This window comes from Leptosomus discolor, chromosome 1 (genome assembly GCF_034619465.1).
Source record: "Leptosomus discolor isolate bLepDis1 chromosome 1, bLepDis1.hap2, whole genome shotgun sequence".
NCBI lineage: Eukaryota > Metazoa > Chordata > Aves > Leptosomiformes > Leptosomidae > Leptosomus > Leptosomus discolor.
The window spans coordinates 110,811,372-110,955,550 of NC_141391.1; the positions used below are offsets into that span (position 1 = coordinate 110,811,372).

At 39.4% G+C, this 144,179-nt stretch overlaps 4 protein-coding genes across 5 annotated transcripts in view; 2 read left to right on the top strand and 2 right to left on the bottom strand.

Moving 5' to 3' along the window:
- HSPA13 (heat shock protein family A (Hsp70) member 13) overlaps positions 1-6,934 on the top strand; it is a 9,728-nt gene extending 2,794 nt beyond the window's left edge. The window contains exons 4-5 of the mRNA XM_086477954.1: positions 1,706-1,873; positions 3,437-6,934. Coding sequence (XP_086334080.1) covers positions 1,706-1,873; positions 3,437-4,107 — 839 coding nt within the window. The 3' untranslated portion in view covers positions 4,108-6,934. The remainder of the gene's footprint in view (positions 1-1,705; positions 1,874-3,436) is intronic.
- A 2,420-nt stretch (positions 6,935-9,354) lies between these two features.
- Positions 9,355-48,243, bottom strand: LOC104350612 (multidrug resistance-associated protein 1-like). Its single transcript, XM_009956503.2, has 28 exons — positions 48,181-48,243; positions 46,688-46,749; positions 43,952-44,093; positions 42,397-42,554; positions 41,205-41,382; positions 39,393-39,647; positions 37,850-37,915; positions 37,082-37,219; positions 32,218-32,364; positions 30,890-30,974; positions 30,706-30,772; positions 29,036-29,162; positions 27,499-27,675; positions 26,802-26,969; positions 25,548-25,734; positions 23,860-23,926; positions 22,834-22,894; positions 21,280-21,499; positions 20,658-20,812; positions 19,387-19,542; positions 18,165-18,364; positions 17,208-17,334; positions 15,693-15,794; positions 14,599-14,742; positions 13,776-13,934; positions 11,144-11,310; positions 9,968-10,162; positions 9,355-9,466 (listed from the first exon to the last, which is right to left on the bottom strand). The coding sequence occupies exons 1-28, from the start codon at positions 48,241-48,243 to the stop codon at positions 9,355-9,357; spliced, it is 3,885 nt and encodes a 1,294-aa protein (XP_009954805.2).
- A 4,464-nt stretch (positions 48,244-52,707) lies between these two features.
- Positions 52,708-61,171, bottom strand: RBM11 (RNA binding motif protein 11). Of its 2 annotated transcripts, none has more exons than XM_086462874.1 (5): positions 61,070-61,171; positions 56,792-56,954; positions 55,796-55,874; positions 54,926-55,019; positions 52,708-53,040 (listed from the first exon to the last, which is right to left on the bottom strand). In XM_086462874.1, the coding sequence occupies exons 1-5, from the start codon at positions 61,169-61,171 to the stop codon at positions 52,708-52,710; spliced, it is 771 nt and encodes a 256-aa protein (XP_086319000.1). The 2 variants fall into 2 exon arrangements, with proteins under 2 accessions (XP_086319000.1, XP_086319007.1); XM_086462881.1 differs by having other exon boundaries at positions 52,708-53,024; positions 54,916-55,019.
- Positions 61,172-67,285: 6,114 nt separating this feature from the next.
- Positions 67,286-87,000, top strand: LIPI (lipase I). Its single transcript, XM_009951912.2, has 10 exons — positions 67,286-67,334; positions 70,734-71,110; positions 72,760-72,868; positions 75,405-75,506; positions 76,963-77,052; positions 78,187-78,354; positions 79,941-80,033; positions 82,463-82,574; positions 82,945-83,118; positions 86,905-87,000. Exons 1-10 carry the CDS (start codon positions 67,286-67,288, stop codon positions 86,990-86,992), a joined length of 1,362 nt encoding a protein of 453 aa, XP_009950214.1. The 3' UTR covers positions 86,993-87,000.
- The last annotated feature ends 57,179 nt before the right edge of the window (positions 87,001-144,179 follow it).

Here is a 144,179-nt window from a genome sequence, read left to right on the forward strand (position 1 = left end):
GCATGGATTCACCAAGGGGAAATCATGCTTGACCAATCTGATAGCCTTCCATGATGAAATGACTGGCTGGGTGGATGAGGGGAGGGCAGTGGATGTGGTCTGCCTTGGCCTTAGTAAGGCTTTTGACACTGTCTCCCACAACATCCTCATCAGTCAGCTTAGGAAGTGTGGGATAGATGAGTGGACAGTGAGGTGGATTGAGAACTGGATCAATGGCAGAGTTCAGAGAATGGTGATTAGCAGTGCGAGTCCAGCTGGAGGCCTGTGGCTAGCAGTGACCCAGGGGTCAGTACTAGGGCCTGTCCTATATAATATATTCATCCATGACCTGGATGAAGGGACAGAGTGCACCCTCAGCAAGTTTGCTGATGACACAAAACTGGGAGGAGTGGCTGACACGCCAGAAGGCTGTGCTGCCGTTCAGTGAGACCTGGACAGGCTGGAGAGCTGGGCAGAGAGGAATCAAATGAAGTTTAACAGGGGCAAGTGTAGGGCCCTGCACCTGGGGAGGAATAACCCCACGCACCAGTACAGGCTGGGCATTGACGTGCTGGAGAGCAGCTCTGCAGGGAAGGACCTGGGAGTTCTGATGGATAACAGGATGACCATGAGCCAGCGATGTGCACTTGTGGCCAAGAAGGCCAGTGGTGTCCTGGGGTGCGTTAAGAAGAGTGTGGCCAGCAGGTGGAGGGAGGTCATCCTCCCCCTCTACTCTGCCCTGTTGAGGCCACATCTGGAGTACTGTGTCCAGTTCTGAGCCTCCCCAGTTCAAGAAGGACAGGGAGCTACTGGAGAGAGTCCAGTGGAGGGCTACAAAGATGAGGGGACTGGAGCATCTCTCTTCTGAGGAAAGTTTGAGAGACCTGGTTCTGTTTAGCCTGGAGAAGAGAAGGCTGAGAGGGGACCTTATCAACACTTATCAATATCTAAAGGGCAGGTGTCAAGAGGATGGGGCCAGGCTCTTTTCAGTGGTGCCCAGTGACAGGACAAGGGGCAACGGGCACAAACTGGAGCACAGGAAGTTCCGCTTGAACATGAGGAGGAACTTCTTCACTCTGAGGGTGACAGAGCACTGGAACAGGCTGCCCAGGGGGGCTGTGGAGTCTCCTTCTCTGGAGATATTGAAAACCTGTCTGGACACATTCCTGTGTGACCTGCTCTAGGCTAACCTGCTTTGGCGGGGGAGTTGGACCAGAGGATCTCCAGAGGTCCCTTCCAACCCCTACCGTTCTGTGATTAACAGTTGTGAGGAAGAGCAGGGAGCTCTTGGGTCCTGGCAGGTGCAGCTGACTAATGCAGACATAGCTAGCTAGCAGGAGTAAGTATTACTTAAGAGAAAATGGTCTTTTTGGTAATCTACAAATGGAGAGACTATACAGAGCACCCTTAGACAATAATTTAAACAGAAATAGAACATGTGAAATACTTCTCCTTAGCAAGGTTTCTTTGGAAGAAAAGAGTTTGGCCAAATCATGGTTCATGACTTTACCCTGATTCTGTAGTAGTACGTCTTTAGGCTTAAATAAGGAAAAGAGTTCATTGAGTATTACTGCGTAGGAACCTTAATTAAAATGTCAGATCTAAAGAAAATAGTTAAGTTAGTTGGAAAAAAACCCAAAGGAATTAATGGTAAATGTCATTATGATGCAAGAACTGCAGTTTTCTGAAATGTACCTGACTGTTGCTTGGTATCTGCTCTTTGTAGGGCTAAACATTTTGCGAGTCATCAATGAACCCACAGCTGCAGCAATGGCTTATGGACTCCACAAAGCTGATGTGTTTAATGTTCTGGTGGTGGATTTGGGTGGAGGAACTTTGGATGTGTCTCTGTTGAACAAGCAGGGAGGGATGTTCCTCACACGAGCCATGGCAGGTGAGAAAAATGCTTTACTTTCTCAAGGAGTCGGGAGGGAAGGAAGGTGCACCTAAAGTCATCATTAGAGGGGCTTTGTAAAACATAGCAGCCTTGTCACAAAGTGTTCTCCAGATGTGTTCTCAGCTACCTTTCATGCAAAACTGGGTTTGTGACTGGTTTCAACGCTTAAGATAAGTTTACGTGTTTCGGCTGACTTGGGGGAGGGGGGAATAAATTGTGGTTTCGTTGTATCCTTGGCTGTTAACTTCTGTGCCCACTAGTAAAGTGCTGCTGCGTATTACAGCTACTTGTACTGGACTTCTGGGGGCTGGGGGTGTTACAAATATTCCTGTTACCTTTGTCCAAACTGGAAATATTTGCCAAACCGTTGACCAGTGCTTCAGGGCATCCTCGCCTCGTTTGGCTCCGGCTCAGTCGGGCACGCTTCAGGAGCGCGCATGCCATTAACCCAGAAGTCAGTTTTGCGATTTGCATGTGCCGGAGTGATTCATCGCATGGCAAAGAGTTCTGGCAGCGATGTTCAGTAAAACTGTAGTGACTACACAACTGCTTTCCAGCTGGCCTGGACTGGGACAGGTCTGAGACGCAATGCTAACTGTCTGCGTTGGATGTGAGCTGCGGCTCCATCTGGTAAGGGTGGAACAGCGAGAAATGCTGAGCAGCTTCGTTCTAATGTATTTAGGTAGAGGTCCTCTAAGGGAGGTCCTGTTCTCGGTCAAAACAAAACAGTGGAAACTTTGAGAGTGTTGATCAACACAGATGAAAATCTGCAGGCTGTTTTTTAACTATTGAACGGGAAGCATGAACAGTTGTTTGAAAGGTTTTGAAAACATGGTGCAAGAGTAATCTTTCAGTAGAAATTGGTTATATATTATACTTTTCTTTCTTTCTCTCTCTCTCTCTCTCTCTCTCTGAAGGCCAACGTAAGATTGACCTGTTAGTAGAGCTTGAAGTTCACTGCTTGCATTGTATCATTTTCTTGGCTTTCAGCGGGGTATATGCATACACTTCAGAAGCGTGTGGGTTTTCGTGTGGGTGCATGAAGATGTTGAATAACTTGAAACTGTTGAAACAGTAACCCCAATAAAGCTGCACTGTGGAAGTGCTAAGGGACAAAAACGTTCTGGGCAGAAAAAATAAATTTGAAACTGGGAATTTTAGCTGGAAAAACAATTTACCGTGGGAGATAGCGCTTCAGTTACAGGGTTCTGTCTAGAAACTGATTGTTAGAAGTGTTCTTCTACGGAGAGTATCTCTGAATTCACAACCACTGCTTTTTTCTGTTACAGCATAGCAGAGCAGTTCCAGGCGAAAAAACATCAAGGGGTTTACATTCTAAAATAGTTGCTAAATAAAAATCTGGAAATTACTATCCATCGCGCGCTCTTCAGTGGACAACCATTATGTCTGTTTTCGCAGCTCTGTGATCTTCTGCCCCGTGCTTGTGGTCCTAGTGCCATTGTTCTGGCCCTTGAGCACCATCTCCCAGTAGAAGAGAAGGTGCCGCTTTCTGCAGCTGCAAAGGTGATGTGTCTAATGCCTTCTGTTCTGATGTTTCAGGTAACAACAAACTTGGAGGACAGGATTTTAATCAGAGATTGATGCTGTATTTATATGATCAGCTCCATCAAATGTATGGTTCTCTGCCAACCAGAAAAGAGGAAATACATCGCCTCAGACAGGCTGTGGAAGCAGTTAAATTAAATCTGACTGTTCATGAGGCAGCCACACTAAGGGTGTTGTTGACTATGGGGGAAAGGAAGCTTACAAAAGAACTTCCAGAAAGCGAGGTAAAAACAAGCGCTGTGCTAAAAGGCCAGCCTTCCCAAGAAACAATAGCTCCAAAGAATCTTGGCGACGTTCCAGAAGTGGAGAACAAGTTTGTCAAAGTTGTGTTTGAAAGAGAAATCTCTAGGAAGCTATTTGAGCTGTTAAATGAGGACCTTTTTGAGAAGATTCTTGTGCCCATTGAACAAGTGTTGAAGGAAGGCCACCTACACAAAGCAGAAGTGGATGAAATTGTGTTGGTTGGAGGCTCCACCCGGATTCCTCAGATACGCAAAGTGATTCAGGATTTCTTTGGAAAGGAACCCAACACCTCTGTAGATCCTGATCTAGCAGTTGTAACAGGCGTAGCCATCCAAGCAGGAATTGTTGGTGGGTCCTGGCCCCTTCAAGTCAGCGCTATAGAAATCCCTAATAAGCATTTACGGAAGACTAATTTTAACTGAAAAGAAACTCTTCCCCATTGCATTCCATCTCTCCAAAAGTGTGCTCCGATGGTGCATACTTACTGGCAGTGGAGCCTGCTCTTAGCCGTGTTGCATTCATTTTTCATCTGTTCCAGTTAAGTGTTACTAGACACCTAACCCTGTTGAAGCTAGGTGTTACTTTAATGGTACGAGTGATTTCTGAAGTGTCCTGTATGTGCTTGTAGATGGGATATTGGACGAAAATGCTAGTGATGGCACACCCACATTTTCTTGCTAAATTTTATTAGCAGACCCCGAAGAGGTGTATGTGTAGAATACGAAGGGAGTGTGACCAAAGGCTAAAGGTAATGTGGTATGGTACTGTAGGTATTCCCAGGTCCAATGTATTTACTTTGAAAGAATGTGAAGCAGTGTTAATGCACATGGCACTAGCAGTGTTGACCTTAAATTTATTTATTAAATTCAGTCATTTGAGCATTTAAGCACCTTTCTAAAAGGCATGTTGCAGCTTGAATGAGACATTGCAGCTTGAATGAGATGCATTCACTTGATTCTTCTGCTGTTCATAACAGCATAACGGTATCGCTGAGGCTACATGGCAAACTTGTCTCGTGTTTCAGCTGGGCCTTATTAAGAAACTTGGCTCTGGCTAATGCACAGTTACTTAGCGTGTCTCCAAGGGCTTACTCCCTGATCTGGTTTTGATGGTTAATGTACAGGTGCTGCAGTCATACCACTGATGTTCTCCACAGAGAACAAAGGCATATCGCCAACTATTTATCCCTCCGCCCGCCTTATTTGAAAACTGCAGTAATTTTACGTATCTTACAGCCACAGCTGTATATCTTCCCTTGAATTTGACCAACACTGATTTCAATGTTGCCTACAAGTGTGTGACATCTTTCCCCTGGAGTACCCCAAGCCCTGCTGTTCTCGGGGAGAAAGTGTGGGACAGAAGGGACTGCCTGCATGAAGTCTAGTTCCTGTAGTCCTAGTAAATGAAAATTCACCCAACTATTTTGCACATTTTAGCTCGTATCTCTGGTTTAAGTTTTGTCACATTCCCACTCTGAACTAAACATAGGTCAGAGAAGGTAGCTGTCCTTTCGGGAAGGAAGCAGCGCATGTTACTCAGGATTTGAGGTAGCACTTCTTAGGACTTTTAGGCAAGTAGTTTGGTACCCAGCTATCCAGCAAGTGCATGGGGAGGAAAAAAAATAATGATCTGTAAAACCCAAAATACTTGGTGACAGTCCTGCTGTCTTTGGAGCGTTAAATCAATACTGAAAGGCCAGTTGAATTCTTTTATCTGTGTAGAACTTCCTGCAATGAAAACACTTCATTCAGCTAAGAAGCCAAGACTGGCTTAACATCCATCAACCCAGTCTTAATCAGGTATGCTCTAGTAACAGGTGGTTCTAAGCATTTTCTCATATTCTCTAGAATACTGTTGTTTGTGTTAAGCTTGCCAAGATACAGTGCGGGGCTTAGATTTACTGTTTAACCTATGACTACATTAAAATAGGCTTATTATTCTCCTGGCAGGAGGCCTGATGTTTGGCACGGCTGTAAATTAGTTGTGCCGATTCAGCTGTTTGCATAGCTGTTGTCTAAACATGTTTGAAGTAATCCAATTAAAACCTCTTAAATTGAATCATAGTTGCACACAACCATCCCATCAGCATTGTTTAACTTCACAGAGGACTCCCAAAATACTGTTAACATCTGCTCAGTTTTCCTGAGTTAAAAACCAAAGTTATTTTTTTTATTTGAGGATTTTTTTGTTTGTTTGTACCTCTTTGAAAGTGACCCTGTCTAAGTGTACAGATTGGAACCGGTTTAGAGTACTGGAACATCCAGTAACTAAAACTCCTGTGTTGAAAGAAGTGCCTCTTCAGTGAAAACATGGATGAATGCCAATATACAGTACAGTTCTCGTACGCAGCTGCTATTTGGGGCCTTTGCTTTGCAGACGGAAATGCATGTATTTAATTCAACATCTATCCCGGTGTCTTTGGAGTCGTTGTGGCCTTTCCTTCTGCCCTGCTGTAAATTCATCTCAAAGGCTACTGGAGTTACAGTAGGTCTTTATTCTTCACTTTTTTAATGCACTGTGTAAAATGAGCAGACCTGTGTAAAACCAGAAGCACATCACAGTGAAGTTAAACTATTGAAAGCTTTCTGCAGTTTTGGGACAAGTTAGGTAGGAGTTACTTTAAACTGTTAATCTCTCAGTGCAAATAAATGAAGTTCTCTTTTTCTTTCACATGCTCCTTCACTCTGGAGGAGTTAGCTCTCCTTCAGTGTTAATCTGGGAAGTGTAAGGGAAGGGTCAGTTGTTTACTTGTAAAAAAAAAAAAAAATCAGAAAAGGGTATTTATTAAGATTTCTATACAGATTTTTTTTTTAGTAGTTACTGTATGTTGGATATCTCACAATGCGTCCTTATTTATTAAATTACTTTTCTGAATTCTGCAATCAAGTTATTTATTTTGTATCTTTTGATTTTAATACTGTATTTTGGCACAAACCATTGAATTTTAAAGATAAGCCCATTGTACTAAGGGGGTATTTCCACGTGTGCACGTGTACTGCTTACCAAAACTCTCTCTTTAAAACAAATTGGCATTTGAAGGCTGAAAGCTTTCTACAGTCCTTGAAATCTGAGTACGGTTGCCTGTGGTGTTAGGTGTGTGACAAATTTATATAGCTAAAGCTTGTTTTGTGGGTTGAAGTTCTGAAAGTGTAAGAGGCGTCGCGAGTTGTATGTTCCTGAATTGTTTCCAAATGCATTTTATAAATAACCTTTTAGAATGTTTTTAATAAAAGCAATTTCTGTCCTTTGGATGTGTCTTGTTTCAGTTTCTTAGGGCAATACTGTAACTGTCTTCCTGGAATTCCTTTGGAGGTTAAGAGGATGAGATTTTAATCCCTCAACTTGTCAAGGGTTTGCTACACTCTGGAGTGGCAGATCTTCTCTGAGAAGTGGCACCGAGGGGTGTTAGGATCTGGGGTGGGAGGGGAAAAACCCCTTTCTTCCCGAGCTGCAGTCTGGGTTGGAAGAACTGAACTGTGGCCGTGTGCTCCCCCTGCCCCACCCCGACCTGAGCTGTGTTTCCTGTAACCCTGCTCAAGTGACAGCCGCTGGCGGCAGTGGAGTGGATGCATCCAGTCATGTGGATTCGGGGGAGACCGGTAACAACCCAATAGCCAAGGGCTAATTTGAGCAACGCGCCCACCTACCACGGTGCTGGTCAACGTCTGACTCAAGCTGAAGTTGGAAGAAACTTAACACGTGCAGTCGGCATGGAAATACGGCTGTCAGTCAGTTCTCTTTTTCTGTGAGTAGTGCGCCAGCCCAGGGCCCGCTGAGCTCTCCCGCACAGCGATGGGTGCAGGGACCACACAAGGTCACACCTCGAGGCTGAGAGAATCATTGCATCAGATACTCTGTAAGTGAACTGGGAGTAAGTTTGCTGAAACTATGTCAGCCCACCAGTAAGCACAGAAAACCCTCCTCCCCACAAATTTAAAAAAAAAAAAAAAAGAAAAACTACCACGCGCTGAGGGCAGCCCCCAGATAATTCTCTCTGGACCTGGCAAAAGCGGTTGGTCTCTGAGGTACTGAAGTTTACCTTCCCTAGCCTTACCCTAAAACTTAATAATCAGTTTAGGAACGGCGCTCACTTCAGTCCTTTCCAGTTCCTCCTGTGATACTTGCAGGTAAGGGTAAGTTTGGAAGGGAGCATGAAGGTGGTGGGTAAGGGATGGGGACAAGGTCGGCGGAAGCAGAGCCACACAAGAACCTGCCTGTGGTGCTCTGAATGTTGCAGGGAAGTTGAATGTCGGTATGAGAAGGTTCTGCTCTGCTGGGAAGGTAGTGTTGGCCTTCCTTGGGGGAAAGAAGAGGAAAACAGAGATGAAAAGGAGAAAACTCCTCTCTCCTGAGAAACTTTGTCACACCAGTCTCTCCAGGACTTTCAGAACAGACGGTCAGGGTTGTTCCTAGTTTAAAATCGTTACATACTCCTAATAGTATTGTGCAAGGGACAGTCTATTTAGTTGTGTTTTGCAGCCAATTAAACTAGGCAGCGTGCGGTCTTTAATGGAGGAAGACAGGCTTGCTTTCTTACCGTCAGGAAAGGACAGAGAAATCATTCAGCTCCACTGTAGCAGAATCACATCTTTGAGGAACTCTCTTCAGAGAGCCTCCATCACTTCTCACTACCCTTCTAAAACAGCAAATAGGGTTTGCTTGCTATCAGGCAAGAAATTAAGATCCTACTTGATACTAATTTAAGTAATATAACAACAGGGCTGTAGCCTGAAACTTTATGCACTTTGGGTTGGTTGTTTTATGTTTTGGTTTTTTTTGGGGGGGGGGTTTAAAGCAGTTGATGGGGATCTTCTCTTAAAGATAAGATTGTATTGACTGAGTTGTTACTGAAGAGTTTCAGGAACTGTAATAAAAATGGAGATTAATATTTATGTGGCCTACAGAAGCACAGGCATGTTTAACTGACACATTGAGTAAATGTACATAACCTGTCCGGCTGCTGTAATTAGTATTGAGGTTTGCATTAAAATATACTAGCAAAGAGACAGCTGCACCTGGCTCTGTTTTTTTCTGGGATTCTTTCACAATGTGATTTTGTAATGCTAAATTAGGTGTGTAAGAAATGGTTTTCAGTTATCTGAAATATTTTTTCAGTTATTCAGAAATCACAAGATCAAAGGGAAAATTAAATTAATTTGAGGCAAGTTTATTGTCTCAAAAATCAACCTAAGTATACGTGCAAATACGCACGTCCTAAAAAATCAGCACCAAGTGACATCTGCCTGTATGTCCACACAATAAGCGGTTTCCATTTTTTATGCGTTTGCAGTCAAAAGAATGTATTAACTAAATGGGCATGTCAGGGCAACTTTATTACGTACTATTTTTTAACTAAAATCTCTGTGTGAACAGCAAGATTTGTTTTTCAATCAGTTTGTTAGTGCAACATTTAAAATATGCCATGAAAATTACTGCTTCATTATGTTGTTCTAGTGCCACTATGATCAAAATAATTGATCTGTATAAAAATCAGAATTTTAAGAAACCTGATCAGTATATACAGATTGTAGTTTTAGTAAACAGCAGTGTTGTGAGGAGCTTTTGAGTAAGCTAGTCATTTTATAACACCAGGAATGCCACATTTCCCTCACATGTTTACTGGAGTAAGGAATTCTCATCTTCATTAAGAACTCATTCATCGGTTTTCTTTATGTTCTTATCCCAGCCTCTGCAACCATTTCAGAGAAGGCGCCTTTTTGTTGTAACAAAGTACGTGGTGTATCATATTCTAGAAGCCTTCCTGTGTCCATAACAAGCACTCTACAATGCAAAAGCAGAAAGATTACAGGAGAAGAAAAATCAGCTCTTCAACCATATTTTCAAGTAGTAGGCTACAGCTATCTCTGGATAATGGGAAGTCTTGTTTAGAAGAAATATCATCGCACTAGGTAATTCATCAGTTTCTAAAGCTAGGAATGCCTATGTTAAAAAAAAAAAAAAGCCTTTCAAAAATGGCATTTTTGCTTAATTGGTAAATATTCTACAGTACAGTCCATTTACTCTAGAGAGTTAAGTGATCTTAATAGTAGCTTATACCTATACCTTAGCAGGAAAAATATTAAGTTAATTCTGTAATTACAAAGGGTAAACAGACTATTGATATTTAATTACTATCGATGCTCAAGTTTTTTGTGATACCTTGGGTTGTATAGATACAAAGATAGTAGGGTGAAAATTGTTGGAGTGTAAAATTTACTAAATCTGAAAACTGATGCATTTAAAGGAAGCCATTTATTTTTAAAATGGCTTCCCAAAACTTACCTCTCTGAATCCATGATTGTATGTAACCTGTGGGCTATAGTTAATACTGTGCAGTTGTAAAATTCTCTTTTGATGGTGGACTGCACCAAGTTATCTGTTTCCATGTCAACAGAAGCTGTTGCCTCATCTAGGACCAGGATTTTTGTCTTTCGTAGCAAAACACGGGCCAGACAGACCAGCTGTCTCTGCCCAACACTGTTAAAGATACATTTGAGAAGGTCAGGTCAGGCACACTGAGGATGGGGGTAGCAATATAAAGCTGAGATTACTGTGGAGCCTATCTGTTCTATCTTAACAACACACTATACTTCTAAAAAGACTAGTGAAATGTGTTCACCTCATTTTGGAAGTTTTGATTTCTTCTTGCTCAGCATACCAATAATAGTTATGTGTGACTTTTAAACACCTGTGGCTGAACTTTGTAGCATAACCTAGTCTTGCCTTCCACTTCTGTATTCTCATTATAACAGGGACTGTGAGTAAGCCAATTGAATGCTAAACCATTTTTTAATTACGTTCAGTGTAAAAGTTTGGATACTCCTGTACGTTAGCTGTGGTGTATGCCTTCTAGAATCTTCCTCCTGAAAATGATCTGTCAAAAAAATTCAAGTTGATATTCAGTTTACTCCATTTAAGACCTGCCCCTTTGCTGCTGAAAGCTTCAGTACTTGTCTCCTAGAGCATAGAGTCCTTTTGTTTCCAGTGTCGCCCCTCGTACATAACTACGGGTTAATGTTTTACAGGGAAAAAAAAATGAGTTGCTTTGCCTAAGCAAATCAAGCGAAAGGATAAGCTTTCTGCAGTTCTGCCTTCTTTCGAGGTTTGGTGGGTTTGGTTCTGGTTTGTTTTGTTTTAAATTAAATAAATGAGCACTGATCTATCCAAAGCTAATTAGGTGGTGCATGAATTGCCCCCCTGCCTTTACACCTACTCACATACTTTAGCTGAAAGTAGTCTACTTCCTTGGCTTCCCATACAGCACAGGCCATAGGACTTTATACAGTTGTGACCAGTTGGTCACCTCGGAGAAACTTGTACTACCAGAATACTTCTACTTAGAATGATGGGAGAAGTGTCATTTTTATACTGATACTTTCTGAAGTAAATTCTCTGGAAGGAACACATAATTTTACAGTACCAGAAAATAACTGCATTAGGACTTTCTTGTTCACGTACCTGAGATTTTCACCACCTTCTGAAATCTCATGAAGGAGCTTCTTTGGGAGTGACTGGACAAAATCCTTTAAGTCACAGAGTTCCAGTACCTCCCACAGTTCAAAATCAGAGTGTTTTCCAAGTGGATCCAAATTTGACTGCAGTGTCCCAGAAAACAAGACAGGGTCCTAAATAACAGCAGAACGTGAGTGCAAAGTTCCAACACAAACCTAAAACAGTCTGCCATAAATCCTTACACTAACATAGGGAACTGGGACAAACCATTTTGGAAATGAAGCTTTGCAAGGGAAATGGGAACATTTTGAAGCTGGTGGATAAAAAGACAAAAATCATGTGGGGTCTCAGTGTGCTCAGTTCTTCATTAAGGTGAAATGTAGAGAGCAAAAGACTACTTCTGCATTCTCTGTGCTACCGGTTTTACGGCTGACTGAAGACCTGCCCAGCACCCAGCAAATGCAGCAACATAGGCATTATTACTCCTGTCAAGTTTGTGAAGCACTGGATACTACATTCATAAGCACTGTTAAGAAAAATTAGAAGGCTATGATTAAAAGTCAAATATTCTTAATTTCCTATAGGAAAGGTGACATATTCAGCAATAAAACTGCAAGCAATTACTGCATAAATGAGCATCACTAGCTTCTGTGCACTGAATACAGCAGGGAATGTCTGGAAAAGTACAGGTAGACTAGTACATGCTGCGATGCATATGGGTCATATCCAGCACTTACGACTATAGAAACAACCATTCAGTAGTTAAGTCTATTTTTTTTAGATTACTTAAAAAGGCAAATTTAAGAAGTCACTACTTGACAACATATGAATACCTGCACAGAATTACAAACAGAACTGACGTTTTTAGAGGCAGTGAACAGACACCTTGACTCAGTGCAGTCATAGTGGTTGTGACCCAATAGGTAGACTGTAAACGGCCAACAACATTCACCAGCAAGTTACATACAAGCGGAACAGTGATAATTTTGAGGGAGCTACGTGACTAAAAAGGACTGTTAAAATGGTATGAGATCTTGTGCATATTCTTCATTTAAACTTCATGTAATTTGCATTAGAACATCACTAAACTATTTTGCAAATCCGTACTTTAATATAATTGTTAAAAACTGTTTGTACGAGACATGACTGATCTGAAAAAGTATTTGCACATTGAAAACTTTGGGATCTTGCCATGCCCTTTTTCTGTCCCACACTTATCTTCATTCAGTTCCATTCTCCCAACCTACACAGTTCAACACCCCAGACTTCACCTACTCTCCACAAGCTCCACTCTCCATTTTTCCACCCTTCCAGTTCTAACTTCCTTGTCCGATCCCAGCTTGTTAGTTCACTGCTTTCCTGTACCTCTCTCGATTTAGTTGCCTTGGTGTGGATCCAATATACTCCGTCCATAGTAAACCACACCTGCAACTGCAGTTGTGAAAATACTGTGTAATTCACAACCAGTCAGATGCTGTGAAGATTTGTAGAGTATTAGCTGCTTTAAACAAGAAAAATTTTACAAATAAGCATGTATGAATCGTGTTTTGAAGTCCTGCAGCATAATCAACTGGTTTAGTATTGTCATTTCTGACCCAAAAAGCTGTATCAAAAACTCAATTTATCATTCTCCTGAGCAAATATATTTCTCAAAGGAAAAGCAGCCATGGATTTGAAGGAATATATAGATTTTTTCTTCTATTCAGATGATTCTTGGAAAGACAGAAGCTATTTTGGTTTAAATATTAGCCTTGTCTCCATGCACAATCTACGGCAGAGACACACAGGAAATATTACCAGAGTTAAAGCTCCAGAAACAGTAGGAAAACAAAACAAATCAAAAAGACCTTCCTTTGGAAAATGTCAGATAAATTTATTATAAGTGATGTTAACATCACCCATGCACAAAAATGATTTTATGAATGGCTTTCAGGGAATATGCAAAAAGTCTTCAGGTGACCACTAAATTTGTGTTCTGGGTTTCACTTTACCCTAGAGCATTTCAACGTAAATCAGTTTACCAACATGAACACAATCCTAAAGATATGTGAACTAATCTTGAGTTTCCTGCCCTGTTCTGAAGTAGGCAGGGACAGCTTTACATGATAGACCACAGCAGATTAATTTAAATACATATTACATGATTTGTGTGTACATCACTTTATTCCCTACACTCTTCAGACATAGTTATTTTAAAATATTTTTGCCTTCAGCTGGGACTTGAAAACACCATATGTAGCTATACACATACAGATTCTGGAGAATATGAGTTATTCTAGCCGTTAAACTGAATCTGTCATAATAAAACCTAATGTCATACTTGTGGTCTCCCTGTTTTGAGGCTTCTTCCATATAATTGTCAACATGCAGTTGCAACATTTTTCAGGATACCATTACGCCAGCAGTACTGAAGATTACTGTCTAATCAAATAGCTGAGATTTTCAAAAATTCAATTCTAAAATATGATAGACCACAACAGAGCCTGTTTTCAAAGATCAGTAAAATTCTATTGGAGTTTTATGCCTCTGCCTTTTGGCAGCCTGTGGACTTTGGGATTATAATTTCTCCAAAAAAAAGTAAGTGTCTTGTGTTAGTCAAAAAAAAAATAAAACGGTTATCTCTAAAACCACATCTCACCTGTGGAATAATGTTAAGATTTCCACGCAGGTCATGGAGTCCAATAGTCGATATATCAATTCCATCGATAATTATTTTGCCTTCAGATCCCTCTAGAACTCTAAACAAGCAATTTGTGAGTGTTGATTTTCCAGCTCCTGTTCTTCCAACGATTCCAACCTGAAACAGAAAGTTTTCTGATAAAGACTATAACTTTCCATGCTACACATTCTATATGAAAAATGATTAGTAGAATCAGTTTCAACGTTCCGTTCAAAACTTCAGTTTCTTTCACCAACGTGCAATCCTATAGGTAGATAAAAGTGTTCAAAACTCACTTTTGGAACAAGTGACTAACAATCACAGCTCCCCCTCAGAAGCTGTACAGCCTATGCCTGGTTCAGTGGGAATCCTTTCCATTTCCCCTCCCTTTTGTCCAGCACTCCTCAGCTCCTACCAATGACTCTACACTAGGTCTTGCTTGGTGTTCCTTGATCCCAAGCCCGAAGTTGATTAGCACCAATCTGGCATCGTATTTCTCTACATAAATATTCAGCACAGTGGACAAGAGGTTTAATTTCAAATTTGGATCTTCCTTAAAACTGCCAAATTCATAAAACATTATCTGTTTCTTACAGGGATAAGAATTTCTACATAGTAGGAGAAAATACTTTTCCTTTTTTCATTTGTCTTTTCTTTAATGTCTTATCCAGTTAACATCTCCTGTTCAAAATCATCTTGCTTTATCTAGTATTGGAGTCTCCTCGCAGGAAATCTTTTTTGAAGTAGAAAGTTAGGAAACAGAATTTTATACCTCTGATTTATTTCTTATTATATACAGTACCTTCTCTTTACTCTGTGTCTGAAAAGAGACATCATTCAGGGCTAAACCAAGATCCTTCCTGTACTGAGCCTTGTAGTTAACAAACTCTATTATTCCTCTGTCGGGCCACTCCAGTGGTGGTCTTTTTGACATTATCCATGGTCCCTGTAATTAAAACCATTGGTATTTCACTATATGACAGTAAAAACGTTACAAGTTAATAAAACCATTAGGAAAATTATATATATCTTTAAAAATCCCAGCAGGTTTAGGATAATTCCAATGTAATATAAGGGAAGGAGAACCTACTTTCATAAACACTGGGCAGAAACATCCCAGCTGGGTGTTGTAGAGGTTTTGGTTCGTGGTTTGGTTTTTTTTTCAACATCTTATACACTCATTTAAAAAAGTAAACTCAGTTTAACTGGGTAGTTGCTAATAGTCTGGTGTCTGTTCCACCAATTAACAGGAGCTGAATTTAATCTGGCACCTCATCTCCCAGATATTTAACATGCGTATTTTATGAGAAATATTTGGTTTAAGGAGTAGAGCAGGAGAGAACAGAAAAATGTGAACAAAGGTTAAGAAACATAAATGTGGAGGAAGGATAAAAGAATGGAGAAGAGTCTTGTTTCCGAGCCAGACCAAGGCTCTTAAGCCCCCATACTTGACATGGGCAGTACTTTCAGAAAAGCACAATAACCAAGGCAGATCGGTTTGAAAGAAATGTCTCTCCAGACATGAGGTCAGTAACAGTTAGGGGTCTGACAGGCCTCTCCTCCTCTCTTCGCCTCTTAAAATGCTCCTTTTGGTTGCACATAGCATAGAGAGTTCACCTGAGCTGCAGCTGCATTGGTCTTACTAAAAAAATCTATTGCTAAGAAGGATGCCAAGAAATTTACTGGTCAAAATAGCAATAAAACTGCTATGACTGTAAATGTAATGAAGAAGCTACATATTATTCTCAATGTAAAAAAAAAAAGATAAAATATTTAATAACAAATTATAACCTGCTATTACCACTCACCAATATTAAAGTCAATCTAAATTAGTAATTTTATATGCACATAAATTAAATATTCAAGAATGCTCACCATTTCAAGAAGAATGCTCACCTCTTTATCCATTTTTGCATATTCACAAACTCTTTCAATTGAAACTGCATTGGTCTCGATTTCACACGCTTTACGCACCCAAAAATTTAGACTCTGAATTATCTGGTGAAATAGTTGCATCATAGAATGTAAAAATTTGAGTCTACTAGAATACAGCATACTGATTTCAAAACTTACCGTGAATTTCATCATTTCATAAGCTGGATGTTTAATCACAGAAGCCGAAAAGTGTACAGAAAATGATGGCATGCCAAATGAACTATCACTCAGAAATTCACTGATCTCAGCCTTCCTCTGAGCACTTCTTGTCTGCTTTCAGACTGCCCAATGGCAGTTGTAATTTTTGTGAACATAACAGCTCCAGAAATCTGAAACTACTTCAGGATCAATAGAAAGCGCACAGTAATTGTATGATATGTTGAAAGGAAAAACACACATGGCTCAAATTGTGGGTACATTATTGCACTACTCCCTAGGTAAAGTAAGCTAGCAATATAGAACAAAGAATTTGTAATGGAGCTATGTATTTGGTTTACCATGACTGCCAAATTTGTCATTGTCATGGGAATGCTTCTGCAGACAGAATTGGTACCACTTCCATGGTACCAATTCTGTGGTTAAACATTCCCACTTCTGTAGGAATGAAGTGAGCCAAAAGAATTTGAGTCAACTGTTTTGAGATGCTGTATGTGACTAAATAAAGAATGGTGTCAATTTGACATCAGATGAAGGTGAAAAACTGCAGTACCTGCGACTGTCATCACCAAGTATATGATGATATAAGGGAGACTGTTCTATCTCTGAGGAATAGAAAATGGAACTCTTGTGAGTTGAGGGTGATGTGGATATGCCGCGACAGGCAATTGTCTATATAATTTTTTTTTTTTTAAATTTCTATTCATTAGTATCTGTCAGCTGTGTTTCTGAAGCACTTACCACAGTGAGAATCTGGACGCCACTAGACTCCTAAGCATCACAGGATTAAAGAAATTTGGATGCTTAGTTTGTTGTATATAATACTTCAGATTTATTTTAACTAGCAACTTATCAATACAGCTTACCTTCAAGACACATTTCAAGTGTGGCTCACGTATCACTTTTACAAGGACAATGCCAAAGTAAATTACCTTATTAAACTTTTAAGTAAGCTTTCCTATATAACGTTCAGTAAGTGAACAAGAACAAGAAAACAAATACAAAGTATGGTTGTACCTGACTAGGCTTCCTACTTGGTTTAACAAAACACCTAAAAATATACCATACCTAGTTTCATTAACTTGATTTTTAAATATTTTAATAATTATTATTTATTCTAAATTCAGAAGTGGAAAATAATTAATGGGAAACTTCACAGAATTAATGGAATTCAAAGGAAAACTCTGTTCTCATGTTCTGCCCATAAGATTTATTTTCATTGATGCCACTGTGTATATTCACCTACTCAACTTCATTGTATGTATTCTTCCCTTTTCACATGCAATGAGGTAGCAGCAAAAACTTTATACCATTACTTACATTTAGAGCATAGGATATTGATAAACCCACTGTAGAAGAACTCACTGTATTTCCAGCCAGTACCACAAAGAGTGCAGCAAAGAACACCATTAAATTTCCCAGAAATTCAAGCCTGACAGATAGCCACCTGTAGTAAATGAAGGCAAAGAAAAAAGTGAATTACCTACAAAATTTTTCGTAGTATAGTGAACACATTGCTAATATAATGACTCTTTGAGATCGTTATATTAGCAATTTACCCCCTTTACAAAAGGGGTAAGTACTATAATTCCCATTTTACAGATAGACTGGGGAGAGAATATGACTTATCTAGAACTGGTAGCACCTCTAAAAACAAAATGGAGGTCTCTCAACTCCTGGCTAGTGCTCCCTTCACTCGTCATACTGCTTTCCTGCTCCTCCTATCTGGAAAAGACTCAGGTATGTGACTGAAAACCAGAACTAAAAATCTTCTCCTTGCTAATCTCTGCCTGTAACTGAACTGAATCACAAAGGAAGAAGAGGAAATGGACTTACTTCCTTAAACCCAAGATTCCACTCTCAAGACCTACCTGGTGCCTGTAGGTACAGACATCAGGTTACTGCCATATGAACAACTGAAATATAAATTGGATTTGTTCATAAACAGTTCCTTGTAAGAGGAACCGTTAGCTGGAACGTACTACAGTCTATGCTCATGACCTATTGGTAAACTTTTTTTTCTCTTCTTTTTTTTTTTAAATATTCTCATCCGAGACAGCATATGTATATTTTCTATAAACCTGCTAGTTTCTGGTACATGAAGAAGAAAACATCCTCGTGCTGAGACATAATCTATGCATTCATTACAGAGTGGGGGATAAATTGTTCTTGTCTTACCGTTTCTCAGTGGGTTTACTCTGACTAAAGGTAAACACTTGGTTGTGGAATTCTACAGAAGAAGGTCTCAGTCACAGATGCACAACTGCTGTAAAGTACCTGTTTGAGATAATGTTGTTGTAGAAGTAAACCAAGTTCTCATACACAACGTCGTTATTTTTTCTAATGAATCTCTCTTGGTGGCCAAATGCTCGAATTGTTGATCGCCCTACAAGAGTCTCACTGAAGTGGGAGAACACAGGAGAATGCGATGCTCCTGCTAGCCGTCGAATTTGTCGTGAACTGGCTATGTAGTATCGCTAATAAAACAGTAACAACAAAACAGACATTTTCAGTTGCTACAATTTCTTTTACATTGTTTAAAACATTTGCCGTATTTATTTCCGGTTAAGTAATCTGTTAAATAATTCCTGTAAATTTTGAATATGTAAGTGTCTACACAGAAAAAAAAGATATTCACAAACAGTATAGAAAAAAAGCAATCTATCTCTTGGGACACACCAACATTGTAATGCTGACATAACTGCAATCTATAAGTTACTGGCAAGGTTAAAATAAGAGAACGTTATTTCTGAATTCTACAGAAAATGTGCTATACCACAATAGGGTGTGTAACAACCAACTAAAACTTCTATGTAAACTTTCAAATTAGAATGTTCTGCTTCTTTCTCAGATGAAAGTCAGCCTTTATTTCTTCAATGTAATGATGTCTGTGTTTAAATTCCTTAGCAGAGACTGAATCCGGGCACTCTTTTCCTTCCTCTGTATTCTTATTTTAAGAACCTTTTAAGGTCTTTAATCACAGATCATACGTTGAGCATCAAGAAACAGGAATGCAGCCATTAGTCTTTTCGAAACATTATTTTTTGGTTTCTCAGTAGTGTAACTGACACTCTAGATAAAAAATAGCACAGGCAGTTTAGGCATCATCCTATTCTATTTTACATCTGCTGTTTCACAGTTACTCTTCTTCAACTTTTAACTTTCACTATAATATACACTCCATTTTTCAGGTGACTTCATCAAATTTCTTGGTGGGATCTATATCAATATTGTATCTTCCTAAGAAAAAGGAAAATATAAAGAGAAGAATGCAAGTCATTGAAAGTTCCCAAGCATTACAGGATATATTCAAGAAGTGTTCTATTTCCCTTTTAAGAGGCCAGAAGATTTTTTCTGAAATAAATTTCAGGTGTGTTCTGTATATATACGTTTGCGGTTCTTTTCACAATAAGGAATAATTTAAGCCTGTTTCCTTGATTGTTTTGGACATTTCATCCACATACGTCTAGAAATCCCTATAAAAGCTTAATGCACTTACTTGGATAGTAAAATAAAAGTATCCCAAGGGAATAACTACCAATATGAATAGCGGTGAGGCAGATGTGATAACTAGAATGGTTCCAATTACATCTAGTGTACAATTCAGCCAAGTTCGTAAGTAGTAATGGAAACGTACATCCACTATAAATAAGTCCTGTAACAACACACAGAAGAATCAAGATTTTGTGAGTAAATTCTACCAAAAACTTTGAGAAAGCATCCCTTAAAAATGGAATCATACTAAAATACCTTCAATAAAAATTAGTAGGATCCCCTCTGATTACATCCTAATGAAATGGGTTCATGTATTATTATTATGATTTGTCTAAAAGCGAAATAGACATAATAGCTTTTAAACTACTCACGGTATGTCAGAGAACAGGCTCAGATTGTGCGAAGTCAGAGACAGCTCTTGTTATTTTGCTACTCAGTACTATTTAGCTTGCATAAAATGTATCAGACTGAAAAGGAGGCCAGGAATTCAAATCCCAACTCTTGTATACTCCTGTTAATAGTTCTAGAAGTGTACTGAAATATTACTAATCTCTTACTGTACATGGTAAAGCTTTTTCAAACCCAGTTTATAATATATTGGCACCAAAGACTAGGGGCTTGAGTGAAACCTAAATCAACTGATCTTTTTGTGTATTTCACAATCACTCTTGGGTCTATTCTAGAGAACACAGCCATCAACAGTCACTGTATTTGAAGTAATTGGTAATGCAGTGCAACCATCTAGTTATGATAACAGCAGTTAAGCATTAAACTCATAGCAAACAACACTTGTTTGTGTATTATAGGTTCCAATTAAAACTGAAACACTTCAAAAATAGAAAATAACATTCACTTTAAGTTTATATACCTCTAAGAATGTGAACTTAATGTATTGATTGGTTTTGACAACAACATTTGATTCTGATATGCAATATACTATTGAAGAAAAATGCAGGGTTTTTTTAAAAACAGATCAGGTTTAGATCTGGTAAACTCATTGCACTGCAGGAACGGTCTTTGAGGAATGGCCTCCTAATGATCTTGGACAGGGTCTATACAACTTCTAGTAATAACATGTTTTGATGATTTTGTAAGAAAATAGCTTGAGACAGTTCTTTTAAGTGTTTATGCATTGAAACAGCTTTCTGTCACTATATACTGCATTCATTGACTTTGATATCTTTAAATTTTCAGTAATACTAAATGGAATTAAATCTGTAGTCGCTCAAGCTTCATTTTGATAAAATGGAAAATACACACAAGTTTTCCCTTTACCTTTGTGAATCTACTGATGATCTGACCAATTGGATTAGTTTCAAAATGCTGAAGAGGAAGATGCAGTACATTGTCTAACAGCTGATGATGCAACGCCCGAGAAGCAGACAGGGATCCCCTGGTGAGGACATAAGCACCGCAGCAAACAAGAAGACCTTGTGAATGGGTAAATTAAAAGACAGTATGAACGGCTGGGGAGGGAAAGGAGATGGAGCTTGTTTCTGTCACTGTTTTCTACCACAGTGAGCAATCCAACAGTCACGTCTTAGTTTTAAAAATGTACATCTTAGTACTTCATAAGTATGTTTTTCCTGCAATTAAGTCTCTCATGCTAGCATGCCAGTACGCATCAACACAGATTTCCTTCCTCACTGAGATGCCAACATAACTTCACTAGGTTACAATTGGATGTCCCAAGAATTCACAGAAGTATCATAAAATTAAATAGCATGTTCTTCTACATGTCTGCATATCTCTTCTTCTCTCCCCAGGTTAAACTACTATACTGTGTCGTATACAATTCTGCTTAGGAAACAATCAGCATTATTTCTTTACTAACACACATTCAGGCAGATCAAACTTGGCAAATGGTGAGAAAACAGTCATAAATGCTCATACTTGCCTTGTGTAAATCCCAGAAGCCCATAGATATGAAGTTTATAGTTTTGTGATTGCTTCCATTCAGTGAAATCACTAACTTTTGCTGTTTCTGCAGTCCAGGTGCTAAGCCATAGATTTTGTCCAATGGCTAGTACATTTTGTCCTAAATAAGCAGCTATGGTTAGCCACATCCATTGCCAGTTGAAGGCTTGGAGGTATTTCAAAACAACTGACATTTTCATCTACACATATACATATAAAAAGAAAGAACATGTACAAAAAAAAAAGTGTTACTCTTAAAATCATTATGATTGTTGAAGGCAAATACACATTATATAACGGGTACATTAATTTCAGAATAAATCTAAAGAATGTCTTAATTAAATCTAATAACTTCAGTATATAAAATCATGCTATAAAAAGGTTTCCTCTCCCACTACATTCTGCTCTTTAATGATACGTATCATAGGCAATCTTGCTTGTGACACTTTACAGTGTTAGACTTAAAAAAATCTTATATATGTAGATTATACAAAACAAACAAACCAAAACAAAATTACAATCAATCAAACAAACCAAAGTGGAATCCCTGAGCAGTCTGTATGAAGCAAATCTTACTGTATTCATCAATCATAGACTCATAGACTCATAGAATCATTTTGGTTGGAAAAGACCTTTCAGATCATCAGGTCCAACCGTTATCCTAACACTGCCAAGCCCACCACTAAATCATGACCCTAAGCACCACATCTATACATTTTTTGATCAAGGGAACTAGAAACTTTAGAACTGCCACTCTGGGCTACTGGAGCCAAGGAAATTAGTGTCAGCAGAAGAAAGTTCTTATCCTTGGTGTAGGTAAGGACTAATGCGGCCAAACTCAGCTAGGCCACTTGAAAGGTAGGACTGGTAGGGAGCAGAATAATGACAGATTCTTGGATTTCATTACAGGGTCTGGAGTGAAATGAGCTCTAGCTGGCACAAATTCTTCTGTCTCTTCTGCAGACTCATTATTTTCAAGCACCTATTTCTACCATCTTGAGAGAAACTCATACCTTCTTCCCCTCCTTCTTATTTTTATTAAACTATAGCTTTCCAAGAAGTTTTGACCTTCTCCATACTCTGTTTCATTTGTTCTTTTCCCTCTCCCTAGCAACTGGCAGATTTTTTTTTTAATGGAGACTGCAAAAAGCATGCTTCTAACATAAAGCAATACTGCAGCAGTATTACCTTGCAAAATTTATAGTCTTTGCTCTAGCAAACAGGTATTTAAACTTCCTAAAGGTAAGACAAACAGAATGTTTTTCTAACAGAGGTAAAAGCTTTTTTTAATCTTCTTCTTTCGCAAATATGCAGAATAGATTGCACCTAATATGAAAATACAGCCAGTAGTAGATCATCAAAACAGAAAATCTCAGACTACATACTTAAGATTTCGTAAAAAACTTGTAAGATTTATTTTAAATTCAGTGATGAGATGCCAGGCAACCTTAACAAGAAACAGAAAACTGCAATTGCAAACTAATACATTTTTATAAAAACAAATATCAAAGCCTTTTCTATTATTGATACTTACGCCTCCAGTGGCAACTTTTTCTTTATTGTTAGTGAGTATTTTCCATTGATCAAAGGAAGAACTGCAAACAAGAAACACTTTCAAATCTTGTGAATCACCATACAAAAAATATATCCATCTACTCCTAAGCAAAAACAGATACTACAAAATCTTGTAAATTTTTCCTATGGAAACACAAATTGTCCTCGGCTGTTCTATTTTTGCTGTTAGAATAACTTTATGGTCAGAAGGCAACACTAGGTATGGCCTTTTCATTTCTTATATAATTATGTATGCATAAAGCTGAGCTTGCCCTGCATAGGCATCAGCTAGAGATGTAAAACCACCCTTTTCTGAGGCACAGAAGTTTGGTGCAACTCAGCTCTCAACCCTTAGTCTAGGCCCAGGATTACGGCTGACTATTTAACCCATACAATTCTACTACTTCTGGACTGACCAGGGTGGTTAAACTTAAGTGTCCTGCATTGTCTGAACTTGCTAGGTTGAGTCTCTTCTAATTCACCTTTGCACTATCTTCTACTACTGCAAATACATCACTACAGCGCTTTAGAAATTGATCTAGGGGGTCATTCAAATATTTGAAAGCCCAGAAGTTTTCTTAAAGGTGGAAAAAGACAAATCAATGTTACAAGGGAAAAACAATGAGCATAAACAACTTGTTAATATACCAAGAAGTCAAATTGCTGCCAGGCAATTGTGGGTGCATCCACATCAGCAACTTCAGTTAGCCTTCTGGAAGGCCCCTTCATTCCTGCTTAATATACGTTGGTTCACAGAGTGAAGTGGCCCATGAACTGGACCTCTTGAACTTAGGCAGTACATTAACTGGATTTCTTTCGCATAGAGTGAAACCAGAAGATGAGCTCCAGATACACGCTCTCCAGCCAACTCCTAATGGGCATTTAGGCTTAATCCATGTTTACAGTGAAGCACTTTATTTATTGGTGACACAACCTTCCACATTTGGGGTTGTTCTAGCATTCCATCAGTTAAGCGACGGCTACATTATTTTTTTAAAATACTTACTCTTTATGTTTCAGCAGTCCTTTTTGTTGCAGACTCCTGCCCAGTTTTCCCTCTTTTGAAGAACTCACTATAATAGGAAAAAAATAGATAAATCTTTTCAGTATTATACCGTGACTAGAAAGGTACAGTACAAGAAGCTAGAAATAAAAAATGGGGACAAAATGATGAATGGGGATACCTTAAATTATGAACTCCTTAAGTCGACCTAGTCTTGAGATAGCTACTACACAAGACAGACACATTTATGACCCAATTCTAGAACTGTAACACCAGGTGGATCTCCCCCATGAGCCTGGAGTCTCTTTGGAATTCCATTCTTGCTTAGTGAAAGTATACGTATCCATGCAAATATTAACATTAGTGTTTAACTCAAAGTATTCTTGCATCATGTCTGCAAGACCAAGCTTGCTGTTCATTGCGTGTTCATGAAAAGAGTCAACACTTTTTTCTTTCAGGAATGGATTTTTTTCTTCTTTTTCATATTTGATGTTATTTTTGTCAACAGATCTGTTAAGCCAAAGATATGTTTTCCACATCCATCCATCCATCCTGCTGAATGTACCTCTGCTGGATAATTTTGTATCACATTGCATGTTGTTCCTTCTCCTCATTACTTTGGTTCCCCTTCCCTCTATTACCCTTCATGAATAACACATATTTCCTTAGGCGGCTACCTCACACTTTCATCCCAACACAGCCAACTCAAGAATGCCCACTGCTGCCTTTGATTAATTTGCTGTTCTGTCTTTCCACTCCTCCTCCTCAAACCCCAGCAAATATTTGAGAGTGCTGGCTCCAGTATAGGGCCCGCCTTAATAAGACCACCGGAGTGCACATCATACTTACCGGCTCAATTTAGAGTTGCTAAGCTAATTGGAAACCAGCATTATAAACGTCTGCAGTCAGTTATGTGTTATAGGACTCTTCTGTGTCATGGGGAGAGATCCCCTCTCTCAAAACTAAATAACCACAATTAATCTCCTCCTGAAGTACATGATGAAAACAGATCAAACAGACTGCACTGTCAATGTACCTCTTTCCCACAACTCTATAAAAAGCACACGTTGAACAATTCGGGTACACAAGTAAGCTGAGTCCTAATCCATGCAAATGATTTGTAAGTATGCTTTTTTAAGGTACTATGCAGTATTTTTTGTTTATCCTGTCTACTTGTTGGCTGAAAGTATTTCATAAGAGTACTAAAAGCTTCATTTATTTTTTTCTCTTACAAATGGACCATTTACTCCTAGTCCTTCTGCTGTGCTCTGTGATTACAGCAGTCTAAGATAATGGAAATGGGAAACATCCAAAATAAAACAGGACATAATCATTGACACTGCAAGATTAAATTGAAATGTCCGTAAGTTATTTATTGGGTGATAATACCTTAGCAGAATCAGGTGACTTGACCAGGTAATTAATACAGTATGTACAGTAAAACACAGCTGCATAAGGCAGCTTTATCATACATCCATTAGTTGAAAGAGTAAACCGTTTGATCTGAAGACATTAAAGCCTGAATTTTTTTCAATTTACAACCTATAATTCTATACCAAAACGTACACAGAAATGCTCTACATTTTCCAGCAATTATTCTATTCATTTCCAGGAAGGGGAGGAGGAATATTTTGAGAGGCTTGAATGAAAAGAAAAAATGCTAAGCAAATACAGTATACAAATTTGCTTACCTTCCATTGGAGTTGTCTCTTCACTTGTATGCTCTGCGTTGAAGACTGGAATAAACTCAGCAAAATTAGCTCTCTTTGAAATGAGTTCTTGATAGGTCCCCATTTGACTTATCCTGCCCTCTTCCATTACTATTACAAGATCAGCATGAGGCAGAAGCATTGGGTTATGAGTCACCAATATACGAGTCTGAAACACAATGTTTTCCATTTACCATATAAACACAAAGTGTATGTTAAAAGTAAACATTATATTATGATACCTGGAATGATATAATGGATTTTTTCTGGAATTTTGCTCATTTATTTGTCTATTTTGTTATTATTATTGTTACTTATTGCCTGCTTTAGTACATTACTCTCTTAATTGCTGATTGCAATGTCAAACTTTATGCTTTTAGCTACCTGCTATTACTGGTACTTACCTGTTTCTTAATGTGTATCTTTGGCTCAGGAATGGTTTAGATTAGGTTGCAAAGAGAAGAGGTAGATACTATAGCTTTTAATATACTACATGTAGTTTGGTAGTGTCAATACCAAATCTGCTTACAAGTCTACCATTACTAGAGTTCTTGTTTCAGCCAGATACTTATAACCCATGGAGCAGGTAAATTAAGAAAACTGAGAAGGAAGAGAGAGAAAATGCAAGACATTTACTTCGTAGTAAGTAACATAGTCATAATAGTAAGTATTTCATAGTAATACATGTGTTTTGCAGGCCATCAGCCAACGGGAATAATCTGTACTATTTCATAACACTGGGGACAAATTTTTTACAAGCTATCTTACCTTCCCACATGAACAGTTTTTAAATGGGAGAATCTATTCCTTCCGATTCCACTTTCCCCTAGGAATTTCTTTGTTCAACAAGAAGCCTTTCTTTCTATAACCTATACTGGCTATAACCTATTTACTGCAGTGAGGCACCAAGAGTCACCACAAAGGGCTCCACCCTGCCTCTTATAGGCAGATCACGGCACTCCTAAAACTGCCAGTAAAGAAGAAATGAGCAAATATTATATGAATCTTTCAGACTGCCAGGTCAGGCCAGCTCTCAGCCTGTGCTGTGTCTACCCAATAGGTTTCAAACTGGCACAGTCAGATGCACTTTTTATTTAGCCTCTTTATTCAGAATAATTTTCATCAACACGCTATGTAGGAGATGAGCTTTTGCAGAATGACTGGGATCTTTACTGTGTCTGTTGTACTGTACAAAGCAGTTCATCCCCAAATTGAAAGGAAGCCACCCCACTTTACCTTGCTTTTTAGGAGACCTGAAGGACCAATTAGCTTCTCAAAAAGATGTTTCCCAACATGTACATCTACAGCAGACAGAGGGTCATCCAGAAGATACAAGTCAGCATTGCTGTACACAGCTCTAGCAAGACTTACTCTCTGCTTCTGCCCTCCACTTATATTAACACCCTAAGAAAAGAAAACCAATATAATCCACATTTAAATACAAAATACTAAAGAAGACCAGTGTATCACACTCAGTCTTATCACTATTTTTTTCAGGTAATCAAAGTAAATTTAATACTAGATTTGGAAACAGAAAGGTAACAATTGGATTTGCAAGTAATTAGAGCAAAGTTTGGGCTCTGTTGATTAAATTCCCACTCCAAAATGGGCAAATGCAAGATACTTTGGAAAATAAAAAAATAACTTTTATTTACAGTCATACAGGCATTTTTACAGTATAGAGGAAACCCTGGGAGAATAGAACAGGGCTGACTCAAACTTCTGTATAGAAAAGAGCCATTTTAAAAATTAGTAAGAGTTCAGCGCTTGAACAGAAGTTAAATTCAAAGTAAGCAAGCTAAGTAGCAGGATGGGCTAGGTGTGCTTGGCTGAGTACTGGTTAGTTAGAGTAAATTATCAAATAGATAACATACAAAAACATAAAAACCATAACTTAACTTATTACATTATTTCTGACACCTCAAATTCTCACCCTTTCTCCAAGCTCTGTTTGGTCTCCATTCGGTAACTGCTCCAAATCTGGCAGTAAAGCACAAGACTCTAAAACAAGTTCATAGTATGGCCTATTTAGAGTTGCACCAAAGAGAATATTTTCCTGTAGACTGTTATTTTGAATCCAACCCTGCTGAGAAACATATGCCACTGAACCCTAAAAAGAATTGGAAACAATTTTTTTATTTGGGCTTTCTGAACATAAAAAACATCATTTAAAAATACATTTTGAATTCCAGCTTTACCTCAAAGTAACCAGCAATTACTTCCAAAACTTGAGCATTATTAAACCATTAAAATTTTGACTATGTCAGGTAATAAGAACAATCTGTTGAATATTCCTGTATAACAGCTTGCCTATAATTATTATAAGAGCACACACTTTGAATAAAACTGACAGAGCTGGGACATATATCGAGCAAAGTCTTTCAGGGAAAGGTCTCAGTGCCAAACAGGCATCCATTGTAAGATTTATATGCAGTAAAATGGGTCTGTATTAGGTATATATTAAAATACAGCTTGATTGTTTGTATTTTTACATAACATGCTGTGGAATGTGTCAGCCATTAGAAATTAAGCTACAGGATAGGAAAGCTAACTGGAAATGCTCCTAGATCTTTTCTCACATTAAGCTACATGCCCTTTGAAAATCTATTAATTTTACAGCAAATTGATAGTATAGATACACTTGTTGGGTATATGCCTGCCTTAATAACATCTCAACTGCATATTCTTTCTGCAACCCCCTACCATGACAAGATACTGTACTAGATTTCCACATGACCGGATTCTTGTTCAACACTTATTTTCAAGGCTGAGACACCTTTTTAACAATACCAAATCCACTTGCAACCAGATTAACTGATATCGTGCTTATCCATTGATATGTATTGGCTCAAGCACTGTAGTCTGTCATCAGGGGTTAACTTCCTCCATATCTATAACCTATAAAAACTTCCTTAAACTCCATTCTGTGATGCAGACTTTCACTGCTCTATTTAACTACAAGACAAGTTAAGCTACAGGGTATCCTAGCACTAGGACAGCCAGCACCTTAATTCCATCTCTGCCTAAAGTTCAACTTTTCCCTCTGTTTCCATATTCTGTATCTTCTCTACACATAAGCCATTGCAAGAAAGATGATCATCTTCTACAACAGTTTATAACTTCTCAAAGTGGGTCATGTTTGTACAGATGTTCAAAACCAGCAACCATTAGACGTTTAGGCTCAATATATGACTTAAACACTTGTGATTTTTGCACTGAATTATATAGATTATAAAAATAAGAAAATAGCTTTGCAATCACCTAGGTTGAAAACAAAGAGAAATTGTTACACTATTAACAAAGTGTCACTGTGTTACTTTTCTTTGAAGATTTGAGAAGGTGGAACTACCCTTGCCAGTATTTCTACAACCATAAATAGTTGAGGAGGAAAAACTACACTTTCAAAAGCAGTTCTATTTAATTTAGGTATTGAGTGGGGAGGGCAAGGTGACATGGACAGACAATCTTACTCTTCTCTGAACTGTTCCTTCGAGTTTCTCCATTTCTCCAAGAACAGCAGAAAGAAAAGACGACTTTCCAGATCCAACCTGTCCCACAACAGCAACTAAAGAGCCTTCAGGAATGCTGACACTCAAGCTGAAAAAAATGAGGAAGACAAATTATTATCCACTTTGTAAATACTCCATCATGTATGGGTTGTGGTCGCTGCAGGAAAGAAATACTCTACTCAGAACGATGAGACATTACTACTTCAGTTCACTCATCTTTTGACTATGTACCGTTCAGAAACTTGCAATAATGACTATATGTATAAACTTATTTGTCTGCAGCTTAAGAGGTTGTGCATTCATCTGGTCACAATAAAATCAAAGGGGAGACAGTATAACCAGTAAGCGGTCTTATCATATTCTTCTCAGGCCTGTAGTTCACATTCCGTCTTACTCTGACAATCAGCTACTAGACTTCTCACGTAGCATTGACTGTAGCCAATGTATGATTCCTCTTAAGGGAAAAAATAGCTGTTTGGGTATATAAAAGCTGCCCTTCAGAATCTGCGTATTTTGCTGTCAAAATCAGTACAATACTCATAAACTTTAGCGTACAAGGACAGCCACTGGCTATATCTGTACTCTATGCTGTCTGGATCTAAGTGTGTTCCAATTTGAAGGCCCTACGCTAAGGTAAGCATAGTCCCTTCAGACGGGAGCTTGGAGCACAAATAAGCAGAGAAAGACTATACCCAGAGACTTATGCCTGACTTTAATGAAGTCTGTATATGATGCTGAAGGCAGTGTATACCTGGATACTGTATTGCAGGCTATGGTGGCTGAGATGTGGATGTTCAACGGGAAGTGATTCCCCCAGCCCTGAGAGGAACAGGATAGACAGTGTGAGAGGGTTAGACTAGGTGGGTTGTAACCTCTTCAGCTGCCTTAGCAAAATTTAACAGCTGTGTAATGCTTATCAAATAGGTTCTTCATTCCACTCCAGAGCTTGGTCACTCCATTTCCTTACTAACCCTCCAATGTGTTCATTGCATAGCAGCTCAAGCAGAGCTGAATTTACACCTAAAAAATACCTTGTTAAGAAATCACAAACAGAGAGAGGGGTCTTTTCAGAGACCACTGTGAGGGAAACAAACCTTTTGTTTGTTTGTTCTTTCCAAAGGAAGCCACAGCCCAAGATCAGTATTCAATCCAAGGTTCCACAAACTACCTTAGCTTACTTGTAGGCAATATAAAATGCTACACTGACAAAAGGCATCTTGCCCGTAAATGCTTCCCAAAATGCAATTCAGGAAAAATTGATACTGCAGTTAAATCTTCCTTGTGCAAACTGAGGGGAGAGGTGGTAAGAAAGAAGGAACGAAGAAGGAACAGAGAAGAAACGGAGAAGGAACGGAGAAGGAATGAAGAGCACTGGCTTCCCATAGTACTTATATAGTGCTATGTTGGGGAACATGCACTTTTATGTTGTTCCTTTGGAGCATGAGGGAGACCAGGTCAGATTTGACTTTCCAGAGCACACTGATCACATGGTATAGCCTGGAAACAACAATTTATGTTCTTTTTGGCATGTAACATCATGAACTATTCTGAATCAGAACACATTAAACCTGAGTAAAATCTCTATACATTCTGCCAAGGGAGCTCATAATAATAAGTAAGAAATACCTTACTTTTTTAAGACTGGCAGGCCATTTTTTTCCCAGCGGAGAGAAGCACCAATAAACCCAATAGCATGATCTGTTGCAATAAAGAAAAAAGAGCAGAAAGTTGCTAATTCATCCCCTCAGCTGAGTTTCTTAATGATCATCTACACAAACTCATGACCAATTAAAAAAATTAATAACTACTGCTTACTTCCACTGTAGTTTGTATCGATATCCTCAGGGTTAAGATCCTTAGCACACAGAAAATCCTCTAAACGGCTCAGAGAAACTTTGGTCTGCAAGGTGAACATAAATATATATATAAAAAATCTTTATAACATGCCTATGCTCCCTGCATTTTTAAATAATATTTTAAAAGTTCTAGATAAAATGGAAAGACATATTCCTCTTCTTATTTGAAGACAGACAAAAAAGGTGTTTAGGTATTTAAAAATTATTTTCCTTAAAGTACTAAACAATATAAAGTCATAAATAAGTGTATTTTTTTCCTGAGGATCTACCGCTTGGTAGTTATTTTATAACAGAACATGTTTGACATATTCAATGTTAGAAGATATAGTTAGTCCTCCAATGTTTGGATCCTGACTAAATTAGTTTATTCTTATAAACCTGTGATGAAAACCCTTTAGCTTTTTTTTTCTTTAAAGAAATAGTACACAGTAATTCTCTCTTCATATAATGAAGAATAAAACCATTTTACTGTGAGTGCCTCATGAGATGTCCATCCCTGCGCTGTGACAAAGTGAGATGAATTTACACTTCTGCTAATTTTTAAGCTATTAGAAGTAAACCTTAGGAGAAGACAAGGTTTTCTTCTTGCAGTATGCTAACCATAAATGAAATCAAATCAGGATGAGTATCTGTTCACAGTGGACCCCTTCCTTACAAAAATCTGAGTTGTGTAGAAGCTGTGAGAGAGTACATTCATGAGGAGCTCATATAATACACCCATAATAGAGTCTTAAAAGCTAGAAGTTCCCAACTCATATGGTAACCCTACCGGTATACCATTAGGACTGAAGGTTTCTGATACGGCATCCTCAGCAGCTCTGCTCCTTTTGTCTCGACTTCCTTCAGTGGCGACTTGACAAAAACAGTATTGTAGAGTCCATAAATGGGTCCCCCCTACTTGGTACCAAGGACTCCAATACACAATGGCTGAGTGATTTAAACATGTGAAGCCCAAATTGTTCATACTTTATCATAGGTGGACTATGAAGAAGAGAAGTTGAGAGAACAGGAGCAGAAGTTGAGTCTAGTCCACTGAAGGAGGAAAAAGTGAGAAACAGAAAGCTCAGTCACAATTAGGTGTGCTACCCAATTTTCATTCTGCTTGAAACACTGAGAGACAACCTTTAAACAGCCTTCATGCTTCTCATTCCATACAAATACTGCAGTTTCATCTCAATAAAATGTAACTTAAAATAATTAAATGACTTAATCACTCCTAGAAATAGATGAAACACAACAAGAGTATAAACATCAGCCTTTTACAGCACTTGTTCATAATATGCTTACCTGGACTACAGCAGAGATCACAGATGGTAAATCAAACAAAGGCAGTCGCAAAATGTTAAATAAAGAAATAGATGTAAAAACTTTAGTTGCCGTTAAACCATTCTCTTTGTCTAGATGAAAGAAGACTCCAAATGTTGCCAATGAGACCTTTTAAATAAAAAAATAAAGATATATCCAGGAGCAAAATCACATTACAACTAAAGTTTATATACAGATACTATTTTTGTTTGCATTTGAAAGGTGTAGGATCCCATATCTGCTCATGTATAAACAGGGACTCTGTAACTGCTGCACATGGAAATTATTGCATAGCTAAAACGCTAAGTGCAGAAACACTATAATTTTAGTGAGCAAAGATACACGTGAAACTATATGAAATAACTTTCCCATCTCAGGAATTAATTTTGTGATTTTGAAAAGACTCAAACATGATGTTTCAGGAAACTACCTTTTTTTTTTTTTTTTTTCTTTCTTCTTGCTATTGCTATGATACTGGACATAAAATAAAATTATTTACTGCAGGTATTTTTGATCACCTGGAGTTTTTTGCAAAAATCTATTCAGTAGTCACCAGAGAATAAGCTGAGCTCTTACACAACAGATACTCAAGCCTTCAGAATTACCCAGAAAAGCCTAAAGTTAACAACCTGTCTTATGGGGTCTCTTCTGCTTTTCGTTGAGTTTAGGAGCTCTACACTAAACTAGGAGTCCTAAACTAAACTAGTCATAAAGTAGAAAGACTCCTAAGTCCTAAATAATAGGTTGATTATTTCACTGCATTTAATTCAAAATTTGAGTTTTTCTTGCTCACTGCTTCAAAAATTTCTGTTATTATCAATGTTACAGGCTGAAGGATGGCCTTAATCCTTCCACTATTCCTAAGGAATATTCCTCTTTACCTCTTACATATTGTGAGTTAAGCACTAGAAGATGTCATCTTGTGTAACTGAAGTTAATGGTGGTCATTTCTCCCTAACGAAGGTTCCAGTTTGATCCACAAGAATCATTTACACTGGAAAAGACCTTTAAGATCACCGAGTCCAACCATAAACCTAACACTGCCAAGTCCACCACTAAACCATGTCCCTAAGTGTCACATCTACATATTTTTTAAATACTCCAGGGATAGGGACTCAACCACTTCCCTGGGCCTCCTTTTCCAATGCTTGATGACCCTTTTGGTAAAGAAATTTTTCCTAATATCCAATCTAAATCTCCCTTGGTGTAACTTGAGCCCGTTTCCTCTTGTCTTACTGCTTGTTACTTGGGAGAAGAGACCGACACCCGCCTTGCTACAACCTCCTCTCAGGTAGGTGTAGAGAGTGATAAGGTCTCCCCTCAGCCTCCTCTTCTCCAGGCTAAACAACCCCAGTTTCCTCAGCTGCTCCTCATATGACCTGTTCTCCAGACCCTCTATCAGCTTCATTGCCCTTCTCTGGACACGCTCCAGCACCTCAATGTCTTTCTTGTAGCGAGGGGCCCAAAACTGCACACAGGATTCGAGGTGCAGCCTCACCAGTGCCGAGTACAGGGACACGATCACTTCCCTGGTCCTGCCGGCCACATTGTTTCTGATACAGGCCAGGATGCTGTTGGCCTTCTTGGCCACCTGGGCACTGATGGCTCAGGTTCAGACGGCTGTCAATCAGCACCCCCAGGTCCTTTTCCACCGGGCAGCTTCCCAGCCACTCATCCCCAGGCCTGTAGCGCTGCAGGGGGTTGTTGTGACCCAAGTGCAGGACCCAGCACTTGGTCTTGTTGAATCTCATACAATTGGTTTCAGCCCATCAGTCCAGCCTGTCCAGATCCTTCTGCAGAGCCTTCCTAGCCTCGAGCAGATCAACACTCCTGCCCAATTTAGTGTCATCTGCAAACTTAATGACGGTGCACTCGATCCCCTCATGCAGATCATCAATAAAGATATTAATACTCCCAATACTGAGCCCTGGGGAACACCGCTTGTGACTGGCCACCAAATAGATTTAACTCCGCTCACCACAACTCTTTGGGCCCGGCCATCCAGCCAGTTTTTTACCCAGCAAAGAGCACACCTGTGTAAGCCATGAGCCACTAGCTTGCCTAGGAGAACTCTGTGGGAGGCAGTGTCAAAGGCTGTACTAAAGTCCAGGTAAACAATATCCACAGCCTTTCCACTATTGACTAGGCGGGTCAGCTTTTCATAGAAGATCAGCTTAGTCAAGCAGGACCTGCCTTTCATAAACCCATGCTGACTGGGCCTGATCACACGGTTGTCCAGTACCTGCCATTTGATCACACTCAGGATGATTTGCTCCACAACCGTCCTTGACACCAAGGTCAGACTGACAGGCTTGTAGTTCCCCAGATCCTTCTTCCAGCCCTTCTTGTAGATGGGCATCACATTTGCTAACTTCCAGTCAACTGGGACCTCCTCGGTTAGACAGGACTGCTGGTAAATGATTGAAAGTGGCTTGGTGAGCACTTTTGAGAGCTCCCTCAGTACCTTGGGGTGGATCCCATCCGGCCCCATAGAATTCTGTATGTCTAAGTAGTGTAGCAGGTCACTACCATTTCCCCTTGGATTATGGGGGCTTCATTCTGCTTCCTGTCCCTGGCTTCCAGCTCAGGGGGCTGGATAGCCCAAGAACAACTTGTGTTACTATAAAAGACTGAGGAAAAGAAGGCATTAAGTACCTCAGCCTTTTCCTCATCCTTTGTCACTGTTTCCCTCTGCATCAAATAAAGGATAGAGATTCTCCTTAGCCCTCCTTCTGCTGCTAATGTATTTATAGAAACATTTTTTTATTGTCTTTTATGGCAGTAGTCAGATTAAGTTCTAGTTGGGCTTTGGTTTTTCTAATTTTCACCCTGCATAACCTCTTGACATCCTCGTAGTCCTCCTGAGTTGCCTGTCCCTTCTTCCTAAGATCACAAATTCTTTTTTTCCTGAGTTCTAGCCAAAGCTGTCTGTACAGCCAGGCTGGTCTTCCCCACCAGCTTGTCTTTCAGCACATAGGGACAGCCTGCTCCTGCACCTTTAAGATCTCCTTCTTGAAGAACATCCAGCCTTCCTGCACTCTTTCACCCTTCAAGACTGCCTTCCAAGGGACTCTGTCAACCAGTCTCCTAAACAGACCACATCTGCCCTCCAGAAGACCACGGTAACAGTTTTGCTGACCTCACCCCCCTCCTTACTTCTCCAAGAATCGAAAACTCTTACCCTTTCACAATCACTGTGCCCAAGATGGCCTCCAATCATCACATGACCCACAAGTCCTTCTCTATTCACAAACAGGTCCAGCACAGCGCCTTCCCTAGTTGGCTCAATCACCCGCTGTGTCAAGAATTTATCTTCCATGCCCTCCAGGAACCTCCCAGATTGTTTCCCATCTGCTGTATTCTATTTCCAGCACACATCTGGTAAGTTGAAGTCCCTCATGAGAACAAGGGCTAGCGACTGTGAGACTTCTCCTAGCTGCTTATAAAATATGTCCTCTGCCTCTTCATCCTGGTTGGGTGGTCTATAACAGACTCCCACCGTGATACCTGCCTTGTTGGCCTTTCCCCTGATTCTTACCCATAAACACTCAACTTTTTCATCACCATCATTAAGCTCTAGAGAGTCAAAACGCTCCATAACATACAGAGTTACCCCACCACCTCTCCTTCCTTGCCTGGCCCTTCTGAAGAGTTTGTAGCCAACCATTGCAGCACTCCAGTTGTGCAAGTCATCCCACCGTGTTTCCACCATTGCAACTATGTCACAGTTGTCCTGCTGCACAACAGCTTCCGGCTCCTCCTGTTTGTTGCCCATGCTGTGTGCATTGGTGTAAACGCACTTCAGTTGGGCCACCTTTTTTGGGAAGAAGCTCTAATTCCTATGTGACTGTTCTCAGGCTCTTCCATTGTTTTTAGCACATCAGTAACCCTTGCATCTTTGCCGCCATGTGGATCTGTATCTCCTGTCTCCACTGAGACAGCAGACAGAAGGACCTCACTAGCACACTGTCCCTAAAACATTGGCTGCCCTGAGTCTTATCTCTAGTGAGCCTGGTTTCATCCCTTTCCCCCTTCAAATCCAGTGTAAACCTTTTTCAATGAGCCCTGCTAACTCCTGTGCAAAGATCCTTTTCCCCCTTTGAGACAGGCGTACCCCATCTGTGGCCAGCAGGTCTTGTGTCGTGTAAACCAACCCATGGTCAAAAACCTCAAAGTTCTGCTGGTGACACCATGCTCGGAGCCAGGTATTGATCTGCCGGCTCTTCCTGTTTCTTCCCTCATCATTCCCTGCAACTGGAAGCATAGAGGAGAGCACTACTTGTGCTACTGATCCCTTAACGAGTTGTCCCAAGGCCCCGAAGTCTCCATTTACTTTCCAATGGAGCTTAACAGAGGGATTTAAAGATCCAAAGATCTGAATGCATTCCCAATAGAATCCCACTGAAACAAGGCTAGGATGAATTTGGTTTGTATTTTGGGGGGGGATGTTTGCTGTTTTGTTGGTTTTGTTTTTGTTTTTTTCTTTTTCATGTATTTAGAGGTTTAGTGATTGAGAAGATTGAAAATGCATTCCCTTAAAAAAGGAGGAGTACAAAGAAGGTAGTTGATTTCTATGCAATAGAAACGGTGAAACGAGATTCAGGAGCTTTGAATTTGGTTTCCAACTTCCCAACTGAGGTCTTTAAAAGCTTGGCCAATGCATAATCTCTCTCATTCTTCTCCACTCATATACATTCTATTAGAACCTCAGAATTCAAATATTTTGTGTTGATAAATTTAGTGTTTTGAATAACTGTGAGGCAATATTTGTGAGCCATTCAGCTGCTAAAGCAATGGGCAACATGAGAAACAGTCCTGCATGAATTAATATTTTTATAAAACAAACCATAAAAGGAATACACGTCAATGTTAGCATGGAGTAAGTCGCCAAATACCCAGATGACTTCAAAACATCCACTTCACGTTCTCTAATGCTCATGACCTTCTTTTGATATGCAGGTTCCCAGGCATAAAGTTTGAGGATCTACACAATCAAACAAATATATTTTAATAAAACAAAAAAACAGTGACCATGCTTCAGAAAATAAGCTTAAGCTCCAAATGTCATTTTCAAAAGAGTTTTTTTTAATGACTTTTTTTTTTTAATGATTTTTCAAAAAAGTAATTTAAAAAAAATTTTACAAATGAAAGCAAGATCTGAGATAACTCTAAATTAGGTTTTTCTTATGGAAGATATCCTCTAGTCACTCTTAATTCTTCAGATTTCAACTTGTCCCTTACGTATCATAAATGATGAGCTAGTTTATTTCAAAACAGTATAAATAACAAAAAGGAGACAACTTCTAAAGGTGCTTTTCTTCTATGCTAAAATTTCACTCTGCTAAAGGTTTTCAGACATTCATTAACATATTTTATATTCTCATTAAAAATGTGGTAGTAAAATTAACACATCATGTAATTTTTCCAATCAAATTAAACCAGTAAATATAGTCCAAAAACATTTAAAGCACATTATGTTAAAATATTTTCTCTTTAACTTTTTATCATTATCAGCTGAAATATTACTTATAAAAACGTATGGTTTTTAAATAACTTACTTTCTATCTTTATAACCTAACAAAACCCCCAAAACCTTTATTAGTTGTGGCATTACCTTTATTCCATGTAACATTTCGCTTAGTAGCTTGACTCGTTGATCTGAATACCTCATTTGGCTTTTCTGGTTAAGACACAGCAATTTTTCATTTTTCAATGAGCAAAAAAATTTGGAAAGTAAAATATGCAGTCTACTGTAGGCAATAAATACCTTTTATGCTAATTTTACCTTGCTGAAAAACACACTAGCAGGGTGTTTTTCAACTAAACATATGTTTAATGCAGTAATACCATTTTCAGATACAGATGTAGTAAAAAAAGTTATTAGATAGGATAAAGGATTAAATACGTTAAAATAACATTTTTGCCTAAAATATCTTAAAGAGCGTATTTTAATTTTTGTCCTTTTTTTCATCATACTGAATTAAAATCTTTACAGGCTTCCAGTTCCGAGAATGTTCAGGAACGATAATACAGTTTTAATCTTCAAAAATCACTAAGAAGGTAAATATAGACTCAATAACAATATGGTATGACATGATACACACACATATATGAATATACACATAACTATATGGATATAAAACACTGTTTACATGTATATATACAGGAATTAGAAAGAATGTTTCCTCTGTTACTGATTAATACATTGTTATTGGAAGAACCAAGCAAAGAAACACATAAATTCTCACTCTTCAGGCTCTTCTGCACCTCAAATTTCTAAAATACTAATTAACAACCTCTTTAATGTTTTGAGTCTTATTCATATACAACAAGAAGTTGCAAACTTTTAGACAGAATTAGTTTATTGTCCTTTGTATTTCTTCTCTATCTTTCTTATTACAGTAGGGATCTAAGTGCATATGTAGCTGCTGCACCTCACCTGTGGAAGAGGTGAGAGGGGTTTTCTGGGTTTTTTCAATGTCTCTAAACAGTCACAGCCTTACAAAAGAATTAATGGAGACCCAGAGTCTTCACTGCATGTTGCATCGTAGGCAGAATAAGACAAACAACTGCCTTGATAGCAATGACAAACTCAGGGTCATAGTATTTTTTTTTTCCAGTGGAGCTTACAGAAATTGTCATAGTAATAGGCAACATAGTGCCATGAGAACTGTAGCATCAGAAAAGCAGAAAAGAAGTCAGAACACATGCAGCACTTCTGTGGGAATTCCCATAACCTCAGGAGAACGTGCTAAATTTGAGTGAGCAGCTTACCCAAATAATAAAAGTGGAAGAGGTCCATAATCCTACAAAATCCCTTATTTAATGGAATTAACCCATGTAATATGCAAAACCACAGCTGTTTCCTAAATTGAGTCATACAGTAATTTTTACTAATACAAAAGTACTGTTTCAGTATAATGAAAATTCAGGTATCCAACCTAACTACTGGTTTAGCTATCAAATATACAGCTTTCTTACTACAGTTACACTTCCCCCCTCAATGAAAAACAACTGCGGCTTGGCGTTATTTGTTTGGTTCAGGTTTAATTTAGATGTACCAACAGTATTCTTACACATGCACAGTTTACCCACCCCTTCATTCCTGTATTATGACAAGATAACCTCTCCTTACCATGATTATTTAAGTATCTCACCTTCAGTCTTTTTACTTTGGCTGCAATGAGTGCATTTATAGGTATAACCAAAAGCAGCAGTGCAACACCTGCTAAGACTGAGGGGCCAAGTTCTTTCCAGAGAAAGATGACAGCCATGATGACCTGAAAAGGTGCTGACCACAACAGGTTGATGTTTACAGCCAGCTCCATGAGTTGCTGAGCATCTGCTGACATCAGGTTAACAATTTCCCCAGTTGTATAGTTTCGTCGTGAGGAATTTGCTAAAGTTAAGGCCTGCAACCAGAAAATACAGAGGTCACAAAAATCAACTATTTTGATGGGTTTAGCTGCCCAGGAGAAGCTAAAAGGACAGTGACCAGAGCAAAGCTGAACCCAGTGACACAGACTTGTAACTCTCAGGACAACATGGTGCAAAGAGGGCTCAGAAAGTCTCAGCTTTGGCCCAGCTTAGAACCTCCCAGTGCAGGAAGCAGCAAAAGCGGGTATCGCAGAAAGCACATATACAATCTCAGTGTGGCAGGCGGATACCACAAGTCCCAGGTGTCTCAGGACTGACTGACTGACTGACAGACAGTCTCTCTCTCTCTTCCCTACTGTGTCACCTGCAACTTCTGCATGCAAGAAGGCAGTGCTGCAGTAACTCCCTCCACCATCCATCCCACATGCAAAGCGCAACCTGACCTGGCACTCACTAACCAACTCTTCCTCAGAGAGAGGAAGAAGCTGTATCTCTACCCTGTAGCTGTGAAAACTTGCCAGGGGACATGCCCACCCCAACTGGAGTCTCTGTTCCCCTGTTCATGATCTGATGTACTGACACACCTTGATAAGTGACTCGAGACAATTCATTCATTCATTTAACTGATTTGCAACTTATAAGTAAAATTTTGTGTACTGGTTCAGAAAATACCTCAGAAGTCCATGTCAAAAGATCAGTTTGACTCTCTTGAGAAAAGAGACTCTATTTTAAATTAACAAAGACGGTAATTTATTTCAGATTTGGATTATTTTTTGGATTCCTTAACTTGTGCTTAATAGTTCAACACTGCAGTAAAACTAACAACGTGCCAGGTTCATAACAAGGTAAACTAAAGGTGCAGCACTGAGAAACCAGCTTCATCTCATATGTCTAGACATCACATTAACAGTATAGAAAACATTTTTATGCTTTGCAGGTCAGACAGGTACTTTTACTTCTACATTATCAGCACCTGTATTTCTTCTAGCTAATAACGCTGCCACCTCAGTGTATCTTACTAAAGGCAGGATAAGTTACAGACAGATCTCCACAGCAGTTAGCCATGTCTTAAACATCTGAAAGACAACAAACCTACTGGGTATTCAACTCCACAGAAAATCAATTTCACTAAAATCGGGGGGAAATTTCAACCTCCAGAGACAATGTGGCAAACTTCAGCTTCTCATATTCACTACTACTCTATAGTAAAAAACCAGCTGTCACATACACCCTTACTTCTTCCAAGACATCCAAACTAAAAAAATTTACCCAGTTCATTCAGTAAATTTGGGAAATTAACAGATAATCAAAAAAGGAAGAGTTCAGTTTCTACATGTATCTCCAATATTATCTTTGTACAGGTGGCTGACAAAAATATGTAATTTCAGGATTAGAGTCTTATAATAGAAACGCTGCTGAAATTCCACATTATTATAAATAAATCCTTTTCAAAATATTAAGTCAATCTGTTAGCCTGTCACCAGTGTACAACATCCTCGGGTTTGATTATGCTGGTAAGTATATTGTCTTTAATCACTGTGTGTTTATTTTATTTTTTGTTTTGAAAGCAAAGTAGAAGAATACATGATTACCTTTTTGTATATCAGGCCAACAACTGCAGTCTTGATTTTGACTGCAGTAAGCATGTTGTTACGCTGGTATAACTGATGGAGAAGAGTCTGCGAGAGAACTACAAAAAACAGGGCAACAGCATAGCCACATCCACTCCCATATGACCTAGGATGATTTTCACTGACCATTATCATAGCTCTGAAAGTTAAGGAAAATAGATTTTAAATTCTGCACGTTAAGTCAACAACCGACAATAACAAGTTCAATAAACTGACATGCTGGCAACTTGTATAATTAAGTCCATTTTGGATCCAGATATGGTGGAAGGTCACAAAGAAATATGATGTTAAAAAATGGCAGGTCTTATCTGTGTTTTCCAATTTGTTAGCTTAGAAACAACTCCCAAATACTATTCTAGACATGAATGTGCTATTTCTGTCTTCACTGACAACGGAGTACAAATAAAGAATGGCATAAAACGAAAAAAAAAAGAAGGTATTTGTACTTACACAGGTTACAACTACCTACCATGAAAGTGACAGAGAAAAAAAATCTAAAGGAAAATTCTTTTTTTTTGTGTTAGAAAAGGTTATCTTAAATAACCAGCGACTGTGATGTCTTCAAACAGATTGTATGGTTAACAATTTTGTTCAGGATTACACTGATTCAGGGTATTGTTTGAAGGTTAACAATAATTCTGTTCAACTAACTCATCTCTTTATAAACACACAGGTATTTGATAAATTCTTAACACCCGTGTGGTAAGCACAATTTCTAAAAACTACTTCCATCAACCTCACGGTACCAACATGATAACAACAGAGTCCTTGCAGTTTTCCATTAAATGCTGAAGCTGTAGATGTTGTTATATATTTAAGTGTTTTTTTTAAAAATACAGATGGAAAAATATTGACAAAAAAGCAGGGAAGTTAAATATCTTAGTAGTCCATTTTTCTTAACATTTGATTTTATATTTAAGTATATTCAATACTTAATTGAACTTCCACTGGTTTTGTCTCTGTCCTCTGGCTAAGAAATTCCTGATCTCTGAGCTTTCCTTCATTAGATCATTCTCAGATAATCACTGGGGTGGCGGAATAAAATCTTTACACATCTAAGCTGTTGCTTAGTGTGGTTTTGATATTGGAAACCCTTTAGCTTTATTATTACTGTTACTTTCTGAACATAAAATGAAACACATTACAAACTTACTTCATTATCTGTGGACTCATGAAAGCCAGAATATCAGCTGCAACTTTCAGAAATGCAACTTTAATCAATAAGAATTTAAATGTTTGCCACAATGGCAAAACCAAAGATGGTTTATGGAAACATGTTTTCTTAAATAGCACTCTTTTGATGCAAGAAGCCTGCAAGATTACAAAAATATGTACAGAATTAAGAGAAAAAAATGGTTTTGAACTTCACCCACATTTACAAATATAAAATATGTAATATCAGAGTGTCCATCTAAAGCCATCACTGTACTTATGATCTGAAACAGCACATTTCCTACAGTTAGAAGAACAGCTTTGGGGTAAGAAATTAAGTCTGGCTTTATTTTATAGTCTTTCAGGAAGGGATAAATATAATTTCTAGGGTTGCCCCAATCACCCACAAATATAATTAGAAAATAATTTAATCCCCAAATGATTATCACAGGTCAAAAAAACTGTACCAAAAACCAGAGGTAAGCTTCAACATAAACACATTATCATTTATAGCAGGCTTACAGCAACTTTACATTTAAGGTTGGAATAACCCTTCTAGTCTTTCAGAATATTTTCAGTTCTCAAGTAACTACCTTTTTTCAGTTTGAATTTAGTTCAAACAATTGCAAATATTCTTACAAGGGCTCAAAAAAAAAAAAAAATAATTAGCCTTTCTTAATTACCACAGTGTCGAAGGACAAGATATTTTTTACAGATTACTTGAATAATAAAACCAGTATCTGAATCAAAAATTATCCTTATTGAAAAATACTCTCGAATGCTTTGATATAAAGGGTTTGGGGTATATACTATCTACCTTTTGGAACAAAGGGCAAGTCTACAAATAGATAAGAAAAATACTGAAGAGATGTAGTAAAGTTAGACTCTGCGGGAGCCCTCTTCTCAGTAAGCATTAAAAAACAAAAGCTAAGCTCTTACTGGAGTTACACGTTATGTCCTCTCTCCTCTGAGCTTCCTAACATTACAGAGCTCCTATTGCACTCTAACTACAACAACAAAATAATAACTGTGACTGAAACTGTCAAGGATTTACATGAAAATCACACAGGATAACTCAAGCAAAAACCCCAAAATATCTGTAAAAATTCAGTATAATTAAAAAATAAAGAAAACCAAAGCCTGTTTTGTGTGTTCTGTAAGCCAGTGGCTATCGATAAGCAAGCTGATAATAGACTTCTCTACCTACCTGAAATACAGATGCAAAGATAAGACACGAGGAACCAGAAAAGTTCAGAGAGAAATTAGTTGGACAGTTTTGACAAAGATGGTAATAAATCACCAAAGTAAAAGTCATGGTAGATACCATATCACTTAAGTGTTAAAATATAACTAGATAACTTTCTAAGAGGTAAGTTTGAACTTAAACAATTTCAAAAAATCCTATGGCCACACTAGAGATCACTGATCACAACACTGAGTGGCCTTTGTGATCTAAAAAACGCAGGCTGCTCAATAAACATTTGAGAAATCTTCTCCAGCTTCTAGACTCCTTAAACTTAGAAAAGGATGTTGTCTATGGCCAGAATTATAGCTACCATGAATCCTGTAGCAGACTTCTGGATTTCTTTTCTCCACTGCTTTTCAAAGTTAGGACACACACTGTACGGTGAATCACTTGCATTCAGTTCAAACAGGTCATCCCTTTCCAATGGCTTCTTATAGCCTATAGATATTAGTCTGAAAGAAAGTAATTAATTTAGACAGCATGAAATACAGCAGATAAAACAGGCAGAACTACTAACTCAAAAAGCTAATGATATAATTTAGTGTATATAAATGAATTCTATAATAAAAATAAAACACATCCAATCCTATAAAGGCTACAGACTAAGTAGTGGAACGTACTTACAGTCACCTTAAATACACTGAAATTCACCTGAAGTAAGAAGAGCCCAAGAAGACTCTCACATCTGAACAGCAAATTCTGAGGAACCTTTGCAGGTTCCTGTCTACATTTCTGTAGAATCTGTCTACATTTCTAATGCCATATTTCTTTATAGGAAAACATACTATTTCATAAACAAACACGTGTAACATCATTACCCACTTACTATTGTGATCTGGAATGAAATACCTTTTCTATCACAGGACTGCATTATCACAGAATCATTCAGGTCAGAAAAGACCACTGAGTCCAACCGTTAGATGAGCACTGCCGAGTCCACCACTAAACCATGTCCCTAAGCACCACGTCTACACCTCTTTTAAATCCCTCCAGGGATGGTGACTCATATGTTGCAACTCATCTTTAACCAAGGTAACAACACTAAACTACTGGGTTTCGGCACAAGTACAATGGAATTTTCCTTACAGCAGATCTTCAGCTGCTAAATTGCTTTTTAACAAAGTGCTTTTTCCCACTGAAGTGTCAACAAAAACTAAAACTGGTCTTAAAAATGGCAAAATAGGGCTGACATATACACTGAGCCTAAAGGAACTCTGAAAGAAAAATATATTATTTGGAATTTTTGATGAGCATGTCAGATTTATGACAGCTCAAAGCAAACCCTGCCATACCATTTCTGAAGTGGGTAAAACGCAAAAAGATTCATGTCGACAATGCTCTCTAACTTAAAGGAAATCCCAAACATCTAGGAACCAACCAGAGACACATGCATGGCCACTGGAGTGTGTGACCTCTCAGTGGCAGCTCCAACGCTGTCAAGCTGGTGAGGAATTCCCTCCCTGATGGCTGCAACACAAGCGCAGTGTCTACCTTCTCCGGTGTGCACTTCCAAGGTACCATGCCTGTGCTGGTCAGTGCCAGCGCTGGGCTTGGGGCTAACATGTGCTACTGTGCTTACCACAGGATAGAAAATAAGACTCAGAAACACTTTTTTGGAGGTTGTAAAATTCTGGTGGGAGTGGACCTCAGTATCCTGAAGGGTCATCTGAACATCTACTGAAGCTGTAACATTAATAAAAAGTGAATTTGCCTTACACTTGATAAATTAAGGCAAAAATAACACAGCTTCTCACTAAGAGCGCCAGCTTTTGAGACAGATGAGGAAAGCAGACCCATTGGTACTTTAGTGGGAGCTGTTGTTTCAGAATTGTGCACAAGTCATCTCAGTGCTAAAACTCACTGCAGCCAGAGGATAAATAGATCCACCAAATGCCCTCCACACCATAATCTCCAGATTGCCTGAATTCTAGAGAAACATAATATAGCATTATGGGTTTATTATGAAACAATTAACTTGAGACTTCCTTATTTGGACTGCAAGCACTTAAGGTAAGTATATATTAGCCATAATTCACTGTGTTTGCTTGTGACTGGACAGAGGGAACATATCTAATGTTGACGATAGCAGTTTAATTGCATCCAGTTATTCCATAGCTAAATAAGCTCTCACTGAGCACAAATTAAAAAATTAAATCCTTTTTTTTTTTTTTCCTCTTTTCTTTTGTTAAACATTGTTAAAAAATACAAAGGATAGCCTGGCTTGAACATTTGGGTGAACACTGTGACATAACGAACACATAAATGCCATATAAAAGCACTGCGCTCCGTACACTGCACAAAGTTCTAGAAAAACTGAAAATTTGTATTTATGGTGTACAATGTAAGGACTGGTAAAAACCAAAGCTACTCTGAAACTGGTGGTGAACTCCTAACTTCAACAGGGCCAGAGTTTAATCAGCTACTCTGAATTCTTGAAACAATCTGATCGTTTTGTCTCAGCTTATTAATAGCAAATACCATTTTCAGTTTTTCCTTAAAATCAGTAGTATTGCATAAAGCAAGAAGCAATTATAATTCTCTAAAAATGTGTTTCCTCACTTTTAGATTTTTGAAGTGCATATGTCTGACTCAAATGATTCTTAAAGAAGAAAACCAAAAATGTTAAAAATGAGTAACGGTCAGAAGACATAACACATGAAATTGTTTGAAATAACATGCAAAATATTAAGTGACAGGAAGCTGCATCACTTGATACTGTTGAGCTTTCAGTTCCTATTTTTGAGTGGCCTTTTATATCCTGTTGTCTATAAATATTGTCTATTGTGACAAGAATACGGTGCTTAGTTATCAAAATACTAATGTTTTAAATAATGCCATTAGATAACATATAAAATGACCGGTACTCCACAAAATATTTGAACATGACCTCTGAAAGTTGTAAACCTTGATTTTTGTACAAAAAGCTAACAGCAACCTCAGGCTCAGGCTCTGGCTCGAGCCAGAATGATGGTGTGGAATGTAAGTGCATGCTCTATAATTCTGTGAGCACCAATGAACATCAACAAGCAGTTTATTAAATTCTCACCTGCTAAACCAGGAATATGTTAATTTACTGAAGAAAAAAACATTCTCTTCAGGGCTGCATTTCTGTTTAAAAAATAAAAAAAGGGCAAAGTGTCAATGTTACTTGAAAGACAAGAAAAAGTTGTTTTGTTTCTTCCTTTCACTACAATGCAGTTTTGGGGAGCTATTTAATTCCAAGCTATAATAAGGTCTATACTTAGACTTCTTTGTTACCTTCTCCCACCAATACACTCTAACACAAGGTATGAAGAACGAAAAAGATCTATAGTCCCATGTCTTACTAGAACAACGTAACTTGCTGCAAGAGGATATTCACCACCACCTTAGCTTGATTTTACACTGTTTACACATACCCTAGAGTATGATCACACCAACAGTAAAGCATAGGAGTTGGACCTGATGATCCTTATGGGTCCCTTCAAACTTGAGATATTGTACAATTCTACGCCCAATACAAGCAAACCTTCCTTAAACCTTTACAGTTAAAATCCTGGGGGTTTTTTTCCCCCATTCGAAACCTAGCTATTGGAATTTATCAACTGCTAATACCTAAAGAACAGCAAACTCCTTTCACACCCTCAGAGATGAAGTACTACTAATGCGTACTGTACACAAAAATGGGGAGAAGAACATGAGTCTTGGGCACTGCTCCCAATTTCATGAGTCACTGGAGGTAAGTGTAATACAGCAAACAGATATGCACTCTCCCATACTTCTTGAGGAATGTGTATCCACACCCAAGAATGACGTCAGTACACCTAGGGAGCAAATTTTGTCCCTCCGTAACTACTGTCTTAAAATAATTTCTAACCAAAGATGCAGTTACAGTTCTTTTCGGCAGGTGGTGTAAAAAACCCACCTATCAAAACCGCATGCTGCGGGTGCCCCGAGACCCTGGATATTTTCCACAACGTTTTTTTCTTGTACTTTCAATGAAAAGCCAAATGATGAAATGATAATCCAAGGAACAAATACGCAACAAATATGTATGCCCTCCTTCTCTAACAAACATACCTGCTTGTGCATCTACTGGCCCTTCACTGTCAGACGTAAATGTTTGCCATGGTCCATCACAATTTACACCCGTACAGCACTGTTTGTTTGAAATATTGCCTTTTACTATTGAAGTAGACGTCTCGGTCACAAACATTCCCTGCTTAAATCCTGCTCCTATTCCCAGCTGTGGCAAAGCTCCTATTTCCTTAAGAAAAGAATGATAAGAAATATTGCACGGAACCCTGGCTTAAAGATTATTCCCTCTTCATAAATTCAAAGGATACACCCCAGCACATATCGGTTGTCATTAACTGCATTTTTTGGACACAGGTCTAGCATGAATCCTACATGAAATCCGATCGGATTTAAAGCAGCCACCCCGAGGCTGCCCCCGGCTCCCTCCCGGGGCAGCAGGCAGGCCCTAGATGGGAGGTAGCCCGCCCTCAGCCCCGCCAAAAACTCCTCCTCCCCGCTCGGCGTCCCCTCGCGCTGTGTCACCTTCTTGCCGGTGGGACTCAGGCCCTCGTAGAAGCCGCCCTGCTTCCCGCGGCAGGCAGCCATGGCTCCTCCCGAGGCGGACGCTCCGAAGAGCCTCCCTGAGCTGCCGGCGGGAGGCGCGGGGAAGGCGGCGCCTCAGCCTTCCCTGCAGCTTGGATCCGTCCTGTTCCCCAGCCCCGCCGGGCCCGAGGGGAGGCTCTCGGTAGCTCTGCCGCCCTGGGCGGGGCTGTACGGCGTGGTATCTTAGAATCGTTTTAGAATGGTTTGGGCTGGAAGGGACCTTAAAGCTCACCTAGTTCCAGGCCCCCTGCCATGGGCAGGGACACCTTCCACCAGACCAGGCTGCTCAAAGCCCCATCCAGCCTGGCCTTGAACACTGCCAGGGAGGGGGCAGCCACAGCTTCTCTGGGCAACTTAGTGTCCCACCTAGTCTCCCCTAGAGTCCAGTGTCTCACCACCCTCACAGTGAAGAACCTCCTCACATCTAATCTAAATCTCCCCTTTTTCAGTTTGAAACCATTACCCCTCATCCTAACACCACACTCCCTGATAGAGTCCCTGCCCACCTTTCCTGCAGGCCCACTTTAAGCACTGGAAGGCCGCTACAAGGTCTCCCTGGAGCCTTCTCTTCTCCAGGCTGAACAACCCCGACTCTCTCAGCCTGTCCTCACAGGGGAGGTGCTCCAGCCCCCTCATCATCTTCGTGGCCCTCCTCTGGACCCGCTCCAACAGGTCCATGTCCTTCTTGTGCTGGGAGCCCCAGAGCTGAACGCAGCACCGCAGGTGGGGTCTCACCAGAGCAGAGCAGAGGGGGAGAATCACCTCCCTCTACCTGCTGGCCACACTTCTCTTGATGCAGCCCAGGATACACTCGGCCTTCTGGGCTGCAAGAACACAGTCAGGTCATGTTGAGCTTCTTGTCAGCCAGGACCCCCAAGTCCTTCTCCGCAGGGCTGCTCTCGATCCATTCATTGCCCAGCCTGTATCTGTGCTTGCGATTGCCCCGACCCAGGTGCAGGACCTTGCACTTGGCCTTGTTAAACTTCATGAGGTTTGCATGGGCCCACCTCTCCAGCCTGTATTCCTATGGCTGCAGAGCTTATGGTGAAACGTACTTTGTGCCCTGAAACGTGACCTGCACCTGAGGACACAGTCTGCCTGCGGTTTCCGTCTCGTTGGTGCCATTTAATGACAGGCCTGATGTGTGTTGTACCAGCAGGCATCATTCAAACAAAATGAAGAGGGCAGGAGAGGGAACGGCATGTCGTGGTGTGTGTGCATCCCATATTGTGACTAAACATATAAAAAAAAAATTTTTTTCTTTACTAGCTCTTAGCTGGAAACACACTACCAGAAGTTTATTAGAGCATCAGAAAATGACAAACAACAGTACTTGCATCTTAGAGTTGGGCCCACAGGGTGAGCTGCTTTGTGACAGCAGCTGCGTCTCACCTTAAATCAGAGCACTGCAGTGCCATTGCTACTGAACAGACCCATCTTAAAACACTTTCGGATAAAACAGAGAGCACATGCTCACTGTCGACAGAACTACTCCACCTGCGACTGGCAGGTAGAACTCCAGGCTGTCTCTGGAACCAGGCTGCTGCAGCACTGGGAACTCCGGCAGATTCATACCAGATAAGCAAGTTTTGACCTTTGTTACTTCTCAGTACTTTCTAGTTTTGCTTTTTGGAGGCTTCATATATCTCACTTACTAGCATAGAAATGTAAAGGTAGGTGGGAAGGAAGCTATAATAGCAATTCCCATTGCTGTGGTTTTTTCCTGAACATAATTTTTTTTCCAAAAGTTAATAAAAATCAGTATTTTTATTTTACTCTATAGCTAATATGGCATATTAATATATTAATATTTCCCACTTTGACTCTTGTTGACCTGGCACATTGCCAGTTCAAATAAGAATGCATCCCTGACTGCATTGACACTGATTTGTCCAAAATTTGGGAGACTGTAATGGAAATAACTATGTACTACACTCCATATGATAAAATACAGAGAAACAAGTCTAAATACAACACCTATGTGACAGCAGGGAAAAGCAAGGTCTTGTGACAGCCAGTGGCATGGGAAGCTAAAGACCAGGACGAAATAACAATAATTCAGAATCAGAACATAGAAGACATACATTTCATATTCATAAGAAGATTTAAAAAGTGACTGAAACAGATAGGGGTTGAAGAAATACTTGGTCAGGGCCAAACTCAAGTGGGTTTTGTTCCCAGTATTTTATTCCTAAACATGGTGACAAGGTAATTAAAATATCAACGATGCCCTGACTAAAGCGATGCCTTAAGTTAACAATTGTACAAAGGAAATTTAGTTACAGCTAAAGTAATTTTAGCACATTCCCACATACCCAGCTTTTCTTCTTTTATCACACTGGCAAGTTTTAGGTAAGCGGATACTGAGAGGTGTTAAAATCCGTACCTCCCTCAGGAAAAAAAAAGACTGGGAAGAAAGCGGGTAAGAAAATTATTTCTTTAGAAGAACTGTATTGATATTTTATCAGCCATATGCAATACGATCCTCCTTGACATTCCTTTTGTAGACTATGATTGCACAGAACAGATTATCTTACCTATCCACTGGGGAAGCCTGATAAGAACATATTAGCATAGACCTGACTAAGCTTCTCTTTCTGTAGGCTAACTCTGGCTTGGACATCCACCTGCTTTCTCTTTTGTCTGATTAATTTCACTTCTAACTTAAGCTAATGTTAACATATTCTTCCTCTACTTGATTATATTTAAATTTCTTTAACATAGGGAACAGGTTTAGAGAAATCCAGTATATTTTACGTGTTAACTTTTTCCATTATTGTGGCAACTTTTGTGATCAGTGACTTAATGGTATAACATCAGCAGCATCTTCAAAGAGAAGCTGGAGCATCTACATAGCTTATTCCTAAAGCTACCGGTGGGAAAAAAAATAACCAAAAAGATAAAGGGGCAAGTGTTTGTCTGGAAGGGTAGGGGCGTAAACGGAAAGGGATTGGGCAGACTTAGCAAGTTACTTAAAACATAAGGCATGAATCTTATTTAAGGCAGAAACCTTTGTTAGGTAAGTTCTTTCTAGAGAAGGTTGAATTCAGTTGCTAACGACATTTCAAGGGTGCCATACTGCAGCGTTACAGGAATGTCCCTTTGGCTAAAATAATCCCTTTGGGAAGCTAAAAGCAGTGTCTTGAGAAAGTGATTTTATTAGCTGTGATTTATCCTATCAGACAAAAGAGAAACCTTTGGAAGACAGGCATTCCTCCATTTCTGAAACTCATTTGGGCTTGTGAAACACTTCACCTACACACCAGTGAACTTTGATGTTCTTTCTCAATATGGGTGTAAGGATGAAAAGCATTCCTTTCAAGCAACCCAACACTCTTAACCAAGAAAACTGAGTTTAATAAAACCAAAATCCTTTTTTTACTGTCAGGTCCAACTTGAAGCCTACATCTAGTTTGAATAGAAGACGTAATTTTAAGCAATATTAAATAGCTGAAAATTAAGTGGTTTGCTTTCTCATATAACATTATCTTAAAAGTGTTTCACCTGTACGCGGTATGGTAGAAGACAACCTCTGTATCTGTCTGTAGGTTGTTGGCAGCAGTTGTGAAAGATACAAAATAGGTCATTTGACTACTTCATTCCATCATGACATGAGATAGCTTATTCCTCCTCTGCTACACAAGGGAACCCCTTTTCTTCTTAAGAGGTAGTACTAACTCCACTGACTCATGCTTTTGTGCTATCAATTAGATGAGATACTCATTAAATTTTTCATCCATTTGTTACAGTCAACATTTAGATTCTCAACTAAGCAAATAAAACACTAGAGAGTCACTTTATAGAAAGATGCATACATATGCATGTAGTTCTCATCAGCACAGAACTGCAGCCATAAAGTACACACATCCACTTGAGTACTGACACATTTGTAAATCAATAGTGCAAATGCCTGTATTTTACCTCAAATTTACTACTGGAAAAACACAGTTCCAATAATCATACAAGGTGATCCTAACTGAAAGCAACAATGGAGCTAATTTGTAAAAAGATGTTAAAGGCGTTGATACTTCAGTGACGAGCACTGTGACATGTAGAATTTCTAGCCCACTCACTTCTTCAATGGCTCCAGAAAATCCTTAGACCATTCACAAAAATGCATTCCGTAAGTGATGGAAACGATACATATGCTTTATGAGTGGCTGAAATTACGCATTTCCATAAAGTGAAATAAAAGCCTTCCAGAATTTTTGGAGTGAGGGGGAACAGAATCGGTTTTTTCCTTTATTAGGAAAACTTTATCTTCTTAAATGTTTCCTATACGTTAAATAGTACTTTCCTCTTTAAATAGGTTGTGGTTAAATAAAGTATCAGTATACTTTACGTATAACATTTCAAAAATAATATGAATCTTGAACATTCCTTTTTTAATAAAGTGCAAAGAAGATTAAATTTCTCTCAAACAAAAATAGCAGATATAATTTAAAAAATGAATCCAGTTACACAGTATTAATGTGTCTTTTTCTTGGCTTTGTGCTTCTTGTATTTTTGGTCATGCTCTCTTTGTCTCATTTTGTCATCCTCAATACTAGTGTCACTGTCACAACTTTGCTGTTCTCTTTTTCTTTTAGAGGTGCTTTCATCCACCTGGTGCACTTCACAGTCACTTGAGTGTGGCAGGGCCAATTCAAAAGAACTCTGTGCAGACTTAAAATTTGCAGCTTGATTCTGATAGGGAGAAAAGGATAAATTTGAAGGCAGTGGCGGAGTCATCGGATAGTAAGCAAATTGTTGACCCATTGGACTCTGTACTGTGTACTGCTGTGCTAAAAAACGGTTCGTCTAGGGAAACAGAAACTTGAGTTGTTAACACTGTAAAGAGGAAGTTCTGAAGAGTTTAAAGTTGCATGCATTACAACTTATGCAGTGAAAATACTGATAAATTATAAAATGACACAGAATGTTTGAGAAGAAAGCTTATGTATTTTATTACATCACCTAGTATAGCTTGAAAAAGTAGGCAATTTTTTCATGGCAAAGTTAGAACAGAGAGGTAATCTGATTTAACATTAAACTGCCAGTTAGCCCTTGTGTAAGGTAATCAAACATGGCATTCCTTTCATTTCTTCATCTATGCATGTTACAAACATCTGTAACTGCAGTGCCTATTGTTGATGTAAAGACATGCACATCTGCGATTTTTTTTTAACCTGGTTTAACTAATTTTAAAATTAACATGGAACAAGGCGTTCCGACAAGGTGCAGTGAATCCCAACATCAGAGTGCTTGGGACATGCGGGAAGTGCCCAGGTTACAGCTACAGCCCCTGAAGTATCCAGAGTCCCTCTCACACAAAATGCACAGCTCAAATACAGAAATAGAATTACAAAGGTCAGAAAAGAGCAGCTTTCTACTGACTGGCAGTAACCAGAAAAATGATGGGGAGCATGTATGAGTATGTTACATGTGCAGGCAGACTCCCAAGTGAGTAACCTGCCTAACATATCACTCAAATAAAGGCGAGCTAGATGCATGAAGGCATATATGTGACAAGATTGCTTGAAGCTGCAACAAACTGTCATTGGAGACATACTGCATTACCGTCCCCTCCAGCAAGCAGGAAAATGAGATGAAGTTGGCTGTCTGTGCTGGTCTGCTGAGTTTGGTCTCTCGGTGTTTGCATACTGCACTGTTACTGAGGAGTGAGGTCATCAGCGAGCACAGCGGGGGAGATGGTACACTCCCAACCACAGCGGAGGGGACAGGAAAGGTGGTGCAAGCACCAGCTTTTCTGAGGATGCACAGCTTGGGAAGAGGGGAGGCAGGCCCCCACCACTTGTGTGCACCAGAGAACAGACCCACTCCGTTTTCCTGCTCGGGTTGCAGCTAGCAAGAGTAATCTATCCAGACTTCACCCCTTCTACGGTTACATGGAGCTGGCCATTCCCCCGTCACACTAGGTGGCAGCACTGCTGTCCGCAGTTGGTACCTCCCATTAAATGCTGGGATTCTTCGATCCATACCGACTGGATTCAGACGCTCCATGACGTGTTTAGTGAGCAGGGCTTGGCCCACAGGTCGCCATGTGAGGAGACCCTTGCCTTGTGGAATGTCTCAGACAAAAGAGATTAGGACAAGATCGGCCCGGTGTGCCAGGGTCTGTTAGAGGGGAAGTGGATTACAGGTTCTCACAGTCTGCTGCTGTGAAAGCAAATCATGAATGTGAGAACTGCAGGGGCATGTAAAGGTTCAGCCCAGAAACCCTCAAACTGTTGTTGCCCTAACTTGGGCAGTGGTGATTTGTCAGGTGAGTTTTAGGTTTGGTTTTAGGACATTTCAAACTTCTGCTGAGCATTTCTGAATTGGGTAGAAGAGCTAAGAGGTGCCCTGACTGAACCAGCTGTATATGAAGAAGCTATTGCTTGCATGGTTGCAATGTTACTAGGTTAGCTTATCTCACCGAAGGGATTTGATTTGTAACATGGTACAGGAAAGAGCTCCCTAAGCTATATACTTTTCAGAGATTCCTGCAGTTAGAAAATAGTTCGGTTTGGTAGATCCCATTATTATAGTACCCTTAAGTGCTAAAATAAATAGACCTAATATCGTCAAACTTCACAGCCTAAACCACATTTTGAGACATTAAGTACCGTTGTTTGCAGAAATGCACAATACATTCAACTTCATAAAAAAGCTCCCAAATTTTTTACTTTTGACGCAAACTCACCATCTTTTGAAAGCCTGAGTATTCATGAGGTAAACTATTGTTCATTGGAAAAGGAGTAACAGGAAATGGAGGATTTCCATAAGGCTCTTGATACCTAGGAAAAACAAGCAAATGTACAAAGACCAGGCATCCGCCACATACCGCTTACCAAAATGCTGAGACTTAACTGTTGGGCTATAATGAGAATATCCAAGAGGAGAACTGAACTATTAACAACTGGACTTCCATGAAAAAAAATGATAAATCAAAGAAAATACACCCAAAGGCTCAATTAATGAGTAACTCTCACATGTACTTCAGCGCAGATGCAAGACTTACGGATTTCATCATTGGAGTTTAGCTTTCACAGACAGTTCTGTCACATTTGTAAATACAAATGTTGGAACATCAAAAAATACGGAATCTGTGGTGTTCAGACTTCCATTATAACAGGTTTATACCTGTGCATTCACATGTGCATGGCAGCTGCTTGTATACACACTCCAAAAAATACTGATAGAAACTCAGTGGGGTTTAAAAAGATTACCTCCACTGTCAGATTCTCTCCCCTCCCCCCCCCCCCCCCCCCCCGCCAACAACTGCAAACATTGTTAGTATGAACACCACATTTCAATATTTTCTCATGGTCCTGTATCTTGCAGAAACAAAAGAATGGAACATTCAAGATAACTGAACCTCTGGCAAGCTAAACAACCGAACGTTAAAATTAGCTACAGCCTGTTGAAAGTCATCGGTAAGGGTGCAACTAAAGCATGCAACAGCTGTTTTAATTAAAAGGCTAAAGATTGCTATACCACATCAACTAATTTTCTTAATAAGATTATTTTTAAATTATAATAATACAGTTCATTCACAGATGATCTTTGTTACCTATATGAAGGTGAATATAAGTCAAAATAGTTCTCAAAACCATGTGTAGGGCTGTTTAGTTCTGATGAGTGAGAACTCCCTGTAAATAAGACAAGAGCATAATGACTATTCAGTTCCGACTACTCAATTAACAAGTTAAAAACACAGGAAGTGTTCTGTGTCATCTGTAGCGTGCTAGTGTATACCTAAGGTAGTATATAGAGGTAAGGTGCCGTTTTATAGCAGATAATCTATAGCATCATTTTACTGCTTGAAAACTTTTTCATTTACAGAAGCATAAATCAAGGCTGTTGAAGTAATCAAGAACAGAATAATTCCCATGCAGTTACAGACATGGGAGATGCTTCTGATTTTAGGAACCTCAGCCGTTCTACTTAAACTCAGCAACTACTCCGCACAACCTGTGCAGTAAGGAGTGGCAGCACAGTGCATAGCGGCAACATGAGTCCTTAATGTTTGGGTTGCAAACGCTGCCTGATCATTAGCTTTCTATGTTTATCTTCATAAACATAAAATGAAGAAAGTGACTCTGACCTGACTGTATTCTTTGAATTACAATCGCTTCCACTTAAAACAGCAGCTCTGGTAACTCTGTGGCTTTAGCATAAAAAACTATCGAACAGCTTGATAGTTGCTGCACTTACTGAATCAACTTTTCCTGCCAGACTGCAAGCTAAAGTCACACCCCGATTCCCAAATGTAATCTGGCATGAAAACCTCTGTTGCTGTTTTCCACACAGCGTGGTCTGAGCTGGCTTGCAAGTTACGCTGCTCTGAACCGCCCTGTTGTATTCTCTTAGTAAACGAAAATACAAAGACTGCATCTTTCCCTACACAAAAACCACAGGAAGTTTTTGTTTCTTAAAAAAAATGGACTGAAATTTGTTCCAACTATAAATCGTCATCTTTGTAAAGGCTGTAGGATTCAAAACAGTAATGAAAAAAAATTTAAAAATTACGAAGACTTTAGTTAATCACTGAGAATACTAAACATACCAAACCGATACTGCACTTTAATTGGTCTTCCATACAAACGGATTCCATTCAGCAAAGCTATTGCATAAGGCACTGATTCTTTGTGCTTAAAGCAGACAAATCCAAAAGACTTAGGTTTCCCTTCTTTGTCCTTACAAATCGTCACTTTGGTTAATGGTCCAGCCTGAAAGAAATTTGTATTATTTTCTCACAGAAGTTAACAGAGATTGACACTTCATTCTGTTTTGAATATTTTGTAATGACACATATTTTGCCATAGCCAGAAACAGTGTTAAGCTTCTCAGGATAAGAATCTCTACCTAATTTTGAAAATGTCTCACCACATTCCCCAAGCTCAAATTCTGAGCCTTCTACAAACAAAAATCAGCTCCACAAACGTTAAAAGGGAACCAAGCATCAGTCCATCAGCAAAGTTTAGTCTTTAATAATCAGGTTTTTTGATTATTTTTAAAATACAACAATGATAGCTGCTGCTATGGGAAAGACTAACTTACTGATTCCATAGCAAAAGTTACCTTATGCGTGTGCAGCCACTAGTGCAGTTATTAGAGGGTTTTTTTCACAGCTAACATAACTAAGCAAATTGATAATATCAGCTACATAAAAGTGACCTACTCCATTAATACAGTTCTATTTTGCTCTTGCTTAAATTCCCAAAACAGGCAGCATCAACACTGTGGGAAAGCAAGCCCAAATAGAGAGTAGTGCTTCTGGAATCACCACAAAAGAGTTTTCTGTGCTGCCTAACCCTCGTCACAACTGCACAGCAAGGAATCAAGAGACCTCATCATCTTATCAGAGGTAACATTCTGGTTTTGCCCCTCCCTGCCACGCCGCCCCCCGCCCCCCCCCAAAAAAAACCAACCAACCAACCAACCAAACAAGAAAACCCACCAACAGAACAAAACCCCAAACCACACCCTGTGGCTGAAATATCTTCACTGAAAATTTCCATCTTTGCCTACAGGTACCATTTTAATCCTTGCATAGTACTTCTAGAACCAAATTAAATCAGTGAAAGTCCATAAATATGGAGTTCATTTTCAAAGAAACTCTCATTTTCATAGTAAGTATCAAAGATGATGAATTTTCTCTACACAAGATGGAAGCAGTGCATTAGTCACCAAAACAAACCATGTGTCTGTACAGCTGATTTAGCAGAGTGAAAAGAAGTGGCCAAGAACAGTCTCCTGCCATAGCTCAGGAACGTTAAGGATGCAACAACTTAACTTTAGGAGGAGATAGTATCCGGATGAGCAATGAAGTGAGCATAACATTACACAAAATCCATCAGTAAAAGAAGTTACTGAATGTCTAAATTACAGTAGTAGATGGAGAATTCATTGTTCTGGATCAAAAAACAGCGCTCCTCAGCAGAACTGGCTGCCAGTGCTACTACTGATACACGGGTACTTTGCAGTAAAAGTCACTCAGAAGTCATCTATAGCTTGAGGCAAACACAAGTTAACTCGTAACAGCTTTACAGCAATTAAACTGCATAAACAGTTAAACATTCAAAATAAACACACAGCATATGCTCAGATGAAGAAAATGAGCCACGGAAAGTAATCTACTTTATTATTCTGCATTTTCAACAATTACTGTCAGACAACAAATCTGCAATTTGTCTGTTGTAAGCATTTACAGTGATGATGTGGAGCCATCTCCCTTATTCTACCCTCCATGTTGTCAGACTGAAGATATTATGGATTGTCATCTGTGATGATAATGTCTGATTGCTGTATGCTTTTGCCAGCCGCGTATAAACTAATCCTCAATTAAATCAGATGCTTTTGCTGAAAAAATGAAATACCCCCACCCCCCAACCCTGGTGAAGTCGGGAAGTCACATAGACAAACACAAACGATCAAAAGTAATGCACCATTTTTTATTATTGGAGCAGAGGGCAATCAGGCTCTACAGCAACGGATACTACCTAGGGAGTCCTGTGCAGAGAATCTTCGAAACGCTGACCTCATCTTTCCAAGTACCTTGAAGTTTGCTGGGGTTTTTTGTTTAGTTTTTTGTTGTTGTTTTTGGGTTCTTTGGTGGTTGGTTGGTTTGTTTGATTTTAAAGAAGGGACTTCAATAAGATTCTGAACATGTTTATTTTTGCTTGCGTTGGCTCCTTAAGGCATTTTTGTTGTTGTTCTGCACTACATTGCAGTTTTTTTAAAAAATTATATATATCCAGTCTTCTGATTATTATTTGCCTAAAAAGGAGGATCTGGTTCTTCAAGAACTAGAAGCAACAAACTCAAGTCCTTTGCAGATCAATCTTTTAAATATGTAGTCTTCCTGTTCATAAACAAAAATATTACTAGTTTAAAAGTAATAATAGAAACTTGCTCATAATTTGATGGGGGAAAACCCACAGGTCAGGAATGCATCTTTAGGACTATGCCATAGCAGGAATATTGAACTGTATACTTTCCAAGAAAGGACGATACTGCAATGAGAAGCACATGCTGTTGCAGCAAAAGAGAGGGAAGCCTGAGTAAGAAGAAGGTGGAGAGAAGGAAAAAGGTAAGTAGGTGTTATGGGGATGACCTAGACACCCAGACAAAAGTGAGCAGTTGGATGACTGCTGCAGATTATGCAGAACAGTAATGCAGAACTGCATTTCTGAGAGCATCTGCTTATTTTTATCTCTTTTGTACCAGAATTTGTATGGTATTACTGATGTCCGCTGGTTAGATAAGCTTTCTTAACACTTACAGTTAAACAGCAGACTACTGTTTAGTACTGGAAATGGGTAGCAATACTGCACAGAAAATAAGGGGAAAAAAAAGAAGAAACAACTGTTTCTTAGCTAATTTTAGGGAAAAGTTAAAAATTTGAAGTTAGGAGAGACGGGAACAGCTAAAATCCCAAAGGGCTAGATTATACCAAATGAAAAGGCCTTTCAGTGCAAACGGCATGGCATGCTGAGGTCTTGCCTAGTTAACAAGACCAATATATTATTAGTGGAATGAAACTGTTAAGTGGAAGTAGTTCTGATTAGCAAATGAAATAGCAACAGAACAGATGATTCTGCTCACCTCTTTTTTTGCACACTCACCGGAAGGAAGCAAGGTTCATTCTGAGACTGGGAAAAATTAGTGGATTGGTAGAAGGAAGTTTATCTCTGTGCTGTCAGCTAAACTGTCCAGTCAGAGTCTGGGACCTCTTAGCTTGACAGAGGCTGACTGATCATGCCAGGATGGAAAAAACAACAAACCAAAAAACAAAAACACAAACCAAAACCATAAACAAATTGAGGCAGAGCCCATAATCAGCAACTATCGTCAATCCATCTTGAAATCTGATGCTTGCATTAGTGATATAATGCTCTCTCCGCTCCATATGCTCCCCTCTTTTCCTTACTACTTTCAGGTTAATAAGTCTGGCTTAGACAGAGATGCTGTCAACATGAGACCAAAACTAAAGCCATGTCAGTATCTTAACATATTCTGCCTTTGCCGTTTTCTTCCCTCCTTGGCACACCTTATTTCCAAAGAAAGAGTACTAAGCTCAGGTTTGAAAAAGGCCCAGCTATACTCAGTATTTTCCCACTGCCTCCCTGAAAATCCCACCGATGGAAGTTTTAGTATCTTCTCAAGCACTAAAACATTTTGATATCACAGTCATTTACAGGTGGAAGCCCAGCACCCCACCTGCAGATCATCCCTCCTGCCCCTCACACACTGTTAATAGTTTCAAACCCTGCTCAAGACATTTCCAGGTTTTATGCTAATTTTTGTAATAAAATTATTGATCAAAAATTATTGCTCAAAATATATTAACAGAAGTGTAAAAAATATCTTTCCCTGCGGAATCTTAAAAACACCTTTAAATCATTTAACTTCCTCGCTAACTCGGGGCCCACCTCGGCCCAGCCGAGGGAGGCGAGGCCGAGGAAGGGGAGACGGGTGGGACAGGGACCGCTCCCACCCGCAGCGGGCCGAGGGGGCCGGAGCCGCAGCGGCGGCTGCCAACAGCCCAAACGCCGCGGGAAGGGCCCCCGCCGCGGGCGCGCTGCCCTGCGGGCGGCAGCCCCGGCCGCCGCACCCCGCACCGCCAGTCCGGCCCCGCCCGGCTCCTTCCGGCCGCTCGCAGCGCTTCGCTCCTGCCGCCGAGGCCGCCGTGGCCGCTCCCCAGGGGCGCAGCGAGCCGCAGCCCGAGGCCTCACCTCGCCTCGGCCCGGCCCCGGGGACAACACGGCCGCCGCGCCGGGCTGGGGCCCGCCGAGGCCTCCGCCCTGCGGCCCCGTCCCGCCCCCGCGGGCCCGCCCTCCACCTGCAGGAAGAGCTCGTAGAGGATCTCCTCCCGCACGCGGCTCTCCAGGTTCCCCACGAACAGCGTCCGGTCCGCCTCCTCCCACCGCGCCGGCGAGGACATGGCGGCGCCGCCGCCACCGGCTCCCACCGAGGGGCGGGGGGGGGGGGGGGGTGGTGGTGCGGCGCGCAGGAAGCGTCCCCGCTGCCGTAGAGCGCTGCGCGGCGGGGCGCGGTCTCCGTGTCCTAGCAACGCGGGAGCGCGGGCTGCCGCCGTGCCTCGGGCCGGGGGAGGGGCGCCGCGCGGCGTTGGCGGCCGCCTCACGGGCCTTGTGGTGGGACCCACCGGCGGGAGCGTGTGTTGTGCCGAGGCCTCCGGGGGGGGGGGGGGGGGGGGGTCCGTTCTCGGCGGCAGCGGCCCGCACAGCCCCCCCCGGGCAGGGCTGGCGAGGGCTGTGCGCGGCTTGCCGACGCGGGGAGCGCGCTGCGGCTGCAGGGCCGAGTGACGGGTGCTTCGTGAAGCTTCGTTAGAGCCCTCCAGTGTTGTAGTCGTCAGAGTGCGTTGTGAGAGCTGCTGGTAAAATACCCGTGTGAAGCGGTGGATGACGTACACTTCTCAGGATTTAAGAACTGGAATACCATTGCCATTTATCAACTGTACATGAAGTCATACACGTTCCTGTTCTGGGTTAAGTAAAGGTGACCACCCACCTAGCTAAAGAGAGGTGATTAGTGTCTTTTAGTAGGACAGATGATGTCATGACTCCAAGCCCCTCATCCTACATACTATCAATACTCTATCACGTCTTGCTCATCCTTTTACCCTTCAGCACTCCTGGGGGTCCAGCTCCCACTTTAGATAAAGAATCAGCTTATTTACAATGAAGTAGTTCATACAATTACAATTCATTAATTCATTCAGATCTTAAAACAGTCTGTGCTTGACTAGCAAACATGTACATTATCTACTCACAGATAGCACCCCATTTGATAGACAATGGGCGATCTTCACCTGTTGGCTCTGCTAACAATTCATAGTGGCCTTGATACCACTTGCCACATGCTCCTATAGGAAATCCAATACATTTAATAATAGTGGCATTCAGTTATTGAACTTGATCTTTAAGATGTTGGTATTTATTTTCTCCTCCACTGCATCTGCCTGTCTACATTTAGCCAGAGCCAGTCGCTCTATCAGCCAACAACCCCTCACCAGCCAGGGAGGGGAATCAGGAAAAAGGAGAGCAGTCCTGTGGGTAGAAGCAAGAACAGATTTAATGAAACATCACCAGTACCAACAGAGATATACAGAGTTATACTTCGACAAATGAATATCCAGTCACCACAACTGACCAGAGAGCAGTCCTCAGGAGAAGCCAGACAAGGAGCAGGAAGAACCCCACAGGAGCTCCCTCTCCTCATCAAACCTTCCCCCTTTATAGTGACCACGACATTACGGTACGGGCCACACCTGTAGCTAACTCAGGTCAGCTGCCCTGGCTGGCTTGAACCTGCTGAGGGCCTGCCTGGCATGGCTGGGCTGTGGTTCTGTCCCAGCCAAACCAAGACACTGCCAAAGATGTTGATTTACTCTTGCACGCAACTGTGATGTCTACTACAAGGGCCTGACCTCCTTTAACGAATACCAGGGCAGGTTTCTATCATTCATTTTGTTATCTTTCAGCAGCTGCTCCTGGAACCCTACCCAATCTTTCTTTTTGGCTTCGTCCACCAACAATTCACATGGTTGTGTCTCTTAATCCTAGCATCTTGCACCACGGGGGCAGTATCTAGTGATGCGCGAGCAGGTGTTCTCTGCCTGACAATGCTGCCAAGATTTAATCTGAGTCTCTTGTCTGCCCCTTGCCAAAAGTTCTCTTGTGGGGTAGATATTAGCTCTTAGCTGTAATGCCATGATGAGCTTTCTGTGGGGAATGTCTCTCTAATATTCAATCCAGTTGTTACTGATTTTATGCTGCTCAGAGTTGGAAATTCCATGGCCCTGGGATAACAGCTTGATCCAATTCACAAATTCCTGGTTTTGCCAGTTACAGGGCCTCGAAGAGATATCTTTTGGAGCGGGTATCTCCCATTCTGGGACTGGTTACTCACTGCCTGCTTCATCTGAAATCACCATGGCTGCTCTAGGGTCCCAAATACATGGAATTTTACCCTTATCTCCTCCTGCTGCAAGCCATAATCTTTCAAATTCTTTCTCAATACCCTCTTGCTGAAGGACTGCTCTTATTGTCTCCTTCAAAGACTGTGCAATTCTGTGTAGTCTTCGAGCCTACAGTAGGGATCAACCCTGAGAGTCTGGTAATACCCAAACCTTCATCCCAAGGGCTGGAATATAGGGTGGCATCACAGGTACCATTCCTTGCTCAAATTGCCAAATCCAGGGTTTCCAGGTGCATAGCTTTACCGTCCGCCTGGTCTGCCAGTCATGGAATAGTACATTGTTTCAAGATGTCAGCTTTCTGAAATGGCTTCAGTGAAGCCTTCCCAATCCATTGTAACCACCTCTTCACTTTTTCCAGTAGCTCTGGTTTCAGTATTCCAGTCCATGAGTCAATACATAGGCCCAGATACTTTTCAGAGGTACCAGGTTCAATGACATTGAGGGGAGTGCCGTTAAATGTCCAGGAAGGACAGTGATTGTTCGTATATGAATCTTCCGTAGGCTTGATGTAAAAGCCGTGACACTTCTCCCCTTGTGTTTTGAGACCAGTTAGCCCAAAAAAGACCTCCAAAATGTCAATATTTTTCTGCATTCCTTCCCATGATCTGTTCAGCACTACCAAGTTGTCTGCAAAAGCCATAGTTACGTTTTTTGAGCAAGTTGGAACCCACATCATTCCTCCAACTTACACAGCAGGGGGACCACAGATAAGTTAAATAAAATTTGAGACATTGGATCACCCTGTTTTACACCAATCTGAATCCCAACAGGATACAACTGTTCATTCCTTAAGTCAGTACAGGGGTATTTAAAGCTGGTTATACCTGCGTTACAATCTGCTTTTGCATGGTTGCTGCAAACAGGTTTCAAGCACATATACGCATTTAACATTATGTATTTTTCAAGCATTACTTTACAGAGGAGCACATTTTCAGAAGTCATCCTGGTGACAGCAATGTGAAAGATATCCTTAACAGATTTTTTTTTCCCCAAGCATAGACAGCATGCTTTGCCTCAGTGCCCATTGTTTTCTAATGGAGGCGTAGTTACTGACTTGCCAGGTCTATTTAGAAAGGGATTATCAATTTAGAAGAATTACAAGCCTCAGTGTAGCATACATAATGAGTCTTAAATTTCTTCCAGCCAGTCAGGATTTTTCCCTTTGTAATCTTTAGACAGCTTTTTTCCATAGTTAAACATACTGCATTGCAAAAGCCAGGTGTGATTTCATCTTCCCTGAAAGGGAGCTGCGCTCTTAAGCTAGCGGTTAGAGAGGAATTTTTCTGGAGAAGTGGCTTGATTCGTAAGAGAAATGAGAATTCTTATGAGAATGGGATTTCCCAAGATTGCAAAATCCTTGGGGGTAGAGAGGTTAGAAGGGGAAATACATTTACATGTGACCACAGATCAGGATATCAAGTCTTGAGTAAGAATTTTATCTTAATCTTGAAAACCATGCTGTAATGTTTTGAGCTGTTGTTTTATCAGAAACATTTGGGGGTAAACTGAATTGTAGAAGTGCCATTCTGTTCCCTGTAAATCATAGTAATCTTGTGCTGTAATAAAATAAAGTTTTTCTATTTTTCTTCAGCTTGATAGTTGGCTTGTCTTGAGGGTTTTGTAATAGCTGGCAGGCTGTGGGCTTCCCCAAAAGCATCAGGGTTCATTCAGGAGGTACTGCTCCATGGTCCTGGGCGCTGTGGAGGACAGTCAAAGTCCTGAAGAGGCAGTGCTGGCATCCTCCGCTGGTTTGCATAAGGCACTTTCGGAGCAGGTAACTCTGAATTTCAGCATGAGAAGAAGTCTATCCTTGTGAGAAAAGCAGTGAACATGCAGCAAAAGTGGGGTGGGAAGTAGCTGAACTTTTGAGGGTCTTGCATCTGTTTGTATCAATTCAGGGTCATCTGTTTGTGACAGTGTACCTGAAGCTCAGAGTCACCTTGAAGGATTTACCTGACAGTGGGATGTCCATAGAAACTACAGTGTAAACAGTAGCAGCGGTTAAGATTTATGAATTTCTAAGCAGCGTAAGTGCCACTGTCGGTGAACAAAGTCCCCTTGTCATACGACAGAGAGGTGAGTCCAACAGGTGCTAGTTCAACGTCCTTATTAACACCGCACAACTTTCTGGGTGTTGTTTTAGTAAAGGAGTCCTTTCCTGAAACTGACTTCAGAGGGCTTTAAAACTGTTTCATCAGTCGTTATATCAACATGGGTGGCACAGTACTTTACTTGCACGTGAGCTGGTCTTATTGGTTTTCAGTTCAAGAGGGAACTTAAAATTTCTTTTCCCTATTCATGCGTAAAAGAACAAGTGTTAACAATTTATTCACAACTAGTGGCATTAGGTATGTGCAAAGGTACATATGTAAGATTTTCTTTTATGATCAGGTGGTTGGCTCTTCGATAAGCGTGGCAGATGTTTTACTAGGGCTATTACTGGTTGTTTTTTAGTGGTGCTGAGCTCTCCATGCTGTAACTTGTAAATGAATGCATATTGCACACTGAGTGCCTGCTGAGGCTGCCTAATGGGTGGTTGCTCGGGTGCACTAAGTTTTTGTTGTAACAATAATCTACCGCATTAAGTAGAGAGGGGAAAGAGCCAAATTGACACATTATCATTACTTGTTCTAAGTAATATGTAATGTCAGTAGGGCTGTGCTTTTGTAATAATAGTTGAACAAAGTGTCAAAGATTTGGGATGAAGAGGGAATGCAAAAGAATAACAAGAGCTGCCTTAGTAAACTTTATTGAGAATAGGATGACAAATTTGAGAAGTAGAAGAAAAAAGTAATAAAAGGTCACTGTCTAAGCTGTGTCGATTTTCGTGAGTGAACTTTCTGCACCATCTTTTCCTTGTGGCTGCATTCAAAGGGGAAAAGACTTTGAAGAGGTTTCCTGAAGACTGTTATCTGCCTGAGCTTGTGTAGCACAGCGTTGTTGAGCTGCTCAGAGTCATAAAGCCAGCTGAAGAGACTGATCACTTAAAAGTAAATGAAACACACACACACACACCCTTAACTGTTGTGGACAGAAAATAAGAAGACCTAGACCTTAGGTTTAGAAGCACTGTGAAGGATATGCTATGCAAAAAACCATTTCTGGGATGCATGTCTCTGATATTTGAGTGGCTATGGTTTGTTTTTCTTTCTCCTGCAGAGGAAATAATTGGAGGCCAGGTATAGGCAAACAAACATCCAGACGTTTCACTTGACTAACACAGAGTCTATCTGCCTCTTTGCCTCAGCGTGAATGCTGAGAAACTGATGTTTGTCCTCTTGTATTTACCCAGTGAATTGGTCTGTAAATAAATGAGCTTCACAAAAGTAAGTGTTTCTTGATCTGTTCTGTAGTTGGGCACACAGAGGGAATGAAGTTACACACCCAAAAGACCCAGAGAGTCAGTGTCTGGGTGAGGTTTATGGGGCTCTGAGCTCCATCTCTCTCCCATATAAGTGCTTTCACAGATCTCTGGATTTAGATTAGAGAATCTGGATTAGACTCCTTGGAAAAAGCTCAGAAGATAATTTTGTGCAAAAATAATCTGTGGAGATACAGTTCTCAGAATTATTTTCAAGTTATTGCAAGAAAACCCTTCTGTCACCAGAATGACTTTTGTTCTAAGTTTCTTTTGCCCATCTCAGTGCCTCTAATTGCAGTTGAGTGACGCACTTAAAAAAAGAGACATGGTGGGTCTCTAATGCAATGTACCTCTAGTTACTCTGGTTCCTAAATTCCACATGTGTAACAGAGTTGTCAGTAATATATAGCAATGATGGCTTACGTGTAAATCTGCTGATAGCCAAAGAGAGAGGGAAATAGATTAAAAACCGGTCCCAGCCCTTAAAGACCAGAAACCACCCTACCTACTGAAGTCATTCAATAGGAGGAGTCATGAATTGCAGAAGCTTGACTACAGCTTTTCTTTCTGCTTCCTACTCTACATGTCACTTCATTAGTGGCATTCAGTTACGGCAGAAATCTAGCATACTGTAGGGAAACACTGGATTTTTCACTTGTCTGTGGATATTACGTATTGCTTTTCTCCATTTCCACATGCTGAAATTGTGTTTTTTCATCTGTTTGATATACTGGGTGAAATCAGGTAAGAACCATTAGCTTATTCTTTGCAATGTAGTCTCTTGGCTTTGTTCAAACATAAAAAATGAGTATTACTTAATTTAAATTGGCCAAAAGATTAAACCTTGTGAATTATGCCTAATGGAGCAGATGATTAGTAAAGAGAATTTGATCACTTTCAAACTGAGATGTAGGTTTTAATTTTAAAGTAAATAGAACAAAGCCTGATACTTTATCTCTGGCTGGACTTTGCCCAGAGACACACTTAGGTATGTGCACTTTGTACAAAGTAAAGAGGTAATTGTGAAATAGTGTTAACGTATTAATGTAAGTTTAGTTTTTATTGCTGATTTGATAGGTTGACGGGTTTTGAAGTTACACATTATACTTTAAATATCAGAATTTAGTTACAAAAAAGTCAGTGTGGGCTTAAGATTTTCCCCTTTTCAACCACAGAAGGTTCTTAGAACGCTTACAAATGTACACAGGAAAGTTAGAATTAGCTGAGTTAAACTGCATATGTAACTGCTTAGCGCCTGTCTGTATGTTCTGACTGTACAGAAGGGTGATTGTGAGTACTCCCACAAGCGTGCACAAAGGGCAGCTGGGTATTCCTTCCAGTAATCAGTCAGAAATAGGAGTTCAAATAACCTCCTCTCAATGACTCCTCACTAAACAATTCAAAGTATTTCATCTATAAATCCGTTTATAGTACTTACCTAATTCCACAGTAAAGAAATGTCTTTTCTTTTTTTCCTCTATTTACTTTTCAAAGAGTAACTGCTGTCATTTCACAGACATAAGTAAAGGAGTTGCTTCCCTTTGATATTTGCCAGCTAGTAAATAGGTTTCATCAGTTAAGATAATTCCCTTGTGATAGATTTCTCACTTCCATGGACCAGACTGTGTCTCTGTTTTATGTCACTGTCATTCCACTGGCTTAAGGAGAATTAATTCTTATTTCTACCAATCAAATGATAAGAAATCAAAACATTTAAATGGATATGGAGGAACACTTCAGCAATATCTTAGCATGAGTCTTTCATATGTTAGATACATAGGAGTGAATTATAAGGATCAGTGATTAAACTTGGATTTAAGAACAATATTAGGCAAAAGTTAAAGAGTTTCATGATGTTTCTTTGAATCTGAATAGCAAAAATGTAATCAAGTGGCTGGTTTTTATCATTAACTTTGTATATGACATTTGCATAATAGAATTTCCATTCTAGTTTTATTGTATATCATTATATGAAAACTAGAGATTAAATGTGACATATTCTATTAACATCTCAGTGTCATGTCACATGCATGACATTTTACCAGGTTCTTGAATATTATTTTAATTAAATTCAAGGCAACGGCAGCTGAACATCTCTTGATTTCAGAACTACTTCTTGGCTAGGTCTCAGCAATGAAACAGATACTTTTCTGTATCAGTAGTTAGTTAATAACCTTTCCAGTAACCTCAGTAAAAGCTACTTAAATTATTCAATATCTAAATGAGGAGAACAGTGATATTTATACTGAAATATAGGTAGTTCTAACTTTTCCCAGACATAATAATTGTAGCCATTGTCATAAGGTGATGATAGGCATGAAACATTTCTCTGGACGATTTGAAACAGGAAGTTTCAGTCCATTTCTAACACTCTGTAACTTCAACCCTGCTCCGCTTTGGAAATAGCCATTATTTTTTGTCATGTCCAGTCCAGAGGTGACTGGTCTAGTCATTGTAGGTACATGGTTTGGCCTAGAGGTGATTGATCTAGTTCCCTGAGTGAATTAGTGTCTTTACCATATTAAGTGCTGTACTTCACATTGTTTAGCTTTGTTTAGAACTGCACTATAGTGTCAAATAAATTTTTCAGATACTCTGTAAACCCCCTGCACTTGCCCTTTGCAGCATTATAAACAGGTGAGGGCTGTCCGTCCATCTCAGATGCGCAAATGTGGTGGATTCGGTTCTGCCTGCTAGCTGCTTGCTGGGAAAAGGAGAAGAGCTAGAACTGCCTCTCTGTAACTCAAAAATTCTGGGAAATTCAGGTTACTGTTTTATTATTTTTTAAGGAACTGAATAGGCGCTATTCCTCTTCCTACTTTTGCTTTCTAGAAGCTGACTGACTCTTCTTTTTACAAAGTTGCTCATGACAGGAAAATTGAGAAATGTGCCATCAAATATCAGACAAAAGCCTTCTGTAAAGTAGTGTAGCCCACTAGAAGACAAAAGATTGGCCCAAATTTCTTTGGCCATAAACCAGCCAACACCATAGCACAGGTGAAGTGGGCATACAGAAGACCTGTGACAGGTGTCAATGTTGTGCCCAGCATCCCAAAGTGGCTTATCCATGCAATGTGACCTCAGGAGCCAAAGGGTACTTCTTACAGCGTTAACTTTTGACATTGATAAGCACATAGGGGAAAAATTAAGTCTTTTCAGACTCTTTTGAAAATCTCCATCCTCTTGTTGATCCTGACTGATCTACAGCTTAACCTTGTATATCATAACTGTCTGAGTAGAGAAATGCTAAATACGAGTTTTTCTTTTGCCATTATGTATATTGACATCAGAGATGCTTATTTTTTCAAACTTAGAACAGGATCCTTTGTTTCTTCTTTCTTCGTTTCATGGTAATGGTGTCCTTATGGTGGTCAAAAATTAGGGAAGGATTCTGGGTCATCCTGTACTGTCAGGCAACTGTTTCGTACTGCTAGATCAAGCAATAAGGCCTAAGGATTGGCGACTTTGACACCCTGGCCGAAAGAGGAAGAAACAACCACAGTGGTCTTCCTGTTTATACAACACACACTAGTTGTGAAAAAGTTCTGAGAACCTAGATTTCGTGGTTAAGCAAAAGATCTTATCAACATTGACTAGTAGTTAGTATTTGTTATGGAGAAAATAGATGGTTCAGGAACAATTAGAAAAGTTAATTTTGTATTTGAAGGGCTCAGAGAAGCATAGTGGTATCTGCAGAGAAATAGGATCATAGAATCATAGAATGTATTGGGTTGGAAGGGACTTCTAAAGGTCATCTAGTCCAACCCCCCTACAATAAGCAGGGACGTCTCTAGCTAGGTCAGGTTGCTCAGAGCCCCCTCAAGCCTGACCTTGAATGTCTCCAGGGATGGGGCTTCCACTGCCTCTCTGGGCAACCTCTTCGAGTGATCCACCACCCTCATATTAAAGTATTTCTTCCTAATGTCCGACCTAAATCTACCCTTTTCTAGCTTAAAACCATTACCCCTCATCCAATCATTAGTTAAACTGTGTCTCCTTGTTCAGTGCACATTCTGGCACCTCATTGCAAGGGCCTGGAGTTCTTGACTTTTTAATGGAAAAATGTGAAAAGAAAAGTGAAAAGGTGGTTTTTCAGGCAGTCTAACTCATCAAATGACTGTCTAACATTTTCATCTTTTTCAGATGAGGAGAATAAATGTCCTGAATTTACAGATCTTAATATAGGCAATGCTTTGTCTGGAACAGAACTCCAAGTCCAGCTACTGCTATACACAAGGGAAAATTCAGATTGTTCTGAGAGACTCATTGAACACAATGTTACTGCATCTGAGTACCTTAATACCTCCAAGAAAATTGTCTTTGTTATTCACGGCTTTAGACCAACGGGATCTCCACCGGCATGGCTAGGTGACATAAAGGAGCTTTTACTGTCTTCAGAGGATATTAATCTCATTATAGTAGATTGGAATCGTGGTGCTACAACTGTGAATTATATAACTGCTGTTGAAAACTGCAGAAAAGTTGCAGAAATACTGAAGAACTATGTTGACCAGATGCTGGTAAGGCAGAGTTACATCTGTTCTGAATAAGTTTAAATAGCATAGTTTGGGTGGGAATGGTTATTTAAAATATGTCTAAAGAGAAGCCCAGTGAACAATATAAAATGACATTTCTTTATCAAAGTATTTAGTAACTTTTCATGCAGTTATTACTGCATATCTTTAACTCCACCTGAGTTCTTATTTCCCTTTCACTGAAGTATGTCTCACAGTGCATCTGATTTCTTTAGCCACCTGGAAGTTTCAGGTCTTCTGGAAAGAGTGAATGTGCCATTGAGGAGATAAAATGAGAGATGTTCAAATAGCAGCATTAAAATTTTACAAAAACATTACACTACTCTTTTCACTATTGAACTACTATAATTAAAGATTTTAAATTAAAAAGAAGTCACTGACAGAGATATAAATATTTGTCCAAAATCATATAAACTTCTTGATTCCAGAGGGAGTTGCTGAAAGAATTGTTGATGCCAGTGGTCTTAACTGGGCTTTAGTTTTGTGGCTTAATCAAATGATCAAAACATGTTATCATCTCATTTATGCCATTGTTAGATTTATCGTTTGATTTTTCTTCTGTTCTTGCCACTCCTTTTCCCAGTCATTCTCTGAAATTTTGAGTGCTGTTCAGTAAGAACATATTCATGTAGAATTGAAGTAAAAAAACATAGCATTTTGAGAAAGGCTGAGGTGGAATAAGAGAAAGCCTATCAGAATCTGCCCTCTGGGACAAGATATAGCAGTAACAATTTGTAATTATGACAGTAAATATATTGTTACGGAATAGAAAAATAAAATAGGACTATAAGAACAATCCAGAGTGGGTTAAAAAGGTGTATTTTGTGATTTTTCTTGATGCGGATTTTTGGTTAATTGCTGGTTACATATCTGCCTGACAAAACAATGACTGCAGGGCATGCTTGGGCCGATCTTGTAAAATCCTGGTGTGCGAGTCATCAAAGTGATGCTGGTGGGGTATGTTGAGTCCCACAGCTATCCGTTTCATACTTGCAAGCTGTCGTGAGGCCTTTGTTAATTCATTCTGAGATGCATTAATATGTCAGATCCCACACACCATTCCCTCACTTTTCAGAGATTCTAACAGATCTGCTGATACTGTTTTAGAGTTCTTCGGTAGGTTTTTTTTTTAAATACTACCTGCTTTGTAGAATGGGCATCTTAAGGCTTTCCTGCAGGTGTGCATTTGGCACCATTATTCAGTGGTTCTGTGCCACAAGTCTTTGTCAATGGTATTGTGTTTTTAATTTATTTTATTGGAAGGAAAAGGCAGGGGGACAATTTATTTTTTTCCTGGTTCGTAGTTTTGGTTCATCTTTCTTATATCTGGTAAGTGTCTTCCTCTTCTCTCCTGTATTCCACTTCTAACTAGTGTGACAGTTTGGAAGAAATGTAACTCAACTTCCTTTTTACATTTTTCTAGACAAAGGTTTTCATAATTACTACACTGTTTAACTAGTATAGTATGGCAAACTGAAAAGAACTTTGTAATTTCCATTTGTTTTTAAAGTTAGAAAGTTAGAGATATAACTTAGACTACTGACAAAAAGCGAAAACTAAACCAGTCTACTGATGTCTGTTCAGTTAACCATGTGTGTGGTTGTGGCTTTGTGGTCTTTTTTTTCCCCTAATAGGTAGGTGGAGCTTCTCTTGACACCATTTATATGATTGGTGTTAGTCTTGGGGCTCATATAGCTGGTTTTGTTGGCCAGAAGTATAATGGCAAACTTGGCAGAATTACAGGTAAGGCTTTTAATCCCGATACATGTGTTCTGATGTACCTTGTATTGTTGTCATAGCTGCAAATCACATAGGTGCTAGCACTGAAATATTGACAAATAAGAACTGATTAATTAGTAGCATACAAAGGTAAAAATGTAAACCTGATAGAAGCTCAGAAAATTGTGAAAGTTAGCCTTCAGAACATAAGTTACAGCTGAAACTTTCCAACCAATTTGCCTCTAGTCTCTCAAATGAAAATTGAGTGCTATATCCAAATGCTACTTAAGTTAAATGGTACGCCACCTGGGTTTCTGTCTAGTTGATGGAGCAAGTCAGGTCCCTTTGAAGGGAAGTTCAAAAGCTCGTGGTCAAACCACAGGAATCAGGCACAGGGATTTAGTTTCAGCTTTAGTTTCAGACGTCTGAACATGGTGTAGGCTTCAGTATGTTGGGCTATCCGCTACAGGGAGCTTAAATCAGGCGTGCAACCTGCGTATGGATACTGCAAATCTTACCTCATACTTGTTGCATAGTCAGCATTGTCATCTGTGGGAGCGGTGCATATAGTGAAAATTGGAGTACCCTCATGTGGGTAATTCTTTCAGGACTAGGGTTGCACAAAGTTTAGGATTGACTTTTAGATGCTGGTTCCTAGGGCAGAGTCCACGGTGCTGACTTGGGTGCACGGGCTCCAGAAACTTCTTTTGATGAAAGAGCAAAACTCCCTGCAGCTACTGTGTTGACAAGGCAGCTGACTAATTTATCAGAAAAGGTGCTAAGGGGAGAAGGGACTGTTGGATCCTGATAGTGTTTAGGATTTAAGAGAGCAGCTGTTTTTAGGCTGAAAGGAGGCAGTTACCTCTCCTTGAGATTCATAGCTCCAAACCCTCTCTTCAGAGTACTTAATGTAATTTTTTTCCCAAAATGTAAGAGGAGCCAGTAGCCAGCCTTAAGAGAGGGAATTAGAGACTCCTCCCCTATTCATACAGTAATCCGAAAGTCAGAGCATTCTCTGTGATAGGCTCCAGCTATATTCCTTTGGTTAAGAATACTTATTTCAACTTCACGCGATTCTTTAGAGTTTGTCGGCATCACTGGTTGGGGACAATCTTGATTGCAATGCTAGGCTAGCAGGTCTGTGTCCTCTCTGTACAATAACTGGGAGCTAGTAGATCCATGTAATTTCTGAACCTAAATGCTCACAGTTAAATGGAATTATATGAAATGTTTCAATCACCTTCTTATAATTACAGATATAGATGAATAAAGGCAAAGATTGAATAAGCTCATAACCTCTTATGCGACTGTTTTGATACTTTTTCTTTCAAACAAGTTGAGGCTGTGGCCCAAACTGATATTGGAAAAATGAGATTAAAAAAAAAAAGAAAAAAAAAGAAAAAGATATTTTCTTCTTCACTGTTTGGAGGTTTCAGAAATATAAAAGGAATTAGTGGACTAAGACAATGACCTTTGTGACATGGAGTACTATGAATGTGTATTCCTGGCATTCCGTGATCCTCTGTGGTAGTTTAGGACTTGGCTATCTTGATCTTGAGAGAGAACCTTCCTAGACTGGTTCTTAAAGCACATCTGCCAGTTAACTCATAATACAAATTTGAATAATCTGAGGTCATACGCTGTCCCTATCTCTCAGTCAGTGAGAATGTAATTAGGAGTCAGTTAAGTGTAGGAATGTGTTTTGCCTTGACAGTTGTATTTTCCATCTTTGCTGCTTTTTATTTTCCCCTTTTTTCCTATGCTTTTGTTGTCAAGAAGATAGGAGCAGAGCAAACCTCAGCTAACAATTTCGCTTTCCCGTGAAGGACAAAAATTGCCATCTTGAAAATTATTAGGCTTCAGGGCTGCACAAGAGTAATTCCCTATCCCTAAAATGAATGAGGATATGCAGTGTTTATTCTTCAAATACTTTGCCACCCAAATCCCCTCCTCCTTGATATAAAGTGCTTTTTGTGGATCTCAGTTGGAATCTCTTCTGTCATGGCTGGGTTTTGATTTGACTATAAGATTTCTAAACTTCCTGAATGAAATGTGGTCAAAAACTAGTATTTCACTTAGTTGTATATAACAATTATTTTCTGTAAGTAATTTCAACACTAACTGATAGAATGATTTGGGCTTGTTTGAAATTGTCTCCATCCAAGATGTCTTCATCTTGTATTCTGGTGGTGAGAGTAGTTACATCGTGCATTTTGTTTCTATGAAGTATGTAATAGGTATGGTATTTTCTGGGAAAAAGGATGAAATTAATTCTCCTGATTTGATCCCTAGTGCTGTTGACTTAAAATTCATCTGGAGAACTGGGAGATGAGCACAACTAATTAGGAAAAGAGAGAAATTCAAAGATGACTTGTGGTAGGAACCCTTGTTTGCTTAGCAAGTTGAAGAATGGAAACGAGAAGAGTTGTGCTGGTTTTTGTTTTTAGTATTATCCCAAGAAAAGGAAGAGTCATTGATGAATAATGCTTAAATGTCTGTCTTGTATACATCTGTAGAAACAGACCCCAGGTTTTGTAATGCTAGTGTTATTTTCATTTAGGACTTGATCCAGCAGGCCCTTCATTCACTCGAGAACCACCAGAGGGGAGACTGGATCATACCGATGCACAGTTTGTTGATGTAATCCATTCAGATACTGATGGTAATGACATAGCCTTAACTTTCCTATTTCAGCTTGAGGAAAGGCAGGAAAGCAAAAGAGAAGGGATAAGCTATTTCAGTAATATCCAAATAGTGCTGCAGAAGTGTATTTTGTGTTATCAGGTGGATTCCTGTGCTGTTGCTTTCTAAGTGTCTACACTTTTTAAATCATACTGCATGTTATTATGCCTATTCATCAAGAAATTCAAACTCACCTTGGCTAATAACTTAAGCAACGATGGGCTGTTTTGTTCAGTTCTGACACAAGTACCCATGTTACAGAGGGAATGAAGTTTCATGACTGAAGCTGAAACTATTGAAATAACTTTTATGTCCAATAGCTAACTGAAGGCATATGTAGATAAGCATGTAGTCATCAGTCCATTTAATGTCATGCAAAGGTAGCAATTAAACCACTGTTGTTCATGTCTTTGTTACAGTATATTCCCTCTAAATAATAAAAAAAAAAAGTCTGCACATTGAATAAAGTGTGCCTGTTGCATTAATTTATGATATTGCTCTCTGCAAAATAGTTTAGCATAAATATCCTTTTGCTGTGCTAGTGTGTATGAACATAGAGGTCATAAGCACATCATTATCACTGAATTAGTCCCTTTTGAGACAGCCAGTCTCAGCTGTATCATGTTAGTACACTACAGATCCACTGCTTAAAATTCTAAATCGCATCATTGTAAGGTTAAATGAAGAACATTGTGAAGTCTGCTTCATCCATGCTATAATCTGGTTTAATTTTTTTCTCAAAACCATAAGTAAACCTTTTAAACCTACCACACTTGTCCCATTATTTATGTAGTTTCATATCAGTTTCTTTAATAATATTAAAAATTAAGCATTTTACTATACACATTTATATATGAAGCTGTAAAATACCAATTTTTGTAATGTTCCAATTATGTGAATAAAGATAATGTGTGATAAAAAGGAAGGTAGGGCAGACTGAGCTAAATCTTACTCATGGTCTTTTGTAGGACAGATACAGATTTTTCTCCTTTGATATACTGTTTATATTAATATCGCCTAGAATCCAGTGTTGTGCAAAAAATGGAAAATCTTACTCTAATGAAAATTGTATTGGGAAAGAATTTTGATTGCTGAAAAGAACATAAATTTCATAAATTTCTTTGTGTAAATAATGTCTTAGGTACAGCACTAGTTGCTTCTGTTCTTTCCTTTTTCCTTTGTGGCAGTAGGAAACTTACACAAATTTGTAAACATTTGTCTACAGCATTTTACATATGTATAATCTCCTTAAAAAGAAAAAAAAAAAACCATAGATTTTAACTCATAGCATTACTTCCATTTACAGAACAAAAGAACAGTAGAATTGCAAAAATTTTCTTTAAGACCTCCATGTTATTTTGTAATGAATGCTATGGTAAATAATTGACCACATAATTGTGTTTATGTTTTTTTGATTCATGATGTTTTTACTTTAGCACTAGGTTTCAAGAAACCTTTAGGAACCATTGATTTCTATCCAAATGGAGGAATGGATCAGCCTGGTTGTCCGCAAACAGTATTCAGTGGTAAATGAAAATGTGTTCAATAAATGAGAAAAGAGTTTGCAATCAAATCAAAAAAGGTTAAACTGAATTCAATGGACACTGCACATATTCGGTAATATGGGAGCTGAGGGTGTTGATTTCTTTCTTTTCTATCCCCACTCAGCAAATAAGAAATAACAAGGACATTTGACATCTATTTTTAAATAAAGGTTTTCCTATAAACATACATATTCCATTAATGGTATGATGAAATTATGTTATTGTATTATCTATACAATCTGCACATAGTGATCATTATTTTTCTGTGTTTATATATGGCTAGGCATGGAGGAAGATGTTTGTGTCCAGGTGATTTGGACAGGGTCACTTGCGTATGACATGGAAGGCAAGGCTTTCAAGTCTTTACTGTGTCTTAGGTTCCTCCTGGTTGGCGATGATGAACTAGGTTTTGGACAGGTCTTTTAGCTGCGGTATGAAAACAGTTATGCGACATGAACTTCTGCTGCAGAATTTTGCTTATTTCAATCTCTAAATCTTAGGCAAGGTTGCTGCCCTTTTTTTTGTTGTTGTTTACTCTTTTTTGATATGTTTATGTCTGTCTATGTTTCTATTACTAATCTGCACAGTGCTGCTACAAATTTGAGCTGCTGCAAAAGCTTCCACTGGTGTGTCTGTGAGTATGGGAGAATCCCTTAAGACTCAGGATCATCTTCATCTGTTCAATTCTCATAGTTTACGTTGCTAGGAGAGGAAGGAATTTATTACCCCAAAAAGCTAGAGAGAAGAATCTCTGAAGTGTTCCTCACGGTAATTTTTCCGCCAAAATGTTCTGCACTGGGTGCAACAAGGCAAATTTTGACTCAGACTCATGCTTTATAACAAAAAAGTCTGTAAATTTGATAAGACTTAGTAGACTATTTCTTGCCTATAAAACCCTGTAGACTTTTCTCTGTTCCTGTAATATTCAAAACAGTCTTCAATTTCTTCTTGTCTTGTGTGTGCATCGATTTTTCACACTTGTTGGTCAACTAACCAGAGAATAAAAGTATGGCTAACTAGGAATGACTCAGGTAAATGGGATTACTTTGATAACTTTTCTTTCACAAAGAAAAATGTTTACATATTCTTTGTATATTTTGATTTTCTTTCCTGAAGGACTTCAGTATTTTAAGTGTGACCATCAAAGATCTGTCTTCCTCTTCTTATCATCTTTGAAAAGAAGATGCAACATAATAACATACCCTTGTGACTCTTACTTGGATTACAAGAGAGGAAAATGTGTTGATTGCGAAGCTTTCCAGCCAATGTCTTGTCCAGTACTGGGTAAGCGTTACAGTATCTGCTCTGGGCTGGTTGAGATTTTCCAGGAAATCCAAACTAGCTCTTTCTGGGGCTACTCCAGACATCTCTAGTATCATGTTAAGGGATCTGTAGGGATTGATCATGTGCACAACTGCATACTGTTTAAAGTAGTTTAAAGTTTATGACTTTGTCTGCTTTATAGTTATCTCTGTTAGACACAGGTGCTAAATGGTCCTAATCTTTGATCATTATGCTTTCCAGTCTGAAATGGATTCACAGTGTATTTCCTTTCTAAAGAGAAACTGCCTCTATGTAGTTTACCACTTTAGGCTTTGACAGTGTGTTACCATCCCTAGAGTACCTGTGGATTTTATTTAAGAGTAATAATGTTTATAGCAACTTCATGATTTCTCTGGCTCTTCTTTTGCAATCAAGCTTTTATTTGAAGAGGGTTTTAGTTGTTTGGGGTTTTATTGCTTTTAGAGAGGATCTGGGGACAGTTTGAAAAGAGCTACAACAGTGTGAGCATTTCCTAGTTGGCAGGGTTTTCTTAAGAATGAAATTTTTTAAATATTTAGAAGTTAACTTTCAATTCGTACCTTGTCTTTTTTACATCCTTATATTAGGATTTACACCCTATATTAGTTAGATCAGGTTTGAAGAAAAAGCATAGATAGGCAAATCTGTATGTTATTTTATAATAAAGCCCAACCATAATGGGACATTATAGTAGGGCAGAAAGACTCCAGGACTTCCCCAGCGTGGTTATTAGCCATACTTGATGCACTTACACAGAATGCCCGAGCTAGAGGTGGAGAAATATTTGAACAGTCAGTTGCCACCTTTTTTTTTTTTTTTCCAATAACCATGAAACCCATGAGGAAATGGCAGGCAGCTGAATCTGGGAACGGAGGGGAAAAGCAGCCTCCTTCTACTGCAAGCTTTCCTGCTTGCTGCCTTGCAGTGCCAGCTCTGAAGCCTGGAACTAGTCCTCGTTGCCCAGTCTAGGTAAAGAAATCAAGAGGGAGAGAATGGTATCAGCCATTTTAGAAACAAGAACTGTTATCAAGCCCCAAAGATAATAAGCATAGAATTGTATAAGCCAAAGTTCTTTCTACATTACATCTATAAGCTTAGGAGGTTTACAGAGTATCTAACATTTTATTAAATAATACCCACAATTATAGACTAAAGGGTTTAAAAATATATAATGATTCGAAAAAGAAAGGAAGAAATTTTACTTAAAGTGAAGCTGTTCTGTAACTGTTCTCTGCAAATATGTGGGCTACTTTTTTGGGTTTGTTTCTATTACCTCTGCAGGATTTTATAAGCACTATTTTTTTGAGTTAATACTCTAGATAAATAGATTCCAACTGCTACATTATGACAATTTTAGTGATAATAATATATTAGAAGAATGAAATACTTGCATACTACATTCTATTATACTCAGGGGATTCCTACATTTTCCAATTTACTTTCTCAAAGAATCTCTAAGAAAATTAAAGCCAAATCTGTCACTTTGAGTGAATTTCTTTTGTGTAATTATATGCGTATCATGATTTTGCTAAATGTCTCAAATGAAATACTTAAACTTTGGATTTCAGGTTATTATGCTGATAGATGGAAAGAACAGTTAATCCCAAAGAGTTCACCAACGAAAACTTATTTTGATACCTCGGACCAAGACCCATTCTGCGGTGAGTGACTGAATACATACATAACAAACTCTTTATGAAATGTTATGGCTGTTACTTGTTAGATGATCTGGAGTGAAAGCATGTTGAAAGTAGAAAGTTATTGTTAGCTGCTGTGTGAAATGGTGTAATAAACCATGAGCTAAGTGTCAGTTCACAGACTGGAGGAAGAAGAAGAATGATTGTGGCAGAAGAGTAAGCAATAAGTGAACTGAGAAAGAAATGTGACTTTAAAAGTAATGGATGGACTGCCAAGAGGAAGAAGGAAGCCAGAAAATGAGAATCGAGTGACGGGGGAAAAGCTGCGCTGAGAGAACCTGCTTAAATGGGATCGTTGCTGCCATTTTCAGAGAGCAAAAATGGAAAGTGAAACTGCCCTGGCTGGGGGGACAAAAAAGACATACATCTATGTTCCACCCCAGGAGGAGAGCATCCCACAGTCAACTAAAGCTACTCCAGCTTTTGAAAGTCCTTGTCTCCCTAGGAATAAAACAGTGGAAGGAAAACTTACCTGACTGTTTCAGGGTTATACTCTATGGGAATGAATTCTCTTGGCATGGGCTTTAACTACAACAGTTTAGGTCTCTACCTATCCATGTAGAGATCCAGTTTAGATTCTCATCCAATTTCTGTTTTTATTAACAGACTTTACTTCCATAAGCAAATGTTAGCACACTCTTCTAACTGGTTATGTTTAAGGTTCTTTGGTTTGGGATATGGGGATAGGCTTACAGGGAATTCAAGTGGAATCAAGTGTTCCCATTAGCTTTTTTCCATCATCTTGGCAAGTTTTGTGACCAGGCACTGCATAGCTATTTTTATAGTGGTAGTCATGCTTACTTACATCACTGTTTCTTCCAAAGGGCCAAGGAGAGGTTAATGAAGATGTGATGGATTTTGCATAAAATAACTCCTATCCCCAGTGGTCTTTCAGCTCAACCCAAACCTGCTACCACTGTTCTCCCCTGCTCCTGTCTCCTTGGGCTTTGCTCTCCCATGCTGTCAAGGCTGCAGAAGCCACTAGGTCTGTCTCATTCATTCTTCTAGCAGAAAAATACAGCTTTGCTTTCACTCTCACACATATTAAAATCTGGGCATTCATCAAAAATCCAACTAGGCAGAATTCTGATGATGGAAAGGGTACACTGCAGAAGGAAAATATTATGTATAGTATTCTGGGACGGGGGTGGTAGAAGAGAGAAAAGAGGGGGAGAAATATTGCCAAACATAGGAGGAGGCATGTGGAGAGGAATAAGAAACATTGTAATGACAGCATAAATTTAAGGGAAAATATGTAAAGTCAAGAAGATAAATGAGTCTACTAAACCAGTCTGAAAAAGAGGGTATTTATTAACTAAAGCCTTATTTTAATTCTTAGATATTTGAAACTGTGAACCTGAGCAGGACAAGTTTTTCATACAAGGTGAGGCTTGGTCTTTTAGGAAAGAATGTTAAAAAGCAGCATGCCACACACACACACACACACACACACACACACACACAAAGTTTGCATTGGCTTCCTTGCTTTGGGAGTAGTAAAGTTGTGTTTCTTCTGGATAGCCAGAGCACAGTTATAGTATTGGTGATGGTTACACAAGTGTGGTAGAAGGCCAGGTCAGGGTTTCCCAGGGCAGAGCAGAGCAGGTCAGCTCCATGACAGTGCACAGAGGGTGCCAGCCCCAGGTACTCAGCCTGCTTTCCTGAGGCCCTGGGCCCTCCAGGGGTGGGGTAGAAAGGGCTGGAGCATGGGAGAGCAATCAGATCCCTCTCCTCTTCCTCATTGTTCCCCATGCAGTTTTTCTAGTATCCACACAGAGGATTTGGCAGGTTGACTTCTCTGAGGGAAGGGTGCTTGGAGGACCTGTACTGCCGCACCTGCTGGGCAAGCAAGGCTTAGGAATTCTGTCTCTCTTCAGGTTTTACCACCTGATTAATCTGCTCACCTAGCTAACTGCCCACTTTGCCTATACGTGAAGCTTGTACCAATGATTGTCCCTTCCCTCTCCCTGCCAAGGCACCTCAGCTCTCTGGACATGTCACATTCGTGGGTAATGTGATAGTGTTGTTACACTAATAGCTAAAATATCACCTCTGTGCAGAGCTTGCCAAAACCTGAAGATGCTATTTGGGGTTGATTTTGCGTTTGTTTTTTTTTCCTTAGGCAGGTCAAACTGTTCATGCTAATTCTGATGGTAGCTTTCTGATGCAAATCCTTTCTATGTAAGAACTGGAGGAAATGATACACTAATTACACAGAACTCCAAGTAGCCATTTGGTAGAAGTTAATTTTTGTCAATAGCCTTCTTATTCTGCTTTGAGCTGGTCACTATTCCTATCGTCAGCCAGTGAGTACTTTTAATAGGGTGATAATAACAACTGTATCCTGTTGAGGTCATTCTTTGAATCTTATTACTTCCCATTTCTTTTTGCAGTGTACAACTACTTACTGGACATTACTACCTGGAATAAAAGCATTAGGAGAGGTTTCATTAAAGTTAAAATAACTGATTATTCTGGAAACACAGTAGAATCAGAGATGAATAGGTATGTTGTGTTTTGTCTCTAAATCTTTATCACTTTATAGGACTAATTTTCTGAATTTCCTAAACCTTTTAACTTGTTAACTTGTAAGTCAAAAAAATACGAGGTTGTTAAGACTTGACCACAGCTCCTTTTCCTGTATATGGCTCTGTGTCAGAGGCAATGCTTCTCAGACTGAAATGATCCTCTTTCCATTTATGAACCAGCCCAGGTCCTTGCATGGTACTGGTTTGAATCCAGTTCCAGGTGGACTTGTTCTGAAAGCTCAGAGTCGGTACATCTTATAAGATTTCTGATCTTAATAATAATGCTTAGCAATAATGAATTTTACTCAGCTAACAAAACCCTGACTAGAAATAATATTCTTCTTTAGTGAAGCTTCAACATTTCAGCAATATAAAAGAGTCAAAATACTAACTGGATTTTACCAAGACCTTGACAAAATATCAAGAATTTCCTTGACCTTTTCTACGAAGACTTTAATAGGCCCCAAACACAAGCTCAGGATTCTCCAGATGAGGCTGAAATCTCTTAATAATCCAGAAAGGTAAGTGTTTGTCACGTATCAAAGTTGTGTATCAACTAAACTGCTTGGGATGTTTCATCAGAAATGTGTATTTCCCTCTATTGATTTTTTTTAACCGCATATTCCTACATGCATGAATATTCTTCTCATCCTACCTAGGATCAAATTTATCGTGTGGAAGAGCTGCTCTGTACATTAACATTTAGTGCACAGCATCCTTGTACATGTAGATGTCAGGCGTGCTGATTGTTACAGCAGGCTGCTGCTGCTCTCTGGTCACAATGGGTTTTCAGGGACCACTTGTGAGGACCAGCCTGACTTCACCTGCATGGTTAAGCTGTCTTCCAGAAGATAAATGTTATTAAGCACTTTTCTGATTTTAATCATGTATCCGTATGCAGCTTTTCACACTCAAATACGAAATGGAGCGCTTCAGCTACTTGTGTGACTGGAATAGGTTTTTGGTCTTGTTGCTGAAGGTAAAGACCTTCCAAGACCAAAACACAGTCTATGCTTGCCTACATTTAAAATGAAATCATCTGCATTTTATGGTAATTAAGTGTCATTACTAAGCTTTTATTAATTTTTTCTGGTTTTAAATACTAAAAAAATGTTCCTATTTTAGATCTCCAGAGTTACTTGTACAATAGCACTAGCAATTAAATCTCACACTTGCATCTTGTGAAAATAACATATTACATGGAATAGGTAAGAAATATCCAGGAGTAGCAACAGTACCTTATTTTAGAACTGTTACGTTTATTTGCTGTATATGAATGGCAGAGTCAACAAAGTCAGAATTTAAAATAAAACCTCATAATGGTTATCAAATAAGTAATGAGTGGGAATAATATTACAATATGAGTAAGTCTTAAGTCAGTATATTTTGTTAACATGAGAAATAACATTTAAGGCTTTCTGTTTTGGTATATCATAATAACCTAGTGGGAATTGGGTGTGACACTTTGTAAAAAATTATGAAACCTTGTTAAATTAATCTTCTGTTTCATTTTTACTGCGAAAGAGGAGGAGAGGGGTGGAAGAGACTTAGGAAGAACCAGAACACTCAGTAATCAAAGTAGTAACCCCAGAATGTATATACATTAGACTTTATTAACTTGTTGAAGGCCATAAGTCTCAAGCTCTCAGGTGAACTGGCGTGATTTTACTTAAAAGCATTTGGTGATGAGAGATGGTCAAAGTTCTAAATCATATTGCAAATTTTTTTTCTCAACCCAATGGTGGTAAATCCGAAGATACATTTCATGCAAGCCTATCAGCATTCAGGACTTTTTCAGATATTGATCTAGCAAATAAGGAAGATTTTTGGTGAACAGCCCTTACTGGTTTTGAGTTTTCATTCCTGTTACTCTGACTTGTGTTAGTTTTAAAGTAAGATGCACTTGATTTGCTTTAATATAAGATCTGTTAAAGTCCTTCATATGGAGCCTCATCAGATAGCAGTCATATAGGCACATTAGATACTTTTAGGTAGAAATGGAAAATAGTGTGTTGAATCAGCAGGTGAAGGTAATTTAAACGCAGATGTTATAACACTATTGGTTGGTATAATTACATAAATACTCGTTGTAATTATAACTACCTATATTTACCTTATTCAGTTACACATAATTACAATAATTACTTGAACACAGAATAATCAACTGGAAACTACGTTAAAAATATTTAAATTATTCATATGACAAAGTAGTAGGTAAAAAACAGGGGACAGGTGCAGGGACTAAAGAGAATAGGCCTCTCAGTCTCCCCGGATCTGGGTTAATGGCAGACAGTGGGAATTTGGGGAATATCACCGACAATTGTCCACTGGGCTTGTCCATTATTCACACAGATGGTATGTGAATGTGGGAGTGCTAAAAGGTACATATAATTTTCAGATTCTTATTCTGGTGTCTAAGCTAAATCTTTCCTGCTCACCCATAAAACCAGAAAGCTTTCCTAACATGTGTGTGTCCAGTTGTCAGTTCTCCCAAAAAGCTTTTGAACCTGTCAGTCAATTCAAACTCAGTTGACGGGGAAGGTGAAGGTCTCAAAGCTACTTAGCCCAGCCACCTGGTTTTTTTTTAACCAAAAGAAGAACAAGAGTAATAAAAATTAAGACCTTATTAATACCTCTACTGAACAAGAGAGTGTGGTATGCCCTTGCTTTTTAGCAGACAGCAGAGAAGCCTCACCTAACAAAAAAATCATTTGTGTTCTGCTCCTTATTGGTGAACCGGAGAACCTGCTCCTCGCTCAGGGCTGCTCTCCTGGTGCTCAATAAACACAAGCTTAGATGGATTGCGCTTCAAATGAGATACAGTAGGTTGGAAACCATATGTTGTTATTTCTAGTATTCATCATTATGTTTTGTCTAAGTACTGAGTACTCTGTGGTAGAGCCCTTCCCAGGTGATGACTGCTGTTGGAGCTCTGGCTATGCTAACACATTGTGCTGCTGTGTTGCAAATACTGTTGCAAATGTGCTGAAATACAGCATCATATTGATACGTGAGAAAAGAAAGTCAATGCAGGAAATGGATGCATATAATAATCTTACATTGTTCTGGTTAGAAATTTGTCCTGTGAATTCTTGCACAGTCTTCTATAAGGACTTTTAAAATGCTGGTAGTTTATGTGCTTTTATGTCTTTTTTTCTCTTTCTACAAAAATAATATAATAGTAAGCCATGAAAATAAAATCAAAACGAATTGTGGATGAAGGACAGGATGAAATTCTGTGCTTTGCGTTATACAGAATGTCAGAATTTGTCTTGATCTTCTTAGTCATAAAATCTACTGTCTTAGCTTTGTGCGGACCTTAAAAGGCCTCAAATTGTTATATAGAAACCCAACGGTCCGTTCACATATAGACGGGTGGAGCCATGACTGGTTGGAAATCTCACACTAATGGGCAACAACAGAAGTGCCTGGCAGGATGTTCTTTCTCAGGCTTTGTGCTTTAGCTCTTTCACTAGACACTACATCCCCGTCCGAGGTGGATTGTGTTGGATAGCCGCATCTGTGATTTCAAAGCAACATAGAAGATAAATTTTAAACAAAATAAGTATCATAGCTTGTATGCCCTTAGAGGTGGCATCAGAGGGTATGCTAGTCATTTGCCTGTTCAAGCCAGCTCTCACCATCTATCTATAGTAGCGCATGAAGGTCAGAGCTATTACTTGCCTCTGCTCTAAAAGGGAGAGCATCTATGTTGATGTCAAAAAGTAAGATTTTGTGTTTGTGACTCCCTCTGTGACCTCTGTATGCGTTCATTTAGTATTATGGAGTTCTGAGTTTTCTAGGTTCAGATGACAAATTACTCTCTTGAATGATACTTTCTTAGACATGCTGTCATTGCAACTGTAAGAGTTGGAAGATACTATGATGTGGTTTTCTACTTTTCTTTGTGGAATAAAAGCAGAAAAACTTTCATACCTAGGGAACTCAAAATAAATCATTCAGGCGTAGTGTTAACAGGAATTGGGCTGTTCTTGGACCATTGTTCTAAATGCAAATTAATAGCTTTAATGGATGTATTCGTATTTCAGACTAATGTGGTACACTTCTTACTCATGCCAATTTGTATCATCCAGCTGATACCCTGGTTGTTGTTCAGTCTGGCAAAACTACTCCAGTAATGCGTAAAACGGAGTTTACTTGGACAAGAAGACATTTCTTCTTGTCACGAGTACCATCTCTGAGAGGTGGTAAATACTGGAGATTTGATAATTTGAATACTGCAATATTTTTCTATTACTGTTAACTTTTTCTGTTGTGCAGATTTTTTTCTTTTTCTGCTTTTGTAGGCTGCAGCTGTGCAGATATGATTTTGTACTGATGGAGAACACTGAAATGACCTTCAAACCTGTCCCTTGCCCAGAGACGGGTACATGAAGAGAGAGCTTCTCCTAACTTAATTTCTCTTACAGCAGTGGCATTTTGATTCTTCCTCAGGATAAATACTGCAGTAAGATAGGAAATGAGATAAGCTAGATTTATTTTCAGGAGTCTACTTGGTAATATGCATTACTTGCTCTGAGTGCCTTAGGGTGAAATTAATTGAAAAGTTCAGGTATCTGTGTATATGTGAAATTTGAATAAAGAAAATGTATCATGGTGGAGAACATGCAATGGTCTATTCATTACTATTTGTTAGCAGTGAAGCAACTACTGAATTAAATATGAATTATCTGCATAATCCTGGCACATTATTTGTCAAGTCATACATATATTTAATTATTTATTATTTGTAATGGCTTTTACATGGAAATATAATTATCTGTCTACTAAGTGAATTTAATATACTGTGCATGTGATCTACAGATCTAATACAGAGCAGTTTTGCTGTGCTGTGTTCATTGGATAAATGAATTCACATTTTCTCATTATGTAATGTCTCAGTCTGAGAACGGGAACAAGATTTGTGAGCACATATGTCAATTTGCTATTTAAATCAATTATCTGTATGTTTATTGTAGATGAATATTATTGCAACAGTTCAGATTTTGTATTAAAACCATGGACAGGACAGCAATGTTTCAGATATGAAGTAATTCTAAAGTCTATTCTGGAGAGAATAACTTAAAGATGAAATAATTGCATTTTCACTCTGTTTCTGTGAAATTTGGCTTCTTGGAATTAGATCTGCTGCTCAGGTTGAGATTGCTGACAGCTTTTCACCTATTGGAGTGTGAGCAGGAAAAAGCCCTACATAAAGATTTCCTCCTCTAGTTCAGGAAAAGGTTTTCCAATGCCAGATTGCCTTTCCTCGTGGTACCGATTGACAAACAGATATATGTATTTTTCTTCTTTAAGGTTATTTTATGTATTTAACCCTGGTTCCTTATGTAAATGCACCCTATGCAGTTTATCCTTTTCCTTTCTTTCCTATGCTCACGCTGTCCCTGCTCTTGACAGCAATACTTTATTGAACCTATTAACCAATTTCATTTGAATGTCGATGGAATGAGGAGTCCAAAATCTATGTGTAAGTGTTATTGAAAGTCAACAGCTGGGTTAGAAGGAAGACGGAAGATAGTGTCCTAAGGAAGGGCACGCAAGTTATAACTTTGCCCTTTCCATTGCAAAAGGCGGCTCCAGCATGCTGGTCAGCGTGTGCAAAGCCCTGAACCAGCCATTGTACATGCTTTTACTTGTCTAGACACACCAAAAAAATACAGAACTGTGGATAGACTTTTTAAAAAATATATTTATTATAGAAATCATAATTACATTACCATAGGTTTTCTCAGATGGTGTCTTACTCAACTTTATCATTTTATTGTATACTTCGTTGTTTGTTTCGTCTGAGGGAGTCATTAGGAGATACACAGGAAAAGATATTTTTGTCTGCTTATAGGCATGTGTATGGAGGGGTGGGTTTTTTTGTATTTCTCCTTTTTTTTTTTTTTTTTTTTTTTTAAACTGAGGTTATTCTGCTTGTTTTCATTCTGCAGGTTTTTGTCCAGCCTTACTCTCATCAACCCTAGTTTCCGTTTTACAGATCTCTGAGCCTCCTTTCTTTCATCACCTTGCCTCCAAATACCTGTTTCTTATATCACTTTAAAAAAAGCATAGTGACCTGAGAGTAAATTTCAAATGTCCGGAACTAGAATCTTTCAGTGAGCGACACAGATGTTCAGACATACAAATGTATCAGATGGCCTCTTAAGTTTCCTTTTAATGTTGCTTTCTACAACTTCTCTGAAGTTTTATATTTTTATATTTTAAAAAAAAAAAAATTGTTTTTTTTGATATTTTACATTCGTTTTTTTCATTGATTTTATGTCCTGCTGAGAATTACTGAAGTACAGAGTTATGAATATGATTTTATCTGAACTTTTATTTTGCCTGAGATATTCAATTGCAAGTTAATATCTGGAAAAATTAATGAAATTGTATTAGCTCTAAATTGGCAGCATAAAGGGTAGATATACTGCTCTTTCTAGTAATGGAACTGTGTGCTTGTTTATCACTGCAGCTGTTATTGATGTAGTTGTCGAATGAGTGATTTTTTGCCCCTGTTTTGTGGATTGTTTACCCATACAAGCTTGCTTTTCAACAGCTTACTCTATTTAAAGACAGACAAACATAAAGGTCTACGTTTTCAGCATTTGCTGGGGTTGGCATTTTCACTATGAGCTATATCCTTTGCCGTTTACTTGCTCCCAAAATTAGGACAGAACTCTGGTAATGCAGCCCTTGGAAAGAAGAACTTGCACTAATATATGCTTTTGGGCAGTAGTTATAACTCATATACAACAGACTATTAGCCTCCCGCATCCCTTATCTATCATGTAAACATACTGGCAAAATGGTGGCTACACAAGCAGTCACGATATATTGAGTTGTGTGGCGGAGCATCAGACATGAGCAAGAAAATGTGAATTGAGGACTGAGATACCTTCCTAGGGTTTTTCTTTTACAAATGCAGGGAGGAAATGTGAGGCAAGATGCCGTTGAAAAGATACAAGGAAGCATACAGACATGACTAACAATGCTGCACAGTGGTGCGGTATAAAGGTAAGGATATTTTCCCACATTTTAAACATACCTATAAAAAGGGTAGGACAGGAATAGTGACTTGTTGCCTTGATTTGCATAATCTTTCTGTAAAAAGGTAAGAAGTGGCAGCTTTGATAAGGAGGTTCTAATAAACAACATGAGACAGAAAGAAACTATTTTTCTCCCTAATTTCCTGGTTTAGTTGGTAATTTCCATTTTGTAAGATGGACTGTTCCCGGCAGTGCATTTCCAGCGCATAATTGCACTTCTCAAGTGGCTAAGCACTTGGACTGCAGCCTTGTGTCTCCCAGCACCAACAAAAATGTGCTGTAATTATTTGGAAATGCAGTGCTTTTTATGGCTCACTGCCACGTGCCGCTTTGTACTAATTCTGTCAGCTCCCTCAAGCTCAGCAGAGGATGCCACAGTCAGGCAGAAAATTAAAATCTTCCAGGGAGTTCCCTGTTCTGAAGCAAGTGGTGATGGTAGTTCAGTGGAGCACACTTCTGCATCAGAGTTGAAGAGAGCTTGGACTCATTGCAGTACTGTTTTGCATTCTCTGTCAGAGTACAAAATATCCACTAACACTTTTCGTTTTGCTACAAAAAGGTGTACAAATGTTTTCACTGGAAAAATTCAGAATGAGCTGAAAACCCCAAATCAGTTTCCATTGAGAAAATCTAAAATGGAGAAATAGGCCATTTCAGACAAGTTGGACTTGGAATGAAATATTTGCTTTATGCAACCACCCTAAATGCTCTGATTTTCTCCTGGTTCAGTATTTGGCAGTAAGCACTGGCCTGGTGATACTGTCGTGCTTTGGTTTCCTCACCTGTAAAATTGTCCAGTCAAGAAACACTTCCTAAATTGTAATGATAAATTTTTTTAACTTTATTTTAGAAGGTTGCTGGTATCTAGGGTTTTTAACTGTAAGGAACAATCTGTTTACATGTGAAGAAAGATATATCCCGTGAGTAAATGTAGGCTCTGTAATTAACCAGTATATTGTAGTAATACCAAAGGGATCTCGTTAGTATATGCTTGTAGTAATGAACTCTTATTTCTACCAAATGCAACGAGCTTGGGAGATTTAATGCAGTATTTACATTTAGTGTTTAGTCACAGGGAGATGAAATTGTTAAGTGACAGGTTTATAAAACTAATATAATTTTTTTTTCTGTATTTGTGTTAGACATGATTAGTACTTGATAATTTAATCTTTTCTTATACCTATACCATTTCAAATGACAGGACAGTGAGGATATGTGAAGAAACTCATTAAGCACTGGAGCAAGCTTGAAAGACGAAAGACGATATATAATACAGGAGATGTTCGCTACATCACTACCAATTCACAATATGTTGAAACAGTCTAGATTAAAGAAATGTAGAACAAGACCATTTGCTAGTATAATTTGAGATGGCTTTATTGATTTCAGTGATGCTATATACAGTTAAGGCTGTGGTTTATGATCTCTGCCTCAGATAAGGATTACTTATTTGTATAAGGTGAAGTGCAGATATATGTTGGTGGAATTAATGGCTAAGTTTATATACAGCTAAGTTGAAAGCAATATGTAGTAAGGAGATGGTGAAAGAACATCAGGTATCTTTTCAGGAAGAAGAAAGCCTTGTAAAAACATCTGCTCTTTTCATGCGAATTTTGTAAATAGAGTTATAGGTTACTTCTAAAGGAGCATTTCAGGGTACTTAGTAATCACAAGACATTAATATCTGGATGGCAAGTGATGCAACAATACAGTTCAGCTGATATGAGTGAGGAAGGAAGGAATTAGACATGAGCACCTAAAGAGGTACTAAATCAGGATTTAGGCTAAGCCCAGAGTCACCTTCTGCATTTAACAGCTGCCACTGATAGCACTCAGCAGGTACCTCAACTTATTTATTCACTTTTAAGTTTCCAAGATTTCTTCTGAGCACATCCAGATGTGTGCATCAGTCTTAGAGCTGAACAGTTTGAAACTGCCTCCTAGCTAATCAATATCCCATGTCTAAGCATGCTTACACCTCCCCCTTCAGTCTGACGGGCATGCCTGGTGCACACAGAATCACAGAATCACAGAATGGCAGGGGTTGGAAGGGACCTCTGGAGATCACCTAGTCCAACCGCCCTGCTAAAGCAGGTTCACCTACAGCAGGTCACACAGGACTGCATCCAGGCGGGTTTTGAATATCTCCAGGGAAGAAGACTCCACAACCTCCCTGGGCAGCCTGTTCCAGCACTCTATCACCCTTAATGTAAAGAAGTTTTTCCTCTTGCTGAGGCAGAATTTCCTATGTTCCAGCTTGTGCCCGTTGCCCCTTGCGCTGCCACTGGGCACCACTGAGAAGAGCCTGGCCTCATCCTCTTGACACCCACCCTTTAGATATTTATAAGTGTTGATAAGGTCCCCTCTCAGCCCTCTCTTCTCCAGGCTAACCTGTGGCAGTTAATATTTCTACTATACCTCAGAATAACTGGCATCCACTCACTTCCTGCTTGACTGTTTGAGAGGTGGAGGTATTTATCATGTTTATCAACTGCATGCAGTTTACACATTAATTGCATAGTGCATTTAACCTTCTAATATCTGTATTTCTTATGTTGTTCTGAATATGAGTGTAAGGAAAAGGGATAATGGTCCTACTAATAGAATGTGCAGAGGAACAAAGGATAAATGGAGATGAGAAAAATGTGTTAAGATTTTAGAAGAAATGAAAAAGTTGTCAGAAGAGGGCAGCCTTTTCACATGAACTATAAATGAACAACAATCTAGAAAACACCTTAAATTATTTTGTTCACTATAGTTAAGCACGCCAGTGTGGGGTTAACCTTGTTAAGGAAACTGCAACATGCACAAAACTTGATCACAACAAGAATGCTTCTCTTTTGTGCTGCCTTCAAAGGACAGAGGCCTGCCTTTGTACTAGTATTTTCCTCCTCTTATGTTCAGACAATAGAGTTAGAAATGATTTTAAGATGAGTCAACAAAGGGAAATGCGATGATTTTTTTTTTTCTGTAGGCAAATGAACTTTGAATACTTTCAGTATTACAAGCGAAGTGCACTTGCTTAAATATTATTGTGGAGAGGTAAGCCAATATTTAGATTCAGAACTAACAATGCACTAGTAAATTAAATGAATGATGCTTTGTTAATGTATTCTTAATCATATCAATCTATCTCAGTATTTATTCAAATATAGTATGCAGTCATGAAGACTGTTTCAAATAGTGAAAGTTTTATCATAAGCCATTGGCAGACTACACTGGTTTTACACAGAACTTGTTGCAGTCAGTAAACTCCAGCTAAAACTAGCCTGTAACTATTCCAGTAAACATACCACTGCAGTGGAAAAAGAGAAACTCTAACATTTGAATGAACATAATTTGTGAACTGATACAAAAGGTTATGAAGATGGGTTTGCTTGAATTGCTGATTCCTGAGTGGATGGAGTAGCCTTGTGGCTGTGTCTGTTTGCAAGTAATGTAGCCCAGAGTAGGCCAAGGCAACAGAGCAGGAACTCCCAAACTGTGTAGGTAAGACTTTATGAAGATCACCACCAGTGTAAGTAGGCATACTTCATAAAAATTTAACTCAAACATGACAGTTACATGCACTATGTATCTACTGGAACTTTTCCACATTAAGACCTTTCCTCAGGTCTCAAATTAAAATGTCCAGCATCTCAGCAAAGCTTATTAACTCAGCCATTGTTGCCAAGTGACTTCAAGACCAGAGGCATCTCAAGGCCAGCAGCTCAGAGCAGGAGCAGAGGGAGCTCTTTTCTCATCTACCTGTAGATCGTCAATCTACTGTCTGTGGAAAGCGTAAAATGTAAAAGATACAGGCCAAAGAGGAGGACTATAGCCAGCTCTGTAGCTATACCTTAAATCCAGAGTTCCTTGAACATACAGGGATTTACAGCAGTAAAAAGTAATCCAAGTGGTTTTGGACCCCCTGTTCCAAACAGTGTATGCAGAATATATATCTGTTGTGTTCTAAAAATGGGAACCCCACCTGCTAGCTATGCAAGACAATGCAATTTGAACACATTTGATCTGTTCAAAAAGGAAAAGGAAAAGGAAAAGGAAAAGGAAAAGGAAAAGGAAAAGGAAAAGGAAAAGGAAAAGGAAAAGGAAAAGGAAAAGGAAAAGGAAAAGGAAAAGGAAAAGGAAAAGGGTCTGGAGGATTAGGAGTCCTGACTTTCCAGAGACCTGATATGCTTGTGTATATTTAAGATGGGAACTTTGCCCGTTTTAAAGTGCTTCTGACTTAGGTTGTTATTTCCTTTTAGTTGATATGTCAATGAATCCCTGCAAGACGTGAGATAAGCCACTGCTTTCAAAAATCTTTAGTGAATTAGATTCTGCAGCATTTTAACAAAATGGTCTGAAATTAGGAGAATTAGGCTGCAGTGTTTTTTTGTTGGTTGTTGTTTTGTGGTGTTGGTTTTTTTTAAGAACTGACACGCAATAGCTCATGTTCATAGTGGTATTAGGTTTTTCCTGTGTTTGACAGGAAGCTATTGCACTTACCAGAGAAATAATCTCTTAAAATTTATTTTTAAATTGAGCAAACTAGGAGTCTAATTTAACTAGCTTGAAGTTAAAGCTTTCTTTCTACCTCAGAACGCTTTCTTTGTCAATTAGGAGGAAAGTTTCATGAATCAAAGTACGTTCTTGTGGCCTTCTGATAGGCAAGAGGGAGCAGCAAGTGATTTCCAAGAGTGAATTCAAAAACCCCATGATAGCTGAAATAAAGAAATGTATCATATCAAAGCAAGGCTAGTTTGGCTTTCTCAGTGTTTCAAAACAAAGTCAAATGTTGGCCAAGCCAATGCAAGGGACCCTAAAACTCTCACATTTAAAAATGTAAATCAGAAATATCTCCAGTGAAGGAAATTATAACCCTAGAATTATGTTGCTGGAAAGGCAGTGGAAATGAAGGAGATGAAATCAGAGGAATCATCAACCTTATATCTGAATATTTATTTATGTAATTCTGTAACTCCAAGTCTATTTTAATATGTGTCAAACACCAAAAAATGTCCCCATATTTCCTTAAGGTTTGGAAATCTACCTTCAGTGGAAATTTGGGTCTAGGCACTTGTCTGAGTGAGGACTCAACTTCAGTTAATGAAGTTTTTAGACCTTGATTCTGTAAAGCACTTAAAGTCTAGGTGATTTAAGTGGTTGGTTAAGATGAGAATTAAGTAAGCACTTAAACCAGAGCCTACTTAATTGCAGTCTCAAGCAATTAAGTATTTTTTGCTTAAAGATCAAAGATTTCCTTAGCGGTCATACTGTCATAAAGTATTTAGTTTGTGTGTAATATGCATATTATGCCTTTGTTCCAATTAAGAAACAAATACACAGCATAAGGAAGGAGCAAAGGGTGTCTAAAGGCTCTGCTAATCTCCCTCCCATCCATCTACTCCATGATCATGGATGCTTTTAGTCTCTGGTTTCCACCCTTCAGGCAAGTTGAAGGGGAAGGCAGAGAGTTAATCATAGCACGGCATACTGCTCAACATGAGGTGCCTACATTGTCATGTATTGGATGCCAAGACACACCCCTACTCCTATAAAATATAGCAAGACATCTTCACTGTGGATGCAGAGCAGATGGGGCTTTAGCTTTTTAGTTCTTATTCAAAACAATTCTTTCGCTTTAAAGCATTTGATTTCCAGCTGATTTTCCTTAAAGGAACAGAGGGCTGTATGAAAGGTGTCAGGAACTGCACTCAGGGTTTGAAGGTGTTGTGGTATATAGAATGCATATTCTCATATTTTAAGATAGCTAGATTTTGGATATTTCCCAATGTTTTGACTAGCAAAACACATGGGATCCTTGTAGGTCCACATTATTGAAGAGACACGTATAAATTGGAAATTTTCCAGAAAGAGTATGACTCTGCCTGTTTGTTAAGATCTGTCTCCTTCTGAGCCTGGTTGAACTGAAGGTAGTAGACTTGAATACTTGTCTATGTATATGCATGAAATAAAAGCTTTTGCCCTCATATAGGTTATTGTTAACTTGTAAATAGGATCCATAGGCCACCCTTGGTTATTGATAGCTGGATCTAATTAAAAAAGTGGGTTTTTTTTTCCTTTCTCATTTTTGCGTTCCTTTCTTTCTGAACTAAAAGAGGGGAGAGACTGTTCTGGTCAGCAAAACTGACAGATTTACTTTGAAATCGTATGTCCTTATTGTGCAAGGAATAGTTAAAAAAAATCTTAAACTAGAACCAGTTTTTAAATAAATAATGGTATAGTGTATAGCTCTACCAAGTGAAGGACTAGTGCTGATTTATATTGTATTTGGTCCATCTGCCCTAACTTCTGGAATCAAAAAAAGTATATATTTTTTTAAATGTCTCTGAATCAAACTTTTTTTTCCCCATGCTATTCATATGTTTCTGGTTGTTCTTTGAAGTACCTACATCTATATTTTATTGATTATGATAAACTGAGAAAGAAAAAGAATATAACTGGATGAAATGAGACCAAGAGTTTCACCAACTGTTCAGCAGCCCACACAAAAAGATTGTGGGTTATTGGGGTTTGTTTTGAGTGGGGAGGCTCAGAGATATGAAGATAAGCATCTTTATTGAAAAAAAAGAAAAAGCAGAGACTTTATCCAGTATGTACAAATAGGTGTCAAGACTTGAGCAGAAGCTCACCTCAAGTGCTTCCCTAAGGACTGATAGACAATGCAAAGCGATGCAGACGAAGTGCCATCAGTCCCTGGGAGAACTGGCAGATCCTGCTGGTAACTCTTCAGACTTTTGCCTTTCCTGCAAATGTAATCGCTGCCCAATCTACCTCAGTGTATTTTGACTGGTATCAAAGACCTTGTGTTTAAATTGCTCCAGCTAAACTGTGTCACCCTTATTGGAGTAGGTTAGGAAGCTTGTAGGTTTGAGGACATTGTAACTACCAGAAGGACAGCGGTGACAAGTCCCAAGGAAGGGAGCCAGAAAATAATCAAATCTTCAACCTGATCAGCAGTGTAAAGTGAGAGAAATAAAGAAAGATGTAGGAAGTCTTTCAGATGGAGAGATAGTCAAAGTAATGACAAAAACAAGCTCTGGAACACGCTCAGGGAACAGATTTTTGGGTGCAGTGTTATCTGGGAAAAGAACATTAAATTGCTACGAAGGGACCTGTCCACTGGGGGGATTTTGTTCATAAACATAGTTGCGTCCCGGGCTGAGCCAGATGAGGTTTGCACTAGTTCAGATGAGTGGGTATTAAAGTCAGAGCTGGATCCTGAACTGTCTGTCAGCTGAAGAAGTGCTGCCTCCAGTAAGCGCTGCTCTCCACCCTGGTACACTCTTTACTGGGAGCCATGCCACCCAAACTTGGCTCAGCGGGCAGCTCCTCCTTCCCCTGCCTACTCAAGCACAGAACAAGAAGTCCCCATCCCTAGAACTGCCTGCGAGTCTGGCAGCTCAACTATTCCTGCACCTCCCTCCAGCAGCGATTTTTCCTCCCAGCAAAAACAACCCAAGGGACCGCAAATGCTAGTTTACTGCTTGGTTCTTAAGGGTGAGGCTCAGTGACAGAATAGGCTTTGTGCTTAAAATATAGAAGTGTCCATCTCACAAAAACAATCCCGATGAACAATAACATTATAGACATTCTTCAAAGCGCAAAGGCTGAAAAGAGAAAAAATGGAGCATTACAATATCTGCTCCTGAATGGCTTTCATGTTGCAATTGAAGGACTGGAGAAGTGTGATAGCATGTGCCAATACTCTTCACTCCATGCCTTCTCTGCGTATTATGCAGAAAGCTCCAAGTTTGTTAGGTTGCAATGTCCTGTACTTTTTTTTGTACTAAGTCTTGAAGTATTCAGCAGAGTAAGTGGAAAGATTGCTGCTGATTGCAATGGGCTTGGATCACCTTCTCCCCATGCCCCCCCCCCCCCCCCAAAAAAAAAAAAAAAAGAAAAAGAAGAAGAGATTATATCAACATCAAATCTAAAGCAAATGAAGGGGAAAAAAAAAATCTATAAACACCTACATCAGGTACAATGCCCATGAAACTTTGAAATTGCAATCCATTTAAAAAAATGAATATAACTAGAGCTCTTTCAGTAGTTTTATCCCATTATCTACAGGGACATAAACATTTCACTTGGTTTCTGCCTCATGCAAGACTTTAAAAATAGTGCTTTGCAGCATACAAATCACTAGAAAAAAGACCCAAGATTGAACAACACAAGCTTGAAACAATTCTCTAGATGGAGATGCAGCTTTTGCCTACAGCATTAATATATTACAGTTTGGCATCTCTAAAATATAGCTGTGAAGAATGCTGTGAACCTGCTAATTAATAAGGCTCTTTTCCTCAGACATTTCATTAACCTAAACTTTTTAGATTTCTGTAGATTGAATGCATGCATGTCTGTTTTTAACCTTTGCACAATGGCTCCTAATGTTATAATTAATTTATTCCCACTAGCAAGAGGAGAATATTGAGTTATAGAAGTAATTCAGAACAAGTCATGCATAATTTATACTGATCAATATTGTAGAGTATAATATTTTATTTTCTCTGATGACTTTTCATTTTATAGAAATATCGTATTGTCAAAAATACAGAACTCTAACATTAAATTTGTCATTTAGCTTTAAACAATACACAGGCAGATATTTAGAAGGGTTCAGAGGCGACATGAACATAAAGAGTTAAAAATACTTTTCTTGCCCAGGTAAGATCTCCAGTTACCCAAACTATATCCAATATTTCCTGACAGCACCCTGTGTGGGTGCCTTTATATTTATAAAGCACAAAACCTGAGGCTGTGGTTTTCTGGAGAGAGGTCGCTTCTGAATCCTTCTGTTGCACATCTGCCTGGACGTTGAGAATAATCAGCTGAAATTACTATCTAAGAGCTGGAAAAAGTCATGTCATGTGGATGATGTGAATGGAATAACAACTACCCCCAGTTCATTTTGACCCTGATGCTCTATCACTGCTAAAGTCCAGCTTCACTCCTCACTTTCCCCACCTATTTGATCAGAAGAGGAGTGTGTTTGACAATTCATGCTGAGGACTGTTGTACTCTGGGGTGGATTGAAAGGGAGCAAGGGGGAAATCTTCCCTTCCTACAAGACTGGGCTGGTCTTGTTTTCTTTGTTTTGTTCTGCTGTGATTTGGATAGTGGATAAACCAGGCTGGAAATGGGCTGGCAGGAAGAGGGTGAAGGGCATGTAAATACCTATTCTCTGTGGGGCCGCAGGGTAACAAATAACAGTCATCAGCTCTTCTTTCATTTTTAGCCAAGGAGGGACTGAAGGACTGCCACCATGTCAGTGGGCTGATGATCACCCTTCCGAATAGGTTGGGGCAATCATGGGAGGAACGATTTATTGCCAAGAAATGATCCGAGATTTAATGAAGCTGCAGCCTAATTAAACTTGATCCTTTGCATCTTGTCCTTTTTCCCTTTTCCCTTGTTTTCTTCGTTCTTGGTGTTATTGCTGACGCCATCACTTTGCAGAGCTCCAGGAGGGGAATTTACCAGTTTGTTGACTACCTGCACTCACAGGCACCGAAAGGTTGTATGTCAGGTTGCAACGCTGATGCTAGATGAAATGGAAGAAGTACTGTTCTGTAAATAACTCACCTGGGAAAAGCCATCAGTTAATTCACGTGTTTTTCCATAATGATTAAGGTTTTGTTTCCTGTGACAGATGCAGTACTAAAGATTAGCTGGGTATTTCTTCAGCACAGATACCAGTTCATGTGAATTTTACTACTGATTTAATTCCTTGCAAAATTAGATTTAAGCCCTCATGAGAATTAGGCCTTTATTTAATGGGTAAAGGAGACAAAACCACTTCATGTTTGCGAAGGTAAAAGACACTTCTATAGCAGTAATTTTTTTATGTATGGTAATTAGGAACTTAATATGTTAGTAAAAAGGAACGTAAAGGAGGCAGGTTGATACTGGTTAGAAAAAAGAGTGCAGTAACTGTTATTGATGCAGGCTGTTGCTCTCCATGTTTTGCACGCTTATGATCAGGTGAGGCACAGAAAGAAGACTTTCAGTAAATCTTCACAGGGAAAATAAACACTATTTTTCTTGTTAATGTAGCAGGTTGACGTTAAAGTATTTGGGCTTAATCTTGGCAGTGAGCAGACCTAAACTTCTTATTTTAAACAGTTAACTGTAGGTGCTCTTAATTTATTTTGTCTCTTTTCTGTAGTGACTTTCTGTAGTGCTTTTTTTGTGAAGCAATTTCTCATGTAATGCCTATGTATTAATTTCACCACAGCTGAATTTTATAGCAAGAATGTTGTTGTTATGGCATCCTTTCCCCCCCTCTGCTGAGTTTGGTAATAAATAGTTTTTCAGGTATTCAGTTATGCACAGACTGTTTTGAATTCATGGTATTTCTCAGTGTGCAGATGGCTTTGGTTTTCCTGCATTAGTATTCATTTTGTTATTCCCCTTGTGATTGTTCTGGCTTAATTGGTGTTTATTATATAGCACTCTCCTAATTATATGCTTGCATATTGCAAAGTTTAGGGGTTTGAATGTCTATTATGTGCTTATTCTGCAACTCTTCATAATTTTTTTTTCAATATGCTTTGACATTGCAGTCATTCTAGAGAATATCATTAAAACTATCCTTAACGTCTTTTAACTTGTTATGGGTGACAGTTCAAGTTTGTTTTCTTTGTCATTCTTATTCCATATTTTCTTGCCTAGCATTCTGGCAAAGTGAAATGAAAATTGCAAAATGGCAAGAAGAGAAAGCAAGCCAGTAATTATCTACTTTGTATGCTTATGTTGTGAAGTATTCTGTCCTGAGTGTCTTGAAGATTTATGGATGCATGCTTATGCAGAAGCATGTAAGGTTACGAAATTTTTTCTCAAGAAATGGTCTTGTGCTTGCATCGATCTGCTCAATTTGGATCTTGTCTCACCTATTTTTTTTTTGAGTATTTAAAAATGAAAGAAGCTGAAACTCCTGTCTAAGTGATGCTCAAACTATGGTTTCACTACATGCCTGAATTGAATTGGTTTGAAAATAAGAGCAACAAAAGCAAAACAGAGTTTTTGCAGCCCAGCTTAATTTCCAGATATAGTTCACAGCACACCCTCAAAAACCTAGATCAGGTGAGCCCCTGGCTTCTGTGGCTCCAGTTACCTGTCCCAAAGCTAGCTGGTTTCAAGGTCATGCTACCAGAGCTATTGAATGTACCATAAGCCTCCTGAGAGTTGGGAAATCCCTGCTGTGGTTGGAGAAGTTTGCAATCTTACCTGTTAAGCTGGGCTTTCTGCAGATCACTCTCTCCAACACTTAAGCTTTCTGGTCTGACAGCTTCTCAATTTAAGACAAGCAGATCTGAAACATCCCATCTTTACTTCTTTTTTTTCCCCTTCCCTCATTGTGATTTATTGCTTTCTAATTTCTGCCAGCACACTGTTAAAGCAGTGAACAGATCAATGCAAAAATCTCCGTGGTAAAAGTAAGCTAAAAGACATCTCTGAAACATTTTTAACCCAGCAAATTACAGAAATATGTCTCATTGCACTGACTTCCAACCAGTTGTATGGGATAATTCGGGGAAGGTTATATGAAGCAGGAGTATGAGAATGGTCTGGTTTTACTGCAAGAAAGAAACAGGTTTTAAAGCACATCTTTAGTCCGTATTTCAGGTTTGCTTTGAAATCATTACAGCTAGATGGTAAATACTAGGAGTTTCGTGAGTCAATACAAAGATGCCTGGTTATGAGCCTGTTGCAGTGTTTTCGTTACTGCAGACACAGGAGGAATATTTCCAAAGAATATAATAAATCTTGTCTTCGGAGGTGTCTATCCTGAATATTTTTGCAATTTTTTTTCCATCTGAACATAACTTTCAATTGTTCATGTTGGTTTTAGAAAGAGAATATGAGTAACAGAATATTTCAGTTATTATGACATGTCAGTAGGAGTTATTGCTACTCAGATATCATGTAATAATAGGAAAAGAACATAAAAAGAAGATAAACCCAGAAAGAAAACAAAATAAGATTTGAATTTTGGTCTACCATGACATTTTAGCATTTTCTGAAGCAAATTAGAAAATTTATCAGCAGCAAATTCCAGTTAAAAAAAAAAACAACTATAGGAATTCTTATTCAAGCCAATATAATTGTACAAAAATATTTGTTTACTCTAAACACTTCTTCAGCAAGAAAACCGTCACAATATAGCTACGTGTATAAGTATGTTCAGCAATGACCTCAGAATTTTCCAGTTCAATATACTTCATTGTGCAGGTATCTATTAGACCCAGGGAGTGCATTGCAACTAGTAGGGATGACAGTAGATCTACTTCTCCATGAACTTAACTCTTTCCAGTTGGATTCCTTATTAGGTGCTTTACTCATCAAATAAATAACCTCCATTCCTATGTCCATGCTTTCTTTATGGGAATCCTTTCAGTATCAAAGTACTCTACCCTTTGCAAATTTCTATTAAAACGAGCAGGAATTTTGTCTGATTGCAAAGCACTGGGAAAGGCCTTATATGAATGCTGTGTAACAGCTCTTCTTATCTTTCAGGCTTCCCAGATTGAATTGCTCTGCAAGAGTTTGTTTTTTTAAGTTAAAAATGAAGACATAATTTTCCTTTTTCAATTATCTGTAATACATTGGAGGAGTTTTAATTTCTGAAAGAGAAAGAAAGCAGAACACTTTTTTTTTTCAAGTAGGCATTCCTTTTATCTTATTAGAGCCATATAGAGTGTTAAAACAAAAGGATCAGAAAACACAAAATAAATTCCAAGAGACTGATCATTGTAATCGGGTTTTTTTGAAGTGCTAAAATTATCAATGCAAGTAATGACTAGCTCTGATTACATCCACTTGTATTAAGAATTCATAAGCACTACAGGTTTATGAACAGTTTAACAAAAGAAGTTCACATCAGAAGTAATGTGGTTAAATTTATACGCTTTTGTTTTACTTAGTAGAAAGATCAACTTTTACAAAATAAAATATTTTAACCTACAGACAAAGAGAATAGATGATGAAGAATGAAGTAGAGCTGGAGGAGAGTTCAGAGTTTGTGAGCGTACAAAAAATATGGTATACGCAGTTACACTATGAATATGCATGTATACGTGTCCTTGGAGAATACCATTCAATAGAATATGCTGCAGGAAAAGGCAGTGGAAAAGTCAGCGACGTTTCATTTGTGTAATCTTGTACTAGTTTCTTCTGTAGAGGAAAAAATTCTCCTGTGTTCTGGAATGAAGTAGTATGTGTTTGGAAGGAGGAAGGAATTCAGGCTCATTTACAGAAGCCAGAGAAAAAAAAAAAAAAAAAAGCAGTATTTTGGGAATATATTCTGATTCACCCTACTGCTGGCACCACGTTTCCTTTGATACTGATAGCTTAAGACAGTAGGGACATGGAAGCCACAAGTAACTAAGAGTTTGTAGCATTCATGCTGCACAGCAGGGCAGGTTTGTGGCAAATCCTGCAGAATAAATCCCTGTTGACTCTGTTCCATCCTTGTGGTGACACCAGTCGGTGGCCAAAAAATATGATTTAGAGGTGCTGAGACACCTGTTGTTGTAAGAGCTGTTGTAATATGGGATCAGGATGACTGCAGGGAAAAGAGGCAAGAACTGTAAACATGTTTGCTAATGAGCATGTACTGTATGTGTGTATAGCTAAATGTAATAAGCTGTAAGCTGTCTGCCTCCTTTTGGGCATTAATGTACCTGCTCACCGATTTGACTGCTCAAATCCCAAGCCAGGTGTTCTCCCTTCAAGGGGAAAGGTGCTGTATTTTCTGTCTCCCTTGCAAAGTGGTTATTATGGTTTATAGCACTGGTGCCAGGGTGTCTACATGCTGTTTCCCATTACCTTCATATGGTCTTTTATGCATTCTTGTAGAAGCTATGTGTATCTGGTAAGAGCATGGAATCATTCTGGTTTCAGGTCCTTGTCCTACTTTCATAGAATAGTTTTCATATCAAGCGTAACTTTATTTCATCACGCTAATAGTACACCTAGAAATATCAGGTGTATAAATAATATACCTATATATCAGAAAAGAGTCTGCAGAGGTGCAGTTACTGACAAAACAAAAATGTATGTTGCGTATGGGTGAGTGATAGGCTTCTATTTGTCAGCCCATGTTAAAGTATAGGCCTCTGTTAACCTATGTAGGCCTATGGTAAGGCTTTGGTACTAATTTATCTGGTTTCAACAATGCTTACACCTGGGGTATCACCTTGTTTGACAGCACTGGGAAAAGATTTTCACCCTCCTCGTCCTGTATCTCCAACAGTTGCTCTAGCTAGGTGAGTGAGGAGACTAGATCAAAACTATGTTCAAGAGGTACCCTATTGCTCTATATTATTGCTGGCATTTTTTGCTTTGGGAGCTGCATTAGATGCCAACATTTCCCAAACAGGTTTTTCTGCTCTAGGCTAGGATGATAAGAAGCAGAAACTCCTGAAAACAGTTCAAGAGTTAATTAATAATTTAATTAATACTACATTATCTCCCAGTCTTTTTAAGTAACAGGAGTGATCTCAGTATTGGTCCCTCAAGGAAGGAGGCAAGAGCATCCTACCTTTTTTCTGACATAGTGTTATCAATGCTTCTACCTAGGACTATCCCTTATCAGGGAAAAAAATGAAAATGCTAGTGGTGGAAAGCATTGCCCAGTGGCCCAGGAATCCAGAAGTGAAGATTCAAACTGATGGCCGTGGTCAAAGTGTTCCAATTCCTCTGCTTCAGCTCTCCATCTGTAAAATGAAAAATAATGGTATTCCTCTACTTCCCAGAAATGTTATAAATGCACTAAGGCTTGTGAAGCACTTGCTATTTAGTGATGGGGAATGCAAAAGTATAGAAGATGGAGTTCCTTGTGAAAAAAAAGCTTTTTACTATTAAGGAATTTTCCATAGCATTTATTTTACCCCTAACAATCAGTTTTAGCTGACAGTGTTTTAGTACTAGAGCTTTCAGACATGTGTGGGTGTTTTTTTTTTGTTTTCTCAATTACAAGTGCCATTAACATTTTCAAGTTAGATCAAGCTGCGCTAGACTCAATGTCAAATTAAGACCTTTACCTTATAAGATTCCTCTGCATTCTCTGCCTTTTGCAGTGATCAAGCTTATAATGTGTCTGGACATACTGTTAACATAGATGACTTACCCCAAAACAATTTTACCCCCGAAAACGCTTGACCATCTGCAATCACTACAGTGTGGATTTGACTTCTTGTTGCATCATACTTAGCAACTAATGGAAATAGTAACTTGGGGTTAGTTCTCTTCTGCTGCTGTTGTTAACATCTTTGACAACAATTTTTACTAGGAGAAAGTTAATCAGCCCTGGTAATCGGGAAATCGGGCCTACAGTCATTCCCACCTTGGAGGAGAGCGTGTGGCTGGACTCAAAGGAGCCCTGCTGAGCTGGCAGGAGAGCTCTCAACTCCTCACCACCTCTGCTAATTGTGTGTCCTGTCGAGGAGGGCGATGGTGGTAAGCAGTCACGGACAATACAGAATCACAGCCTTAAAAGCCTAATAAAATACTGTCCATCAGCTGGTTTCACTTGGGTGAAAAAAGGCCCCGAGCACCTTGGGGGTTGCCATCAGCCCTGCCCCTGCCTGTCCCTGGGCCTCACTGGGCCAGGCATCACCCTCACCCCAACCCCGTCCCCTCCCGGGGGCTGCCTTCCCGGCCGGGCCGGGACCTGCAGCAGTGCCTGGGGATGGCAGGGCTGTGGCCGACACCAGTCACGTTCCCTGGCCTGTCTGGCCTCGCTGGAGACTGAGGGAGGTGGCTGGCGGGGGAGGGAGGGCAAAGCAGCCTCTGCCCCGCATCGCCTGGCACGGTTTTATCCACCATGTTTCACACTGTTCCCATGAACTGTAATGTCACAGACCTCTGGCAAATAAAGTTGCTAAGGGTTTGATAATTTCAGAAGGATATATTCAGCTTGCTTCCTAGGTAGCAGTGCCTTAATATTTATGTTTTTAATATATTCCCATGTAGGGGGGAGGTAGCATCTAGCAGGTGATGAGCAGCTCCCCCAGCCCCATGCGCCCATAGCTGGTAGGAGAGATGTGTAGTTCCTGCCATGAGGCATCGGTGCACCAGTGCGGGAATAGCACGTTGCAAGGTGTGAACAGCCTGGCTCTGAGCTCTGGCAGAGACTTAGCAGCCAAGAGTGAGGCCATCTCAGCTACTTGCCATGATAGCGCTTTATGGCACATTCACTTTCCATATCCTTTTGTGAAGAAATATTCTCTGCGCAGAGTACGAATTGGAAGCTAGAACGTTTCTGCGCCTCCATGCGGTTACAGAGCTGCTTCTGTAAACAGAAGTAGCAGAAATAATTTTTGATGCTTCCAGGATTTGATGGGTGCTTTCACATGAAATCTTTGTGATGGGATGTTTTCCATCAGAAATGCTGAATAATTGTCAGGGTTTGGTCTGGTGCCATGTGGATTTAAAAGCTAAATTATACAATAAAAATAATGCCTTAAGGCAGGAGGAATTGTTTTGAGAGGATTGTTTTGGGCCATGGAACCTGGTTTATTTTTGTCTCATGTTTTAAGATTAGTAAACTATTTCACACACAGGAGACTTTGTACTGCAAGGGCACCCAGCTCATCGTTTATATGATTAAACAAATAAATCAGAGATCCAAATATGCTGAAATGCTTATCCAAACAATATGCACTCTAATACTTCCTATGGAATTAGATAATTGTAAGCATGTCACTTTAAATATATGGGAATCTCTTGATTCTAATGATACAATTGCAAGACTTTCCTACAGCTGCAAAGCATAGGACTAATCTGGACTGAGCCTTTGAAGTGCAAATTGTACATTTCCCACCAAACACTTAAAGTAAAAGACGGGAAACATCAATTCACACTACTGACAAAAAAAAAGGCTCCAGTTTGTCACAAGAAGAAAGGCTTTAAATTTGCAATTTTCATCTACAAGATAAGGTGTTAATGAATTTTATATTTTATCCAGATGGGTATGTAAATTTCTTCTGAACTTTGCTACAGAGCATCTATTGTGCAACTACTGAAAAGGGTGGAAACTATAGTTAGTCGAGGAGGGAAAACATCTTATTTACCTTTTCATGCTTTTTTTTCTAGTTCTTTCATGGATTCTGACACAGGAGCCTTGTCCAACACTGTGATTGAAATCAGTGAAAATGCATCTTTTTTTTTCTTTTTTTTTCTTTTTTTTTTTTTTTTTTAAATAGGTTTCAGATCAAGCCAGTGTTTGAAGAGGCAGAAAATCTCCTTTTGTGTTTAGTCAGAGCGACGATGTCCAACACTCATATCAGTTTGGTCTTCTATAGGTAACAAACCATGTTCAATAAATTAAAAGACATTTCTTGGGGAAGAGGTGGAGTGTTCCATATAAGTGACCTTGATCCTGTGATCCACCAATGGCAGACAGTGAGTGTTTACCTAGTTTCTCTGTAGAAGCAGAGTAAGAGCTGTACAGCAAGAGTTAATTTCCTAAAGACAGATCTATTTTAACAACAATAAAAAATCCCAAACTGCTGAACCATGATATACAAAAGATTTTACAATGAAGTCTGACTTCCGTGTAAGTTGGAATACTGTTTTACATCACGAGTAGCTGAGCAATTTGCAACAACCCAGTAGGAATCTTAAACTATCCACAATTGGAGTATTCCACTTATGTTTAAGTGGAATATCCTGTATTTCAATTTGTGCTGCATATTGCCTCTTGTCATGTCACTGAATATCCCTGAGAAGAGTCTGGCTCTGTATTCTTTACCTTGATAATGCCTACGTAATGATGATGAAAGTGTTTTAAGTTGTAACTCCAGATTAGAGTAAAGTGACCAACTGATTTTGTTCTGGATTTATTCCATGTCCTTCTTCAACTCTGTCTTTTAGGTTAATGTCTTTTATTTTGGTGTATTACAGATAACAGGAATTATGAAGCATGAAGTTGAAGCCTTTGTTAAAATGTGAGGAGCAATTTGCTTTACAGAACTATTCTCTACAGCTAACTCCTAAGAAGTATTTCACATCTGAAACATGCACACTTTAAGTCCTAGGTGGCTGCATACATCTGGCTCTTCATAGTAATGCAATCCCTGAAACATTTAAAAAATTTTGCTCTGGAAACACTCCCGAAACATGAGTTCTATCTTCAATTACTAGGAATTTTTCAACTACAGACCATTTTCTAAGTGCAGAACTGAGTCCAGCCTAGATCTATCTCATCTATGGAATAAATCACTGGGACGAATTTCATGCTTGGCTACAGTGGTGTGAATGTAAAGTAGATTTGTTGAAGTCAGCTGGGTAACAGATTTATGTTGCCATTAGTGAGAAGTGATTTGCTGGAAATGTTTGCTTTTTCACTCCCTCATTGCTACAGTTTCTATACCAGCAAAATGTGTAAAGTTATTATTTGGCCTTATTAGCATTCTAACAATTAAATTGCAAAGAGGTAAAACTTGCCCAAACCGGGCATAAAGAGTTATTTTAAGTGCTCCCTTCCTGTAGGTAATAGGAAATCTGGGTTTCCTAGGAGGATGTAGGTTATGGTGCCAGGCTGCTTCTCTGCCCAACCATTCCTTTGAAATTTAACTTTTCTGTTAACAAAGATGCTATGGTCTTAGAGAAAGTAGCTTCTGCATTTTGTGACAGTGGGTGCTGCAGAGGAGACAGATACTAGTAGCTCACCCCAAGGGAAAGAAAGGCTGTGGGGTGAACTTAATCCATACTAAGTACCAGAGAAGCCAGGCAGGAGAAAGATGTTACTGATGCCCCACTCACAGCAGACTTCTTCCAGAATTCAGATGTAGTTGTAACACATCAGAGAACTCAAATATAAAACGAGATCATACAACACTTGATTTAATGAGCTTTCTTGTTCCTGTAAATCAGCAGATTGGTAAACAGTAGCTTCTCTGAGTTAGTATTATCTTCTTTGGGTAGCTTGAGGAAAACAAGAGTGTACAACCAGAGAGCTGGTGGATCACTGCAAATTGCAAAAGGACCATTTGGGTAATCCATTCTTGCAAAACTATTCTCCCTATCCTAATAACATGTGCAAACAGTAGGTTTCCTAGCTGCCAGCAGCATAGGATTCAGGGGTCTGTTGCAGGATGGGCTAGTGGGGGAAGAATCCTAAGAAACTTCAGCCTTCACCTCTTTTTCCAGCCCATGTTTATGGCAGTGGCCATTAATGACAGAGTCTGTTGGAAGAAAAGGGCAACAGAAAAATACTTTTCAGGCCCACCTGAAATAATTTAGGTGTCAACTTCGTCATGGGCATCCAAGAATGGCCTTGTCCCTTAGTATTTATCGCTGTAATAGTTATCAAGCCTGGTAAAGCTGTACCTTTTCTGTGACAACTGCTATCTCTATTACAGCAAACACAATGGATCAAACCCCCATCATTAATTCAGCAGATTGATAGTGTACGTCAGTTTATTGCAATCTTACTGGTCTGCAATGTATATCTGCCCTTGTAGCTACCTTCTCCTCTTTGGAAAAACACTTTCAATCTAGCAATTTATTGCTCAACTCACTTCTTAAAATGTCAAGCAAAATTGAATTTTAATAGACACAGTTGGTAATAATCAATGACCTTTTAGGAGATATTGTGCCAATAAGTGGTTACAGACTACTTTGGCTGAAATATCTGCAATGATCCTATTCTTTCTCCAAAAATTTGAATAATTTCTCCAGGAATTAAATAAAAACTTCACAGGCTGTTAGATAGGGCAAATAGTCTGTCTTGCCTTTTGATTGTGGTATCTGGAAAGCAGGTTTTTGCAAACAGAGGAAATGTGTAGACTAAATTGTATATAGTCTCTTGTAATACAAAATTATACAGTTATCACATCTAATGTAGGTTATAGCTGCACTGAGAATTTTAAAGTGAAATTTGCTTTACCCCAGCCACCTTCCAGTGGGTTTGTTGGGCTACACTGAGCAGAGGTGCAGATTTGCCTGGCTGAGCACCTCCCATGAGGTCCCATATGAGTTAATAGAGCTGAAGCTTAAGTCTGCTCTGCTACAGTTAGATTGTTACAAACACCAAATTAACTAGATTAATGTTACAGACAGTGCGAATACTGTTTGGATTGTGTTTCAGGCAGGCACTGGAAGAAGGATTCATCTATGGGTGTCTGTACCAGAAATATCAGTTTATCTAAGTGGAACTAGTTGGGTGAATTTAGCAGTGAGTAGCTGCCTTTCTCGGGGAAACAATTCTGTTAGTTTAAAAACTGTTTACTAGAAAGGTGACACTAGGATCAGCTTATATCATAAGCTGCCAGCTGCAAAATGTTAAGCTTCATTAAAAGCTCAGTGTCTTGTGTAGCACATTTAACTTATTTGAATAGTGTACTATAAGACAATTTGTGAGGAGGGAATCACTCCTTCAGTTCTGTCCCTAAGCAAGAACCCTGACCAAGCCTGGGGAACAGGTTGCTGGGCAGGCAAGAAAAGATAAAGGAAAAGGGGAAATACATAGAATAACATAGCAGGTGTTGTGGTTGACCCCAACAAGCAGTGAAGGACCCACACTGCAGCTCACTCTCTCTCTCCCCCTTGCCATGATGGTGTAGGGGAGAGAATGGGAAGAGGAAAAAGTGAGAAAACTCATGGGTTGACATAAATATAGTTTAATAGGTGAAGGAAAGAAGTGGGGGGGGCGTAAAACAAGCAAACAAAAAGTGATGAAAAAGCAGTCATGAACCACCTCCTGCTAGCAGACTGATGCCCAGCCAATCTCTGAGCAATGGCCACCTTGAAAGCCAACTCCCTCTGCTGCCCTCCTCCCCCAGACACCAGGCCCTTTTGTCTGTACCCCATGATGTTATGGGGCATGGAATAGCCTTTTGGCCTATCTGGGTCAGCTGTTCCAGCCCCATCCCAACTTCCTTCCCATTCCCTGCTTACTCACTGTGGGGAAAAAGAGAAAGGCTTGACTCTGTGGAAACCCTGCTTAGCAATAGCCAAAACGTTGTGTTATCAATGCTGTTTTAATCACAAATCCAAAACACAGCACCATCCATGCCGCTGTGAAGAAAGTTAACTCCATCCCAGTGTCATGGTTTGAGCCTACCCAGCTGGCAACAAAAGCCCCCTGAAGGTGCTCGCTCACCCCTACCCCGTCCCCTGAGGGATGGGGAGGAGAAAATGCAACCAAAAGGCTTGAGGGTCAAGCCCCCTCCGACGGGCGGCTCCAGCGCGGCCGCAGTCGCGCTCTGCTCCGGGCCCGGTCCATGCCCCTCCGGCCCGGGGCCCTCCGCGGGCTGCAGGGCGACCTCTGGGCCGCCGCGGGGCTCCAGGGGCTGCAGGGGCTCAGCCGCCCCCCCACCGCGGGCCGCAGGGGAACCCCTGCCCCGGCACAGCTCCCCCTCTCCTGCCTCCTCGCTGACCTGCCTGTCCGCAGGGCTGCCTCCCACCAACCCAGACCGACAGAACAAAAGCCTAGAACAAACAGGTTCTTCCACCCTTAAATAGTCATTCCCAGAGGCGCCATTGGCCTGGCCTTGCCCAGAGGCGGGTCCGAAATTGGAGCCGGGGAAGATTCTCGAAACCTCTCGCAGGAGCCGCCTCCGTAGCTCCCTCCCCCACTGCCAAAACCACGCCAAAGCCCCGCCAGACACCAAACCACCACACCCAGCCAGACCAAGCAGAACAAGAAAGCATGGTTAGGGTAAACAGGAAAAGTGGGTAGCTACGGTGAGTTTTTGGTGTTCCTAGAGTAACAGAAACTCAGTGATATTTGTCCCTAATTGAGTCCTGTGTAAATACAAGAGAAGTTTAATTCCCACCTCTTATGTTTTCTCACTCAAAAGTATGAAGTAGCCAGAATTTGAATTGTAAAATGATCAAGTGAAGATGACTTATTGAAAAGCATTTTCTGAATATTTTTAGATTTTATCTGTGGACATCATTCTTCATGTTTAATATAAAAGAAAACATTAGCTACAGATACAAACTGTTAAGAAGTATGGCTTGTCCTGCCTGTGAGGGTAAAGATTTTTTTGTTTTAAAGGAAACAGCCAGATTTATCACAGTGTGCAAGTCCAGAAAAAGGTGCCCCAAATCCTTTTTACATAGGACATGTAGGCTGTCTATTTAGGATTGTGCAACAAATTCTTCAGTGTGAAAGGTGGTCAGTATCTTTTTACTGTTTAGTTATAAAATGTGTTTAATGCTACATCCACTACTCATGACATCCTAGCACAAATAATTGTGTGATAATTAGTGGCTTGCCAAAAAGCTTTTCTTTTTTTTTTAAACAAAAATTTATTCAAAGGAAATTTCAAGCAGGCACTTTCAATGCTCAATTGAAAGTATATCTTGGCAGACACTGTTTATCTGCCCGCTACTTGAAATATAATGAGCAAAGTTTGATACACTGCAGAGAGAGAATTGAAAAGGAAGTGGAAAACACTAAATGGAAGTATCAAAATGCACTGAACTCAGCGAAATGCATTGAAATACATCATGTTACCAATGAGGTGACAGTGGAGGGAGGGTTTCCTAAACCAGCAGTAATACATTCATAGCCAGTGAAATACCGATTTTCTGTTGGAAACATAATCATGCACTTCAGGAGAGCCGTATAAATCCAAATGAGACTGTCTTTTCTACCCATAAGCACTTCTGAGTAAGAGAGGTTGTCTAAATGTACTCCAAATGTTAAGCCCTTGCAGTTATTTTTAAAGTTGAATCTTGATGTAGAGTTGAGGTTGATTTATTTATTAATTTTTGTGATGAAATAACATTGACGTTTAAGGGCTCTATCAAGTTATGTTTGATATGCGTGGTAGCCATGACCTGACAGTAATGGTTTGGTCCTGCAGCCCACTGAGTGAATAGATTTCTTTTAGTTTAATTACAATGAAGGACGAAAACAATTAGAAGGATCAGTTCTGTCTACCTCTTTGCTTACATAGATATAAACTTCTGGAGTTCTGCCTTTTGGGGTGAATATCATTCCTACTGTGACTGACAATTGGAGAATGTCCTTTGTTTTCTCCATTTTTATTCAGATCAATTGATGTTTGTTAAGTGGCAGGTTAGCTATCAGGAATTCTGTGTTCCTTGACAACTTCTGCTATCATTGGGGTTTTTTGTTTGTTTAGCTGCTTGTTTTTTTTTTTTTACTTTAACTTTCACTGTAACTCAGCGGCTCTGTATTTCACTTGTGTGATAACACATATCTGTCAGGACTGTTGTAAGGTTGAAATCCTTAACAGTGATAAAGAATTGTGTTACATTGGCAAAATCATGGAAATTATTTTATGTTAGTATAATAGTGAAATAATGGCATCATAGAAGTGGATGCTTCATTATTCATTGGGATTCACTCAGATTAGTCAGTGTATCAGCTAGGCTTTATGGGTTGAAAAACCTGACCTAAATATTTTTCTATATTCAACCATATCAACCCTTCAGAGCTCAGTTTCTTGATTTAAGGTGGGGATTCTTCCATTGTTTGGCAAAATGTAAGAGAATTAAGAGGAGGTGTGAATGGTGAGATGGTTTCTGAATGTTTGGAAGGAGCTCAGGCAGTCTACATTTGACCCTCACATATATGAAACTGAAATGTCACAGTCAGAGGAACTGAAACTGAATACGAAAGTGCTAGAAAAGTTGCTTAACAAACAGCTGTCCTTGATCCTGCCCTACTTTAATAGCAGAGACGTAAAAAGGTGAATGAGGAACTGTTGGTAGGGGTGTAAAACTTAAATTGCACAGATCCTTAAGAAAAGGAGCAAAAGCTTTAATGTACCATGATGTGTCTTCTATGAAAAATAGTAGCAAGTTTAATTTTCCCAGTACGTAGTAAGAAGATAGATGCAAATAGTAGAAATAACGGTTGCTTCCTCCACTGCTGGCTTGATTTGATTTTTTTCTTAATTGATAGATTGATGTGTATAAGCAGTATGGACACTGCCACACCCACTGTAGTAAGAGACAGGTATTTGCTGAAATGCAATTAATTTGTACCACCTCATTCAGTTGCATTTTCAACTAATACTTTTAGCTTTTTATGAGCTGTAGTTTTCAGGAGATGTTTTCCTTGCTTGGCCTTCACTCTTCAGTCTACTTTTTCAAAACTGGGTTAATAACTTGCAGAAAAAGACTCAGTGAGTACTTGCTGCTAAAGCCCATATCCCTTTAAAAATTTTGTAAAATACAAGCAGTGAGAGTTAGAGAGCATACTCGAGCCAATCTGAGTTAATATTTGTCTGCCCTGTGCCAGGTGCTCACCAAAGCCGCTCTATCACTCCCCTCCTCACCTGGACAGGGAGAGAAAATATAACAGAAGGCTCGTGGGTCGAGATAAGGACAGGGAGAGATCACTCAGCAATTACCATCACAGGCAAAACAGACTTCACTTGCGGAAATTAATTTAATTTATTCCCCATCAAATCAGAGAAGGGTAATGAGGAATAAAAACAAATCTTAAAACCACTTTCCCCCCGTACTTCCCTTCTTCCCGGGCTTAACTTTATTCATGATTTCTCTGCCTTCTCCCCATCAGTGGCGCAGTGGAATGGGGGTTGCAGTTAGTTCATCGCAGGTTGTCTCTGCCGTTCCTTTCTCCTCAGGGCAAGACTCCTCACGCTCTTCCCCTGCTCCAGCGTGGGGTCCCTCCCGTGGGAGACAGTCCTCCACGAACTTCTCCAATGTGGGTCCTTCCCACGGGCTACAGTTCTTCATGAACTGCTCCAGTGTGGGTCCCTTCCACAGGGTGCAGTCCTTCAGGAACAGACTGCTCCAGCGTGGATCCCCCACGGGGTCACAAGTCCTGCCAGCAAACCTGCTCCAGCGTGGGCTCCTCTCTCTCCACAGGTCCCCAGGTCATGGCAGGAGCCTGCTCCAGCGCAGGCTTCCCACAGGGTCACAGCCTCCTTCGGGCATCCACCTGCTTCAGTGTGGGGTCCTCCATGGGATGTGGGTGGATATGTGATCCACTGTGGACCTCCACTGGCTGCAGGGGGACAGCCTGCCTCACCATGGTCTTCACCATAGGCTGCAGGGGAATCACTGCTCTGGTTGCTGGAGCACCTCCTCCCCCTCCTTCTTCACTGACTCTGGTGTCTGCAGAGTTGTTTCTTTCACGTGTTCTCACCCCTCTCTCTCTGTAACAGCTACTGCGCAGTAACTTTTTCCCCCTTAAATATGTTATCACGGAGGTGCTACCACTGTTGCTGACGGGCGCGGACTCGGCCAGGGGTGGGTCAGTTGGAGCTGGCTGTCATTGGCTCTGTTGGACATGGGGGAAGCTTCTGGCAGCTTCTTCCAGAAGCTACCCATGTAGCCCCCCGTCGCTACCAAAACCTTGCCATGCAAACCCAATACATTATTGCTTCACAAGAGGCAGAAGTTAGTAAAATAGAGGTTTGTCTGTCTTTGTAAAATCCTGTTTCCCCATGCTAGCATTCTAGTATTACTATGAGCCTTGCATTAAAATGATAGCCTACTTGAAACTGAAAGATCAGTTCCTTACCAGTCATAATCTCAGTACAGCATCTTTCATAATAAACCATTCCTAATCCCTGGAATATTTCACCATTCTTTCATTATTAGCTCCTCTTTTATAAGGCTGTTCCTAGGGTAAATTTGACTGAACAGTGTTTTGAATACAGCCTTTGGGAAGGCTTATGTATCTTATGTGTGTTTGTGCTACAAAAACAAGCACACCGGTCTCCTAATCGGCGTTGTATTATTATTTTGTACTTTCATTTGTATTGGAAATAGTCATGTCCATCCATATGTACTCACCATTGCTGCAATTTATACAACAAAATAAGAATTCAGGCATGTTTTTTGGACACAAATAGCAAAACTACTGTAGCAGCTTCTGTGCAGCTGAGAAAGTCGCATGAGCACGTCTAATCTAATTTGAGAGTTCCAGCTGCTTTGAGGTCAAGGAGAATGGCAAGTGAGATGCAAACAACAACAGCAGCAGCAGAAAGTAGGAAACCATTAACTAATTGGAAGAGAGAGGTGTCCATCCTTTGGTCAGAGAAAAACCCTGATTAAAATATGTCAAGGGTACAGCCGAGAAGTTGTTGTGAAAAGGAGAGTAAAATGCCTTCTCAAACACTGTGATGTGAAAGGCAAGGTTAGAAAAATTGCCTGAGGCAGTACAGAATTATCTTTTGACACAGGGAGAGGCAATATTTTAGGCTTATACAGTATAGCTGAATACCAGCTATAGATAGTGATGTTAGTATAGGTATAGGCCAATGTTTGAAGATGAAAAGAAGCTGTGAGAGTAACTTACACAGTGGATTTAAGAACTGGGGAAGTAGTATTTGTGTTTTCCCTGCTCAGTCTGGAAAACTGCAGCTATTTTCACAATGTTTCCAAAAAGATTCCTCCAGCTTTTATCCTTCATAAGTACATACTCACAAGAAGAAAAGGTAAAGTCTAAAGATCCTATAGTTCTTCTGTTTGCTTGTCCAGTACCTTTTCTTCATGAAAAGTGAATGGAATAAACTCAAACTTCTCAAAAATATGCTGAGTGGATTGTGAGGTATCAAGTGGTTCAAACCTAAGTGCCTGCTGGGTAGGGCTGAGGATGTGAGCACCAAAAAGCAGAGGATGAACATTCGTTCCGTGGTTCATTCTCCGAATTTTTCACAAACAGTTATGTTCTGCCCAGAGCACAATGTGAACTTCCAGTTCTGCTTCCTTCAAGGATAAAACAGCCAGATGCAAGAAAATGAAGGTCAGCAAAGCAAGGGAAAATTCAGGAAGAGGAAGGTACAACTATCATGCATGTAAAGCATGCATCCTTCACACTAGAGTTTTTGAAAAAGCCTTTTAAAATTTCAAAAAGCACCAATATTGCCAAGCGTGTGACCCCGTGGTATTTTCTGTGGTTCATGTGTTCTCATTTTTCATTTTGGAGGCTTCCCTGACCAGCGTAATGCAAACCACTCAAATGACAATGTATTGTAAAGTCCCTGAAAGGCTACCCTGCCAGGCAAGGACTGCTGGAGATCAGTTTGTTCCAGCCTGAAAGTTTCTAGATGCGTTGTCAGTACCTGGGGAATCCCCAGTTAGTTGTTTATATCTGTGGCCGTCCAGCTCATCTGTCCTTATATAGAGACAGAGCATAGATGCTATGGGGCAAAATCTAGCTCAGGACACCTTTGTCCAGGTAGCCAGTCCGGTAGTCTGGGCACACCTGTTCCTGACAGCAGGCTAGTTCAAGGTGAGAAGAGCACGCTGCCTTTGTTTGTTAACATCAAGGCAAGGGTCAAGACACTATAGCACAGAAATCGAAGTCATTAAAGTGACTTTTACATACGTTTTAAGATCCTTTGATATGTAGCAGAAGGAAACTTTCAGAAAAAGTATTGCTATATATGTTCTTGTCTACTTTTATATGAACTCACAAGAATATATGAAAGAGGAGTTTAAGAAAAAAAAAAAAAAAACCCAAACCACTATCTTATTAAATCCCATTAGATGAATCGATTCCCTGGAACTTACATCTCTTTAAAACTTTAGTACCAACACATGGAACCTTCTCTTCCATACTAGCTGTATGTCCTATAAAACACGAATGTAATCAGGAACAGGAATAAAATGGTAGGAAAGCTCTTAATAAAATAGTGATCACTTGTTCTTTGGGATCTTTGTCCTGAGCTGTGGAATGGAAGCTACATTGCGTGGTCAAATCTAAGGAGAGCAAATTAACTGGTCTCCTCCTAATTCTAAGCTCGCTAACCAGTGTATTCACGCTTGGTAGCAGAAATACCCTTTGGAATTTGAAGAAGTTATATTCATAAAACTTTCTGGGAAGTTGCAGAAAAGGAACATTGTTGCGTCATCATTTCCAAATCAGACAGTGTGACTCGGTAGCTCTCTGACCAGTCTCAATGTGTTGTTTTCAGTGATGCACTTATACTGGTAAAAAGGTAGTTAACAAATATGAAAGTTATAGTACGTATCACTGTGTGGCTTTGATTCAGAAGGAGGCATGCTTTTCAGTTACGAGCTGTTTGTAGGTAATAAGCTATACTTCATGCAGAGGATCAAGTAAATGCTGCACAAAATCCTATCTAATTAAGTGACGTGTAACTTCTCTGCAGCCAGGTTCTTCCTATCAAGGTCATTACAAAGTGTTATGGGATGTGATGCTATTTTCCATTTCATGACGACTGGTTCCATTGGTTTTCTCTGCCATACGCAACGCATTCATCTTTCTGGGGTATATATTCATCTATTCCTATGGTACCTTCTTCAAAGCTTTCTATTGATTTATGCTTTTCATCTGTCATTTACAAGTAACTGTTCCAGCCCTTGTGATTTTTTTGATTCTATTCCCTAGATTCCTGTTGCTATTGATTTTTTTCCTACTTTTGTGTGCTATTTTCCAGAATTAATCTTTTTTGCAGCTTTTCTTTTTTTCAGTATGCATACTAAGAAAACCTGGAGCAATCACGTACCTTTCTAATAAAGTAAATAACCAATAACTGTGTTGCTGTATTTACAGCTCTCCATCTTTCAGAAAGATATTAATGATTTTTGAGTACATCTATTACAGAACAGTAGCAAAAGGAGTTGAGGTTTCTTTGAATATAATAGCTCATTCTCTTTGTTGCCTTAATCTAGAGACGCTTTATAAAAACACTTGAAAATCTAGTTTCACATTTTGAGGGGATTCCTCCCCCCCTCTCTATTATATTCCTTTCCTCCTCTTCATTGTCCTTTAAAATGGTGGTTTCTACTTCTTTTTAATTCTGCAAGCAGGCTGGTGGCCTGCAGTAGCTGTAATAGAATATCACACTTAAAATCTGTGTATAATGTGCCAGCAAAGACAATTGCAGGTCTGTAAAGATTTAAGTGAGTTGCAGGTGTTTTGATGGTTTAGAAGCCAACAGAAATACCTCAGAAATGCCTCATAAATTGGCTCTTTATTAAATTAGGTAAGCTGGGAACAGTAATTATAATTTTTATTTTCCAATAAAGCTTAAGCTATGCTGAGGTACAGAGCTCTACACTCATCTGTGCTCCAAAATGGAAGTTCGTACTCTTCATACACAGCAAACAAAAATACTATTTTTTTGGCCATCTGTTGGGCACACAAACATTATTCTTTCCTGTGCTCAAAGGGAGGTAGCTACCATATAGATACATGACTTGCTCTGCCCCAAAGGCAGAATGTCAACTTCACCAGCCTAACACCAAAACCAAACAACTCTCCATCTCCTAGAAAAGTGGTTTCATGTATCTGGAAGTTTAAGCTGTGCATCTAATAATAGTCTGAAATAAAATAAAATAATAAAATAAAAAGTCTATTTCAACTTGTCTTACTAGTCTTCAAATTGTCCTTACATTCTTATGTGTGTGAATGTGGTCCTAGCAACATTGCCGAGGTTTCAAAATACCCCTTTGAAAATGAAGAACAGTGGAAAACCAGATGTTGTTGTTGTTGTTGTTTGTAATAAACATTATGTGCCAGAATCCCAACCACTATTTTTGGAGTGATTTATTTTTCCTAATCCATTTCTAGTTGGGTTACCACATACCCAGTGAATAAATGCCTTCATTGAGCACTGCTTACTGGAAAGCATCAGAAATAACATGACTGACTTCCTTTCTCTTCATATTTTCGGTTCTACTGTGATGGCTAAAATCACTCCCCTTCCACTACTGAAAGGGTGTAATACTTGCCTAAACAACCCTTTTATTAGGAGCAATCATCAGTCTTTTTGGTTACGATTTTCCCCACCTGTCCATCTGTTCCCTGCAACGTGTTTTCCCAGCACAATGTGAGCTCCCCAGCTGGGGGAAGCCCTGAGGTTCTCTCCCTCCCAGCGCAGCAGCCACTTGCACTGTGCTCTGTCACTCAACCTGCAACAGCCACGCTGGTGCACAGTCATGCCCTGAAGAAGGCATGGGAGAGGTGTTCTTTTAAAAGCAACCAAAGGCTTGCTTTCTTCTTTGCTGCTCAAAGTTTTTTGCCTCTGAGGCAGCAGAGGAATGTTTGAGGTTTAGGGTTTTTTGTTTGTTTGCTCATTTTAAAGCAAGAGTATCCAAATATTCATTTGGTTACTGTGTAGTTTTAGGTTCGAATTACTGGCTGATATGAAGACAGAACTGACCTTTGATTATTTATTCAAAGGAATTTTGTTCCTGAAGAGCTGAAGAGATGAGCATAGGCTTTCAGTTCAGTTGGCAGATTAATTATTGTTTTCAGAGAATGGGAAGTGAGAAACAGAGCCTATTTATGAATGCTGCTGGTCAAAAGAGATAAAACTAAACCTTTGTTATTAGTAAATTCTAAAAGAAATCTTATGTCTGACTCATGGTTTGAAGTTACGAACAAAGTGTTCAGAAGCAACAAAAGACAGGTAGATGAGGTGATATCCCCCTGGAATTAAGATTCCCTCAAGTATCAAAATGCTTTTAATGCTCATCGGCGGGGCGGGGGGTGATGTGGAGAGTGCTTTTTCATGGGGAAAAAAAAATCCAGTCTCAACTTCACATTTAACAGCCTTGCTTTTGGTATGAAAGGCATTTGACAAGTGAACCCATTACGATAATCAGGAGTGCTGCTCTAACAACTGCTGTCAGGCAAAGAGCTTCTGTTCTCTCTCCTCTCTTCCTACTCCTTTGCTTAACAGCTAAATTCAGTGAACAGACTCAGGTTGTAAATAAATGACTTTCAAATAAACTGAAGTGTTGAGGCCTGGTTTTCAACTTCTGCCCTTTCCTGTCCCCTCTGAAATAAAAGAAAAAGAAGTTTTCTTTTAGATTCTGATTTTACATTACAAGACATAGCTACTGGAATAAAAAAAGCATTAACGCTAAACATAAGTTTAGTGCTTTAAATGCCAGGATACAGTAGAGTGGAAAATGCCCATCCAATGTGACCGCAGCTGAATCACCATAGTTTAATCTTACATAGTAATGACATAAACTATAATGTGTTGCATGTGTATTTGTTAGGCTTATACAAGACAAGCAGTATAGTGGTACAACAATTTTGGCAAGAAAACCATGCTCTTAGCAAAATAGTTGGGCTGCTCTAGTAAGTATGTACAGATTCACTGATGAACTCTATCCATTTGCAGATTATGGGGTTATTCAACATGTGGGTTTTGGTTCAGCACCGATTCCAAAATTGGTAGCTGCAAGAGTAATTGAGATCATTATCTTACTATTGAACATTTTCAAAACAATGTAATTGAGGCCAAAATTTGATTTCTTTATTCCCTGCAGTTTTATTTGTGGTTTTGCTTTCCATTTGGAAGTGGAGCCAAGGTCACAGAATATTTCAATAACCTACAGTCGATGGCTGCTAAATGTCATTCCCTTGAATACAATTACAACTTTTAAAAAAAAAGTGCATTGTCCATTTGCTCTAAATGCATCTTTGATGGATGCTTCTGTATCTTTGTGATAGATTTTTTTTTTTACCCTCCCCTCCTCTATAACTCAATTGGATGAAGACTTACATTGTTGTAATAATCAATGGTGATATAAAATCAATTAGAAATTGGTCTGACATTATGAAACTGAGATCCTGGGTCAGATCCTAGGCACAAAGTAATCAAAGTGCTTATCCTTCAATGCTGTAAGGGTTTTAGGGGTTAATTTTCACTCAAAAGCATGGTTATATTTGTAATAAGCCAGTACAGTTAGTGGTAGTATAACTGCTAGAGACACAACTCAAAACAAATTATCATGAGTAATTGGAAAAAGGTAAGTGACCTCTCAGTTCACCCTGATAATCCAATATTTTATTTTTTATTGATGTGACTGATACCACAATGATGGGTTTGCATGTTGTCCCATCAGTTTTCTGTCGAACATGTCAGATGCTCTTCAAAATGGGTGCCGCCTTTTGTGCAAGTAGAATGTAAATCTGCCTTCTAACTTGAGGCTAACTAGGGGGAAAAAAGGGGTTAGTAGGTGTGCTTCTGAAAAGAAAATGTAAATCACAGCAGTGATGGCAGTGATTTGCATATATTTCTTTATATATATTTAATTTAATTTCTTATATTGGTTTAATTAGAGATGTTGTTACATGTATGGCCTATTCTTTGTCCTTCTCTCATTTTGTTGACACATTCCTACCTCATGCCTACTAAAAATTGTTTAATAAAATTCTGATCCTGTGGAAATCGTTGCCAAAATACCAGTTAATTTCAATGAGCCAAATGTTCATACATGAAATTCAGGCTTTATGAAATTTTTACAGATAGATACCCATTAGCTTATTGAGAGGAAAAGCAGTTGCTCTAGCTGATCTTCCTATTTTGACTACGAGGTGATATACTAATATCTTAAGACTAGACAACAACAAAAAAACCCACCAAAAACCCACCAAACTAAAACAAAAAAAAACAGACAAAAAAACCCACAACCTGTCCAGAAAGATGCACTTTACAGCAGAACTAGGATGACTCTTACAAGAATGTTCTTGAATAGCCTACATGTGTTTAAAAAGACTACATGGCACACAATTGGTACATAGAGTGAGCGTTTCTTCTTTGTTCTGAAGAGTTGACGGAGAGAAGTTTTTCCTAGGCAGTAATTCAGATGACATCAGTTAGAAGGCATCAACACTCACTTGGATGTTTACACTTTAGATACTTCATACTCCTTTACTGAAACACCTAGAAAAGGAAATTCATCATGCCCTACAGTAACTAATAATCTTGAGCCTGGATTATCGCTGGGAACATACCATAAAGTTGGTATTGCTTGGAGTGTGTTTTTAGGAGGGAAGCTGATAGGTTTGTATGCCTGGACAAGTAGCTGCATTACCTTGGTATCTCTCCTCAGGCTTTTTCTTTTCTTGTTTTATTCACATTCAAATCTGTTGCATCTGCTTATATTCTTCCAAAAGCAGTTCAAAGCCAAGATTTGATTTTGAGTTTTATTCTTGGCTCTCCTACCAATCTGTTTAACCAGTTATTAAGTGTCTATCACAGCAGTCTCTTTCTTACCCTGTGCACGTATTAGGAATCATTAGCTTTGTCACTAGAGGATAAGCGTCCACATGGAAAAGCTCTGTAATGCACACAAGGTGCAGTCTATTGACATTACATCATATGCCTTGTTATATTACTGAAACAATTAAGTTATCTGGGTATCAACACTGCATGTACACATCATATCATTTTTAAATCAAAGCACTTAGAAGCAAAGCAATGAATAATTAAGAACACATAAAACTTCTGCTGCCCACACAGTAAGTACATTATTCTTATCAAGACTTTTACCTTACTAGACTATAAGCTCTTCAGTAAAGGAAGATTTTTGCTGTTGCTGCTCCATGCTTGTCTACTGTCTGACATAAGAGGACCATGCCTGCTCTACAGCGAAAACAGAGGAAACCAAGGATGATCCCTTGTCCTAAAAGTAATGTGCAGTTAATAGATTAATTTTAATAATAATTAATATTAATTATAATATATAATAATTATATATAGTAATATAGGATAATAATAATAATAATAATAATAATAATAATAACAATAACAATAATAATAATTTAATAATGAAATTAATTAAAAGATGGTCATTATTCAGTCCCTGATAATTTCTGAGTATAACTTCTTGGCCATTGTTTAACTTTGATTTTTTACTACCTGAGCAAAAATTTTCTCCTGAGGAAACTGCGCTGAGACCATAGATGCCAAGAACTCACGCTGTATTAGAGCAATCTTACCCACCCTGCCAAGCGTCAACCATAAGGATGTTTTTCATTGTCTTGTAAAATGAGCATGCCAAACTAGTCACTACCCTAAATGAGCCTCCTGACTGGGAATTAGTGGTTAGCACAGGGAAGCAAAGAAACTCTTTTCTGCCGCAGCAGGATATGTCATACATTGCTTCGTGCAGTTGGTCCCGTTCAGTTCGTGACTTCTGCCACTAGCATTTTAGCTTTCTTCTTCCATGCTTCATCTCTCAGACCATCTGTATAGCAAGGTGACTTTTGAGTCTGAAGCCATAGCAGCCTGGATTTTGACACGATCATATCCATAGTCATGTACCAGTACTGGATGTGCTCCAAGACACTTTCACTAAAGAGGCTTGTGTCTTCACTGCACAATCTGTGATGAGCCTAATTGGCACACCTGCTTTCAGGCTGTTGTTGGGAAAACTTGCATGATGCTATTTGAAGTGTGTTACTACTCTGAAATCCTTTTTCTAAGCTTATGTTACTGACTACATCTCAAATCCTGAGATTTCAAAGTCTATCTTTCTTCTGGTTTTGCTCCATTTTGCAAAATGTTGTAAATTCCTGGCATTAGGTTTTGTCATATGTGTATAAGAGTGTGTGTATATATATAAAATTTTTTAGCTAACAAAAAAGAAGCTCAGTAGAAAAAGAAGACATTTTAGGATATACTTTAAACAGTAAAAATCTTGGGAAGGCTGTGAGGAATTGCAGATATAATTAAAAAATAATAAACATTGCATATATAATAAAAGAAATTAAAATATATTATATGTATAATTGCATATATAATAAAAAGTTCAAAAAGTTAGCTCGGTCTTTCAGTTCTCATAGTCCTTTTACTTTAAGATTAGGCAGAAAGTGCTTGAGCCATCACAGTTTAGTAGTTACTTTGCAGATTGATGGGTTTTTTCATAGGATTTCCGTCCATTCAGCCTTTCATACTCCTTTCTGTTTGCACAGCTGTAATTTGTATTCGTATGTCATGCATGCATTAAGAAAAGGCATGCACATAAACAGATCATACACAGGTTGATGAACTGAAGAGCCATGCAGTATTCTTTTTAAGATTCACCCTACCTACCTCTTGTCTGTCTTGATCATTGATGAAGTTTCTCCAAGCCTGCATTTATTTTTTTCCAATCTCTGAACTATTTCCAGCAACCAGCAAGAAGTGGGTTCTGTTTGTTTACCCTTTATATGAATTATTAGTAATGAAAATTTCCTTTCTTACTGTAATATATCAATATCTTTTTTTTTCCAAAATAACTTAGCTCCACTCCTGTAGCAACACTTACTCTACAATGCTGAAGCAAAGCTTGTTTCTTTTCCTGTGGTGCTTATTCAATAATTCACAAACTCTGGAGATAAGAAAGAGTATTTAATTTCTGGAAAATTTTGTTTGCTGAGATTTACGGAAGGTGAGTTCTCTCCCTTCTGCCTAAGAGACCCTAAAATGTGAATTCTTATCCCACTTGCTTAACACTCTTGTCTGTGTAGATATAAGGTCTAGTTCTTTTCTGATGCACCTTATTGGCTGCTCCTCACAAAACTATGCTTCTTTATTTTGGGGTGTGACATCCACAACAGTGACTTTCTGGATTTGGAGGACCTCAAAGCGTATTTCAGTGCTTGCGTGAGATCTCTAAAGTCTTCCAGAGTTGATGGCCAAGCTGTTGCTTGTAGTGCCATCGAGGCACTACACTTACACACAAGGAGCAAGGAGGAGGGAAAGAAATAATCTGAGGAGGAAGATGATCCCACAGGTTAGGTACACTCAGATCTGGAGTCATGCAGGGGCCTGGCTCTGTGGGTGCAACCTCAATCATTTCTCAATCTCTCTGGCCCAATATCCTCAGCCGCAGAACAGGATTGATAATATTTACCAGCCAATAGTGGTGGATCACTAATCAGTCAGAACACGTGCAATAAAACACAATTTATGTGTGTGGGTAGGACATTAGTGATTCTTTAGGCAATTGACCTGATGCCTATTTTCAACTGGTGATGGCTGGCAGAAGCTGCTTGGCAAATTCCCAGGCGGGATAAGGCGCAGCCTTCGAAGGGCGGTAACAAGTTACTGTTGGAATGGTTTCCCTGGGAGCACGGTCGATTTTCCGTCCTTCAAAGCACTGACGCCCAGAAAGCGTGGTTTTGCCGAATACGCGCGACAGCCGGACTCCCCCACCCCCCCCCCCGGCCCCGCCGCGGGCGCACCCGGAGCCGGGCCGGGCCGGGCGCCGCTGTCCGCGGTGCTGAAGCGCTGCCGAGGCGCCGCGACCGCCCGCCTCCGCCCGCGGGGAGCGTCCGCTGGGGCGCGCTGCGGGGAGCGCGGCCGGTGGTGGAAGTACGTCCTCCGTCAGCCGCAGGAGCCCTGGAAACGGGTGCCTTCCCCTCGCTCTCCACCGCCACCCCCCGATTTGATTTGACTTGGTTTTACTCGGGTTTGGTTTATTTTATTGCAGTTTTTATTTTATTTTATTGTTTATTTTACTTTATTTTATTTATTTAATTATTTTATTTTATTTATTTTCTTTTACTTTATTTTCAATTTTATTTTACTTTTTATTTTACTTCATTTTTATTTTATTTTACTTAATTTAATTTAATTTATTTTATTATTTTAGTTTATTTTACTTTATTTTTTATTTTATTTTACTTTATTTTATTTTGTATTTTGCTTTATTTTACTTTACTTTTTCTTTTCTTTTCTTTTCTTTTTTTACTTCATTTTACTTTATTTTATTTTTATTTTTATTTATTTTATTTTTAAAGTTTTATTTTATTTTACATTAATTTTTTACTTTATTTTACTTTATTTTTTTACTTTACTTTAATTTAATTTTGTTTTATTTTATTTCTATTCGTTTCCTTTTCTTTCGTTTCCTTTCATTTCCTTTTCTTTTATTTCATTCTATTTTTCCCTTCAACACACCAAATAAGCTCGCTCCTCCCGGAGCCCGCAAGCTACCGACCGTGCAAACCCGGGGGCTTTCGCTCCACCGAGATCCGCCCGCCGCCCTTCCCCGGCAAACTTCGGCCACGCCTCCCGCCTCTCCTGCCACAGCGGGTCGGGGCTCCTGCTGCCCCCCTCCCTCCTCCCAGGTAAAGAGCCGAGGGGCTGGGGCAGGGAGAAAAAGCGGGGGCGGGGGGGGGGGGCGGGAAAGGCGGTGGTTTGCTTCCCCCGAGGCTGTCCGGGGCCCACCCCGGGGGGGCGGGCGGACGGGCGAGACGGGGGCTGGGCGGGGCGGCCGCCCCGCCCAGCCCCCGTCTCGCCCGTCCGCCCGCCCCCGCGGGGTGCGCCGCGGAGCCTCCGCCTCCTGCTGGGCCGCCTTCCCGAGCGCAGCGGCTGCTGACAACCCCCTCACCGCCCCGCCGGTGCTCCCTCGGGCAGGCGTCTCTCGCCAGGTAACTCCCCGAAGTTCTGCCGGGGCCGGAGCATCGGCTGCGGGAGGGAGGTTGGAGATGGGGAAGCGGCGGAGAGGGGCGGGGGGGGGGGTGCGGAGCCCAGGGGCGAAAATGCATCCCGGGGGAGTGGTGCAAAATTGTGATTTGCTTCCAGTTAGGCTTGCGGTGGGCATCCCTCAAAGTCTTAATGCCGAAGCTAAGGGAGGAATCGGTGTGAAGAAAGGGAGTAGGAGTTTTGCCGGTTTATCCTCTTTTGCCTACAGTTTGATGCGTAAAAATGCCAAAGTCTTTTATTTCAGGTAGTGGATTACGGTATACAAAGCAGTTTGGCTCAGAAAAGGTATTAGAGTGCAGTATGTAACTTGGAAATTGCAGTCTTCCTTTATTAATTTGGAGCTAAATATATTCAATTTTGTTGCTGTTAATAGTAAGAAAAAGTTAGGCAATAAAAGTCGTTGTAATTAGCTTTGCGAGAAGTAATACAAATGCAAATGAGTTTGATGGCACTTCAGTATAGGAGTGTTGTGCCAAAGAAAACCCAACCTTATAAATTTAAGCTCTCTGCAACCAACACAGCAGGAGGCCTTTCTTTTGCAGTTTTCATAAGTTTGGATAAGAGGAAATAACGTCCATTGCATACGTGTGTGTATAGATAAAGAATTTATGGCCAAGAAGGAACATTAATACTCAAGATGGGTACTTACGTAGGCCTTTAGGATTGCAGAAATAGTCTCTAATTATATTGTAAAAAAACACCTTAGGTCAAGAATAGCCAGGGTACCGGCTGTAAATCAGATGAAATAACTATCCTGCTAGCCAAAGATACGGCTCACTATTTGAAGTTGTTGAAACTGGGTCACTTATATGAGATTTAACCTACAATATATATACTTCATGAATTAAAATACTTCTGGAAAATCAACCCTATCTTATTCCTAACATTATGGGACATTAATAATGGAAATTAATTGTGGAGTTACACGTTACGTGTTAGGTTTCAGGTACTTCTTTGCAGCTGGTACATGTTACACTATTTCTCTGGCATTTTTACACAGCTGGAGATAGCAATTGGGTAGGTGGTTGCTTTTGGTCATTACACACAGTGTAAGCCAGAAGTACAGAGTCAAGTTTTTTAAAAAGGATTAATTCACCTGTCTCCTGTCTTACACTCGGAGGTGAGGAGTAGGTGTATTCTATGGCAGTTCAAATCTGATGCACGTAGAAGGTGTTTACCTGCATTTGCCCATCCAAAACTCCATCAACCATGTGAGCTGGAGAAATTACAGTGATTAATACAGACACAGTATTTTCATAAGGATATCGATGTAACTAACAGTTACAATATACATTCAGTTGTCAGTCTTGGTAACATTAATAACCTGTGTGCAATTGAAGTCTTTTGTTATTAAAGAAAAAACAACAGATTTATAGGTTTCTTTCTAGTTAATATGTAGAAATTTGGTGTAAATATGTTTTTTTTCTCTCTTAAATGACCTTTACCTGTATGCAGGGGACTGCCACCTGATCTATGTGTCGCTCAAGCCCCTGATAGATGGCTTATGGTGTGCTGTTTCTCTGAGTAGTTGTGAATTTCAGTTGCACGTTTTCCTCTGACTTCAGAACAAATGAAAAATGTCTTTCCTGACATCAATAGAGCTCTTGAAATCGACAGAGAGAAAAATGTTTATAGCGAGGGTTCCTTTATTCCAAAATTCTGAAATTAAGCAGATTATAAACAAATGTCAGAATAAATACAAAAAAAAATAATCCCACCACTCCTATATCAAATCATATAGAAATGATAGGAAAACAAAATAACATGATGGATGAAAGCCATTTCTTAATATGTTTTTAGTAAGCTACAGTGAGATTAGATTTTCTTTTCTGATGAAAATTTTTGTGCAGGTACAAGTACCAGGTGGACATTATTACTTTCCTTTGTCCTTCATTGACTACTATTTGTTTGTGCTAAAACTAAGTTTCCCAGCTGCGAAAGGTCATCAGGGTTTTTCACAAGTAGCCATTGAAATTGCCTGACATGCGTACAGCACTGGAAGCAGAGTTGTCTGTTTGACGAGTGTTTTGAACTGGTGATTGCCAGTTACCTGAGCAGTGGAAAAGCAGTTTATCTGACGCCGATCCCCTTGGAATATGTGGGGTTTTCTGTGGAATAACTGATCTTAATGAATGTGGGGAAATGGCATCGGTTTAAATCTTTATCCGTGGTTCAGCTCATTGAAAAAACTTAGGAATGTCTTCAGCTCAAGGGCTTTGCCTTTAAACGTTGAAGGGTGGAGAACTTGTTACAGGGTCAGCTAGAAATTATAAGGAAAAACAAGTGATCACTTATGAAGTCTCCACTGATGAAATATTTTGTGAGAAAGATAAAGCAGTCTGCACCTTTGGGGGAGAAAACCACTCTGGAGCCTGAATCCCTGTTTATCTGAGTATCACGGTCACGATATTTAATTAGTCTCGGATATCCTACTAATGCATATTTAGCTTACCATGAGCAAGAGAAAAGTCTTTGCAGAAAACAGAATAGTAGTGGCCTTTATGAAAGACAGAAACAAGCAATGTGGCTACAATTGGAGCAGAGGCAGAAGTCATCCATACTGGACAACATAGAAAAGCATAGCTTGACATCAGGGGTTAAACTTAGGTGAAAGTGCAAAAATAATGGTAGTCTTTGTTCAAAAACCAACTCAGTCAAGGTGTCAAAATGAGATACTGCTTTTATTATACTGTACTGATGTGCAGGCATTGATTTTTCTTTTGTCTGCTGGCCTGCTTCTCAATCAGTAGAATTTCTTCATCAGCTCTACTTGGCACCTCGCAACTTCACGGGGTTTGATGTGGAGTAGTGGCCGGGCCTCTGGAAGGTAGCACACCCTCCGCTATGGGGAAAACAGAATATTACATTCACGGTAGGCTCTGTTGGTTTTCACAGTGGAATAGTTTCTCCTTGTCTTACCTGTTTTGAAACATGACATGGAAAGTAGCTGTGCTTTCTTCATTAGGACAGCTTCTAAAACCCAAGGCCTTCAGGAATGCTAGAGTTTTTCTTTTAAACATAAGATAAATGCCTCACAGCAATAAATCCAAACCAATGGCTGCAGAAGCATTTCCTTCTCTGTTCACCCCATAAACAAGAAATTTCTGTCACAGAAATACGTTAACTGGAGCCTGGAATCGGCAATGTAAAATGTTGGATGAATGATGGATTTCAGGTGACATGTTCTCAGGAAGCTTGGTCAGAATGAAGACCTTTTCAGCTCACAGACAGCAAGCCTCTGCCCTCAAAGTTAGATGTTTCTAGCCCTGGTGGATCAGTTCACATAAATCATTAGATACAACATTGTTATGCATAGGAAAGTTACTCAAGGAATTTCTTGAGGATTTTAAAATTTACTAGCTATCGTGCTTTTTAGTGCATAGAAGACTAGACAGCTAAACTCTGGAGACATCCTTTAAGAGAGATACAGCTGTAATTCCAATAAATATTAAAACCTGATGGACTACTCTCAAAACACTTTTTGGTAAATTATGCACTCTCTGAATATATGAAGGTATGATTACTGGTATGTGTGGAACATTAGATATCTCATTGCCCTGGGTTTTATGGCTACTTGGATTTTACAATCTCAGTGTAACAAGAAAAAAACTAACCTACTGTTTCTATCACTGTTGGTACTCACCCCCAAAAAAGCTAGGTGTACTTTTGACCTTTCCCATTTTTCAGAGTTATTCTGCCCTGGAATTTTTCTTCAGGTCCATCAAGATTATTTTAGGTTAGGCAGGGGGGATTTACAAGAATAACAATGCTAATATTCCCTGGTAGTTGTAATCATGTAAAAATATGTAGTATAGAAACGACCGTTAGTAGTTTAGTAAGTTATTAAATCATAATTGGATCTCTTAACTATACTATGTGATGCCTCACTGGAATGTGTTCAATAGAACAACTTCCAGCTAATTCAGTTTTTCTAAACAGTCTGGTACAATATTATTTTGTACGTTTGTAACTGCACAAAAAAAAAAAGAAAAGCAAAAGCCAGTAGGGACTGAACTTGCTCTCAGGCACGTTTGGAAATCCTATGCATATCAAATAGCACAACTGGGAGTTATTTATTTGTATGTTGGCGGTTAGGAAGTGTGGCAGTCTTTGACGAACCTGCTCAGACTTCACCGTGCTGCTTGTACGCACCTGAGCTGATTCACAAATCAGACTGCCACCTCTCATCCCTTAGCAGCTCTCCATTCAAACTGGCAACTCTGTTGACTGCTCCAAGAGACTGAATAATGGATTTCTGCAGCCGTGCTCCTGTGTTGGGGAAGCTGTAGTGTGGTTCTGCTTCTGCACTCCCGGGAGCACACAGGGCTGCACAGGTTCCTGAGCAAGCTCTAGTAGTGATTTACCGTTCCCTTTTGTGTATGACACATCTAGATATTTCAGAGTGGTTCCAGTCATTAAATATACACTATGACATTTGTGCAGATAGTTATTATGCCCACTCTTCTAATGGGAGTAGAGATATTTTTCCTTTTTTTTTTTTTTTCTTGTTGAGTTTGAGCAGAGGTGTGTCCTGAAAATTCCCCTGCTAAATTCCACCTCTGAAGAGATGAAGTTAGGTTAGAGGTTGTTAGCTGAGCTATATTAACTGTCTTGATTCTCCTAGGCAGCAGGCTAAAATGTGTCAGCATAGGCATGCTCGCACTGAAACATCTTTACATTGCTTTGGTTGCCCTAGGGGGTTTGGAAGCCCCGCTTCCAGTCTCAGCAAACCAAAAGGTCCTGGTGGAGTGTTTCTATCCTAACTTTGGTTCCTCTCTCCACTAAAAAAAGTGGAGAGATGCTTCAGCCAAAATATTTAAGGACCCAGGGGGCAACAAATGTAAGTTACATCAACTTCTGTGTGCTTCTGACTTGTATTAAAGACAAACAGACCACAGTGGCACATCCAGGATGTGAGGGGCAAGCAGGTGATACACATCACCTTCTACTCCTTCCTTTTACAGAAATGTAATTATCTTTCCTAGTGAAGTACCCCCCTTTCTCCTTCAAAGTATAACAAAAGAAAACACACCTTAAACCTTATCGCTTTCTAATGTAAAGGGGGGGGGGGGGGGGGGGGGGGGAAGAAGTCAGAATAATGGATGCTTCAGAAAGGTGCTCATGTTTAAGCAGTGGATTTTGTCCCTACTCCTTTTTTTCTCTTCTTTGTTGTGGACCCTCATCTTAGAAATTAGTATTTCTCACAGTCTGGTTTTTTTTTTCCTGACCTTTCAGTGTTTTCTTCATGTGTGTCTGAGATCAAAGTTGTTATCATCTGAATTTAATTTAATACACCACTTTCTGTGTGATGAGCTGCTATTTCAGAGGGTATAATGCCACTATTAATCATCGTAAAGAAAATGCATGAAAACAGCCCAAAATAGGTGTCAAGCACTTCAGTGTGATGGATGCACAATAGATGGCACCATTATTATCACTTAGCAACTTGAAAACTTTTGGTTCTCACATTTTCTCCCTTGCAAACATCATTAACTTGTTCATGGGATCCAATACTTTGTGAAAAATATTACTCTTCTACTCACTTTTTCCTCATCTTTCATGCTGTATTGACAGAGCCAGTTATCTGAAATTTCTTAATGCATTGTAAGTTTACTTCTTAGTGTATGAGAGAGCAAAGAAAACCAAAACAAATGGTTTTATGGAACAAAAGTCAATTATATTGATTTTGATCTGTTAATGCAAAAGGAGATTGTATGAATGATTATGATTAGGAAACATGTTTATTGGTCATGGTTTTATTTACTGGCTTTATTCTCTTTTGTGAATCAGAAAGACTTAAAGACTAAAATATCATCATGTCAACTGAATGTGGATAATACTCTTCTTCTTTTAGGATTGTTACAAAAGTGATGCACTGTCCAGGTTCCGCAAATATTACAACACTTGGATTAAACCAGATCTGATTTTATATGGTGAGGGCATGTTACAACCAAAGAGAAACGTTCATATGCTCAGATGTAAACTTAGAGCATTTCAAGTACCTGCTGGCAAATGGTGTTACCTGATTGTGGATGCTGTTCTCTGGTAATGGGTAATGCTAGGTGTATTCCTGTTGTAGTGGGGGGAGAGCAGGGTTGGATGCAGCTCAGTGCAGAATGGGGAGGGCTGTGTGACTTTGGAGTCCTTCTCTCACGTGCCAGGCAATGCAAACTGTAGCAGGTGCTGCTGATGTGGTAGGAAGACCTGCTCTTTTTGTAAACAGTCTGGGATATTTAGCCCTAGTGTAAGTTGCATGAAGTGGTATGTATGTGGAAGGTGTAGTAAGAAGGCGGCTTACCTTATGCCCTGGCAGCAAAGCAAAACTTGCTCTCTGCCCTGAGTCTTGCTAGAAGACCTACGAGCTGCCTGTTGCCTGGAGCCTTTGAAAGACTCAATGTTTCTCTGCTACAGTTATGATAACACAGCTCCTTCCTGTTTGTGCAACCCAGTCTGCACATGAGCAGCAACTGTCTATCCCTGTAACAAATTTAGTGAGACAGACCACTGCAGACTGCAGATTTTCCTCAGGTGAAATCATTCCTGTGATATATTCTAACCATAACCTGCAGGAGACTGTATGTAGGGATGTGTTTTGAATGTGGAAATTGAGTATTGTAAAAAAATAGGGTTGCAAAAAAAGTCTTCTGCAAGTTTGGTGTAGTTGGCTATTTCAAACTTCCTAAAACCTGTTGATACTGTGTAATGTGTTATATACATATGTTTGAAAGGTTGGTGTTTTTTTGTTTGGGAAAAGATGAAGGGAACTAAGTCAGATGTTCATGCTCACCATGCTACATTTCATTTTCTTGCGAGGAAAAACGTACATGACTTGGGAGGGGGGTTTTGTTTCTTTGTTTTCTTTATTTTGTATTTTTTTGCTAAAGCATTAGTTTAAGGATAAATGCCTTGCCTAGGAATCTTGGCTTCTGAGGTTGAATTTTCCTTCTGTTTTGTGAAAGGATTGAAACTGAACCCTGAAGACAGCAAGACCAGAAGACAAACCAAAAATTAATTTTTATTTGGGCATTTGTGAAGTAAAACAGTATTTTTGAGTTGTGGGTGGCAACAGAACTGCTTTCCACCACTTGGTACGGTTTCTATATCTTCTGCTCTCTATAGTGATACAGCCAATTCCTGTATCAGATAACTATCATCTGAACAACTATAAGAAAAAGCTTAAAAGCCAAAGTTATCCAATAATTAAACATTCTATTGCAAAGGCATTTTTTACATTTTGGAAAAAAACCCTTTTCAGTCTTAATGAAATTTTAATGTCCTTAAGCTGCACCAGGGGAGGTTCAGGCTGGATATTAGGAAGAATTTCTTTACTGAAAGGGTTGTCACGCACTGGAACAGCCTGCCCAGGGAGGTGGTGGAGTCACCATCCCTGGAGGTGTTTAAGAGATGGGTAGAGGTTGTACTTAGAGACATGGTTTAGTGGTGTTGGTAGAGCTAGGACAGAGGTTGGACTCGATGATCTTCAAGGTCTCTTCCAACTGAAACCATTCTATGATTCTATGAAATTGCCATGAAGGTCTGTAGTGTTTCATAAAAGTGAAATTGGTAAGTTTCAATACACAAAAGAACAGAAGAAACTATCTTTCTAAAGGCTAAATACCTAGGTTAAAACATATTAGTCTTCACTCAGGTAATGTTAATTCACAGTTACAGTATGCCTGCAGGTAATTTTTCTTCCTCTTAGCACTACATGTGTTGTTTTCTTCATAGCATTAATCTAATGTTAAAAAAATTTGATTTTAAAAATATTATAACTCTTGCATTTTTCACTTTAAATTTTAATCAGAGAGTATGGAAGAATCAATTGTTACTTAAATTTTGAAAGGTTCTGAAAGCAAACCTGATTATAAGTTGGCGAATTAATGACTTAGTACGTTATTGAATAATCAATGATTGCTAGCTGATGTTCTGAATTGCTCTTACTGAATACGCTTTGAAAAGTTTGTAATTACACCACATAAGTTTCTGGCAGGCATTCTTAATGAAGTCATCATGACATACAGAGGCATATGTTCTGATATCATGAGAAGCTGTGTTCCAGCAATGGATGAGGAAATGTGCTCCAGTGGAGGGTTGGAGAGGAACAGGTGACTGTATGAGCATAACTATGCACCTTAGCCTATTTCATGCTTCACCTGGAGGCAAGCTCTTTGGAGAGCCAGTGGAGAACACAGGGTCTACTCTACAGCAAATCTTAGCTGGAGTCTAATTTTGGTGCTCTCCAGTGCCTTCCCAGGCAGTCCTCTTCACCAGCTATGGTGGAGGTATAGAAAGACTTGCTTCCTAAATTAGGAGCGTAGTGTTGGTGGGAATGTTTGCTGCAGCCTTCCCAGCCCTTTCAAAACTAAATATTCCCTTGTCTTCATAAATCTGTCATAGCATTAGGAAGGTGGAGAAAACTCTGGCATGCCCTGCTGTCACATATCCTCCAAGCCTACTTTCACAGAAAGGGAGGAATGTGACTTTCCCCTCTCATGCCATAGCACAGTGCAGAAGGTATGCCTGCAAGGTAGGTGGCTTGTGAATGCTTTTTGATATCTAACTTGAGCCACAGCTGTCTCCAAACTGACAGGTTGCCTGCATTTAACCAGTACCTGGGGCTAAACTGTAACAGTTGCTCTATCCCACAACAACCCCTCACCAGCCAGGGAGGGGAATCAGGAAAAGGAGAGCAGACCTGTGGGTAGAAGTAAAAGAGACTTAACAAAACACCACCAGTACCAACAGAGATACACAGTTATACTCAGCCAAATGACTATCCAGTCATCACAATTGACTAGAGACAAGCCCTCAGGAGAAGCCAGATGAGGAGCAGGAGAAACCCCAGCAGGAACCCCACATGAGCACTCTCTCCTCAGCAAACCTTCCCCCTTTATAGGGACCGTGACATTACGGTATGGACCACACCCGTAGCTAACTCAGGTCAGCTGCCCTGGCTGGCTTGAGCCTGCTGAGGGCCTGCCTGGCATGGCTGGGCTGTGGTTCTGTCCCAGCCAAACCAGGACACACGTGTATTGGGTTATCTGTTCTGTTTCCCTGTACCTGGGCTCTTGGGGATCTTAGGTGGGACTTCAAGACTTCTCATCACCTACATGCAAAGGCAGTGGCTACCAGCTATAAGTGAGGACCAGGGGTGCTCTGGCCCACCGCTAGCAGCACTGAAAACCTCTGGTGTGGTATGGATATTGTTATGCTGCTCTTGTATTGCTTCTGAGTTTAAATAGGGAAAATCTTATCATTACTGTTCATTATACTGCATAAACAATCCTGATACTGCAGGGAGGTCCTCATTGGATAGTATCTGGTTCCACAGATGGCCCTCTGAGGGATCTTGTATTTATAATGTCGTGGGTAATGCACTAACAGAAATGAGGTTAAAAAATACAGTCTTTGTAACAGGCAAAGTAAGACATCAGTGATAAATTCAATTATTTTAAATGCATCAGACCAGGTTCTGATTTCAGTTACATGGATACAAACAGGCCTGCTGGTACCACAGGTTTTTGTGCATGTAAGGAACATCAGAATCTGGCTTCGGGCACATAGATTCTCATTCAATAAAATGCATCCAGTTTAGAATTTGCAGTCTGTGTTAGCAGAAGTTTTAGTGTGTCCTTGGCGTTTCCTTAGGCATCAGTGATTCCCAATCATTATAAACAGTCAAAATACTTTAAAGGGTGTTTTGTTGTTTGGTTTCTTTTTTCCCTTTTTATCTTTTTTTTTTTTTTTTTCCTGGCTATGTAAGTCCAAGCGTTTCACATACCTGCTAAAACGCTTGTACCAGATTTCAGTTGCAGAGAGAGCCAGCTGATGGGACACATGACCTATCAACTCTTTAATGACCGTCACTGAGAAAATAGCTAATGGTCGGGGTTTTTTTGTTCTTCTGTCTAGCTGAAATCTATTTTATGAAGGCAGTTTAATCTGATACATTCAACAATATGCTGAGTACCACATAAGCTTTTTTATTGGTGTATATATTTACGATTACAATCATCTTTTTATTAGGCACGGTTACAAATTTTAAATGTACATGTATTCTTGAAGGAGAGGGAATAGTGGGATTATTTTCTAAACCAAAGCACGAGAAATTCCAGTAGGGCAAAATAAAGGCTTCAACATCAAGCATATATACCAGTCTTCAGTATTAAGACTGTGGTCTGAGTTAGGGATTACTATCATATGTGGTATAGCAATTTGCCTCCCTTTGTGTGATATAATGTTTTTTGAAGATGACTGTTGAAAGAATGTATTTATAGCCATGAAAGCTATGGGCTGTAGTGTTAGTCACAGAGTGGTAGCAAGAAGATGCAATTATTTCAATTTTTTAAATATAAGTCAATGGGTATCTTTTTTTTTATGCATGAATGAAGGGAGGCTGTCTGTGTTAATGATGACCTGAGAAGCCTTTTATCTGTTTCCAATATCTATACTAGATATGTTGTATGGAGAGGAAAACTGTACTTCAAATATAGGGTTAAGTGACTGAATTCTACTTCATCTGCAACAGTAACTTTCACTTTTGAGGCAATAGTGACATTCCCATGATTTACCAGAAAGCTGGTATACTTTTGCTTCTCATTTACCAAGTCTAAACTTGCGTAGACTAAATATTATTTTTAACAATGTAGCTTTTTAAAGAAATTTATACATTAGTCCTAAAAAGGACACTTAAGTCTACATAGTTGATATACTCAGTGATTCAGACAAGACAAAAGCGTGTAAAATAATCCAAGCAGTAACAGAAGAAAAGCAAAATAGATGTAAGTTACTGCTACCCCCAAATCAAATTCTGCAAAGCCTATGGATTTTAATGGATCATGCTGCTGAGATAGCAACAAATCTCTGGTAATGCTACTGAAAGCCTCCTAGCTTTTCATGCCAACACTGCTTCAGCAAAAGTCTTAGCTAAAACAAACTTCAAACTTTGCTACAGTCCTTTATATGACAGATTTATCCATGTTAGCTGATTTCCTGCCAACTGACTGCACCTGGTTCACTCTAAATTAGAGTTAATTGTCAACAAATGGGAAGAATGTCCTCTTGCCCCTTTCTCTTGGCTGTGAAGATGGCAAGCGTAGTTCTTGTAGCTATTTTTCGGGTAGAGTGTTGTTATAGAAGTTTAGAGGGGAGAAAAAAGCATAAAATACGTAGTGGTGATGATTGGGGTTTTCTCTCTGTGCTTTTTGGTGCAGGAAGAGCTGGGTGAGCACAGTGGCATGAAGTTATCTAGAGGTGCTCACTAATTCAGCTGTGCCCTGATGACAGAGACCATAAAAGGTGTGGGGTATGCTTTGTTTTTCTCCCTTCTGGTGAAGGGACAAAGGTTGGCTTAGAAGAAGGAGTAGAGAGAAGGAAGCTCTAGAGGTAAGATTTTATATGTCTGTTAGTCTGGTGGTTTTTCTCCTGTGATACTTTTCCTCTTCTAGCACGTTTTGGGGAGAAATAAAAATAGATTTTCCCTGGAGAGTTAGAGTGATTAATGAGGTTTTTTTCTCCCTTGAAAGATGTGGTTTGTACAGCTCTTGGCTTCCCTTTGGTAAGTTTTGCAACAACAAAAGTTAAGTATGCTTTTAAAATCTGGGGTTTCTTTTTGAAATGTAATTTGCTATCATCTCTTTCATGAGATAACTAAAGGAAAAAGAGGGGGAAAAAAAAAAAAAATACTTTCTCTTCCCCTCTACCTCTCCAGACCTGTTGTATCTGCTGTTCCTATTAATTCAGCATACTTATGACTTGATTCTGTCCTTGGTTGTTTGATTCTTGTATTAGAAGGGCTGAAGCAACACTGGTGTAAGCCCAAATGATACAAAGGTTGTTACAGACTTAGCAGTTAAGCTTGTTTACAGCAGTGTACCCCTCTTAGAACAACTGTTCTTTAATTAAGAAGTGTGTCTGCTTGAGATAAACCTGTTTCCCTGCACCTATTGTGTGGAAAGCAAGGCTCAGGATTCAGAGGAGATTTATGTTTTGGGTTCCAAGTCAGTTTTCTGCTTCTATAATGATAGTCTTCTGTAGAATTTTCCTTGACAAATGGAAGCTCTGGTTTGAGCTGTCAGTTACATATGTATTAGTGGCTCTTTGTGGCTTCTTTTCTTTTACAAATTGTCTCATAGAAGACAAGAAATATGACAGGAATGGTATCTATTAGGCTTAGATTCTCTTGCTCTCTTTGCAGTCCTGTGTTGTTGTGAAGTGTGCAGCTTCATCCCATCCCTCACAGCCCCTTCTGCCTTGCTCTTTGTCTGTCTTCTGTGGATGGTTGTTGCCGTGTGAAGGAAATGTCTCTGGGGTCCGAAATAAAAACTCATAATTTTTGCTGCTTCTGTTGTCATTTTGAATTCTACAGCTGTTGACCTCTAGGCTTCCTCCTAGTAAGATGGCCGTCGTCTTCCTCTGTTCACTAGTTATGAATGTTTAAGCAAAAATGCCTTCTTGAAAGCTAGTTGTTCCCTTGTGGGATTCAGATAAGGCATCTTAATGCTTTCTTAGTTGTGATATTTATATTACAACTAGCAGGGCTGTAGATAAAAATGCCAGATTTTAATGGAACTCTAGCTTTCTGTAGACACAGTGAAAACAAAAATTATCTTGGAGATTTTAATTAATAGTAGTAAAGTAAGTAAATAACTAATTGAATGCCATCTGTTTGCTTACACTGAGAATCAAAAATGTGTCTGTTAGTTTGGGGAAAGAATATTCATGAAACAGAATATCTCTTTTCCAAGTTTACAAAACTATTTCTTTGAGCTTGCAGTGGTAAAAAATATGGGGTTTTAGTGCATTTATTCATATTAATTGTTCTACACATTTGTTTTGAGACTACCATTTTCAGTCGTTTGCTTCTCCTTTTCTCTTGGGGTTAAACAGCCCAAAAAAGGCAAGGCAAAACAAACAAACAAAGCCTTGTAGCATCCCTTCCTCTCTTCCCTCCATATGCCTGCATGAGAGGGGCTAGGGAGGAACTGCCAGTGCTGGCTGGGGAGGGCACTGTTTTGCTGAAATAACAGCTGCTCTAGTGGAGCCTCAAAACAAATTACTAATGAGAAAATCAAGGTGTTTGCAACACTGAGGAGTCTTTCTGTGCAGAAGGGCTAGTTTCCATGACCAGTTTTGAAGCAAAAGCCAGTTTTCATTCGGAACAGCTACGTGAAGTGCATAGGAAGATACTTAGTGATGTGGGCCAGTGGTTGGAGTACCAAGTAAATAAAGGGAAAGTTTAAGTGTCACAGCATACAGGAAAAATTACCCCCCCAAGCCAAGCAGGCAAGAAAACTCTTGTAGTTTCCGTTGCCTGCCTTCCCTCCATATGTGGGGGTAGGTGGGAAGCAGAGAAACTCAAGTGTAGTATTCTTCTACGTGGCACCTTGCGAAGTTTTACTTAAATTTTTATTGCATATATAATACTGGTGGGTTTTTTTAATTGCATAAAGCAGATTTTTTTTTTATCAGATTATAGGTCAGAATTGAGGACTGAGGACTATTGAGTGTAATTTCAGTTGAACCTTTTGTTGTGGATGGCTTCTGCATTCATGGGTTTGTAAAATACTTGTGTTGCTTTCTTTAAAATGACACTTACTATAATAGCAATATTAGAAGTATGCTTAGTCAGCCAATATGTAAACATTCCCTTCTGTTAGCATTTTTCTGTTTGTTTTTAAGTTAATTTTTCAAATTCCTACAACCCTGTTCACAAGAATTTTATAGCAGCTTGTAATGGAAAAACACAAGAAGTTTTTACAATACCATCTTTTTCTAAAACTTCTTAAGGAATTGTTGCAAGATTTTCTACATGCTGGATAAATTACCTAACTGTTCATTTACCAATTTCTGTGGTACTTGCCTGTGCTTTAGGCTAGAAATTACATCCTAGGTTTGTGGGTTTTTTTTTTTCAACCAGGATCCAGCCAGGCCTGTGTAATTAGTACAGTTTTGACAAAGCAGTATTTGATTAAACAGATCTTCTGAAGAAGCAGACCTGAATCAGTGCTGAAAACAAAGGTGGGGGAGGTGGGGAATAATACATAGGTAAATATTGCATATGTTAGTGATGTGGAAACTGTGACCACTGGAAGACGTAGCTGGTCCAGGAAAGCTCACGATGAAATGTAACTGCTAGCACGGCTTGATGTTGTAAAAAAACGGTTTTTAAAAACTCTGGTTAAATGCTGGCTGAGGAACTTTGCTTCAGAAGAGTTTCTGTACTATACAGCAAAACTTGTGACTCAGTGAGGTGGTGATTGTTCAGGATTCCTAAACCTCGCTGGATTGGAACATTTTTTTGGTGATGTTCAGGACCTCTGTCTGAAAGGTAACTTCGAGCATTTTCAAAGCAACTACTCCCATTTTGTAGTAGCCTATGAGGTGACAATCTTGAGCAAACACAGTCAGGGAGGTTCTGAATGGAAAAAAAAAAAAGGGCATTTTTAAGTGAGTATTTATTATAGCAGAACGATAGATGTGTACTGAGGAAATTTGTGTCGATTTTGTTTTGTTTTCCTCCATTCAAAGGTTTATTTCCCAAGAGTTATAACTGAAACATTCAATACCTTTTTTGTTTGGGTAGCATCCAATAATGCAATGGCTGGAAGACAAGGAGGTGGAGTAACTGGGTGGATGCACTGGATATTAGTAGTAATTCTGATGCTGTGGATTCACCAGATTGGTGGACAAGGACAAGGTAAGTGAAGATATTTTACTACGATTTTTGTTTTGCTCAGTATTGCATAGCATTGGTTGGAGAAACGAGGGTATGTGATGAAGTGCTGAACTTGTGTGAAATGGTGACAAGAAATAAGCAATATCAAAATCTGAAGTACTTCAGTTGAAAAGTCAAATGCTGCTTGGAAAATAATGTCTCGATGCCTTATGGGATTATCCAGATACTTGAATCTGTTTTCTTGGGCTCTGTGATTGGAGTGTGTCTTGAAATAAATCTCCCATTGCTACCTGTTGTTGGCTCTCTAGGTGTGAAGTAGTTGTTTAAGAGTTTATAGATGTGGGCATTAGCATTACTTAGCTGTGATACCTGTGGTGAATGTGCAATATTCAGAAAGGCTTTTGTTGCAAGGCTGTAAAGTATTTTGTGTTATAACAGCCGCAAGAATGTGGACAGGCAAAAAAAAAGTCTAGCTTCTTGGGTTTTTAATTTTGAAAAATGAAGCATTATTGCCTGGTTCTGATCTGAAGACTGTATCTAAGGGTTGGAGAGGTAATAACAGGCTATTGTATTTTTTTAGTATATATTTAGTATAAAACGTGCTTGCTTGTTGTGTCAAACTGGGGGAGGGGGAAATCTGTGAGTGATAGTTTTGAGGCATTGAAATTAAAGGGAGGTGGATAGGCATGCCTTCTTGAGGTATGTCAGACCAAGTTTAGGAAGTATATGTTACAGATGAGCTGAGGTTTCCATGTCCTTAATTTACTCTGAAGTGGGGAAAATGGTGTACTTTTTCCAACTACAGGCTTATCTGCTCTGTATTACTCTAGTCAGTGACTACAAGCATGATGCTGGCTAGTGTATGTAGCCTGTAGGTCTGTTCCACAGCACAGTTTGGGCAGAAGTAGTACTTCTTGGCTGTTGGAACAGTAGCATTGTTTACCCTTGTTTGGCACAGTCGTAGGCATAGAAATGAGATGTAAATTGTGTGCTGCAATTCTTCAGAAAACTTCTGCAGAAATTAACGTTGCCTCTGCAGTTACTAAAAGCCAACCTCATGGCCCATAGAGCACTTTTGTAGGGTAAGGGTCATGAAAACTTTGCAGCTAATCTATAGACATGCAGAGGAGCTTTTCTGTGATACAAGCTGTCTTTGTACAAAAAGGTGAGTTGGTTTTCTAAAGATTTTACTTTTTTTTTTTTAAAGAAAGCTTCCATTTTAACATTATAGTCTTTTGACTTGGGGAAACAAATACATTTGAAGACTGCCTTGTTTTGGTATTGTGCTAAAACGCAACAGGTATGGTAATTTTTTTTAATGAAATACTGGTTAACGGTATTGGAAAGAACGGGATATAGGAAAGAAATGCAGGAACAGTAACTTGAAAGATTCTGTTTTCAAAGTGAACAACCTGAGGGCACTTGTGCTGTGAAATAATGTTTTCTGTGGTTCTAGACCTACTTTGAGATTCTGGCTGATGAGAGGTATTGAAGCTGCAGTCTTCATCTGGGAGTTGATCACTGTCATGTAGTTCTATCTGTTTTCTAATAATTACTGAAATATAACTTAGCAAAATGAAACCTTATGTTATGTTCTCTTTGAATGTAAAATGTCTCCTAAAATTTCAATAAGTCTTGCTGGAAAAGGGATGTGAACTTCCATCATGCTGTTTTGCTTTAATTTTAAATAATTTTGCTAGGTTGCTATGCAGCTTGTGAATATTAATAAATCCATTTAAGCAAGCCCTCTATAATAAAGCTGGCTGTGTTTCAGTCTTGGTAGACTTTGTACTCTGCTGTGATAGAAGTTTAGTGTAGACTTTTGAGCATTACCTTCTTTTCGCAACCGCTGATGTGCTTAAACCTTCTTTTGAGAAATGTGAATTTTTAAACCTCTGACAATGAACTAGTAAATTAAAAGCAGGGAATGAAAGTTTTCTTGGTGTAATTACATACACAGGGTATTTGGAAAATGTGAAATCACTTTAAGTGCTAGATATATCCCCAATTTTGCTGTGGATTTCTATTAAAATTTTCTTTTAAAGCAAAAAGCAAAGCTGTTTGAGCTTGGCTTTCAGGAACTTGAGAAATATGAAGGAGAATTTGAGTAATTTGAGTGAAATTATGAAGTTTGAATAGTCAGAGTCTATCAGGACAATAAAATGAATAAATAATTATTCTGTCTGGGCATTGAACCAAAAGGGTTTAAAAGCCATATGGCTGCATTTAAAGAAAACAGCTTCTGAGTCGCATAACTTCAGTGTGAGTGGGTTGCTATGGAAGTTAGAAAGAAACCAACATTTGTTCCACTTCCATTTCCAATCTGAATAGTAAACTCAAATTAAAAATCCTTTGTTTTTCAACAGCTATTTCAGGCTGTCTCTTTTTACACATTAATCCAAGCCATTCTCTGTCTTTTGAGGTCTGTGGAGCTGCATCTTGCTCTATTGATGTGTTATGTACCATTAGGTACTTCAGTCTACCCATTGTAAGTGTCAAGTGGAGACTGGAGTACGGAAGAAACTGTGTCTCTTTTACTCTGAGCTCTTGCACGGTAGTCAAATGTGTAATTTTTAGAGTTTGGCACCCATTTTGCTTTTCTCATATACCTGAATATTACAGACCCACTCCTATCTCCAAAACAACCTTGGCCTATATTTTCTACTTGTAAGTAACTTTAGAAAAATATTTTATTT

Bases quoted from the DNA above. Each gene is read 5' to 3' on its own strand.
- RBM11 (XM_086462874.1), bottom strand. From the start codon at position 61,171: ATGTCCTCGCCGGCGCGGTGGGAGGAGGCGGACCGGACGCTGTTCGTG. The intron at 56,955-61,069 runs GTGGAGGGCGGG...AATTTCTTTCAG, and splicing joins TCTACGAGCTCTTCCTGCAG to GCTGGACCATTAACCAAAGT. The intron at 55,875-56,791 runs GTATGTTTAGTA...TCTTATTTACAG, and splicing joins TAAAGTGCAGTATCGGTTTG to GGAGTTCTCACTCATCAGAA.
- LOC104350612 (XM_009956503.2), bottom strand. From the start codon at position 48,243: ATGGCTGCCTGCCGCGGGAAGCAGGGCGGCTTCTACGAGGGCCTGAGT. The intron at 17,335-18,164 runs GTACTTTACAGC...CATTTACTACAG, and splicing joins AACAACATTATCTCAAACAG to GTGGCTATCTGTCAGGCTTG. The intron at 13,935-14,598 runs GTACTGTATATA...TTTCTGTTTCAG, and splicing joins AGACACAGAGTAAAGAGAAG to GTTGGAATCGTTGGAAGAAC.
- LIPI (XM_009951912.2), top strand. From the start codon at position 67,286: ATGCTGAAATTGTGTTTTTTCATCTGTTTGATATACTGGGTGAAATCA. The intron at 77,053-78,186 runs GTAAATGAAAAT...TCTTTCCTGAAG, and splicing joins TCCGCAAACAGTATTCAGTG to GACTTCAGTATTTTAAGTGT. The intron at 78,355-79,940 runs GTAAGCGTTACA...TTTGGATTTCAG, and splicing joins AATGTCTTGTCCAGTACTGG to GTTATTATGCTGATAGATGG.